The 102930-nt window shown below is 44.1% G+C and overlaps 4 protein-coding genes across 10 annotated transcripts; 2 read left to right on the top strand and 2 right to left on the bottom strand.

Moving 5' to 3' along the window:
• The first annotated feature begins 19409 nt into the window (after window positions 1-19409).
• Window positions 19410-26078, top strand: LOC118361694 (E3 ubiquitin-protein ligase MSL2-like). The gene is given in 4 exon segments (XM_035741839.2): window positions 19410-20889; window positions 23531-24319; window positions 24322-24866; window positions 24965-26078. Coding segments are annotated over 4 exon segments (1788 nt in total). The 5' UTR covers window positions 19410-20747; the 3' UTR covers window positions 25277-26078.
• Window positions 26079-27659: 1581 nt separating this feature from the next.
• On the bottom strand, window positions 27660-40585 carry LOC118361696 (tumor necrosis factor ligand superfamily member 10-like). 4 transcript variants are annotated; one of them, XM_035741841.2, is made up of 7 exons: window positions 40004-40585; window positions 37930-38070; window positions 36669-36695; window positions 36236-36281; window positions 31429-31545; window positions 28497-28741; window positions 27660-28335 (listed from the first exon to the last, which is right to left on the bottom strand). In XM_035741841.2, the coding sequence occupies exons 1-7, from the start codon at window positions 40307-40309 to the stop codon at window positions 28126-28128; spliced, it is 1092 nt and encodes a 363-aa protein (XP_035597734.1). In that variant the 5' UTR covers window positions 40310-40585; the 3' UTR covers window positions 27660-28125. The 4 variants fall into 4 exon arrangements, with proteins under 4 accessions (XP_035597734.1, XP_035597735.1, XP_035597737.1 ...); XM_035741842.2 differs by having other exon boundaries at window positions 36236-36269; XM_035741844.2 differs by lacking the exon at window positions 36669-36695 and having other exon boundaries at window positions 36236-36269; window positions 40004-40580.
• Window positions 40586-46965: 6380 nt separating this feature from the next.
• Window positions 46966-53376, bottom strand: LOC118361693 (neutral cholesterol ester hydrolase 1-like). 3 transcript variants are annotated; one of them, XM_035741836.2, is made up of 7 exons: window positions 53134-53376; window positions 52374-52513; window positions 50071-50296; window positions 49916-49985; window positions 49601-49772; window positions 49376-49515; window positions 46966-49217 (listed from the first exon to the last, which is right to left on the bottom strand). In XM_035741836.2, the coding sequence occupies exons 2-7, from the start codon at window positions 52509-52511 to the stop codon at window positions 48740-48742; spliced, it is 1224 nt and encodes a 407-aa protein (XP_035597729.1). In that variant the 5' UTR covers window positions 52512-52513; window positions 53134-53376; the 3' UTR covers window positions 46966-48739. The 3 variants fall into 3 exon arrangements, with proteins under 3 accessions (XP_035597729.1, XP_052339608.1, XP_035597731.1); XM_052483648.1 differs by lacking the exon at window positions 53134-53376 and having other exon boundaries at window positions 52374-52656; XM_035741838.2 differs by lacking the exon at window positions 53134-53376 and having other exon boundaries at window positions 52361-52505.
• A 10794-nt stretch (window positions 53377-64170) lies between these two features.
• Window positions 64171-99657, top strand: LOC118361692 (phospholipase D1-like). 2 transcript variants are annotated; one of them, XM_035741835.2, is made up of 26 exons: window positions 64171-64359; window positions 77926-78100; window positions 78353-78516; window positions 78614-78756; window positions 79179-79290; window positions 79378-79443; window positions 79532-79590; window positions 79692-79784; window positions 82630-82782; window positions 82941-83090; window positions 83629-83712; window positions 84168-84249; window positions 84382-84492; window positions 84780-84965; window positions 85097-85316; window positions 89535-89666; window positions 89749-89867; window positions 90031-90144; window positions 90248-90358; window positions 90445-90533; window positions 92242-92355; window positions 92719-92768; window positions 93971-94105; window positions 97380-97533; window positions 97674-97791; window positions 97949-99657. In XM_035741835.2, the coding sequence occupies exons 2-26, from the start codon at window positions 77962-77964 to the stop codon at window positions 98171-98173; spliced, it is 3123 nt and encodes a 1040-aa protein (XP_035597728.2). In that variant the 5' UTR covers window positions 64171-64359; window positions 77926-77961; the 3' UTR covers window positions 98174-99657. The 2 variants fall into 2 exon arrangements, with proteins under 2 accessions (XP_035597728.2, XP_035597727.2); XM_035741834.2 differs by lacking the exon at window positions 64171-64359 and adding an exon at window positions 71262-71387.
• Window positions 99658-102930: the final 3273 nt, after the last annotated feature.

The raw sequence follows: 102930 nt of genomic DNA, 5'->3' as shown, positions 1-102930 counted from the left end.
GAGGTAAGGATAACCTTGGGGAGCTGAGGTAAGGATAACCTTGGGGGTGAGGTAAGGATAACCTTGGGGGCTGAGGTAAGGATAACCTTGGGGGTGAGGTAAGGATAACCTTGGGGAGCTGAGGTAAGGATAACCTTGGGGAGCTGAGGTAAGGATAACCTTGGGGAGCTGAGGTAAGGATAACCTTGGGGAGCTGAGGTAAGGATAACCTTGGGGAGGTGAGGTAAGAATAACCTTGGGGTGGTGAGGTAAGGATAACCTTGGGGAGCTGAGGTAAGGATAACCTTGGGGAGCTGAGGTAAGGATAACCTTGGGGAGGTGAGGTAAGGATAACCTTGGGGAGGTGAGGTAAGGATAACCGTGGGGAGGTGAGGTAAGGATAACCTTGGGGGGGTGAGGTAAGGATAACCTTGGGGAGCTGAGGTAAGGATAACCTTGGGGAGCTGAGGTAAGGATAATCTTGGGGAGCTGAGGTAAGGATAACCTTGGGGAGCTGAGGTAAGGATAACCTTGGGGAGGTGAGGTAAGGATAACCTTGGGGAGGTGAGGTAAGGATAACCTTGGGGAGGTGAGGTAAGGATAACCTTGGGGGGCTGAGGTAAGGAAAACCTTGGGGGAGTGAGGTAAGGATAACCTTGGGGGCTGAGGTAAGGATAACCTTGGGGGTGAGGTAAGGATAACCTTGGGGAGCTGAGGTAAGGATAACCTTGGGGAGGTGAGGTAAGGATAACCTTGGGGAGGTGAGGTAAAGATAACCTTGGGGAGCTGAGGTAAGGATAACCTTGGGGAGCTGAGGTAAGGATAACCTTGGGGAGCTGAGGTAAGGATAACCTTGGGGAGCTGAGGTAAGGATAACCTTGGGGAGCTGAGGTAAGGATAACCTTGGGGAGCTGAGGTAAGGATAACCTTGGGGAGCTGAGGTAAGGATAATCTTGGGGAGCTGAGGTAAGGATAACCTTGGGGAGGTGAGGTAAGGATAACCTTGGGGAGGTGAGGTAAGGATAACCTTGGGGAGCTGAGGTAAGGATAACCTTGGGGAGCTGAGGTAAGGATAACCTTGGGGAGCTGAGGTAAGGATAACCTTGGGGAGGTGAGGTAAGGATAACCTTGGGGAGCTGAGGTAAGGATAACCTTGGGGAGCTGAGGTAAGGATAACCTTGGGGGGGTGAGGTAAGGATAACCTTGGGGGCTGAGGTAAGGATAACCTTGGGGAGGGTGAGGTAAGGATAACCTTGGGGAGCTGAGGTAAGGATAACCTTGGGGAGCTGAGGTAAGGATAACCTTGGGGGTGAGGTAAGGATAACCTTGGGGGCTGAGGTAAGGATAACCTTGGGGGGGTGAGGTAAGGATAACCTTGGGGAGCTGAGGTAAGGATAACCTTGGGGAGCTGAGGTAAGGATAACCTTGGGGAGCTGAGGTAAGGATAACCTTGGGGAGCTGAGGTAAGGATAACCTTGGGGAGCTGAGGTAAGGATAACCTTGGGGAGGTGAGGTAAGAATAACCTTGGGGAGGTGAGGTAAGGATAACCTTGGGGATCTGAGGTAAGGATAACCTTGGGGAGCTGAGGTAAGGATAACCTTGGGGAGGTGAGGTAAGGATAACCTTGGGGAGGTGAGGTAAGGATAACCGTGGGGAGGTGAGGTAAGGATAACCTTGGGGGTGAGGTAAGGATAACCTTGGGGGTGAGGTAAGGATAACCTTGGGGAGCTGAGGTAAGGATAACCTTGGGGAGCTGGGGTAAGGATAACCTTGGGGAGCTGAGGTAAGGACAACATTGGGGAGCTGAGGTAAGGATAACCTTGGGGAGCTGAGGTAAGGATAACCTTGGGGAGCTGAGGTAAGGATAACCTTGGGGAGGTGAGGTAAGGATAACCTTGGGGAGCTGAGGTAAGGACAACCTTGGGGGAGTGAGGTAAGGATAACCTTGGGGGCTGAGGTAAGGATAACCTTGGGGGGGTGAGGTAAGGATAACCTTGGGGAGCTGAGGTAAGGATAACCTTGGGGAGGTGAGGTAAGGATAACCTTGGGGAGGTGAGGTAAAGATAACCTTGGGGAGCTGAGGTAAGGATAACCTTGGGGAGCTGAGGTAAGGATAACCTTGGGGAGCTGAGGTAAGGATAACCTTGGGGAGCTGAGGTAAGGATAACCTTGGGGAGCTGAGGTAAGGATAACCTTGGGGAGCTGAGGTAAGGATAACCTTGGGGAGCTGAGGTAAGGATAACCTTGGGGAGCTGAGGTAAGGATAACCTTGGGGAGGTGAGGTAAGGATAACCTTGGGGAGGTGAGGTAAGGATAACCTTGGGGAGCTGAGGTAAGGATAACCTTGGGGAGCTGAGGTAAGGATAACCTTGGGGAGCTGAGGTAAGGATAACCTTGGGGAGGTGAGGTAAGGATAACCTTGGGGAGCTGAGGTACGGATAACCTTGGGGAGCTGAGGTAAGGATAACCTTGGGGGGGTGAGGTAAGGATAACCTTGGGGGCTGAGGTAAGGATAACCTTGGGGGGTGAGGTAAGGATAACCTTGGGGAGCTGAGGTAAGGATAACCTTGGGGAGCTGAGGTAAGGATAACCTTGGGGAGGTGAGGTAAGGATAACCTTGGGGAGCTGAGGTAAGGATAACCTTGGGGAGCTGAGGTAAGGATAACCTTGGGGAGGTGAGGTAAGAATAACCTTGGGGAGGTGAGGTAAGGATAACCTTGGGGATCTGAGGTAAGGATAACCTTGGGGAGCTGAGGTAAGGATAACATTGGGGAGGTGAGGTAAGGATAACCTTGGGGAGGTGAGGTAAGGATAACCGTGGGGAGGTGAGGTAAGGATAACCTTGGGGGGGTGAGGTAAGGATAACCTTGGGGGGGTGAGGTAAGGATAACCTTGGGGAGCTGAGGTAAGGATAACCTTGGGGAGCTGGGGTAAGGATAACCTTGGGGAGCTGAGGTAAGGACAACATTGGGGAGCTGAGGTAAGGATAACCTTGGGGAGCTGAGGTAAGGATAACCTTGGGGAGCTGAGGTAAGGATAACCTTGGGGAGCTGAGGTAAGGATAACCTTGGGGAGGTGAGGTAAGGATAACCTTGGGGAGGTGAGGTAAGGATAACCTTGGGGAGCTGAGGTAAGGATAACCTTGGGGGGGTGAGGTAAGGATAACCTTGGGGAGGTGAGGTAAGGATAACCTTCAGGAGAACTATGACTCTGTTCTATGAAAATAATTTTTCTAGAAAGGCAAGCAGTGTAGTAATCCTTTCATTTAAGTAACTGTTGGGGCATGATGTTACCCTCGAACGAGATGGCCACATTTAACAGAGCTACGCACAAGTCATTTCCAATTCTTAATCTTACCTCCACATTTCAAGTTCAACCCCATTAGCTTAAGTCAAAAAAGCCATGGCGGCTACAAAAGGTGACATAAATGTGACATTTTTACCCGGACTCGAGCAATAGCCACAGATAAAGCCTCAAAGAAACAGCTAGCTTCAGAAAAAGCTAGCGCCAGGAGCAAGAGGACCGGCCCAACAACTGCCAACCTCGTCCTCTGTCAAAGACATCCTTTCTGAGCTGAGATCCCAACGTACAGAACTCAACATCAAACTAGATGGCATTAACTCTCAGCTCAGTGCGATAGGGAGCAAGGTGACAATTCTGGAAAATGCCTGACATCAACAACAAGATAACCATCAACACGGGTGCCTGGATGAGGCAGAGGAGCAAATCCTATCCATGGAAAACTCACTGGCAGATGCCATGGAAACAATAGCATCTGTAACACTTCGTTGACCAAGGCATTTTCAGGGGATTCAAATACCCAAACGAGCTCAGGATCCTTCAAGGAGCCCTTACTTTAAAATGGCACCGGAAGAAATGGCAGCAGTTTTACGGGCGCCTATCGAATTATGTGGGTGTTTTTGCATTATTTGTAACTTATTTTGTGCATAATGTTTCTGCCACAGTATCTTACGGCTAAAAAGAGCTTCTGGATATCAGGACAGTGATCACTCACCTCGGATTAGACTAGGATTAATTCTTCAACAAGTAGGATGCACAGGGTATACTGCTAACACCCGACAAGGCCAACATCCCCATTATTGGCAAGAGAAAGAGACGCAGGTAAAGAGGACACAGAGCAGGGTGCATCGTAAGGATCCGCAGAAGGTGAGTGGGAAAGCTGCCGTTACAGTCAATATTACTTGCCAACGTACAATCATTGGACAATAAATTAGACGAGGAAAGATCATGAATATTCTACCAACGGGACATCAAAGAATAACATCTTATGTGTCACGGAATCATGGCTGAATGATGACATGGATATTCAGCTAGCAGGATATACGCTGCACCAGCTAGATACAACAGCACACTCCGGTAAGACGAGCGGGGCGGTCTGTGCATATTTGTAAACAACAGCTGGTGCACGAAATCTAAGGAAGTCTCTAGATTTTGCTCACCTGAAGTAGAGTATCTTATGATAAACTGTAGACCTCACTATTTGCCAAGAGAGTTTTCAGCTATGCTTTTCATGGCTGTTTATTTACCACCACAGACAGATGCTGGCACTAAGACCGCACTCAGTCAGCTGAATCAGGAAATAAGTAAACAGGAAACCGCTCACCCAGAGGGGGCACTCCTAGTGGCCAGAAACTTTAATGCAGGGAAACTTAAATCAGTTTTACCTAATCTCTATCAGCATGTTAATGTGCAACCAGAGGGAAAAAATTCTAGATCACCTTTATTCCACACACAGAGTACAAAGCTCTCCCTCGTCTTCCATTTGGTAAATCTGACCACAATTCTATCCTCCTGATTCCTGCTTACAAGCAAAAATTCAAGCAAGAAGCACCAGTGACTCGGTCTATAAAAAAGTGGTCAAATGAAGCAAATGCTAAACTACAGGACTGTTTTGCTATCACAGACTGGAAAATGTTCCAGGATTGTTCCGATTGCATTGAGGAATACACCACATCTGTCACTGGCTTAACAATAAGTGTATCGAGGACTTCATCCCCACAGTGACTGTACATACATACCCCAATCAGAAGCCATGGATTACTGGCAGCATTCCCACTGAGCTAACGGGTAGAGCTGCCGCTTTCAAGATGAGGGACTCAAACCCGGAAGCTTATAAGAAATCCTGCTATGCCCTCCGACGAACAGGCAAAGTGACAATACAGGGCTAAGATTGAATGGTACTACACCGGCTCCAACGCTCATCTTCTGTGGCAGGGCTTGCAAACTATTACAGACTGCAAAGGGAAGCACAGTCACGAGCTGCCCAGTGACACAAGCCTACCAGATGAGCTAAATAACTTCTATGCTCGCTTCGAGGCAAGCAACACTGAGGCATGCATGAGAGCATCAGCTGTTCCAGATGACTGTGTGATCATGCTCTCCGTAGCTGACATTCACAAGGCCGCAGGGCCAGACAGTGCTCTGGGCATGTGCTGACCAACAGGCAATTGTCTTCACTGACATTTTCAACATATCCCTGATTGAGTCAATAATACCAACATGTTTCAAGCAGACCACCATAGTCCCTGTGCCCAAGAACACTAAGGCAACCTGCCTAAATGACTACAGACCTGTAGCACTCACGTCCGTAGCCATTAAGTGCTTTGAAAGGCTGGTAATGACTCACATCAACACCATTATCCCAGAAACCCAAGACCTACTCCAATTTGCATACCGCCCAAACAGATCCACAGTAGATGCAATCTCTATTGCACTCCACACTGCCCTTTCTCACCTGGACAAAAGGAACACCTATGTGAGAATGCTATTCACTGACTACAGCTCAGCGTTCAACACCATAGTACCCTCAAAGCTCATCACTAAGCTAAGGATCTTGGGACTAAACACCTCCCTCTGTAACTAGATCCTGGACTTCCTGACGGGCCGCCCCCAGGTGGTGAGGGTAGGTAGCAACACATCTGCCATGCTGATCCTCAACACTGGAGCCTCTCAGGGGTGCGTGCTCAGTCCCCTTCTGTACTCCCTGTTCACCCACGACTGCGTGGCTAGGCACGACGCCAACACCATCATTAAGTTTGCAGACAACACAACAGTGGTAGGCCTGATCACCGACAACGACAAGACAGCCTATAGGGAGGAGGTGTGAGTGTTGACGAGGACAAGGCTGGAGATCACTCTGTCATGCTGATTGAGTTCGAATAACATACTGGAAGCTTCAAAATGAAGGTGGTGCTTGGAATCATTGTTCTTCCTCTGTCAACCATGGTTACCTGGAAGGAAACATGTGCCGTCATCATTGCTTTGCACAAAAAGGGCTTCAAAGGCAAGGACATTGCTGCCAGTAAGATTGCACCTAAATCAACCATTTATCAGATAATTAAGATCTTCAAGGAGAGCGGTTCAATGTTGTGAAGGCTTCAGGGCGCCCAAGAAAGTCCAGCAAGCGCCAGGACAGTCTCCTAAAGTTGATTCAGCTGCGGGATCGGGTCACCACCAGTACAGAGCTTGCTCAGGAATGGCAGCAGGCAGGTGTGAGTGGATCTGCACGCACAGTGAGGCGAAGACATTTGGAGGATGGCCTGGTGTCAAGAAGGGCAGCAAAGAAGCCACTTCTCTCCAGGAAAAACATCAGGGAAAGACTGATATTCTGCAAAAGGTACAGGGATTGGACTGCTGAGGACTGGGGTAAAGTCATTTTCTCTGATGAATCCCCTTTCTGATTTTTTGTGGCATCCAGAAAAAAGCTTGTCCGGAGAAGACAAGGTGAGCGCTACCATCAGTCCTGTGTCATGCCAACGGTAAAGCATCCTGAGACCATTCATGTGTGGGATTGCTTCTCAGCCTAGGGAGTGGGCTCGCTCACAATTTTGCCTAAGAACAAAGCCATGAATAAAGAATGGTACCAACACATCCTCCGAGAGCAACTTCTCCCAACTATCCAGGAACAGTTTGGTGACGAACAATGCCTTTTCCAGCATGATGGAGCACCTTGCCATAAGGCAAAAGTGATAACTAAGTGGCTCGGGGAACAAAACATTGATATTTTGGGTCCATGGCCAGGAAACTCCCCAGACCTTAATACCATTGAGAACTTGTGGTCAATCCTCAAGAGGCGGGTGGACAAACAAAAACCCACAAATTCTGACAAATTCCAAGCATTGATTATGCAAGAATGGGCTGCCATCAATCAGGATGTGGCCCAGAAGTTAATTGACAGCATGCCAGGGCGGATTGCAGAGTTCTTGAAAAAGAAGGGTCAACACTGCAAATATTAACTCTTTGCATCAACTTCATATAATTGTCAATAAAAGCCTTTGACACTTATGAAATGCTTGTAATTATTCTTCAGTTTTCCATAGTAACATCTGACAAAAATATCTAAAGACACTGAAGCAGCAAACTTTGTGAAAATGAATATTTGTGTCATTCTCAAAACGTTTGGCTGTACATATTACCTCAATTACCCCGACTTACCGGTGCTTGTATATAGCCTCTCTACTGTATATAGCCTCTCTACTGTATATAGTCTCTCTACTGTATATAGCCTCTCTACTGTATATAGTCTCTCTACTGTATATAGCCTCTCTACTGTATATAGTCTCTCTACTCTATATAGCCTCTCTACTGTATATAGCCTCTCTACTGTATATAGTCTCTCTACTGTATATAGCCTCTCTACTGTATATAGTCTCTCTACTGTATATAGTCTCTCTACTGTATATAGCCTCTCTACTGTATATAGCCTCTCTACTGTATATAGTCTCTCTACCTTATGTAGCCTCTCTACTGTATATAGCCTCTCTACTGTGTATAGCCTCTCTACTGTAGATAGTCTCTCTACTGTATATAGCCTCTCTACTGTATATAGCCTCTCTACTGTATATAGCCTCTCTACTGTATATAGCCTCTCTACTGTATATAGTCTCTCTACTGTATATAGCCTCTCTACTGTATATAGTCTCTCTACTGTATATAGCCTCTCTACTGTATATAGTCTCTCTACTGTATATAGCCTCTCTACTGTATATAGCCTTTCTACTGTATATAGTCTCTCTACTGTATATAGTCTCTCTACTGTATATAGCCTCTCTACTGCATATAGTCTCTCTACTGTATATAGCCTCTCTACTGTATATAGTCTCTCTACTGTATATAGCCTCTCTACTGTATATAGCCTCTCTACTGTATATAGCCTCTCTACTGTATATAGTCTCTACTGTATATAGCCTCTCTACTGTATATAGCCTCTCTACTGTATATAGACTCTCTACTGTATATAGCCTCTACTGTATATAGCCTCTCTACTGTATATAGTCTCTCTACTGTATATAGTCTCTACTGTATATAGCCTCTCTACTGTATATAGTCTCTCTACCTCATATAGCCTCTCTACTGTATATAGCCTCTCTACTGTATATAGCCTATCTACTGTATATAGCCTCTCTACTGTATATAGTCTCTCTACTGTATATAGCCTCTCTACTGTATATAGCCTCTCTACTGTATATAGTCTCTACTGTATATAGCCTCTCTACTGTATATAGTCTCTCTACTGTATATAGTCTCTACTGTATATAGCCTCTCTACTGTATATAGCCTCTCTACTGTATATAGCCTCTCTACTGTATATAGTCTCTACTGTATATAGTCTCTCTACTGTATATAGTCTCTACTGTATATAGCCTCTCTACTGTATATAGTCTCTACTGTATATAGTCTCTCTACTGTATATAGTCTCTACTGTATATAGCCTCTCTACTGTATATAGCCTCTCTACTGTATATAGTCTCTACTGTATATAGTCTCTCTACTGTATATAGTCTCTACTGTATATAGCCTCTCTACTGTATATAACCTCTCTACTGTATATAGTCTCTACTGTATATAGTCTCTCTACTGTATATAGCCTCTCTACTGTATATAGCCTCTCTACTGTATATAGCCTCTCTACTGTATATAGTCTCTCTACTGTATATAGTCTCTCTACTGTATATAGCCTCTCTACTGTATATAGTCTCTACTGTATATAGTCTCTCTACTGTATATAGTCTCTACTGTATATAGTCTCTCTACCTCATATAGCCTCTCTACTGTATATAGTCTCTACTGTATATAGCCTCTCTACTGTATATAGTCTCTACTGTATATAGTCTCTCTACCTCATATAGCCTCTCTACTGTATATAGCCTCTCTACTGTATATAGTCTCTCTACTGTATATAGTCTCTACTGTATATAGCCTCTCTACTGTATATAACCTCTCTACTGTATATAGTCTCTACTGTATATAGTCTCTCTACTGTATATAGCCTCTCTACTGTATATAGCCTCTCTACTGTATATAGCCTCTCTACTGTATATAGTCTCTCTACTGTATATAGTCTCTCTACTGTATATAGCCTCTCTACTGTATATAGTCTCTACTGTATATAGTCTCTCTACCTCATATAGCCTCTCTACTGTATATAGCCTCTCTACTGTATATAGCCTCTCTACTGTATATAGCCTCTCTACTGTATATAGTCTCTCTACTGTATATAGTCTCTCTACTGTATATAGCCTCTCTACTGTATATAGTCTCTACTGTATATAGTCTCTCTACCTCATATAGCCTCTCTACTGTATATAGTCTCTCTACTGTATATAGCCTCTCTACTGTATATAGCCTCTCTACTGTATATAGCCTCTCTACTGTATATAGTCTCTCTACTGTATATAGTCTCTCTACTGTATATAGCCTCTCTACTGTATATAGTCTCTACTGTATATAGTCTCTCTACCTCATATAGCCTCTCTACTGTATATAGCCTCTCTACTGTATATAGCCTATCTACTGTATATAGCCTCTCTACTGTATATAGTCTCTCTACTGTATATAGCCTCTCTACTGTATATAGCCTCTCTACTGTATATAGTCTCTACTGTATATAGCCTCTCTACTGTATATAGTCTCTCTACTGTATATAGTCTCTACTGTATATAGCCTCTCTACTGTATATAGCCTCTCTACTGTATATAGCCTCTCTACTGTATATAGTCTCTACTGTATATAGTCTCTCTACTGTATATAGTCTCTACTGTATATAGCCTCTCTACTGTATATAGTCTCTACTGTATATAGTCTCTCTACTGTATATAGTCTCTACTGTATATAGCCTCTCTACTGTATATAGCCTCTCTACTGTATATAGTCTCTACTGTATATAGTCTCTCTACTGTATATAGTCTCTACTGTATATAGCCTCTCTACTGTATATAACCTCTCTACTGTATATAGTCTCTACTGTATATAGTCTCTCTACTGTATATAGCCTCTCTACTGTATATAGCCTCTCTACTGTATATAGCCTCTCTACTGTATATAGTCTCTCTACTGTATATAGTCTCTCTACTGTATATAGCCTCTCTACTGTATATAGTCTCTACTGTATATAGCCTCGCTACGGTTATTTTTCACTGTTTGTTACTGTTGTTTTTTATTTCTTTACTTATCTATTGATCACCTAATACCTAATTTTAACTTTAAAATGGCACTGTTGGTTAGGGCCTGTAAGTAAGCATTTCACTGTAAGGTCTACTACACCTGTTGTATTTGGCACACGTGACAAATAAACTTTAATTTGATCTGATTTGACACTTCAAAACTCCTGAAGAGGCAAAGAGTTTTTTGAAGTACAATCATGGCCACTGAGAAATAGACCAATGACTAAAAGAGATTATTGTTATTACTAATGAAGGTAAGACAACCTATAGCTGTTATCGAATGACCCACCCGCCCTGACAAATGTCATTATAGCCATCTAGTTTGTAATTATTTTCTTTTAGCTGAGATAGGGATAGGCCCTATAGCATATCCTAGGCCTACTAACGTTTTAGCCTACTTTTATTTCCCCTTTTATGTCAAGTGAGAGAATGAACCATTTACAGCCTGTTATCTTGTCTGTAGAACATATAGGATATTGGCAGACAAAGTGATCAGATACTGTCAATTTATATTAGGCCTTTTGCCTACTTTTGTTATTTGTATTTCTAATTTTCACATAGGCCTTCACCATTGATAGCCATTGATTACGACACATCTACACACCTAACGAGAGGTTCAGTGTGTCCATTTTATGCCTATGGTTATGACCGCCTTATCCTGTTGATATTTCGTTTTAATAATAACAAACTTATCCTATAGATCCCTCTTAGGAATTTACTCCCTCATTTCGGTTTTATTTAGTCCAAACGATTAGGCCTATGTCCTTTGGGGGATGTATTTGTAGGCTGGGCTATTGATTTGATTTACTTAATTTCTCCCTCTCTTTTTACTGTGGTCTGGTGGGGGCTAGGTTGTCACTTACTTAATGCGGGGCGGAGAGAATCAGGCATTTTTTTATTTCTCTCTTGGGAGACGTTGTGCGTTGCGAACTGTTCCCATTTTTTGGAACACAGAATTGTGACTGAGCGTGGGGTTAACAGATCCAACAGGATATGTCGAGTTGTTTGGCAACTCGGCTGGGGTTTTCTTGGGGTATTTCCTGCTGGAAGATGAACCTCCGGCCCAGTCTCAAACCTCTTAGAGACTGAAACAGGTTTCCCTTAAGAATTTCCCTGTATTTAGCGCCATCCATCATTCCTTCAATTATGACAAGTTTCCCAGTCCCTGCCGATGAAAAACATCCCCACAGCATGATGCTGCCACCACCATGCTTCACTGTGGGGATGCTGATCTCGGGGTGATGAGAGCTGTTTGGGTTTGAGCCAGACATAGTGTTTTCCTTGATGTCCAAAAAGCTACATTTTAATCTCATCTGACCAGAGTACTTTCTTCCATATGTTTGGGGAGTCTCCCACATGCCTTTTGGCGAACACCAAGCGTGTTTGCTTATTTGTTCCTTTAAGCAATGGCTTTTTTTCTGGCCACTCTTCCGTAAAGCCCAACTCTGTGGAGTGTACGACTTAAATTGGTCCTATGGACAGATACTCCAATCTCCACTGTGGAGCTTTGCAGCTCCTTCAGAGTAATCTTTGGTCTCTTTGTTGCCTCTCTGATTAATGACCTCCTTGCCTTGTCAGTGAGTTTTGTTGGGCGGCCCTCTCTTGGCAGGTTTGTTGTGGTGCCATATTCTTTCCATTTTTGAATAATGGATTTAATGGTGCTCCATGGGATGTTCAAAGTTTGGGATATTTTTTTATAACCCAACCCTGATCTGTACTTCTCCACAGCTTTGTCCCTGATCTGTTTGGAGAGTTCCTTGGTCTTCATGGTGCCGCTTGCTTAGTGGTGTTGCAGACTCTGGGTCCTTTCAGAACAGGTGTATATATACTGAGATCATGTGACAGATCATGTGACACTTAGATTGCACACAGGTGGACTTTATTTAACTAATTATGCGACTTCTGAAGGTAATTGGTTGCACCAGATCTTATTTAGCAGCTTCATAGCAAAGGGGGTGAATACATATGCACAAACCACTTTTCTTCTCTGTAGTTTTTTTCATTTCACTTCACCAATTTTGACTATTTTGCGTATGTCCATTACATGAAATCCAAATAAATATCAATTTAAATTACAGGTTGTAATGCAACAAAATAGGAAAAACACCAAGGGGGATGAATACTTTTGCAAGGCACTTGTACCATGTTGTTATCATGTTGTGTTGCTGCCATGCTATGTTGTTGTCGTAGGTCTCTCTTTATGTAGTGTTGTCGTGATGTGTGTTTTGTCCTAAATGTTTATTTAATTTACTTTTAATCCACGTCCTTATACTCGGGAGACATACCAGAAATACCATGAGTATAGCAATAGGCCTCTGGATTGCTTCCTTACCAATTAAAAAAAGAGCAGTCAGAGCGTACAATCATGGCCATCTGAACAGCAGATGACGAGGTCACATATGATCCAAATGAGATACATTTAACTTTCATGATTTTTACTGATAATTATATACTTCTGAGAGAAAAGATACGGATGCAGAACTCCATTCCTGCCTAGAGGGAATCTTGCAACCAAAACTATCAGAGACCGACCAAGAAGATCTCAACTCCCATTTTACTCCTGAGGAGGTCCTAGAGGCAATTATCTCCATGCCACCTCACAAGACCCCAGGCCCAGACGGATTTCTCAGAGAGTTCTACAAAGCTTTTTGGTCCCAGCTAAGCCCTATTTTCATGCCAACGCAAACAGTGTTCTCCCAGAATCTATGTACACAGCCCACATTACGGTGTTGCTCAAAAAAGACAATTACCCTCTATCCTGCTCGTCCTTCCAGCCCATAAACTTGTTGAATTTCAACTATAAAATAATTACCACATTGCTTGCTAAAAGACTAAACAATCTTCTTACCAAAATATTAAACCCCTGTCTTGCTGGCTTCACTGGGTTCTGAGAAGGTGTTCCACACCCCTGTCTTGTTGGTCTCACTGGGTTCTGAGGTGTTCCACACCCCTGTCTTGTTGGTCTCACTGGGTTCTGAGGTGTTCCACACCCCAGTCCTGCTGGCTTCACTAGGTTCTGAGGTGTTCCACACCCCAGTCCTGCTGGCTTCACTAGGTTCTGAGGTGTTCCACACCCCTGTCTTGTTGGCTTCACTGGGTTCTGAGGTGTTCCACACCCCTGTCTTGGTGGCTTCACTGGGTTCTGAGGTGTTCCACACCCCTGTCCTGCTGGCTTCACTGGGTTCTGAGGTGTTCCACACCCCAGTCCTGCTGGCTTCACTAGGTTCTGAGGTGTTCCACACCCCTGTCTTGTTGGTCTCACTGGGTTCTGAGGTGTTCCACACCCCAGTCCTGCTGGCTTTACTAGGTTCTGAGGTGTTCCACACCCCTGTCCTGCTGGCTTCACTGGGTTCTGAGAAGGTGTTCCACACCCCTGTCCTGCTGGCTTTACTGGATGCAGAGAAGGCGTTCGACAGGATGGAGTGGAGCTTTCTGTTCTCAGTCTTAGAAAAGTTCAATATGGGCCCAAACTTTATTAAATGGATTAAGTCCCCATATTCACATTCAAATGCCAAGGTGACTACTAACGGTCTGAATACTGACAGATTCCCTTTCTGACGTGGCATAAGACAAGGATGCTTCCTGTCCCCCTTGCTCTATTTGTTGTGGGCGGAGCCTTTGGCGGAGTTGATAAGGGGCAATCCAAGTATTATGGGTGTTTCTGCAGGCGGCCTTCAGTACCTCTGAAAGTGGAACCTGTATTCATGTATTTCGGAACTGTAGAGAGATTATCAGATTTTGCCAATCTATACACACTGCTGCACAGAAAATATTAGATGTACAGTTTTATATGACCCTGTGTCTCTAAATTCTTAATGCCCAGCAGGACTTTGTTCTTGAGCCAGACAGAGAACATGTGTTTGTGACTATCACATACATTGCTAAGAAATATATTATTCTACTGAGGGCTTCTAATTCTTCTCCTACATTTAAAATGTGGATTGACCAGATTGTGTCTTTCTTACTCTTGAAAAGCTCACGAATGACCTTGGCAAGAGACAGCCCAGGTTGGATAGACTCTGGTCTCCACTACTCTCAACTATATTTGAAATTGGACAGGGAGAATGGGGTGATTTGGGAAATTAGTTAATATACATGTTGTGTTAGATGCTGTAAAAAAAAGATGATTTGCTCATTGTCTCAGCTAAAGCTGGAAATAGCTAACATGATCCCAGATAGTGCTGCTGCAAATGTGTTGTTTTGTTCGATATTTTATACTATTATTTATATCTGCCACACCTGTGAATGTGGAATGTGTTTTGTTTGTGGATTGAAAAAGAAGAAACCGTTTTAAATCTCGGAACCATGCAGCTCAAAGATGCACTGTCCTATTTCAGTCTATAATAACTGTCAGAGGTGGTTTGGTGTAGGACCCTTGTGTGATGTGTACCCTTGCCTGAGACCTGAAGATGTGTTAGCTCTCTTTGCTAATGCTTTGGCATATAACACAGTATTGTGGCATCCAATCAGTCCCAAACACAAACGATGGCCTCCACTCAGTTAAAACCACTAAACCAGGTGTCTGGGATAAATCCACTGCATTCTTCCTACTCAGCTATTTGAAGGTAGAAATGTTACATATAGCTCCCAAATAAACAAAAGAGTAATTAGTTGACTTAAACACTTGGCCTAAGTAGCATAGGTTGTTGGCAAATGTAAAATATTAATTATTGGTAACTATCAGGAAATGACACTATACCATTACCATGTAATTGCTGAGTACATATCAGGTAGAGAACAGTAAAATAAATATTGTCTCTGTCTGAAAGGTTCTGATCAGCTTCAGTAAAATATGACATTTGATTTTATGATTGGATCTGTCCATCCTATTTGTTTAGGGAGTTTTTATTGGGTTGCTAGGCAGAGAGAGGGGTGGAGGTATAGAGAGCGGGAATCAGTTACTCACCCCTCCCAGTCCCAGCTCCCTCCCACTCCAACTATTAATAATAACCACAGAGGTCCGTATTAGACTGAACACTGGGTTATTCATAGGACTTACCATTAGGCCGTGAGACAATTGAGACATGAATTGTGCCTGTGTGCCATCCAAAGGGTGAATGGGAAAGACAAAAGGTTTAAGTGTCTTTGAATGGGAGAAGGTAGTAGGTGCCGGTTTGAGTGTGTCAAAAATTGCAACGCTGCTGGGTTTCCCCTGTGTATCAGAACGGTCCACCAGCCAGAGGACATCCAGCCAACCTGACACAACTGGAGTCAACATGGGCCAGCATCCCTGTGGAACTCTTTCGACACCTTGTAGAGTCCACACCCCGACGAATTGAGGCTGTTCGGAGGGAAAATGGGGTCTCAACTCAATATTAGAAAGGTGTTCCTAATGTTCTGTATACGCTCAGTGTATACACGTACTGCGACATACACACATGCACGTGCACGCGTGCCCACGCACACACACAGAGTTACAGAGGAAAGCTCCTTCATACACACACACACACACACACATTGTTAGATGCACTAAAACTATCTCAAAACAATTTTGAGCAATGACCAATCTCACTTAATTTGAGATGTCATCTAATTTCCAACCACTACAGAAACGACAGTTCCTTCCTGTGTGTGTTAGTCAATCTGACTCCACTACGTCCACTATGAGGAACCTATAGGTCACTTTTTCCTACTCAATGCACATGACTGTAGTGTAAGCATAGCCGTATATGGCTATTTCTGTGTCAGTTACATAAATATGTATAGAGGACTCTAATAACCAAAAGTCAGTTTTAGCATAGGCAGCACCATTGAGGGCTTTCACCATTTTGAAGTAGTCAACTGGGTGGGACTTCTTATGGGTTAAAGAAAGATCACATAATTCCATCCAGGTTATGAGGGGGGATCAGGCAATGAATTATAATTGAGAGCAAACATTCCAGACTGCAGGTGGCAGTAACTCGCCAACCTTGGCCTTGATACCTTCTCCACCCTCAGCAGGACGGACACAACCAGATGCATCCGGTTTTCAGGGGGAATGGAAAGAGAGCCTGTGTCATGACTTCCTCTTTTTGATCAAGGCAACACTCCAGCTTAACTCCTCATCCACATTTACTGGATTGGTTGAACAGTGCAAAAGAGAACCTCCTCACACAGTTTTCTGAAGAAGAAAAGAAACGCTGCTCAAAATGTCTAAAAAATGGTTTTCGCTCTGTCGTTATGGATTATTGTGTGTATTGATGAGGAAAAACATTTATTTAATCTATTTTAGAATAAGGCTGTAATGTAACATGTGGAAAAAGTGAAGGGGTCTGAATACTTTCTGAATGCACTACATGTCCCTCTCCTCAGATTGTCACTAGTTACCACAGCCACAAAGTCATAATTGGCTATATCATAAAAATTCACAAAAACATATTACATTTTTGGTCTTAATTTAAGGTTAGGCACAAGGTTAGGAGTGTGGTTAAGGTTAGGTTTAAAATCAGATTATAATAAGATAAATTGTAGAAAGAGGCAGAGTTTATGACTGTGGCAACTAGCGATGAGCCTCTCCTCATAAGAAACTAAATTCAGTGATTTTGAATAAAAACACAAAATGCTACTCCTCAGGCGCATATTGACCAATCTGTTTTCACAACGTAAAGATTTTCCAGGCTAGCATCTCAAACAACATGGCCGCTGACCAATAAATACTGACCAATAAAAACATTCAGATGGGTGTGACCTGGCACATAAAAGCATATAAATCAGACAAGGATATTCGTACTGAAACAAAACTTGGTACACAGGTTCCAAACACTATCAAGACTCAACATTTGCAAGCACATTCAGATTGACCACACGGTGGAGCTATAACCGACACGTTTATATCTCTTGATCTGTTTGACTCAGAGTGATGGAATTTGGCACACATGCTCAGGGATGAGTCTAGCTTACCGGTAATGTACGTTTCAGTTTGGCCGAATGGTGGCGCTGTTGGACAGGAAAAACATCAATGCAAGCTCATTGGCTTATAGCAGCAATATTGTTTGAGCTTGTCCTAGAAAATCTTGCGTTTAAAAACATGGGTGTATACGGTGCCTTCGGAAAGTATTCAAACCCCTTGACTTTTCCACATTTTGTTGTGTTACAGCCTTATTCTAAAATATATTTTTCTCCCTCAATCTACACACTATACCCCATATTGACAACGCGAAAACAGTTTTAGAAATTTGCTAATTTATAAACAATAAAACTGAAATATCACAGTTGAAGCACCTTTGGCAGCGATAACAGCCTCGAATCTTCTTGGGTATGACGCAACAAGCTGGGCACACCTGTATTTGGGATGTTTCTCCCATTCTTCTCTGCAGATCCTCTCAAGCTCTTTCAGGTTGGATGGGGTGCGTTAATACACAGCTTTTTTCAGGTCTATCCAGAGATGTTCGATTGGGTTCAAGTCTGGGCTCTGGCTGGGCCACAAGGACATTCAGAGACTTGTCCCAAAGCCACTCCTGCGTTGACTTGGCTGTGTGCTTAGGGTCGTTGTCCTGTTGGAAGGTGAATCTTCACCCCAATCTTGAGGTCCTGAGGTCTCTGGAGCAGGTTTTATCAAGGATCTCTCTGTACTTTGCTCCGTTCATCTTTCCCTCGATCCTAACTAGTCTCCCAGTCCCTGCCTCTGAAAAACATCCCCACAGCATGATATTGCCACCACCATGTTTCACCGTAGGGATGGTGCCATGTTTCTTCCAGACATGACGCTTGGCATTAAGGCCAAAGAGTTTAACTTGGTTTCATCAGACCAGAGAATCTTGTTTCTCATGGTCTGAGTGTCCTTTAGGTGCCTTTTGGCAAACTCCAAGCGGGTTGTCATGTGCCTTTTACTGAGGAGTGGCTTCTGTCTGGCCACTCTACCAAAAAGGCCTGATTGGTGGAGTGCTACAGAGATGGTTGTCCTTCTGGAGCTCTGTCAGGGTGACAATAGGGTTCTTGGTCACCTCCCTGACCAAGGCCCTTCTCTCCAGATTGCTCAGTTTGGCTGGGCGGCCAGCTCCAGGAAGAGTCTTGGTGGTTCTTAACTTCTTCAAATGAAGAATGATGGAAGCCACTGTGTTCTTGGGGACCTTCAATGCTGCAGAAATGTTTTGGTAACCTTCCCCAGATCTGTGCCTCGAAACAATCCTGTTTCAGAGCTCTACGGACAATTCCTTCGACATCATGGCTTGGTTTTTGCTCTGACTTGTACTGTCAACTGTGGGGCTATGTAGACAGGTGTGTGTCTTTCCAAATCATGTCCAATCAATTGAATTTACCACAGGTGGACTCCAATCAAGTTGTAGAAACATCTCAAGGATGATCAGTGGAAACAGGATGAACCTGAGGTCAAATTCAAGTCTAATAGCAAAGGGTATGAATACTTATGTAAATAAGGTATCTTTTTTAGGGGGGCAAAAGTTTCTTTAAACCTGTTTTTGTGTTGTCATTATGGGTTATTGTGTGTGGATTGATGAGGATATATATATGTTTTAATACATTTTAGATCAAGGCTGTAACGTAACACAATGTCAAGGGGTCTGAATAGTTTCCGAAGGCACTGGAAAGGAAATGTACTAAATTTGGTGCAGATCGGTCCAGCTGTTCTCGAGATGAAAGCGTTTAAAATAGTCAACATTCATATGGTCCAAAATGTGTCTGATTTGTCCTGATTGTGGCACATTGGGTGAACAGCTTGAACTCTGGCATTACCTAGTTAAATTAAGGTTAAACAAAAAATAAATAATTTGCTGCTTGCAGCTTTAATTATTTGTTGCAATTGCTATTAATATGATTACTACCCTCATTATTATTGCTTGATTACAAACAATCTAGTATATTCCTGTCTTTGACCATCTTTGGTATATGTTTACTTTGACAATGTAAGTGTTTACTTTCCATGTCAATATAATATATTGACTTGAGAGAACACTTATGTAACCAAGGGAACCAGTTTGAATTGTATTCTCGCGAGATGTGAGCAACAGCGCCCTCTGTTTGATTGCCTATGGACGGGGGAAGAAAAGGGAGGGGCGAAGAACCTCCGCGGCTAGCGATAGCAGCAGGCTACACAAACCTATTCCAATATTAGCTACTCCAATAATACACAGGAGTGTTCTTCGAACGCCGACAGAGGACTTCGTAACACCGACTGCTTTTCTGCTCATACCCAACCGGAGAGGTGGTAAAAAATGAGGGACTAACTCCAAAAAGAGGAAAAGCGGCCTATTTTTGTTCCTGATGCCGCCGCTCCAAACTGGCGCGGCTGGCGTAAATATACTCCGGTGCTCTCACGGGCGCTTATTTTACTTCAACAAAGGTTTCCATACTATCTTTCCATCTCCACTACCTATTCCAGTATACCCCCTCTTATTAGCTATCCTGCGCTAACTGGCTTTACCTTTAGCTCAGTGCGCTAGCAGGAGCCAAGACGGCCTGTTTTGTTTTCGCGGCGTAGCCGCCATGAACCACAGACAACAACAGAATCTGTGTTGCTCGCTAACATTAGCTATCCCTGCCTATGTGCCCCGAATATGCAGGCCAAAAGGAGAGGAGCCAACTTTAGCTAAGAATGCGAATAATAAAACTGCGAATAAGGATGGTGGAAGGAGGGAGAATGAACGAATAAGTTTTAACTATTAACATTAACAAAGCAGCTATTTTTGAATTTGGTACGAAGGTGGCTTGCAGTGTATAATTGGAGGCCGGAGAAGGAGAAAGAGCGCCACCGACCACACCAGTGACTGTATTGTTGTCGAATAACCAGCGAGGTCTGCTCGCACCACGGATTTCGTGGGAGACATGTGAACGGACTTTGATGAATTTATTCAATTTTGAAAACATTTTTGCTCCAGATTTATTTTTATATAGCTAGCTATGCTATTAATGGGAATTACAGATTTATTTTTATGCCATGATGATCATTTGGGCATATTTTGTGCCATGGAAAAGGGGGAAGCGATAGATGGATTGGTTGTGATTATGAACACAGTAATGTAATGTTCAACCCGTACTACCAGATCATATACTTCATGTGTGTGTGTTTTGTAGTTGTGATTTGCTGCATCACACATCAATTTGCCTATTTGGTGCATATAATATACCTTAGCCAAAATAGTGCTGGTGTCAAGCTAAACTAAGTTAGCAGCTAACTACATCACCCATCTATGCCCTCGACACAGCTCGCCTGCTCCCCGCCTCCTTTGGCCAATAATAAAACGGACAAAAAGAGAGTCGCGAGCCCCATCCCCGCTTAACGGGAGCCACGGGACTTTCGTTGAGGTCGGACGTGTGCGTTTGTTTTGCTTTTTTCTCGGACTGGATGTTTCTGTCTCTTGGCTGTTGAGATGAACCCGGTGAATGCGACCACACTGTACGTGTCCGCGTGTCGTTCGGTGCTGCAGTGCGACCCTCGCGACCCACGGGCCCTGGCGGAGCTCTACAAGCTGCTCCCGTTCTTCCGCCAGTCGCTGTCCTGCCTCGTGTGTGGTAGGTGCACTGGTATTATTATTTTAAGTCTCGGTTCCCCTGTAGATATCCAGCTAGCTGCAATAGCTAACTAACCTAGCTCTCCCCGCCATGACACACCCCCATTTCTATATGTCGGAGCAACTATTTAGCCGATGGCGTAGAGCTGTCTAGCTTCGCAAGCTAGCTACTGCACATTTCACCATGAAATGTTTCTCATAGCTTTACACACTGATCCAGGGTGGATAATTTGACCGGTTTGTTTGCATGAGTTAGCTATTGAACTGGTTAGTTAGTTCCGCATTCATCATAGCTAGCTAACCTCCCTTCTCCGCCTCCATATGTAACTAAATCACTTTCAGACAGGTGCATGTAGGCAGAAGAGGAGTGTTTCTCTCTCCCCCCCCTTAAAAAATGTATTTATTAAGCATCCATCGTGTGTGCGCAGTCTTTAAAAATGCATCTCTAGATTAACCCCCCAGTGCGGGGCAGATGCGGGAGCTCGGTATAGACTACTAGTGCTTCGTGTTTTCTCCTTTTTTTAATTATTTGGAACGGTTGCCTAAGCATAGATATAGCCTTCCCCGTCACGGTTACAAATTATTAATGAGTATTATGTTCATTCAATGGGTGATGGTTTCCCCTGTTACTCCAGTCCTCACACGCAATGTTTACTTGGACAGGTGCATAGTAGAATACGTATTTTGTTGTGTGTAGGCAGCGACTCGGGTAACTGCCAAAATAAAGCAAACGCCAACAGTGTCTTAATAGGGGGTTGGGAAACGTGCCAGAACGGCTTCAATGCACCGTGGCATATATTCTACAAGTATCTTCAAATCAAATTTTATTGGTCACATACACATGCTTAGCAGATGTTAATGCGAGTGTAGCGAAATGCTTGTGCTTCTAGTTCCGACCATGTAGTAATATCTAACAAGTCAACTAACAATTTCACAACTACCTTTTACACACAAGTGTAAAGGAATGAAAAAATAATATGTATATATAAATATATGGATGAGCGCTGGCCGAAAGGCATAGGTAAGATGCAGTAGATGGTACAGAGTACAGTACATATGAGATGAGTAATATAGGGTATGTAAACATGATATAAAGTGGCATCTTGAACTCTATTGGAAGGATTCAACACCCTCTTCCACGAGAAATTCCATAGTTTGGTGTCTTGTTGATGGTGGTGGAAAACACCAAGGCACTGCTCCTTAATATCCCATAAGTATTCAATTGGGTTGAGATGGCATATGGTTTACATCAAACAATTCAGTGACCACTCGTGCCCTATGGGTAGACAAAATAATGGCATCCTGGCATTTTTATACATTACCCTATGCATGATGGTATGTTAATTGTCAAATGTATTATTATAATTTTACCTTTATTTAACCAGGTAGGCCAGTTGAGAACAAGTTATCATTTACATTAAACCAGGAACCACACCTGTGTGGAAGCACCTGCTTTCAATATATTTTGTAGCTCTCGTTTACTCAAGTGTTTCCTTTATTTTGTCAGATACCTGTACATTTGATTTTTGGTGCCATAAAACTGCAGTCTTGTTTAAACTTTTTGTTGCACACTTTCATGATACTTTTTCAATTTGGAGTATGTTAATTAATTGTGTGTGATGAGTAGAGGATGCATCCTAGTCTGTCCTGTATCTAAGGCATGTTTGTTGTCCTTTATAAATGGAACTCCCTTCATCCCTCCCTCCCACAAGCCCCTTCAGCTGCCGTCCCTAACAACCGGCGTAGCTAAGGAAGCTGCTTTCAAAGCACAGCTGTCATCAAGCCTTGCAGAGGCATTCGGTCTTGAGCTGCCTCTTAATTTGACCTTTTATAAATGGTTGAAATAAGCATACAGAATAGGAACCCTCTACACTTACTAACTTGAACCATGTTAAACTACACAGAACAAAACTATATAAGCACATGTAAAGTGTTGGTCTCATGTTCTGATATGAAAAATCCCAGAAATGTTCCATACGCACAAAAAAATGATTTCCTTATATGAACGGTGACTCGGTAAAATCATTGAAATTGTTGCATGTTTTGTTTACTTTTTTGTTCAGTATATTAAGATGGTAAAGGGGTTAATTTAAACCTTTATGATTTAAAGTCGTTACACTTAATTGATATGCTGTTGCTTTGGTGTTGTGCTCAGAGTACCCTAGTGGTTAGAGCGTTGGACTAGTAACCGGAAGGTTGCAAGTTCAAATCCCCGAGCTGACAAGGTACAAATCTGTCGTTCTGCCCCTGAACAGGCAGTTAACCCACTGTTCCTAGGCCGTCATTGAAAATAAGAATTTGTTCTTAACAGACTTGCCTAGTTAAATAAAGGTAAAAAAAGAAAAAAAAGAAAAAAGAAATTGCATTGGAGTTGAATATTCAGAGCTGGACAGCAATTGAATGAATCACTTTTATATATAGCCCACCTCAATACTCATATCAGTCCACCACTAAGCTTCATATCATTGACTTGTTATGAATAATTATGGCTCCTGTTTATGGTTTGAGTTGTCATGTTGTATGGACGGGTTATAATGCTGCCGCGGGAGTGATTTCCCTCAATGGTTCTTACCCAGTTGAATAAAGGATAAGTCAATGTTGTCTTGCCATAAATGACATCTAACTTCTCCGTCTCTGTCCAGGTAACCTGCTGCAGGACCCCATAGCGCCCACTAACTCCCAGTGCCAGCACTATGTGTGTCGGGGCTGTAAGGGCCAAAGGATGCTGCTAAAGCCGTCCTGTTCCTGGTGTAAAGACTACTCCCGCTTCCAGGAGAACAGGCAGCTCTCCTTATTGGTCCACTGCTACAGGAAACTCTGCCTCTACATCGCCCAATCACCGCTCGCCCCGCACATCGCCAGTGCAGCCAGCGATTCGCCCGACCTCCTCGCCATTCTTAATGAGGGCCTTTCATTGGCCGAAAGCGGGCAGGAAGGGGAGGACACTGCGAGCCAGTCTCCCCCGACGGCCCCCTCAACGTCTGGCCTCAGACCTGATGAGGCTCCGGCTGAAGAGGAGAGGCAGGAGGGCCTTAGCCCTGTAGGCGGGGTTAATGGGCTTCATGACTGTAACGGCTTGACCAATCAGGATGTGCCACCACCTGTTACCTTAGCTACAGGGGGAGGTGTTCTGAAGCAGGAGAGCTTGGGTGAGGAGCTACCTGTGTGTGTTGGCATGTTAGGTAGTGGGGAGGTGGGACTTTGTGACATAAGCACATTTGGGGAGGAGCTTAATAAACATGGCGGAGATACGCTGTTGTTAAGTGTGGAGGAGGTTCTTAGGACCCTGGAGCCCGAACCTGAACCGCCTGACCCCCAGCCAGACTTTCCCTCTGTTCCCCCCCACAACGGATCTTACTGCCATCCTACCCGTGACTCCCCTTGCCTCACCCCCTCCCTCCCCCCAGAGAACATCCCTAGACTTCCCCTGCCTCTCCCCAGCCCATCCCTGTTCTCTCCCGCCTACCCCCTCGCTGCCACCGCAAGCGTTCACGCTCTGAGAGCGACAGTGAGAAGGTGCAGCCCCTCCCCATCGCCAGCATCCTCAGAGGCTCACCCCTAAGCACCACCAACGCCTCTCACCTCCCCAACCCAGCCACCACCGTCAAACGGGAGCCCAAACTTCACTCCACCATCACCCCGCCTCACCTGGCACCCGTGCCAAACGGCGGGCCTCCAAAGTTGGGAAAGACAATGCTGGTGTCATCCAAGGGTCTGAAGAAGAGCCTGGAGCACCATGGGGGCCCTAAGAAGGCCTACTCCAAGGCCAGGCAGGGAGTCCCCAAGCCCCGCGCCCAGCCCCGTGACCGCCTGCCACCCCACGGCCATGCTCACCCTCTCTCTCACCCACCCAGCCCATCCAAGCCCCTGTACAAGAAGCCGGTGGAGAAGAAGGGCTGTAAGTGTGGGAGAGCCACTCAGAACCCCTCTGTTCTCACCTGCAGAGGGCAGCGCTGCCCCTGCTACTCAAACCGCAAGGTGAGTTACTATGGCTTGGTCTGAAATGACATTGTTCCCCTGTCCACATTTAGTTCACTGATTGTAAATTATAATAATATGAATATTTCTCCTCCAAGGCATGTCTGGACTGTATCTGCCGCGGCTGCCAGAACTCCTACATGGCAAACGGGGAGAAGAAGCTGGAGGCGTTTGCGGTTCCAGAGAAGGCTCTAGAACAGACGCGGCTCACACTTGGCATCAACCTCACCTCCATCACCGCTGCTGCCCTGCGTAGCCCGGCAACCAGCAACACCCCACATGGCAACCAGCTCATCACCACGGCAACAGGAGCGTCTGGGGTGACGGGAGTGTCCTTCCTGTCCAGTGTGGGGGCGGGTCATGAGGACAGGGGGTTTGATGATTCGATGGACATGAGGTTCGACTGTTGAAGACATGTCCTCCTCAGACATTATTGACCAATGGGCTGTGAAGAGGGACCTGGAGGGGCGGGGTTAAGAATAAGGCAGCTACTGTGACGGGCGGGAGAGGAAGTGTGACTAAGAGACGCATGCACACTGTCCAGCCAGCGCCCGGAATGTGCTTTTGGTCTTACGTACTGATGACGGAGGAAGAGGGATATCGTTACTGTATGTTCAGAGATTTCATTTTGTGAGGGTTAGAAGTTTTGTTTTGTACTATCAGTGATGTGTAGGGCATGACGTTTCGGCCTGAGATGGACTTGTCGCACTCTTTGTCAGAGGGAGGAGGGGTGGTTCAGTGAAAAGTGAGTGTCCCAAATGGCATCCTATTCCCTAGATAGTGCACTATTTTTGGTTAGGGCCTCAGTCCACTAGATGGGTAATATGGTGTTGTTTGAGGCTGGCCCTGGGTTTGCAGGACCCAGACATCCATAGACTGGCTGTAATTTATGAACTTTTGTTTTTGTACACAGAACTTATCAAATTCCATTTAAAAGGACATTTTATGATATATTTTATAAGTTACATTAACAACAAACATTTGCAGTATTTATTGGAGGTCACCTAACCTGGGTCGTGGTTGGCCACACCCACGCCAGCTGCCAGCCTATCAGATCCAGTGTGGGCGGTTCTGTCTAAATTATGTCGCTGTCCTGTTAGTGCTAGTTTCTGCTGTCTCCAACTGTCCTTTGGTTTCATTTTCCCTCTGGGCATTTAAAAACCTGTAATATAAGTGTAACATATTTCCACAAAAAAGAAAATCAAAACCTAAGATGTGTCTCTCTTTTCCACACTCAAACAGAAATCATATCAGACTATTTCAAGTCCAATAAGATAATCACAATTCACTTTACATTACTTAAAGGAAATTGTTTCATTAGTACACTGTTGATAGTCACAGAATATTAAGCATGTCGGTAATTAAGTTAACTATATCTACAACCAGTTAGCAAGTTGGACATTTCAGAGTTTCCTAGTTCCGACTAGCATGTAAACGCACCATAAATATCTTTGGTATGACCCTCTGGTTCTGTTGAGTCAGCTGCAGTCTTCAGTATCAACACTAGTTTGCAATGTTGAGTGATACACTACCTGCACAACCCACATGGTTGCAGCAGAAACTCTGTAAGCTTGTTACCAGGAGGTACATGATGTAATGTCCACTCATAACAGACAGCCTTGACCCAGCTGTTTTGTTGTGCTAGACTGTTACTGAAAGACTAACCTCTAAACGCTTTCAACTGTGACTACTATACAGCTGTGGTAGCCTAATACTATACAGTACCAGATTTAACTAAAAGCATTTTCCACCATTTATCAGACAGACATTCTTTTCCAGAGCAACTTACAGAAGCAGTTAGGATTAAGTACCTTGCTCAGGGGCATGTCGACAGATTTTTCACCTAGTTGGCTCTGGGATTCTGGCCCAACGCTCTTAAACGCTAGACTACCTGCTGCCAAAGCAGCTATGGTAGCCTACTCGTGTTGAGAAATGATTAGAGTGCATCCTTTTCATTTGGACAGTGTCTTTATTGTACACACATACTTACAGATTCCGTTCTACATTAGTCAGAGTACTAGTCGTTTTAGCTAGCATTCCACTACTTGCCACATGTCATTTACCAAAAGAGTATGCCCCTCTTTGGCAAATTACACAGAGCACAAGAAGTGGAATGAAATAGCTTAAAAGAGACAGCAACCAGGCTAATTCTACATGAACATGAGAGTAGTTGGACTCGTGCATGAGTCTGATTCATATTGATGAAAGATTTAGTGTGAGTCTCCATGGTAACCGTCGCCTACACAGCCCACACAAACACTGTCTGGAGTCATGATTGTAGGGGCTGTGAAAACAATTCTTCCCCAAAAACATCTGCATATAATTCTCCTCTATTGAAGCGGCTAAACTGACAACCCTATCCAGACCCCTCTCTCTCCCTCTGTCTCACTGCATACTTGTCTGTTTGTATCTACAGATACATCTATATCAGTCCACCTGTCTGTCGGTGGGAGAATCAAGAAATATTTGAGTAAAGTCCTCAACATTACCCATGTCCTAGCACTGGTTCCAATAGCGACGGCTACAGTAGGGGGCCTGGGCTACAGTAGGGCCTCCTGGGTCATGGCCTGAAACATTTAAACTGAAACAAAAGTGAAAAAGTGCTGAATTGAACATGTGGTTGCAGGCAGTGTTGCTCAGGTGAGAGCTTGGGGTTGTGTTAAGAATGTAAAAGTCTACAATCAAGCAACATACATTCAATGTATTTACAGTTATAACACAGACTCAAAACAAAAACACCCTACATTCAAATATTACATTAAAACCCATCTCTGAGAGTAAAAAAAAAACAGGAAAAAGAGACTCATCCTTTTAATATGAAAAGAGCAGTAAGACAGTTATCCACAATCATCCCCTCGCTGATTCATTGTCGGTCAGTTGTCCTGAAGTTCTAAAGCAGACATTGGCCCCCGACCTCACGCCACTCATCTGCTTTTCATCTAATCAGCACAGGCCTGCTGGCTTCAGGCACAGCTAATTGGATGAGCCATGAGGGAAGGCTAGGCCATCTGCACCAGAGTGGAAGATAATAGGATAACCACACCAGCTCTGCTCACGCCTCCTCGCATGTCCAGCCTAGCAGTCACAGAGCTTAAAGCTTTGTACATCTGTACAACCATACAAACACACATACTCACACACAGCTCTCAGAATGATCTGTCTGTCAGTACACACACACATATGGCTCCCAAACAGTGAGTATGCTGGTGTCCGTTAGCCCCAAACCATCCAAGCCACCATATAGACTAACCCCTGACCACTAGCTGACCAGGACAGCCCCGAAAAAGCTGCTCCTCTCATCCATGTCGATGGCGGAGGCGTTGCTAACGGTGACGAGGAGGCGGTCCCCAGTGGCCAATGGGAACAGCCCTCCCTGGTGGGCCGAGTGTAGAGAGAACTGGGAATCCCGGGACCAGCAGGAGGTACGGCTGGTCTTCATGAGCAGGATGGGTACCGGATAGGAAGACACCTGGAAGAGGGGGCACACAGCACCACCACTATACAGTAAGATATAACTGTTGAAACTGGAAAAACGTATTGGACAAGTTCAGATGGCACCTTAATTTCAAACCATTTTCTTGTTTAATGTCTACAAGCCCCCTGAACATGACCCTGGCCCTGTGAACTCACTTTCTTATAAACATACTGCAACATGGGCCTCCCCCTCTGCTCCCTCTCCTCTTCCACCTCTTCCTCCCCCTCCTCTCCCCCAGGGTGGGTGTGTCTGAAGTAGGTCTGGGCATAGATATAGTAGAGTCCTGGGCAAGGCACCACCAGCTCCCCATCAATCAATCGAACGTCCTGAAGGAATGCCAGCCCTTTATGCCCCTCCCACCACGAGATCTTCTGCCCCTGCACACGCCGCCCGGGAGAACCTGTGGCCAGACAGGAAGGAGACAGGTGTTAGTAGGTAGGGTCAAGGGTCAGGATTTAGACAGGGCTGGGTCTTGAGACAAAATAGAATCAGTTAAGAATAATACAGAGCAGCTCTAGTGAAGTAATATTTGATATATAAATATATATGCATACCTCACATTCGACCCATAATAAGACTATGTAATTAATATGATCAAAGTATTAAAATATAGATTTGACTCCATAAAGATGATTTAGCAATGGGTAAACAGGACTATTGTTGAGTTACATAAATTGTTTATCAAGAAATGTTGGAGAGTTGATATTATCAAAGGCAGATATTTCATAACTTTGTAATGAATGAACTCACACAAGGCATAAACTTAAGTTACAAGGCATTATTAATCTGGGAATGATCAGCGAGATGGATACAATGAATCCATGGAAAGAGAGAGAAGTCATAGCCTGAAAGGCCATGCCCCAAGAGTCCCTGGGGTGGAGAAAGAAAGCGCCAGAGTGTATCGCACCAGAGCAGATCAGGAACAAAGAGAAAGAGTCAATGAATCTGAGACTCCTTTATAAACATCTGATTGTTTGGATTCAAAAGCTGAGTTGTTAACCAATAGCATTACTGTAAAGTTAACATCTAATCAGATAGAGCGACAGGATGTTATCACAACAGAACCTCTGCTTCACAGACGTGTGTGACAGAATGGGGGTGTCAAGAGCAACACAGAGAAGGCTGATTTCCTGAGAAGACAATAAACCCTCTTGCCTACAGTAGACAGGGCTGGGTCTTAAGACAGAATAGAATAGGAACAGCCTCAATCCCCTGAATACCTACTGTATTATGGAAAGTGTGGTGCTCTAAAATGCCATAGAGCTCACATGGGACAGATATACTGCATATATTACCAGTTACTGTAGTGATATAAACTCAGCAAAAAAAGAAACGTCCCTTTTTCAGAACCCTGTCTTTCAAAGATAATTCATAAAAATGCCCAAAATCCAGATTTTCATTGTAAAGGGTTTAAACACGGTTTCCCATGCTTGTTCAATGAACCATAAATCAGGGCGGCAGTGTAACCTAGTGGTTAGAGCGTTTGACTAGTAACCGGAAGGTTGCAAGTTCAAATCCCCGAGCTGACAAAGTACAAATCTGTCGTTCTGCCCCTGAACAGGCAGTTAACCCGCTGTTCCTAGGCTGTCATTGAAAATAAGAATTTGTTCTTAACTGACTTGCCTAGTTAAATAAAGGTCAAATTAAAAAAATAAACAATTAATGAACATGCACCTGTGGAATGGTTGTTAAGACACTAACTAACAGCTTACAGATGGTAGGCAATTAAGGTCACAGACACTAAAGAGGCCTTTCTACTGATTCCATATATGCCCAGGGTCCCTGCTCATCTGCGTGAACGTACCTTAGGCATGCTGCAATGAGATGTGGCCAGGGCAATAAATTGCAATGTCCGTACTATGAGACGCCCACGACAACGCTACAGGGAGACAGACAGCTGATCGTCCTCGCAGACCACGTGTAACAACACCTGCACAAGATCGGGACAGGTACAGGATGGCAACAACAGCTGCCCGAGTTATGCCAGGAACGCACAATCCCTCCAAATAGGCTGAGAGAGGCTGGACTGGGCACAAACTCACCATTGCTGGACCAGACAGGACTGGCAAAAAGTGCTCTTCACTGACGAGTCACGGGTTTGTCTCACCAGGGGTGATGGTCGAATTCGCGTTTATCGTCGAAGGAATGAGCGTTACACCGAGGCCTGTACTCTGGAATGGGATCGATTTGGAGGTGGAGGGCCCGTTAATGGTCTGGGGCGGTGTGTCACAGTATCATCGGACTGAGCTTGTTGTCATTGCAGGCAATCTCAATGCTGTATGTTACTGGGAAGACATCCTCCTCCCTCATGTGGTACCCTTCCTGTAGGCTCATTCTGACATGACCCTCCAGCATGACATTGCCACCAGCCATACTGCTCATTCTGTGCGTGATTTCCCGCAAGACAGGAATGTCGTGTTCTGCCATGCCCAGTGAAGAGCCCGGATCTCAATCCCATTGAGCACGTCTGGGACCTGTTGGATCATAGGGTGAGGTCCATTCCCCCCAGAAATGTCCGGCAACTTGAAGGTGCCTTGGTGGAAGAGTGGGGTAACATCTCACAGCAAGAACTGTCAAATCTGGTGCAGTCCATGAGGATGAGATGCACTGTAGTACTTAATGCAGCTGGTGGCCACACCAGACACTGACTGTTACTTTTGATGTTGACCCCCCCTTTGTTCAGGGACACATTATTCCATTTCTGATAGTCACGTCTGTGGAACTTGTTCAGTTTGTCTCAGTTGTTGAATCTTATGTTCATACAAATATTTACACATGTTAAGTTTGCTGAAAATAAACTCAGTTGACAGTGAGAGGACGTTTCTTTTTTTTCCTGAGTTTTTATAATCACTTTTAAGCTCTCCCCTCACTGTGGTGTACACACACACACACACACACACACACACACACACACACACACACACACACACACACCTGAAAAACATAACACACAAGTGTGAGCTACATGCCCCCAGAGTCTAACCTGCGTTCATCTAATACTCATCATCAGTATTCAAAGGGATATACACACACCCACACACATAGTGTCTCTAGAGTATGAAGGGTGTGAACTAAAACATGTCTCACCTCCTCCCTCCCTCGCTGCTTTGGGAGCGAAGCTGCCAGTGACGTGGGCGGCAACTTTGGGGCGAGAAGAAGCCTGGTCCTCCATTGCCAGTGAGGGCAACACCCTGGACATCTCGTCTGACAGAGAGAGACAGAACATCAGTTAGTGTGGTCATCAGTCAGTGATACCAGTATGAGGACACCCCTTCAAATTTGTGGATTCAGCTATTTCAGCCACACCCGTTGCTGACAGGTGTATAAAATTGAGCACACCGCCATGCAATCTCCATAGACAAACAGTGGCAGTATAATGAATGACCTTACTGAAGAGCTCAGTGACTTTTAACGTGCACAGTCATAGGATGCCACCTTTCCAACAAGTCAGTTTGTCAAATTTCCACCCTGTTAAAGCTTCCCTAGTCAAATGTAAGTGCTGTTATTGTAAGTGGAAACGTCTAGGAGCAACAACAGCTCAGCTGTAAAGTGGTAGGCCACACAAGCTCACAGAACGGGACCGGCGAGTGCTGAAGCGCGTAGCGCATTAACATCGTCTGTCCTTGGTCAAATCAAATTTTATTTGTCACATACACATGGTTAGCAGATGTTAATGCGAGTGGAGCGAAATGCTTGTGCTTCTAGTTCCGACAATGCAATGATAACCAACAAGTAATCTAACTAACAATTCCAAAACTACTGTCTTATACACAGTGTAAGGGGATAAAGAATATGTACATAAGGATATATGAATGAGTGATGGTACAGAGCAGCATACAGTAGATGGTATCGAGTACAGTATATACATATGAGATGAGTATGTAGACAAAGTAAACAAAGTGGCATAGTTAAAGTGGCTAGTGATACATGTATTACATAAGGATGCAGTCAATGATGTAGAGTACAGTATATACGTATGCATATGAGATGAATAATGTAGGGTAAGTAACATTATATAAGGTAGCATTGTTTAAAGTGGCTAGTGATATATTTACATCATTTCCCATCAATTCCCATTATTAAAGTGGCTGGAGTTGGGTCAGTGTCAATGACAATGTGTTGGCAGCAGCCACTCAATGTTAGTGGTGGCTGTTTAACAGTCTGATGGCCTTGAGATAGAAGCTGTTTTTCAGTCTCTCGGTCCCAGCTTTGATGCACCTGTACTGACCTCGCCTTCTGGATGATAGCGGGGTGAACAGGCAGTGGTTCGGGTGGTTGATGTCCTTGATGATCTTTATGGCCTTCCTGTAACATCGGGTGGTGTAGGTGTCCTGGAGGGCAGGTAGTTTGCCCCCGGTGATGCGTTGTGCAGACCTCACTACCCTCTGGAGAGCCTTACGGTTGAGGGCGGAGCAGTTGCCGTACCAGGCGGTGATACAGCAGGCCAGGATGCTCTCGATTGTGCATCTGTAGAAGTTTGTGAGTGCTTTTGGTGACAAGCCCAAATTTCTTCAGCCTCCTGAGGTTGAAGAGGCGCTGCTGCGCCTTCTTCACGACGCTGTCAGTGTGAGTGGACCAATTCAGTTTGTTAGTGATGTGTATGCCGAGGAACTTAAAACTTGCTACCCTCTCCACTACTGTTCCATCGATGTGGATAGGGGGGTGTTCCCTCTGCTGTTTCCTGAAGTCCACAATCATCTCCTTAGTTTTGTTGACGTTGAGTGTGAGGTTATTTTCCTGACACCACACTCCGAGGGCCCTCACCTCCTCCCTGTAGGCCGTCTCGTCGTTGTTGGTAATCAAGCCTACCACTGTTGTGTCCTCCGCAAACTTGATGATTGACTTGGAGGCGTGCGTGGCCACGCAGTCGTGGGTGAACAGGGAGTACAGGAGAGGGCTCAGAACGCACCCTTGTGGGGCCCCCGTGTTGAGGATCAGCGGGGAGAGATGTTGTTGCCTACCCTCACCACCTGGGGCGGCCCGTCAGGAAGTCCAGTACCCAGTTGCACAGGGCGGGGTCGAGACCCAGGGTCTCGAGCTTGATGACGAGCTTGGAGGGTACTATGGTGTTGAAAGCCGAGCTGTAGTCGATGAACAGCATTCTCACATAGGTATTCCTCTTGTCCAGGTGGGTTAGGGCAGTGTGCAGTGTGGTTGAGATTGCATCGTCTGTGGACCTATTTGGGCGGTAAGCAAATTGGAGTGGGTCTAGGGTGTCAGGTAGGGTGGAGGTGATATGGTCCTTGACTAGTCTTTCAAAGCACTTCATGATGACGGAAGTGAGTGCTACGGGCGGTAGTCGTTTAGCTCAGTTACCTTAGCTTTCTTGGGAACAGGAACAATGGTGGCCCTCTTGAAGCATGTGGGAACAGCAGACTGGTATAGGGATTGATTGAATATGTCCGTAAACACACCGGCCAGCTGGTCTGCGCATGCTCTGAGGGCGCGGCTGGGGATGCCGTCTGGGCCTGCAGCCTTGCGAGGGTTAACACGTTTAAATGTCTTACTCACCTCGGCTGCAGTGAAGGAGAGACCGCATGTTTTCGTTGCAGGCCGTGTCAGTGGCACTGTATTGTCCTCAAAGCGGGCAAAAAAGTTATTTAGTCTGCCTGGGAGCAAGACATCCTGGTCCGTGACTGGGCTGGATTTCTTCTTGTAGTCCGTGATTGACTGTAGACCCTGCCACATGCCTCTTGTGTCTGAGCCGTTGAATTGAGATTCCACTTTGTCTCTGTACTGACGCTTAGCTTGTTTAATAGCCTTGCGGAGGGAATAGCTGCACTGTTTGTATTCGGCCATGTTGCCAGACACCTTGCCCTGATTAAAAGCAGTGGTTCGCGCTTTCAGTTTCACGCGAATGCTGCCATCAATCCACGGTTTCTGGTTAGGGAATGTTTTTATCGTTGCTATGGGAACGACATCTTCGACGCACGTTCTAAAGAACTCGCACACCGAATCAGCGTATTCGTCAATATTTTTATCTGACGCAATACGAAACATGTCCCAGTCCACGTGATGGAAGCAGTCTTGGAGTGTGGAGTCAGCTTGGTCTGACCAGCGTTGGACAGACCTCAGCGTGGGAGCCTCTTGTTTGAGTTTCTGCCTGTAGGCAGGGATCAACAAAATGGAGTCGTGGTCAGCTTTTCCGAAAGGGGGGCGGGGCAGGGCCTTATATGCGTCGCGGAAGTTAGAGTAACAATGATCCAAGGTTTTACCACCCCTGGTTGCGCAATCGATATGCTGATAAAATTTAGGGAGTCTTGTTTTCAGATTAGCTTTGTTAAAATCCCCAGCTACAATGAATGCAGCCTCCGGATAAATGGTTTCCAGTTTGCAAAGAGTTAAATAAAATTCGTTCAGAGCCATCGATGTGTCTGCTTGGGGGATATATACGGCTGTGATTATAATCGAAGAGAATTCTCTTGGAAGATAATGCGGTCTACATTTGATTGTGAGGAATTCTAAATCAGGTGAACAGAAGGATTTGAGTTCCTGTATGTTTCCTTCATCACACCATGTCTCGTTAGTCATGAGGCATACGCCCCCGCCACTCTTCTTACCAGAAAGATGTTTGTTTCTGTTGGCGCGATGCGTGGAGAAACCCGTTGGCTGCACCGCCCCGGATAGCGTCTTCCCAGTAAGCCATGTTTCCGTGAAGCAGAGAACGTTGCAGTCTCTGATGTCCCTCTGGAATGCTACCCTTGCTCGGATTTCGTCAACCTTGTTGTCAAGAGACTGGACATTGGCAAGAAGAATGCTGGGGAGTGGTGCGCGATGTGCTCTTGTTAGCAGTCTGACCAGAAGACCGCTACGTTTCCCTCTTTTTCGGAGTCGTTTTCTTGGGTCGCTGCATGCGATCCATTCCGTTGTCCTGTTTGTAAGGCAGAACACAGGATCCGCGTCGCGGAAAACATATTCTTGGTCGTACTGATGGTGAGTTGACGCTGATCTTATATTCAGTAGTTCTTCTCGACTGTATGTAATGAAACCTAAGATGACCTGGGGTACTAATGTAAGAAATAACACGTAAAAAAAACAAAAAACTGCGTAGTTTCCTAGGAACGCGAAGCGAGGCGGCCATCTCTGTCGGCGCCGGAAGCAGTTTGGAACTACGAGTTCCAAACTGCTTTTGGAAGTAACGTCAGCACAATAACTGTTCTCTTTGGGAGCTTCATGAAATTTGTTTCCATGGCCGAGCAGCTGCACACAAGCCTAAGATCACCATGTGCAATGCCAAGCATCAACTGGAGTGGTGTAAAAGCTCGCCGCCATTGGACTCTGGAGCAGTGGAAACGCGTTCTCTGGAGTGATGAATCACACTTCACCATCAGGCAGTCTGAATGACAAATCTGGGTTTGGCAGATGCCAGGAGAACGTTACCTGCCCTAATGCATAGTGCCAACTGTAAAGTTTGAGGCTATTTTTCATGGTTCGGGGTTGACCTCAGTTCCAGTGAAGGGAAATCTTAACGCTGCATACAATGACATTCTAAACGATTCTGTGCTTCCAACTTTGTAGCAACAGTTTGGGGACGGCCCTTTCCCTTTGCATACAGAAATGGTTTGTTGAGATCGGTGCGTAAGAACTTGACTGGCCTGCACAGAGCCCTGATCTCAACCCCATCAAACACCTTTGGGATGAATTGGAACGCTGACTGCGAGCCAGGCCTAATCGCCCAACATCAGTGCCCGACCTAACTAATGCTCTTGTGGCTGAATGGAAGAAAATCTCCACAGTAATGTTCCAACATCTAGTGGAAAGCCTTCCAAGAAGAATAGAGGCTGTTATATCAGCAAAGGGGGGGACCAACTCCTTTATTAATCCCCATAAATTTTGAATTGAGATGTTCGACAAGCAGGTGACCACTTAGACGACATGACCTAAAGTATCTCACCTCTAACTGCTGAGGAGATCTCCCTCTGATATCGCTGAAACAGAGACTGGAGAGAGACAGAGAGACAAAGAGAGAGATAAGGATAAGATACAGGCAATTTGTTTAACACATTTCAAATAAAAGCACAAAACAGTACTGCACAAACTGTGTGTGTGTGTGTGTGTGTGTATGGGGTCTGTGTGTCTCTGGCCAGGTGAGTACATTCCAGTGCTGATTAAACCACAGCGGATCACATGTTGACTGCACCATAAAGACCCCATTGTATGTCTGAAACTCTGCTGAGGGGAGTGAAGTTGCTGATCTTAGGTCAGTTTTGCGTTTCCCCCCTAATGGTTAAAGGCCCAGTGCAGTCAAAATTGTGTTTTGTAGCATATTGTACAACAGCTGATGAAACTAACACTGTAAAAGTGTGAAAAATTATAGCTGTTATTACCTGATAGATCCTGGTAGAAAATACAATCTATATAAACACAACATGCAACAATTTCAAAGATTTTACTGAGTTACAATTCATGAAAGAAAATCAGTCAATTTAAATAAATGCATTAGGCCCTAATCTATGGATTTCAGAGTATAGGTTAGAGTATATGTTAGAGTATAGGACCAACCACTGGAGAGCCAGGTCCAGCAATAATTTGTTTTTCCCCGCAAAAGGGCTTTATTACATTAGAGGTAGCTTATGGTAGAGAAAGTAACAAAATTATGTGAAAACAGCTCTGTTGGACATTCCTGCAGTCAGCATGCCAATTGCACACTCCCTCAAAACTTGAGACTTTAGTGTTGTGTTACAAAACTGCACATTTTAAAGTAGCCTTTTATTGTCCCCCTGCACAAGGTGCACCTGTGTAATGATCATGATGTTTAATCAGCTTGTTGATATGTCACACCTGTGAGCTGGATGGATAATCTTGGAAAAGTAGAAATGCTCACTAATAAGGATGTAAACAACTTTGTTTTGGATATTTTAATTTGAGCTCATGAAACATGAGACCAAAATTTTACATGTTGTCCAGTGTACACAGGACTTTCTAATCAGCATATTTTGCATGGGTGGAGTTTTGGCTAGCTTGGTGACATTACTAGGCGGTAAATTAGACCAATAACAAAGAGAGTTCCAAACCTCTTTGCCAATAACAGCTAGTTTTCCCCTCCCAGGCAGACCAATCCCAGGCTGTTTTAGCAAAATTCTTACATGAGAAATAGTTTTTGTTAAAAAACTATTTTTGTTTCTTTTTGACCATTTTTATGAAAACCTCTGTAATAGTACATAAAGTACTTACTTGTTACCCAGAAATGATTTGATACTGATATAAAAGGTTGCATTGGACCTTTAAAAGTAGGATTAAGGGAGAATAATCTGATCCTAAATCTGTGGTTAATGGTAAATTCCATAGGGAGCACCTCTGTCCTTTTTATTTTATTTAGCTCGGCAAATCAGTTAAGAACAAATTCTTATTTACAATGACGGCCTACCCCGGCCAAACCCGGACGACGCTGGGCCAATTGTGCGCCGTCCTATGGGACTCCCAAATCACGGCCGGTTGTGATACAGCCTGGGTCTGTAGTCACACCTGTAACACTGAGATGCAGTGCCTTAGACCGCTGCACAACCCGGGAGCCCTCCTGGAAGATCTGGGCCCCGTGCCAGGCAGATACCTACTCGATGAGGATGTGTGTATGTGTGTGTGTGTTACCTTCTCTATGAGGGTGTGTAGTTGCTGTGTGACCTGCCAGCAGGGGTCTCCTCTCCCCTCGGTCGGGGAGCGCACGTACCCCCCTCTGAGGTCAGACCGTGTCAGACAAGACACACTGCTCCTTGCAAATGTCTCCTTCATCTGAATAACACACACACACATTTAATTTCAATAATACACACCTCCTACATAACACAATGTGTATTGTCGTTGGGGGTACTTGGGGGACCGGAGTTGAGAAACAAACTGTAGTTTACTTCAGGGCCTCCCTTTTACACTGTAATGAAACTAATACTGCCATGTTCAAATGGAGTGACTGTCTAAAGTCTTTATAAGTAACATTCCTCTGTATATGTATTTTCGGTTTCCGTTTCCTACTGTATACAGGTTGGTAATGATTAACATCCACAAACACTGATGACAATCACTGAGAGGCAGACAGAGAGAACTAGAGAGGGACAGAGGAAAGAGAGCTGGGGGAGTGCTAGGGGAGGGAGAGATGGGGGAGTATAGGGAAGCAGAGAGGGAGAGGGGGGGAGTATGGGGAAGCAGAGAGGGAGAGGGGAGGGGGGGTATAGGGAAGCAGAGGGAGAGAGGGGGGAGTATAGGGAAGCAGAGAGGGAGAGGGGGGAGTATAGGGAAGCAGAGAGGGAGAGGGGGTATAGGGAAGCAGAGAGGGAGAGGGAGGGGGGAGTATAGGGAAGCAGAGGGAGGGGGTATAGGGAAGCAGAGAGGGAGAGGGAGAGAGGGGGGTATAGGGAAGCAGAGGGAGAGGGGGGGGTATAGGGAAGCAGAGGGAGAGAGGGGGAGTATAGGGAAGCAGAGAGGGAGAGGGGGGAGTATAGGGAAGCAGAGAGGGAGAGGGGGGTATAGGGAAGCAGAGAGGGAGGGGGGGTATAGGGAAGCAGAGAGGGAGAGGGAGGGAGGGGGGTAGGGAAGGAGGAGGGGGGGAGGGAAGCAGAGAGGGAGGGGGTATAGGGAAGCAGAGAGGGAGGGAGGGAGGGAGGGAGGGAGGGGGGAGTATAGGGAAGCAGAGAGGGAGGGAGGGAGAGGGGGGAGAGGGGGAGAGGGAGAGGGGGAGCAGAGAGGGGGTAGGGAAGGAGAGGGAGGGAGAGAGGGGGGGAGTCAGCATTGTTGCTCAATCATTATGGAAATAATCCAGGTTACTAAAGTACAATCAAATCAAACTGCATTTGTCACATGTTTCATAGACAACAGGTGTAGACTAACAGTGAAATGCTTCCTTACTGGTCCATTTCCAACAATGCAGAGAGAAAGAGAAGATAGAACATGTCATAAAAAAGAGTACAGCTGCAGGAGAGGATAACACAGAAGGCCTAACAAAAAGTCAATCATTTACAGTTTCACTAGCACTTGAACAATGCACTTGAGAACGCACTAAACTTTCCCTGCAAAAACAAGGTGAAACAACAAGCAAACAATAAAGCTGGAAAATTGGCATATCAATAGTCTGAGTTTTGGTTCTCTACACAGAACTAACTCCCTTGTATCCCAGCACAGCACTACAACTCACAAACACTCTTTATTTTACAGAATGCACTGAGCGTTCTCTGCAGTGCACACATTTGCAATTTTTATTACAATATTATTTTTCCACCTTTATTTAACCAGGCAGGCCAGTTGAGAACAAGTTCTAATTTACAACTGCGATCTGGTCAAGATGAAGCAAAGCAGTGCGACACAAAAACAACACAGAGTTACACACAAACAAACGTACAGTCAATAACCCAATAAAAAAAATAATGTTTTAAAATTAAACAAACAATTCAGGTAATTAACTTGCAAGGCAACACGTTTTCCTGCAAAAGCTTTATTGGAGAGAACCTACTTTCTCCAACTGTATGCGCACTGCCACTGCGCAAGACATCGCATAAGCACAAACAACCCGTGTCAAATACATTTCAATTGCTTTCATCCGTAGCCTACAGACTTTGTTTGCCCGAAACAATGGGGCCAATGGAATAGTCCCAAAAGTGCAAATGTCAGGCCACATCAAGCGACCTCATATACTTTAAATGTCTGTATACTACACTCCTTCTTTCCTGGTTCTTACCGTGTTGAGGACGTTAGTGAAGTAGAGCACGGTGACGGTAACGGCCACGGTCTGCAGCAGAATGGCCGCGAGCAGCAGAACCCCGAGAAATGTGAAGCCGCTCGAGCCTCCCGCCATACCGACCACCGCCTCGCGCCCTGCTCTGCTACGCTCGGGTTTCAGAACAAAAGCGGTGAAGAGAGAGTAACTATAACTTCTGCCCCCCTTCCTCCCGCACAGAAAGAGAGAGGTAGAGGGAGGAGAGGGAAAGAGAGAGGGAGGAGCAGGCAAGGCCACGGTGAAGAAGAAAAACATGACTTGAGTCATGGAGAAGATTTCGGTTCTGGCTAGAGCTGAACCAACACTGATACGCAGTTATTATTAGGCTAGGAAGTCAGTCTGCTATAGACTATCTGTTGTTGATCACAGAGATTTAGGCCCAACGCTATAGGCCTATACATCTGCCCTTTTATTCAACCACTGTAGGTATTGCATATAGCTACGTGGCAATAATAAATGTTTATATTATTCCATTGTTCTATTCCAAACGAAAAACAGGATTATTCTTTTCGGTTTATACATGGATCTTGTTTCTCTGTTTCTGTATTGTAAACATCTGGCCTCAATCTGTGCTCCATGCATGCGTGTCCCCTGAGAGTCTCGGATTTATTCGGTTTCACTTGGTATTCTGAGTGTGGGGGGGTTCAGTCAGATCCTTGTTCTTATTAGTTCCAGTTGAAATGTGTGTGTGTGTCTGTCCTCTCCCAGCCAGCTCTGTTTCGGGGACATGGGGAGGTCTGAGTGATAGAGTCATCATCATTATCTGAGAGTGGGTGGACAGGAGTTACTTTATCTATGATGTTACACACACACACACACACACACACACACACACACACACACACACACACACACACACACACACACACACACACACACACGATAACTTTTTTACTCCCCAAATCCCTCCCCCTCTCTCCAATTTTTTCAGTTCTTTCCCAACTTTGTCCTCTAAAAATACTCAACCTCTAATGCTACTACTACTACTAATAATAATAATACTGTACTACTACTAATAATAATACTGTACTACTACTACTAATAATACTGTACTACTAATAATAAAAATAATACTGTACTACTACTAATACAAATAATACTGTACTACTACTAATACAAATAATACTGTACTACTACTACTACTAATAATACTGTACTACTACTACTAATAATACTGTACTACTACTACTAATAATACTGTACTACTACTAATAATAATACTGTACTACTAATAATAATACTGTACTACTAATAATAATAATACTGTACTACTAATAATAAAAATAATACTGTACTACTACTAATAATAAAAATAATACTGTACTACTAATAATAATAATACTGTACTACTAATAATAATAATACTAATAATAATAATAATACTGTACTACTACTAATAATAATAATAATACTGTACTACTAATAATAATAATACTGTACTACTAATAATAATAATACTGTACTACTAATAATAATAATCATAATACGGTACTGCTACTCTACTCCCCCACTCTCTATTTTCTGTTTCTTTCCCAACTCTCTCTCTCTAGACCTTGATGTTGAGATGACCTCCTCAGAACTCTCTCTCTCTAGACCTTGATGTTGAGATGACCTCCTCAGAACTCTCTCCCAGCTAAACAATTCAGTCAACCACACGGCTGTAACACACACACAGACAGACACACACACACAATACAGCTAAACAATGCATCCATGACCATTGCAGTAATATCTGGCACACGCACACTACAGGGGGGTGGAAGGCAGGAGACAATAGAATGGGCCAATTGAAAGATTGGGAATCAGAGAACTGACCAATGGCCAATGAGGAAATGTTGGGTTTTCCAGAGTTCTGTTTTTGGCATTGTTTATTTTTTCTGACGCCAGGAAAAGCCCCAACTAAAGTTGATATACTGACTGTGTGACTGTATGACTGTGTGTGTGTGTAACTAGCACCATTGTAGTGGGAGCTGCTAACTCAATGCCTCATTTCACTTCAGGAATCAGGCAGTCAGTCAGAACCAACCTACAGCGTGGGGGGAGAGAGAGAGGGGAAGAGAGTGAGATACAATATCAGAAGCCCTTTTCTACCTGGTGCTAACATGCACCCTTTGTCATGATCTGGTCCACATCCTCATTGTGCCCACATTTTTAGACAGGTGTAAACAATTAAAGGACACACGGATTTGATTGTGATCAGCTCATCCTGACCACCTCCTCAATCAAGTGTAAACATATATGGATGGTCAAACCATTTAAAATATCATTATATCAGCCTCTAATTTCATTGACAGGTAGCACTGTTGACTTATTGCATCAGTAATTGTCTTAAAATAAATACATTCATATATATATTTTTTTAAGAATATCTATTGGATAATTTGCATGTACGGAAGCCCCAGCTTATATATGTAAGCATTTCACTGTTAGTCCACACCTGCTGTTTACAAAGCATGTGACAAATAAGATTTGATGTGATTTTACTTTTCAGATCTGTCTACATTAGTAAGATATCTAGGCACCCCTGATTCCCTGATCCACCTCTACGCAGACGACACCATTCTATATACTTTCGGCCCGTCATTGGACACTGTGCTATCTAACCTCCAAACGAGCTGCAATGCCACACAACACTCCTTCCGTGGCCTCCAACTGCTCTTAAACGCTAGTAAAACCAAATGCATGCTTTTCAACCGATCGCTGCCTGCACCCGCATGCCCGACTAGCATCACCACCCTGGATGGTTCCGACCTTGAATATGTGGACATCTATAAGTACCTAGGTGTCTGGCTAGACTGCAAACTCTCCTTCCAGACTCATATCAAACATCTCCAATCGAAAATCAAATCAAGAGTCGGCTTTCTATTCCGCAACAAAGCCAACTTCACTCACGCCGCCAAGCTTACCCTAGTAAAACTGACTATCCTACCGATCCTCGACTTCGGCGATGTCATCTACAAAATTGCTTCCAACACTCTACTCAGCAAACTGGATGCAGTTTATCACAGTGCCATCCGTTTTGTCACTAAAGCACCTTATACCACCCACCACTGCGACCTGTATGCTCTAGTCGGCTGGCCCTCGCTACATATTCATCGCCAGACCCACTGGCTCCAGGTCATCTACAAGTCCATGCTAGGTAAAGCTCCGCCTTATCTCAGTTCACTGGTCACGATGGCAACACCCATCCGTAGCACACGCTCCAGCAGGTGTATCTCACTGATCATCCCTAAAGCCAACACCTCATTTGGCCGCCTTTCGTTCCAGTACTCTGCTGCCTGTGACTGGAACGAATTGCAAAATCGCTGAAGTTGGAGACTTTTATCTCCCTCACCAACTTCAAACATCAGCTATCTGAGCAGCTAACCGATCGCTGCAGCTGTACATAGTCTATTGGTAAATAGCCCACCCATTTTCACCTACCTCATCCCCACACTGTTTTTATTTATTTACTTTTCTGCTCTTTTGCACACCAATATCTCTACCTGTACATGACCATCTGATCATTTATCACTCCAGTGTTAATCTGCAAAATTGTAATTATTCGCCTACCTCCTCATGCCTTTTGCATACATTGTATATAGACTCCCCTTTTTTTCTACTGTGTTATTGACTTGTTAATTGTTTACTCCATGTGTAACTCTGTGTTGTCTGTTCACACTGCTATGCTTTATCTTGGCCAGGTCGCAGTTGCAAATGAGAACTTGTTCTCAACTAGCCTACCTGGTTAAATAAAGGTGAAATAAATAATAAAAATGCGTGCCTGACTACCTCCGGAGGTGGTCAGAAAAAATGTGATCACAATGCATCTTTTAATCATCTACATCTGTCTGAAAATGTGGGCACAATCAGAATATGGAAGTCATCTTTTTTAATTTAACGAGGCAATTCAGTTAAGAACAAATTCTTATTTACAATGACGGCCTACACCAGCCAAATCAAGACGACACTGGGCTAATTGTGCGCCGCCCTATGGGACTCCCAATCACAGCCAGTTGGGATACAGCCTGGATTCAAACCAGGGTGTCTGTAGTGACCCTTCTAGCACTGAGATGCATTGCCTTAGACCGCTGTGCCACTCGGGAGCCCAAGACGAAGGATGCATGTTAGAACCAGGTATAAACGGGGCTAGATACAGACTGTCTTTATGTTGGTCTCTAGCACACTGCCCTGAAGCACAAACTCTCACTCTCTCTACCCCTCTTCCTCCCATTCTCTCTCTCTCTTTCCCTACTTCTTCCTCCCTTACTCCCCCCTCCATCTCTCTCCCTAATTCTCCCTGTCAGGAAGCAGTGAACAATGTAACCTTTACTCTCAGTGATAACATTCTCCTCTCACATTACCCCATCGACTCCCACACTTCTTTTTTCACATCCTCTCCATTTTCATTCTGTAGGTTTTGTTTTCTTTTGAAATAATCATCCAGCAGCATGTGATTAACAGGTTACTCCCCAGGGCACAGAGACTAACTCCCCAAACAAGGTCAGGGACACGCACAAACACACTGACATGCAGTCACTAACATGTAGTCACTTGCGTACACACACACACACTCAGATGTGTTGATCGAGTATGTACTGTACCTGTTCACTTTCTACTGTCATGTCACAGGTCATGTGATCATCTGATGGGTCAGGTTACCCTCTTCCTCTTCAGGGTATGAGAAAGAAAAGAGATAGAGAGACAGAGACCAGGAAAGAAAGGAAGGCAGAAGTTGAGAAAGAGAATGCGAAGGGAGAGTGTGAAAGATAGAAAATTAGAACAGGTTCCCTAATTCTCAATTTGGGACACCATCTCCTGCCTAAAACCTTCTGCTAACATTCAATTCACACAATCCCATATAGCTGGCATGCTAGTGTGCATGTATGTGTGTGTTAGTGTATGTGTGTGCCCTGTATGTATGTATGTATGTATGTATGTATCTGTCTGTGTGTGTGTGTGTGTGTGATTTTACCCTGTAGCAATAAAGAGACGTGCCACTCAGTTTCAAAACACCCTTGAGGTTCAAACTGCATTCCTTAAACTGGAACAGCACACACTCACAATTGTTATTTTTAACAGGAAGAACATTTTTCACCTCCTGAGTGGCGCAGCAGTTTAAGGCAATGCAACTCAGTGCAAGAGGCGTCACTACAGTCCCTGGTTCGAATCCAGGCTGTATTACATCCGGCCGTGATTGGGAGTCCCATAGGGCAGCACACAATTGGCCCAGCGTCGTCCGGGTTACGGTTTGGCTGGGGTCGGCCATCATTGTAAATCAGCATTTGTTCTTAACGGACTTGCCTAGTTAAATAAAATAAAAACATTTTTCACCTGTAAGTACACTGCTCAAAAAATAAAGGGAACACTTAAACAACAATGTAACTCCAAGTCAATCACACTTCTGTGAAATCAAACTGTCCACTTAGGAAGCAACACTGATTGACAATAAATTTCACATGCTGTTGTGCAAATGGAATAGACAACAGGTGGAAATTATAGGTAATTAGCAAGACACCCCCAATAGAGGAGTGGTTCTGCAGGTGATAACCACAGACCACTTCTCAGTTCCTATGCTTCCTGGCTGATATTATGGTCACTTTTGAATGCTGGTGGTGCTTTCACTCTAGTGAGACGGAGTCTACAACCCACACAAGTGGCTCAGGTAGTGCAGCTCATCCAGGATGGCACATCAATGTGACCTGTGGCAAGAAGGTTTGCTGTGTCTGTCAGCGTAGTGTCCAGAGCATGGAGGCGCTACCAGGAGACAGGCCAGTACATCAGGAGACGTGGAGGAGGCCGTAGGAGGGCAACAACCCAGCAGCAGGACCGCTACCTCCGCCTTTGTGCAAGGAGGAGCACTGCCAGAGCCCTGCAAAATGACCTCCAGCAGGCCACAAATGTGCATGTGTCTGCTCAAACGGTCAGAAACAGACTCCATGAGGGCCCGACGTCCACAGGTGGGGGTTGTGCTTACAGCCCAACACCGTGCAGGACGTTTGGCATTTGCCAGAGAACACAAGATTAGCAAATTCGCCACTGGCGCCCTGTGCTCTTCACAAATGAAAGCAGGTTCACACTGAGCACATGTGACAGTCTGGAGACGCCGTGGAGAACGTTCTGCTGCCTGCAACATCCTCCAGCATGACCGGTTTGGCGGTGGGTCAGTCATGGTGTGGGGTGGCATTTCTTTGGGGAGCCGCATAGCCCTCCATGTGCTCGCCAGAGGTAGCCTGACTGCCATTAGGTACCGAGATGAGATCCTCAGACCCCTTGTGAGACCATATGCTGGCGAGGTTGGCCCTGGGTTCCTCCTAATGCAAGACAATGCTCATGTGGCTGGAGTGTGTCAGCAGTTCCTGCAAGAGGAAGGTATTGATGCTATGGACTGACCCGCCCGTTCCCCAGACCTGAATCCAATTGAGCACATCTGGGACATCATGTCTCGGTCCATCCACCAACGACACGTTGCACCACAGACTGTCCAGGAGTTGGCGGATGCTTTAGTCCAGGTCTGGGAGGAGATCCCTCAGGAGACCATCTGCCACCTCATCAGGAGCATGCCCAGGCGTTGTAGGGAGGTCATACAGGCACGTGGAGGCCACACACACTACTGAGCCTCATTTTGACTTGTTTTAAGGACATTACATCAAAGTTGGATCAGCCTGTAGTGTGGTTTTTCACTTTAATTTTGAGTGTGACTCAAAATCCAGACCTCCATCGGTTGATAAATTTGATTTCCAGTGATTTTGTTGTCAGCACATTCAACTATGTAAAGAATAAAGTATTTCATAAGAATATTTAATTCATTCAGATCTAGGATGTGTTATTTTAGTGTTCCCTTTATTTTTTTGAGCAGTGTATATTACAATACCCTGCTCAGAACAGGAAGTTAGCTGAACCAATACACGCCACTGAAACTTCAGATCCATTTAGACTCAACATCAGATAAAATATATATTTTATGTACATATATTCATTAGTTTAAATTCTCTCCAGTGATAATATAAAACTTCACAGTTTTGAAGCTCAAACGGAGGCCTTTGTTCCCTACCAGTTTACAGTCAGTTGATTCTTGGAAGGGGTTTTCTAATCTGTAGGGCACAACAGTGTCACCATCTGTCTAGTAGTGGTATTACACCCAGGGTCAATAGCCAGGCCCAGAGCCATATGTCTAAATGTATGACTTTGGCCAGGCCTAAAGTACATTGAAATGTCCGAGTGGTCAACAAATATCAGGCAAAAGGAAAACACATCAACATAATACGCCAAACCAATAGCTACGTACATTATGTGAGAAAAGAGGACAGATCTTTCTAAAATAAAAGCCCATTTGGAATACCTGGAATTCCTGGTTCACATGGCTTTATATCTTCACATAACACAAACACCTGATCCTTTGACGGATTTAGAACAGACAATATTCCTTATACTAAAAAAACACACACGTTCTATGGTCAATGTTCTCTCTGCACATAACATATCTTCACACTGGGCACAGACGTCATTTCAACGTGTAGTTTTGATTTACATTTGGTTGAATTGTCAATAATGTAAATTCAACGTGAAATCAACAAACAATTTCACCATGTCATTGGATTTAGGTCAAAAGTTGGGTGAAAAAAATGACAAAATTCCCTTGAGGTTAATGACTTTTTGCAAATCCAATCAGTTTTCCATCACAGATTTTTTTTAAGTGGAAAAAATGTTGATTCAACCATTTTTGCCCAGTGAGTTACTTCATTTCTAAAATAATATCTATAAAAAATACTTTTCAGCCTGTCTGGTCTCATGCCGTGTCAGATTCTCTCTTAGTGGTCTTATACCCTGTTAAAACACTGTTCCTCGGGGGCTGTAGTTAAAACATGTGGTGAGGTCTGTTTTTGGCCCTCTTCTGCCTGCTTCTCTAAGCTTGGAATGGTCAAATAAATAAATACAACATATTATTGCACAACCCAGAGATTCCACACAGATGTGTATGTTGGTCAGTCTTTCAGTGTATCAGACTGTTAGCATTCAAAGCTTTAAATCAGTTTCCATAGACAGCTGACAGTTCACGGTCTTTACATTGAACAACCACAGGATCAGCTAGGTAGTCAAAAGGAAAGAGGCATGGGAGGTGTGGTTGCCTGGACATTTTAGTCCTAGTGGTGCTCCTATTGGATTCTAGGTTGTGATCCTATAGTTTTGATTCTCAACATAACTTGGGTTCCATAGGGTTCTGTCGTGGTCTAGACTACTATTTTAGATGGTCTGGTCACACAAATGTCCTAAGTGGCAAAGGTCTGGATGGGTATTGTCATCTGTCGGCGTAGTAACAAATCCGCCCTTCGCAACGCATGTAACTCTAAACTGTTCAAACAATTCACACCCCTTCTGCTGGCGAAGAAAAAACTTAGCAGTTTTAAAGCAAATTTTCTGCAATTCCACACATTTTGACACACATTTTGACATGGGGCAAAAAAAACTGTTGCAGTTTTAAAGCAAATTTCCTGCAATTCTACACATTTTGCCATGTCTTCTTATGTGTGTTCATATGATACCTGAGTGATTCAACAAAATCCATAGGGGTCGAGTCCCCTGCCCATGATAACTACTCAACAGCAGTAAGTTAAAAGCCTGATTGATTTCTTAAAAAATAGATTAAACACACTGTCCGTATCGACCCTCTTCTGGGTCCGGTTCCAGACCGCGGTCCGCCTGTTGAGTATGGCTGTTCTAGAGGTTGTGGTCTAGCCACTGGATGTAGTTGTCCAGACTCCTCTGGCCAACGGAGGACAAAAACGGCCAAAAGGAGAAGACCATGCAGCCGTGGAAACCGTCGTCATAGTGAACACTGGTAACCGTGACGCCCGCGTCCTGTAGTCTCCTGGCGTACATCAACCCATCGTCCCTCAGAACATCGAACTCACACGTCATCACGTACGCTCGCGGCGTTCTACCCAGAATCCCCTGTTCTGCAAGCAACGGCGCCGCTCGCACATCCACCAACCCCGGCACTATCCCCGTGACCTCCCGCGACCCAGTCTCTATGCCAACGGGCCGGTAATGCTTTTGGTGTTTGGCCGCGAGCAGGGAGGTCCAGTTGAGATGAGAACGGATGGAAGGAGAGATGGAGGGATGAAGGAGGGAGGAGGGGGAGGAGAGGAGATGAGGGAGGAGAGAGGGATCAGCCCCCAGGTAAATCAGCCAGAACCTAGAGAGCGAAAGGAAGGTTAGTAACAGGTGTGTGTGTGTGTGTGTGTGTGTGTGTGTGTGTGTGTGTGTGTGTGTGTGTGTGTGTGTGTGTGTGTGTGTGTGTGTGTGTGTGTGTGTGTGTGTGTGTGTGTGTGTGTGTGTGTGTGTGTGTTGTACCTGGCCATGAGGTGTCGGTGCAGGATGGGTACATTGTGGTTCTGTTGGTAGGACGGGGTGTTCAGGTCTAGAGCCTGGAGGACTGGGTAGATCAACGCCTGGATACTGAACTTCACACTCATACTGTCATCTGCAGAAATCTGTGGCCAGAAAAAAAAAATGTGAGTGTGTGTGTGTTTGTGTGTGAGTGTGTGTGTGTGTGTGTGCAAGTTTAGATGTGTGTACCCGCTGGGCCACGGCTGCAGCGAGGTTCCCCCCAGAGCTGTCTCCAGACACCCCCACCCTGGCTGGGTTGACCCCAAAGCGCTGCAAGACCTCTGGGGACAGGAAGGCCCTGGACGCTGCTAGAGCATCATGGTACTGGTCTGGAAACACTGAATCAGGGGCCAAGCGGTAACTATGGTAACAACAATTAACACACCATAAGTTAAGTTAGTATAAGTGCCTTGCTCATGGGCACAATGGTAGCCTTCCGGTTTCCAGTTCGGTTCCCATATGATTTATGTAGATATATTTTTTAAGTATTATTCTGATACTCACTCAACCGACACAACGACTGTATCCAGCTCTTCAGCCATCCTCCTACACAGCAGGTCATAAGATCTCATTCCTACACATACATACAAATGCAGAACATTTTGTGCATAAACACATATGGAATGTTTAAAAAGACACTCTAGCACACACACACTTACGTCCGCTGCCAAGGGCCCATCCCCCACCATGGAAGTAAAGCACTCCCCTCCTGAGCTTGGCTCCTCCTCCAACTGGCTGGAACACTCGTGCAGGCACGCCCCCCAAGGCGGAGTCAGTGACACGTACAGTAGGACTAGACCATGGCTCAATCACCTCCAACCGAGACACCACAGAGTTCAACATATGGACACTGTGACACACCCCTAGAGCTTGCGCCGCATCACCCTGGAACACACACACACGCTCAGTTTAATATCTGCACACAGTGATGGGATGTATAAACTACAACCAGCCATCCAGATATATTGTATAGGGTGTGGGGACTGGTACTGCAGGTCTCAGTGTGATCAGTGTGTGTAATCTTCTACAGTATTACTAATAAGCTAGGTAGGTGTTTGGACTGGTAGTTCAGGTTAGAGGGAGGTTAGGTAGAGACACAGGTTAAGGCGTGTTGATGACTTTCAGCCACTCCCCACTCTCTATTTCATCAGATCCTTACTGTTGTTGACCACTGTTGCACAAGGCCAGTGACCACTGTGACAATTTTCATTATTTATTTATTTAAATGGAGTCACTATTGAGACCAAGGTCTCTTCTGCAAGGGAGCAAGGAGCCCTGCATATACACAATTTTCCCCCAAAAATAACACACAATGTAAAAATACAAATAGTCAAGAAAAACAACCACATTCCACAACAAGGAGGTCTCTAATCTGTTCTATACATGGGCTGCAAATGAACTAAAAGCAGTTTTACCTAACTCTGAGGAGACCAAAGGGATTTTCAGGGTTAGCCATCCCCGAGATCGGATATAGTAACTAAAGATGAATAATGATGTTAGGCACGGCGGGAGTTTTTGTAAGAGAGATTTATAGATAAAAAGATATCGATGAATCAACCTACGTGACTTCAAAGAGGGCCAGGCTACTTTCTGGAAAAGAATGCAGTGTACTCAATTTATCACCACACAAGTCCTGTGTGTATGTCCTTATTGTAGCTGGCCAACGATAGGGGTTCAAAGTTCAGACAGTCTGGTCAAGTAAAGGCCTATAATGTCATGCTACTATTCTCCAACCCAAAACACTATTACCAGAGGTGTCATACCCATAGGGGGCACAGGGGTACGTGCCCCCACAGATATATCATTTGTTTTTCTTTTTTCTCTGTAACACTACTGGCCACTTAGCAATTATTTGAAGCTGGGTTTAACTAGTCCAGATAGGTTCCCAATCTCCCAACCTCATAACTAGCTACCAAGAAGCCATTTCAGGCTATCAATCAAGTTAGACAAGCTAGCTTGTCCATCTATCTTAGCTGGCATGCCTGCTGGCAAGGTTGGTAGACTTTAGAAAAGCAATGTACTGAATAAGACCCAGATATTAGCAGAGATGCAGAGAAGCATATTTAGTTTGTTTAAAAAAAGAACCACTAGTCAGCAGGATACAGATAGCTCAAGAGGTATGCTTAGATATGATGAAATATAGTTGTATTGGCCTCCCACGTGGCGCAGTGCCACTACAGCCTGGGGTTCACCACTACAGCCTGGGACCCCATAGGGTGGCACACAACTGGCCCAGCGCCGTTTGGGTTAGGGGAGGGTCGAACTTTGTTTCCTCCGACACATTGGTGCGGCTGACTTCCAGATTAAGTGAGCAGAGTGTTAAGAAGCAGCGTGTTTTGGCGGGTCATGTGTTGTTGTATGTGTCGAATTGCTACACTTTATCTTGGCCAGGTCTCAGTTGCAAATGAGAACTTGTTCTCAACTAGCCTACCTGGTTAAATAAAGTTTAAATTTAAAAAATGTAATGTTTCAGAGGACGCATGTCTCGACCTTCGCCTCTCCCAAGACTGTTGGGGAGTTGCAGCAATGAGACATGGTCTTAACTAAATTGAGGAGAAATGGGGTCAAATGAAAAAAAAAAAATATATAGAAATAGACCGATTGTTTTTACATAGAATTAAGCATATTTATTATGGCTCAAGATTGCAGGGGAAAGCTGTCTCAGGTGTTTGAAAAATGTTCAATTCTCAAATGTATTCCCCAGACCACATCCCTTACATACTTTGTGCCCCCACAGATTTTTGGGGTGCATGACGCCCCTGATTGGTGACCTTAATGGACTGTCATAGGTTATTTGACTGTCCTGTGGGCTGTATGACCTGATGGGACTCATAGGCTAACCAGTTCACTGCACTAATGTCATGAACCGACTAATTCTAGTATTCAATACTATTTACAGCAAAACACCTGCTTTAACTAATACGTTCTATTCTATTTTCAAGTCATTACCAGTCAGTCCTACCGCATGTATGAAGCTCCGGAACAGCGCGTCCAGCAGAATGAGCTTCCAGGGCTCGCTCACCGCACTCGGTAACGGAGTATAGACGTAGTAGGCAGCCGCCACCGACAGCAGCACGCCCCCGGACCAGCGGAGCCTCATAACTGCAGGGAAAACGGACTGTCACCGGGGCACGTTCACCCGATAAAAGAGATGTGAATTGAATTCACGGTGACTCGTTTTTTTCTGTATCCCCGTGGTTGGTAGAGGTCGGTTTAACATTGGGGGTAAACCAGAAACGTAGACAAGAATGAGGATTAATAGTGGTGTCAGAATAAAAGTCCTGTTATGATTACATTTTGTATTGGATTCCAAGTATTTTTGTTCAACAAGCCCATTAGAGTCCAGTAGGCCTACAATATAAAATCAGATACAAGAGCATCTGTTATCAATATTATACCTTTCAAAATAGGCCTAGTTGTTGTGGATTTCAGTCTGAGGTGGCTTTTATTTTGAAGTTTGCTCCCGGCTTTTGCTTTCGAAAGTTAGCTGCATTACGTAGAAACTGATAAGAGATCCTCAGGATTGCGTAATGAGACGCGTAGCGCTCATGGGAACTGTAGTTTATACAAGTCAAACTATTCAAACTCAACTACAACAAGATGGAGAACTTGACAAATGTTTCGTCAGGAATAATTGAATACGTTTGAAGGGACAACCACAAAGTAGATATATGTAATTAATAAGGAGTGACAATCAGTGCTGGGCTTGAACGTCTACTCACCCGTAGCATGAAGGCACAGAGTTTCTAAACCCAGAGACGCAACATCGCAAACTGTCACGTTTTCATGTTCGTCAAAAACAACTTTAAGGAATGCCTAATTTGACGTTCGCATTTCGGCATGACACGTCCATTACACCCGCCGATGTGTTTATACGCATGAGTTTAACTAGCCAACGTAGCCATGACATCGCCTACAAGTGTTCTCGGTGATTTCTATTGCAGAAGCAGTTTCTGCCTATCACACTGTACTTACTGTCTTTGATAAAGGTCTCTTGCCTTTTTATGTGAAAGTGTCATTCTCTTCTTCTGCCACCAGGTAGCAGCATCTAAATTGCCTCAAAAATACACTGCCTTCTGAAGGTATTCAGACACCTTGACCTCAAAAATTTTAATATATAATAATAATATATAATAATATTTTAAAAAAATGTTACGTTAGTCTTATTCCTCATTTACACACAATACCCCATAATTACAAAGACAAAACAGGTTTTTAGACATTTTTGCTCATTTATATATTTATATAAAAAACTTTAATATCACATTTATGTAAATGTTGTCTAAGGTCTCTCTTTATGTAGTGCTGTGTTGTCTCTTGTCATGATGTGTGTTTTGTCCAATTATTTGTATATATATATATATATATATATATATACAGTGCCTTGCGAAAGTGTTCGGCGCCCTTGAACTTTGCAACCTTTTGCCACATTTCAGGCTTCAAACTTAAAGATCTAAAACTGTATTTCTTTGTGAAGAATCAAAAACAAGTGGGACACAATCATGAGGTGGAACGACATTTATTGGATATTTCATACTTTTTTAACAAATCAAAAACTGAAAAATTGGGCGTGCAAAATTATTCAGCCCCTTTACTTTCAGTGCAGCAAACTCTCTCCAGAAGTTCAGTGAGGATCTCTGAATGATCCAATGTTGACCTAAATGACTAATGATGATAAATACATTCCACCTGTGTGTAATCAAGTCTCTGTATAAATGCACCTGCACTGTGATAGTCTCAGAGGTCTGTTAAAAGCGCAGAGAGCATCATGAAGAACAAGGAACACACCAGGCAGGTCCGAGATACTGTTGTGAAGAAGTTTAAAGCCGGATTTGGATACAAAAAGATTTCCCAAGCTTTAAACATCCCAAGGAGCACTGTGCAAGCGATAATATTGAAATGGAAGGAGTATCAGACCACTGCAAATCTACCAAGACCTGGCCGGCCCTCTAAACTTTCAAGTCATACAAGGAGAAGACTGATCAGAGATGCAGCCAAGAGGCCCATGATCACTCTGGATGAACTGCAGAGATCTACAGCTGAGGTGGGAGACTCTGTCCATAGGACAACAATCAGTCGTATATTGCACAAATCTGGCCTTTATGGAAGAGTGGCAAGAAGAAAGCCATTTCTTCAAGATATCCATAAAAAGTGTTGTTTAAAGTTTGCCACAAGCCACCTGGGAGACACACCAAACATGTGGAAGAAGGTGCTCTGGTCAGATGAAACCAAAATTGAACTTTTTGGCAACAATGCAAAATGTTATGTTTGGCGTAAAAGCAACACAGCTCATCACCCTGAACAAACCATCCCCACTGTCAAACATGGTGGGGGCAGCATCATGGTTTGGGCCTGCTTTTCTTCAGCAGGGACAGGGAATATGGTTAAAATTGATGGGAAGATGGATGGAGCCAAATACAGGACCATTCTGGAAGGAAACCTGATGGAGTCTGCAAAAGACCTGAGACTGGGACGGAGATTTGTCTTCCAACAAGACAATGATCCAAAACATAAAGCAAAATCTACAATGGAATGGTTCAAAAATAAACATATCCAGGTGTTAGAATGGCCAAGTCAAAGTCCAGACCTGAATCCAATCGAGAATCTGTGGAAAGAACTGAAAACTGCTGTTCACAAATGCTCTCCATCCAACCTCACTGAGCTCGAGCTGTTTTGCAAGGAGGAATGGGAAAAAAATTCAGTCTCTCGATGTGCAAAACTGATAGAGACATACCTCAAGCGACTTACAGCTGTAATCGCAGCAAAAGGTGGCGCTACAAAGTATTAACTTAAGGGGGCTGAATAATTTTGCACGCCCAATTTTTCAGTTTTTGAGATTTGTTAAAAAGTTTGAAATATCCAATAAATGTCGTTCCACTTCATGATTGTGTCCCACTTGTTGTTGATTCTTCACAAAAAAATACAGTTTTATATCTTTATGTTTGAAGCCTGAAATGTGGCAAAAGGGTTAGGACTTTGTTTTTGAAGTTTTTGTTTTGAGTTATTAAAATACTCCAGTTATACCAAGTTTGATTCTCCTGCGCTTGACTTCCCTGCCACCTACATACACGACGTGGCAATTCCAGGCGATGTGGGCTCCATTGCAACCTAGCTAGCTAGCTGGTAGCTGGTGTTGACATATAGCCAAAAATAAAAACAAAATAAACATTGGAAACAACAGCGCGGAACAATAGGTCGAGGTGTGTTGAATTGTGTTTGGGAAATAAAGATAGACATGGTTTTATAAAGGTACTGGTCATATTTAATTCAAGACAGAAATTTGTAGGCGGCTTAACTTACCCTGTCCTGGGACTAAACTTGTGTGCCAAGAGACCACTCTTTTTGGGGAAGCTATATGTTTTCAAAACTGCAATATGTACATGAATTCAGATTATGTCCGGGGATACACAACATCCTAAAATATACAGCACCAGTCAAAAGATTGTGTGCAAAGCTGTCACCAAGGCAAAGGGTGGCTACTTTGAAGAATCTCAAATATACAATATATTTTGATTTGTTGAACACTTTTTTTGGTTACAACATGATTCCATATGTGTTATTTCATAGTTTTGATGTCCTCACTATTATTCTACAATGTAGACAATAGTACAATTATAGAAAAACCCTTGAATGAGTAGTCCAAACTTTTGACTGGTACTGTGTATATACAGTTGAAGTCGGAAGTTTACATACACCTTAGCCAAATACATTTAAACTCAGTTTTTCACAATTTCTGACATTTAATTCTAGTAAAAATCCCCTGTCTTAGGTCAGTTAGGAGCATCGATATATTTTAAGAATGTGAAATGTCAGAACAATAGTATAGAAAATAATATATTTCAGCTTTCATTTCTTTCATCACATTCTCAGTGGGACAGAAGTTTACATACACTCAATTAGTATTTGGTATTATTGCCTTTAAATGGTTTAACTTGGGTCAAATGTTTTGGGTAGCCTTCCACAAGCTTCCCACAATAAGTTGGGTGAATTTTGGCCCATTCCTCCTGACAGAGCTGGTGTAACTGAGTCAGATTTGTAGGCCTCCTTGCTCGCACATGCTTTTGGTTCTGGTTCTGCCCACAAATTTTCTATAGATTGGAGGTCTGGGCATTTTGATGGCCACTCCAATACCTTGACTTTGTTGTCCTTAAGCCATTTTGCCTCATCTTTGGAAGTATGCTTGGGGTCATTGTCCATTTGGAAGACCCATTGGCGACCAAGTTTTAACTTCCTGTCGATGTCTTGAGATGTTGCTTCAGTATATACACATAATTTTACTACCTCATGATGCCATCTATTTTGTGAAGTGCACCAGCCCCTCCTGCAGCAAAGCACCCACACAACATGATGACAACAAGTATGATTCTCAATCAGAGACAACTAATGACACCTGCCTCTGATTGAGAACCATACTTAGGTAGCCTGGGTTTCACTGTGTGTTTGTGGGTGATTGTTCCTGTCTCTGTGTTTTGCACCAGATAGGGCTGTTTTTGGTTTTCCACGTTTATTGTTTTGTAGTGTTCATGTTTATCTGTTTTTATTAAACATGAATCAATATAACCACGCTGCGTTTTGGTCCTCCTCTACTTCACCACAGGAAAATCCTTACAGAATCACCCACCAACCAAGGACCAAGCCGTGTGGTAAACAGCAGCTGCAGCAAAAGCAGCAGCAGGAGAAGGAACAGCAACAGCGAGGTCAGGATTTCGGGACATGGGAGCAGAATCTGGACTACACAACTTGGGAGGAGATAGACAGGTGGGCGGTCGACCCAGGGAGAGTGCCGGAGCCCGCCTGGGATTCGATGGAGCAGTGCAAGGAAGGCTACAGGAGAATGAGGTTGGCGAAGCCAGCACGGCAGTGCGACAGGTACGAGAGGCAGCCCCCCAAAAAATTTGGGGGGGGGCAGACGAGGTGTGGTACTAAGCCAGGTAGCAGACCTGAGCTCACTCCTCGTGCTTATTATAAGCAGCGTATTACTTGTCAGGCACTGTGTTATGCGGTTAAGCGCACGGTGTCGCCAGTACATGCCCATAGCCCGGTGCGCTATAGGGCAGCCCCCCGAAAGTGCCATGCGAGTGTGGGCATCCAGCCAAGGCTGTAAGGTGCCTGCTCAGCGTGTCTGGTTGCCGGTGCGCAGTTTTGGTCCAGGGTATCCTCCCCCGGCTCTGCGTACTGTGTCTCCGGGGCGCTAGGAGGGTGCAGTGCGTCCTCTGCCTGCGTTTCGCTCGTGCCGGGCAAATGTGGGAGTGGAGCCTAAGGGAGAGGTGCGTGTAGTAAGCACCAGATCTCCCGTGCTTACCCACAGCCCGGTTCAACCTGTGCCTGCACTCTGGAGGGTCCGGGCTAGAGTAGTTGTCCAGCCTGGGGAAGTGGTGCCAAGGTTGCGCACCAGAGCTCCAGTGCTCCCCCACAGCCCGGTCCTTCAGGTGCCTCCTAACACCAAGCCTCCTGAAGGTCTCCCCAGCCTGGTGGTTCCTGTGGCAGCCCCACGCACCAGGCTGTCTCTCTGTCTCCTCCCTGCAGGTGGTCCCGCCTGTCCAGCGCTGCTGCCGGAGTCTCCCGCCTGTCCAGCGCTGCTGCCGGAGTCTCCCGCCTGTCCGGCGCTGCTGCCGGAGTCTCCCGCCTGTCCAGCGCTGCTGCCGGAGTCTCCCGCTTGTCCGGCGCTGCTGCCGGAGTCTCCCGCTTGTCCGGCGCTGCTGCCGGAGTCTCCCGCTTGTCCGGCGCTGCTGCCGGAGTCTCCCGCTTGTCCGGCGCTGCTGCCGGAGTCTCCCGCCTGTCCGGCGCTGCTGCCGGAGTCTCCCGCCTGTCCGGCGCTGCTGCCGGAGTCTCCCGCCTGTCCGGCGCTGCTGCCGGAGTCTCCCGCCTGTCCGGCGCTGCTGCCGGAGTCTCCCGCTTGTCCGGCGCTGCTGCCGGAGTCTCCCGCCTGTCCGGCGCTGCTGCCGGAGTCTCCCGCCTGTCCGGCGCTGCTGCCGGAGTCTGAGGCTCCAGAGCCCCTCAGCCCAGAAGCGCCAGAGCCCCTGCCCCTCTGTCCAGAGCTTCCCGCCCTCTGTCCCGAGCTGCCCCTCTGTCCAGTGGGGTCATTGAGAGGGGTGGCCATGGTTAGAAAGCCACGGAGGCGGACAATAAAGCGGACTAAGACAATGGTGAAGTGGGGTCCCCGTCCTGCGCCAGAGCCGCCACCGCGGACAGAAGCCCACCCAGACCCTCCCCTATAGGTCAAGGTTTTGTGGCCGGAGTCCGCACCTTTGGGGGTACTACTGTCACGTTCTGACCTTTTATTTCCTTTGTTTTGTATTTATTTAGTATGGTCAGGGCGTGAGTTGGGTGGGCAGTCTATGTTTGTTTTTCTATGTTTTGGGGTATTTCTATGTTTCGGCCTAGTATGGTTCTCAATCAGAGGCAGGTGTCATTAGTTGTCTCTGATTGAGAATCATACTTGGGTTGCACTGTTTGTTTGTGGGTGATTGTCTATGTTGATGGCTTGTTTCAGCGCAGCTCACATTAGCTTCACGGTTGTTATTTTGTTTACTGTTTTTGTATAGTGTTTCAGTGTTCAGTTCTTTCTTTAATTAAACATTCAACATGAACACATATCACGCTGCATATTGGTCCTCTGATCCTTCTCGCCTCTCCTCTTCAGATGAAGAGGAGGACGACCGTGACAGGTAGCTTCATTAAAAAACACCAGTCTCAACATCAACAGTGAAGAGGCGACTCCAGGATGCTGGCCAATTAGACAGAGTTGCAAAGAAAAAGCCATATCTCAGACTGGTCAATAAAAATAATAGATTAAGATGGGCAAAAGAGCACAGACCCTGGACAGAGGAAGATTGGGGAAAAAAAGGGTTATGGACAGACTAATCTAAGTTTGAGGTGTTCGGATCACAAAGAAGAACATTCGTGAGATGCAGAAAAATGAAAAGATGCCATCTGTCAAGCATGGTGGAGGCAATGTGATGGTCTGGGGATGCTTTGGTGGTAAAGTGGGAGATTTGTACAGGGTAAAAGAGATCTTGAAGAAGGAAGGCTAATACTCCATTTTGCAACGTCATGCAACGTCATGCCATACCCTGTGGACTGAGCTTAATTGGAGCCAATTGCTACAATAGGATAATGACGACAAACTATGCAAGAACTATTTAGGGAAGAAGCAGTCAGCTGGTATTATGTCTATAATGGAGTGGCCAGCACAGTCACTGGATCTCAACCCAATTTTTTATTTAGCTAGATAAGTAATTTAAGAACAAATTCTTATTTACAATGACAGCCTACCAGGGAACAGTGGGTTAACTGCCTTGTTCATGGACAGAACAACAGATTTTGACTTTGTCTGCTTTGATCTAGAAACCTTTCAGTTACTGGCCCAACACTCTAACCACTAGGCTACCTATTGAGCTGTTGTGGGAGCAGCTTGAGCATACTGTACGTAAGAAGTGCCCATCAAGCCAATCCAACTTGTGAGAGGTGCTTCAGGAAGCATGGGGTGAAATCTCTTCAGATTACCTCAACAAATTGACAACTAGAATGCCAAAGGTCTGCATATGTGTTATTTCATTGTTTTGATGTCTTCACTATTATTCTACAATGTAGAAAATAGTACAAATATTGAAAAACCCTTGAATGAGTAGGTTTGTCCATACCTTTGACTGGTACTGTAAGAAGATATCTGTGTTAGAAAGAGTACTATATTTCCTTTTGACAGAGTGATGCAGAAGGTAAAAAAGCATGCCTCCTATCCTTCACAAACAGACAGACTGACATAGAGAGGGAAAGGGAGTGTGGAGAGAGAGATAATTGAATGTAACAATTAACCTATTGGAATGATTTAATTGCATTGCCTCGACAACAGTCGTACCCAATACCCATTTATGCCAATAAAGCTCATTTCAATTTATTTGAGTTGAAAGAGAGAAAGAGGGAGGCTGAATTCCCTAACAATTGTCCTCCACCAAATCTTCCCACCTAACTGTCCTGACATGTTTGAGCAGGAGGGTCACAATAGCATGGAGCTTAGACCAGAAAGGATTGTAAAGCAGTGCTGTAGACTGCTGGAGTAATATCATAACAGCACACTAGAATCCTGTCCTGGCAGGCAGGAAGGTCCATTATGTCATTATCAGATTGAAATAGAGCTTCTGCTAGAGAATGTTACATTGGCACTATGGCACTCAGTCTAGCTGTAGCAACCCTCAATGTGAGGGCACTACAGCCTCCACCCAGAGGTCTGGACCTTGTGAGCTTGTCCTATAGTAGCAAGGTTGTCAGTTCAAGCCCTGTGTTGGCTGTTCTTGCTCTATCACCACAACACCATGATTTCTTAGCAGTTGGTTGCATCATGCTCACTCCATCTCAATTTTTTTTCAACTGCTTGTATTGTAACAGGAACAGGTAGGAGAGGAAATGTGGTCATTAGAGCAGACATTCTGTTGTGAGTGATTACTTTCTCCCTTCCTCCCACTCTCCCCCTCTCTGGGCTGCCTGCATTGACCCTTTTTAAAAAAAATAACTCTCTTGCTCTGACTTTATGCAGACACACTGGACTCTACCCCCACAGTCGCACATAGACTGACACCCCTACACACATATACACCCACACACACATAACATGCACACACATGCATACTGATGCCACACATACACACACACACACACACACACACACACACACACACACACACACACACACACACACACACACACACACACACACACACACACACACACACACACACACACACACACACACACACACACACACACACACACACACACACACACTTACAGACTCACCATATATGCTGCTGCAACTGTCTTTTATCTATCCTGTAGCCTAGTCACTTTAGCCCTACCTACAGTGCCTTCGGAAAGTATTCAGACTCCTTGACTTGTTCCACATTTTATTACGTTACAGCCTTATTCTAAAATGTATTAAATAAAATAAAAATCTCAGCAATCTACACACAATACCCCATAATGACAAAACAAAAACAGGTTTTTAGACATTTTTGCAAAAAATAAATATATGAATAACAGAAAAAATGTATTTACATAAGTATTCAGACTCTTTGTTATGAGGTGCATCCTGTTTCCATTGATCATCCTTGAGATCATCCTTGTCTATATAAGGTCCCACAGTTGACAGTGCATGTCAGAGCAAAAACCAAGCCATGAGGTCGAAGGAATTGTCCATAGAGCTCCGAGACAGGATTGTGTCGAGGCACAGATCTGAGGAAGGGTACCAAAACATTTCTGCAGCATTGAAGGTCCCAAAGAACACAGTGGCCTCCATCATTCTTAAATTGAAGAAGTTTGGAACAACCAAGACTCGTCCTAGAGCTGGCCGCCCAGCCAAGCAATCGGGGGAGAAGGGCCTTGGTCTGGGAGGTAACCAAGAACCCGATGGTCACTCTGACAGAGCTCTAGAGTGCCTCTGTGGAGATGGGAGAACCTTCCAGAAGGACAACCATCTATGCAGCACTCCACCAATCAGGCCTTTATGGTAGAGTAGCCAGACGGAAGCCACTCCTCAGTAAAAGGCACATGACAGCCCGCTTGGAGTTTGACAAAGGACACCCAGTAAGGGAAAAAAACGATTTAATCCATTTTAGCATAAGGCTGTAACCTAACAAAATGTGAAATGTCAAGGGGTCTGAATACTTTCTGAAGGCACTGTATATGTACAGTACATAGCTATCTCAATTACCTCATACCCTGCACATCGACTTGGTACTGGCACTAGCAGTATATAGGGCTCCCGAGTAGCGCAGCGGTCTAAGGCACTGCATCCCAGTGCTAAAGGTGTCACTACAGACCTTTGTTCGATTCCTGGCTGTATCACAAACGGCTGTGGTTGGGAGTCCCATTGGGCGGTGCAAAATTGGCCCAGCGTTGTTTGGGTTTGGCAGGGGTAGGCCATCATTGTAAGTAAGAATTTGTTCTTAACTGACTTGCCTAGTTAAACATTTTTATGCAAGTTTAGTGAAATTAAGGTTAAATAAAACAAATATTGCCATGTTATTTTCTACTCCTCTATATATAGCCATGTTATTTTCTACTCCCTGTATATAGTCATGTTATTTTCTACTCCTCTATATATAGTCATGTTATTTTCTACTCCTCTATATATAGCCATGTTATTTTCTACTCCTCTATATATAGTCATGTTATTTTCTACTCCTCTATATATAGCCATGTTATTTTCTACTCCTCTATATATAGCCATGTTATTTTCTACTCCTCTATATATAGCCATGTTATTTTCTACTCCCTATATATAGCCATGTTATTTCCTACTCCTCTATATATAGCCATGTTATTTTCTACTCCTCTATATATAGCCATGTTATTTTCTACTCCTCTATATATAGCCATGTTATTTTATACTCCCTATATATAGCCTTGTTATTTTCTACTCCTCTATATATAGCCATGTTATTTTCTACTCCTCTATATATAGCCATGTTATGTTCTACTCCTCTATATATAGCCATGTTATTTTCTACTCCTCTATATATAGCCATGTTATTTTATACTCCTCTATATATAGCCATGTTATTTTCTACTCCTCTATATATAGCCATGTTATTTTCTACTCCCTGTATATAGCCATGTTATTTTTACTCTTTATTTTTATTCGTTTTTCACTGTGTATTTATTCATCATGTAACTATTTAATAAAATACAAAAATTGTTATCTTAACATTAACTCTGCATTGTTGGAAAGGACCCATAAGTAATCATTTCACTGTTAGTCTACACCTGTTGTCTTCCATTCATGTGGCAAATACACATTTATTTGACATTTCTCTTGCTCTCTCTCTTGCTCTCTCTCTCTCTTTCTCCCCCTCTCGGAATGTAAGGCTCCTCTGGAGCCTTGGTACCCACTGCGCAAAATTACTCATCAGAAAAAAAAGTGTGTGTATGTAGAGACTGGGTTGCTTTCAGAGTCCAGCTTTTGTTTATGGTTGCATCATTTCTGGTAGTATTAGTCGGCTGAACCAATGAACCACCTTGCTGCAGTGGTTTTAACAGCAGCAGGGGAATAAATAAGGGTGCGTTCCAGATACACACATTGTGCACTGCAGACCTGCAGAAATCAGTGACGTGGTTGCTGAGACGCTTCCCCAGACATCGTAAAGATTTGATATTCTGTGCAAATCAACTTGCCTAATGTACTTTATCTGGAACGCACCCACAACTTTCCGCTTATCTCCGCTCCCTTCCCAGAACAGACCTCACAACCATCCCCGGGTGAGACAGTGCTTTGGCAATGTAAACATGTTTCCCATGCCAAAATATTGCTCTTGAGTTGAGAGAAGGAGAGAGAGAGTGCGATAAAGGCAGTATGTGGGAGATTCAATCCGCCTCTGTGTGGAAGGTTAATGGCTGTCATTTATTGGTGAATTTTCAACACAACTGCTTTCTGATTACCAGAGGAGATAGAGAGGGGGAGGGAAGGAGAGCGAGAGAGGTTGCCGCAATCAATATTTTATTCACTGCACGTCTGGGCAGCTGAATACACACAACAGCATTGACTCCCTTTCTTTCTTCATCTCTCTCTCTCTGACTGGGAGACTTTAATAAACCTATTGCGATTGACAGGTTAGTTGCATAATTTATTTTCACCAGCTGAGAGGCAGAGCAAGAGAGAGAGAGAGAGGCAGTGCGAAAGAGAGAGAGGCAGAGCGAAAGAGAGAGAGAGAGAGAGAGAGAGAGAGGGAGAGAGAGAGAGAGAGAGAGGCAGGGCGAAAGAGAGAGAGAGAGGCAGGGCGAAAGAGAGAGAGAGCGGAGGGGGGCGTGGCGTACTGTAAGCATGGTGTGTTTGGGCAGATGGATCCTTCTGGCTCCCTTGCACTCGACGTTTACTCCTCAAACCGATCACCGGGAACCCCTAATTTACCAGCCTTCGACCGTGTGTAATTAATTACCCGATTCTACTTAATGAGGTAGCTATGTTTTCATTTTCACAACCTTTATGTAGGGTATTTGCCTATGTTGTGTATATTGTCATAAACTCCGGTTAAATTATTTCCTTGATGACGAAGATTAATGTCTAGAAAAAGTTGAGGGAGTCTGTCCCACTCCATGGTTAATTTGTATTCGAAATCAAACAAGCAAACAAACTCTTATCCTCCAACCGTAGAAAAGCATCTGACTGGTCGACTCCTTTGTCAGATCGAATCAATGGGTATGGTCAGGGTTGGCTAGGTTACCTTCTAATTGTAATAATTTACAGTTACTAGTTACCTGTGAAATTGTAATAATTTATAGTTACTAGTTACCTGTCCAAAATTGTAATCAGTAACGTCATTTTTGGATTAACCAAACTCAGTAACATCATATAATTACTTTATGCTACTTTTTGAGTACTTTCCGTAAGAGGCATTAGAAGAAGACACGACATCTGTAAATAGCCCACCGAACTACCTCTTCCCCATGTTATTTATTTTTGCTGGTTTGCACCCCAGTATCTCCACCAGCATCTGCACATATATCACTCCAGTGTTACTGCTAAATTGTAATTATTTCGCCTCTATGGCCTATTTATTGCCCACCTCCCTACTCTTCAACATTTGCACACACTGTACATAGATCTTTCTATTTTTCTTTTATTTTGTGTTATTGACTGTACGTTTGTTCATGTGTAACTCTGTTGTTTTTGTCACACTGCTTTGCTTTATCTTGGCCAGGTCCCGGTTGTAAATGAGAAATTGTTCTCAACTGGCCTACCTGGTTAAATAAAGGTTAAATTAAAAAAAGTGCATTTGGTGTGTCATCATATTGGTCTCTGGCTGCTATGACGACACACCATCATAGAGTCTGATGAAACTTTAACTTGCTACTTTTTTTCAATGCTGAATTGAAAGTAATTGAAAAACAGAAAGGTATCATGTATTTTTTTCCACAAAATTCCTTTCTGAATGTAAAAGTAATTCAAGAAGTAACATCTAGTTTTTCAAAAGTATCTGTAATCTGATTACAATACTTTTTGCTGGTAACGTAACTGATTACAGTTAGTGTTTTTGAAATCCAATTACGTATAACTGATTGTGCAGGGGCGACCGGGATGCTGCAGTACAGTAGCCCATTGCAGATGGCCAGCTTCTTGGGTGTGCTGATTTGAAATCCGGGACACATCACCAATGTAGGTGTAACGGATGTGAAATAGCGAGCTCGTTAGCGGTGGTGCGCGCTAAATAGTGTTTCAATCGGTGACGTCACTTGCTCTGAGACCTTGAAGTAGTGGTTCCCCTTGCTCTGCAAGGGCCGCGGCTTTTATGGAGCGATGGGTAACGATGCTTCGTGGGTGACTGTTATTGATGTGTGCAGAGGGTCCCTGGTTCGCGCCCGGGTATGGGCGAGGGGACGGTCTAAAGTTATACTGTTACATAGGCAACTGGGTATTGAACCTGGGTTGTCGCCCCTGTTTTATCCCACTGATCTAAGGCCAAGTAAGGCACTTGAACCAGAATCTGTTGCACACTTAGGCTTTAGCAGAAGTAGTGTTTAGCCATCACCCCACCACTCTGGGGTGGGAGAGAGGAAGTTACGAAACAGACAGTCCTGAAAAAGTCTTATTGTACAAACGACAAACCTAGCTCCTATTAAGGCACTTGTGGAGATCAGAGAGGATCTGATGAAATAATAAGCAGATATTACACTTAGCCAACCAAAGGGGGGGAAGGAAAGAGAGAGTTGATGAGATGGGGAGAAAGCGAGAGGGATGGAGAGAGTGTATTGTGGTGTTAACTTATCTCTCTCCTCTCTGGAATGGCATTCTTTATAACTTGTGTGTGTGTTTTTAAAGAAAAGACCTGCTTTTTCAGCGTGGTTGAGTGTTCCCTATATGTCATTTAGGGTGAAGATAATTCACTTGGAACCACTTGTCTTTTCTCCTCAGGAAAGACACCCAGGCAAACACTGTATAGGTGTGTTTGGTTGACTTTATGGGTGTGGGCAAAAGACATACACATACACACCTCGTGGCCCAACATTGATTGCAGATACAGTGAGCTCAAGGAGCAGTAGGTGTGGGGGACAGGTCCAACCTTAGAACAACATTATCAGTTATATGTAATGACATGGACACACACACAGTAAGGAAGTGTTGCGTGTTGGTGCACACAGTTCACTGTTTGTGTCCAATATTGGAATGTGAGCGAGTTGGTCATGAGATGGGCATCAGGGAACCTAGTCTACCAACAACCATCAGCTGATCCTATTTCAAACCCCACCTGACAGGATCTGAAATGATGGTTTTACCAATCTTCCAAGATATAAATTGGCTGGTGATGGGCTATAGGGTCTCTCTCTCTCGATCCTTCCTTCTCTCTTTCCTTCTCTCTCTGTCTCCACATTGAAAGGGGAAGTGGTGTCTGTCTAGTCAGAAGTGTCATAGGGTTGCAGGAAGTGAAGTGGGGCTTGTGATTCTGCATCACTGTATCATCAGATTGTTTTCTACTCAGATATGACCTAATCTACCAGCTGAAAAAACATAAACACTGTGTATTTAACACATACACACACACATGACCCTGTGCAAAGATAGTGTTTGTGTGTGTGTCTTTCCTCTCTTGCAGGACAGGGGAAGTTTTTAATTCCAGGTGCATGTAGCTCAGTCTACCAGAAGATGGCAATGGTACCATAGACATGCATGTAAACAAACACCGGTGTTGTGTGCAAAATAGTGGGTTGTGGCCAGTTCCTCATGGATTACAGCCAAACACCGTTAAACAGAGTTGTAGTTATTTGGTGGTAAGTCTTTTTAGGGGCTGCAATGGAAAAACATTTGGGAACCTATCAACATTGCAGAAAGTAAATTCTGTATTGTCACAAACCCATGCTAGGTCTAATATGTTTAGCAGTTAGTTGGGTGTGTATCTTACGAGTGTAGGAGGATTTGGAAATAGGCAGATGAATGTGATTCTGTAGCAGGGTGATAACATGTGATATTGCTCATTTGGAAAGTAAATAACAAAACATGTTTGAGCACTTAGAAGTTTCGGAGGACTGAGGGAGGGGGAGTGCATCTGATGATTAGCCATATGCTGGGATATCATAACAAGAGCTGATCATGCAAGACATTTAAATATTCTACAGTGTGCATGTGCCTGTGTGTGCTGTAGAGACAGAGATAAGAAAACAGCCTGCTAGCCATGTCTAAACAGATTATTACAAAGCAACTGAACTCCACTGTTTGAAGTGGCTTCCTCTCTTCTCCTCTCCTCCTACCCTTCATCTGACCTGATATGAAAGGACTGTATAGGAGTTAGCAGATTTCCATTGTGCACCCTCCTCCTTATAGGGCCTTTTACTTATGCAGTTCTTTCACGTAAGTGCAGATGAAGGATGGAGACTGTACTATTGACATGCACTCAGGAGTAATACAACAATACTCTGGCAGGCAAATCAATGACCATCCAGATCAGGTGACTAACCTGATCAATGACCAGCCATACTCAACTGGCGGATGTTGCCCATATATAAATATTCGGTTGGGATTTTAACTTGCTACTGTTGACAGTTGTGAATAGTAGAATTGAAATTGGGTAGGGCATGGTCAGTTTTCCTCTTATGTCATTCACTGGCAGACCTTAGAGAGATATAACCTGTCAGAAATGTCCAGTTGATCAACTACTGAACATTACATTTACATTTAAGTCATTTAGCAGACGCTCTTATCCAGAGCGATTTACGGGTTAGCCTAATTTACCCATCTATGTAAATCTTGTAATTATCATTGCCAGATTACTCTACCCCCCAGGGGGCCCACATTGATTTTGTTGAGTCACTCGGGTGTCATAACACACGGTCCTGGGCAAAATGTGTAGATTTGCAGGAAATTATCTTTAAAACTACAAAAAAACACAGATACTGGACAGAGGAACTCTGCTTAGAAGGCCAGCATCCCGGAGTCGCCTCTTCACTGTTAACGTTGAGACTAGAGGTCGACCGATTATGATTTTTCAACGCCGATACCAATTATTGGAGGACCAAAAAAAAGCCATTACCGATTAATCGGAACGATTGTATTTATTTATTTGTAATAATGACAATTACAACAATACTGAATGAACACTTATTTTAACTCGATATAATACATCAATAAAAATCAATTTAGCCTCAAATAAATAATGAAACATGTTCAATTTGGTTTAAATAATGCAAAAACAAAGTGTTGGAGAAGTAAAAGTGCAATATGTGCCATGTAAAAAAGCTCATGTTTGAGTTCCTTGCTCAGCATATGAGAACATATGAAAGCTGGTGGTTCCTTTTAACAGGAGTCTTCAATATTCCAAGGTAAGAATTTTTAGGTTGTAGTTAATATAGTTTTATAGGACTATTTCTCTCTATACCATTTGTATTTCATATACCTTTGACTATTGGATGTTCTTATAGGCACTATAGTATTGCCAGTGTAACAGTATAGCTTCTGTCCCTCTCCTCGCCCCTACCTGGGCTCGAACCAGGAACACATCAACAACAGCCACACTCGAAGCAGCGTTACCCATCGCTCCACAAAAGCCTTGCAGAGCAAGGGGAACAACCACTCCAAGTCTCAGAGCGAGTGACGTTTGAAACGCTATTAGCGCGCACCCTGCTAACTAGCTAGCCGTTTCACATCGGGTTACACCAGCCATTAGGCTGATAAGATTGAAGTCATAAACAGCGCTGTGCTTGCGAAGAGCTGCTGGCAAAACGCACGAAAGTGCTGTTTGAATGAATGCTTACGAGCCTGCTGCTGCCTACCATCGCTCAGTCAGACTTCTCTATCAAATCATAGACTTAATTATAACATAACACACAGAAATACGAGCCTTTGGTCATTAATATGGTCGAATCGGGAAACTATAATTTCGAAAACAAAATGTTTATTATTTCAGTGAAATACAGAACCGTTCGGTATTTTATCTAACGGGTGGCATCCCTAAGTCTCAATATTTGTTACATTGCACAACCTTCAATGTTATGTCATAATTACGTAAAATTATGGCAAATTAGTTCGCAATGAGCCAGGCGGCCCAAACTGTTGCATATACCCTGACTCTGTGTGCAATGAATGCAAGAGAAGTGACACAATTTCACCTGGTTAATATTGCCTGCTAACCTGGATTTCTTTTAGCTAAATATGCAGATTTAAAAATATGTACCTCTGTGTATTGATTTTAAGAAAGGCATTAGTGTTTATGGTTAGGTACAGTCGTACAACGATTGTGCTTTTTTCGCAAATGCGCTTTTGTTAAATCATCCCCCAGCGTTGCATCGATTATATGCAACACAGGACACGCTAGATAAACTAGTAATATCATCAACCATGTGTAGTTATAACTAGTGATTATGATTGATTGATAGTTTTTTTATAAGATAAGTTTAATGCTAGCTAGCAACTTACCTTGGCTTCTACTGCATTCGCGTAACAGGCAGGCTCCTCATGGAGTGCAATGAGAGGCAGGTGGTTAGTGTTGGACTAGTTAAATGTAAGGTTGCAAGATTGGATCCCCCAAGCTGACAAGGTGAAAATCTGTCGTTCTGCCCCTGAACAAGGCAGTTAACCCACCGTTCCTAGGCCGTCATTGAAAGTAAGAATGTGTTCTTAACTGACTTCCCTAGTTAAATAAAGGTATTAAAAAATGTATTATTATTATTTTTTGTAATTGTTAAAATCGGCGCCCCAAAATACCAATTTCCGATTGTTATGAAAACTTGAAATCGGCCCTAATTAATCGGCCAACCTCTAGTTTGAGACTGGTGTTTTGCGGATACTATTTAATGAAGCTGCTAGTTGAGGACTTGTGAGGCATCTGTTTCTCAAACTAGACACTAATGTACTTGTCCTTTTGCTCAGTTGTGCACTGGGGCCTCCCACTCCTCTTTCAATTCTGGTTAGAGCCCGTTTGCGCTGTTCTGTGAAGGGAGTAGTACACAGCGTTGTATGAGATCTTCAGTTTCTTGGTAATTTCTCACATGGAATAGCCTTCATTTCTCAAAACAAGAATAGACTGACGAGTTCCAGAAGAAAGTTATTTGTTTCTGGCCATTTTGAGTCTGTAATTGAACCCACAAATGCTGATGCTCCAGATACTCAACTAGTCTAAAGAAGGCCAGTTTTATTGCTTCTTTAATCAGGACAACAGTTTTCAGCTGTGCCAACATAATTGCAAAAGGGTTTTCTAATGAGTAATTAGCCATTTAAAACGATAAACTTTGATTAGCTAACCCGACTTGCCATTGGAACACAGGAGTGATGGTTGCTGATAATGGGCCTCTGTATACCTATGTAGATATTCCATTAAAAGTCAGCTGTTTCCAGCTACAATAGTCATTTACAACAGTATCAATGTCTACACTGATCAATTTCATGTTATTTTAATGGACAAAAAATGTGCTCTTTCAAAAACAAGGACATTTCTAAGTGACCCCAAACTTTTGAACGGTAGTGTATATATATTTTTTCTTTCTTTACAAATTGATACTTGGAGTCAAATATTGATATAATATCGTCCAAAAATAATGTTGCTATAGTGACTGTATTGACCCCCCCCGTCCCCCCGTCATCCAAAGACGTCATCCGGACTTCTTTGGAAAGTCATCAATGAGTCACATGATCTTGTGAGCTAAGGCTAGGATGGATTCCATTGTCAATACCACAAAGGCACATACACACACTTACACGTGGGTGGTGTGTAGACAGACAGTTCCCAGGGATAGGAGATCCCGGACATGAATCTCACCCCCAGCTCCCCATTGGCCGTCTGTCAGTGATTGACATGTCTTTGTCCAATAGTTCTACCCTAGGCCCCACCTCATCTTCCCTCCCTCTATTCCTTCTCACATTCACTCCAACTCGCAGCTAGAGTACAGTTAGATTTGCCGTCTTCCGACAGAGAGAGAGTGTGTGTGTGTGTGTTATCTGACGTGAGAGAATAGGACAGGCTTGGAAATCATGGGGTTCCCACACCGTGAGTGGGTACAGGTCAGTGAAACACTGTCACTGTGTGGGTCTCACTCTGTCTCTTTCTATTCATCTTTCTCTCTCTCGGTCTGTCTTTTCATAGCTCAGGAAAAGGTGTGTCTTGTTACTGTTGGCTTTCTTTTATAATTGAAGTTGCTGTGGGTGGGTGTGTGTGTGTGTGTCTTGCATGACTTTGTCTGAGCGTGTGTGTGAGAGAACTCTGCATGCTGCCACCTGGCTGGTGAGAGATCCAGAGTGGTCAGCCTTGGCCTCCTCAATTAGAGTGAGTGCTGGCTGTACATCTAGTGTTGTCCCGTGGACTCAAGCATGCAACACAATTTCATAAGAAACTGTATCGGTCAACTCCTATTGACCCACAGTAGACTACTAGCCCTTGTTTCTTTGTCAGAAATATAAACTGATATATGATTTTTAAAAATATATATATTTTTTTAAATCTTTCATTTGCCACCCTCCTTTCTCTCCTCCTAATCTTCCTCCTTTCTCAGTGGCTACTCCCTGCAGCACCGGTCTAACCGGACCCATTGTTAAATGTTTGTCACGGTGAATATTGCAGCTGCACACACCTCACACTTCTCTCTCAATAGAGAAAGAAATACTTTTTTTTACTTTTTAAATGAAGAGTTGAGGGAATTTCTCTTCTACTTTCTAAAACAATTCTGCAAGTTCATAAAGACACACAGACATATGTCCAGAGGTGTGTGTGTGTTTAGGAGGTATGGTATTAGTTGTAGTTGGCTTTCCTGCTGTCGTGTCCTTATTTACAGAAAACAACATTTATAGAGCACAGTGTGTGTATGTTTGTAATACCTACATGAAAGTGTGTGTGTGTAGGGTAATATAATACGGTACATGCAGGTAACGGAAGCATGAGTATTTGCATGAAGTGAGCGTTATTTCCATACGGAGTGAATGAGTGAAAGCAGAGGGAGTGAATGAGTGAAAGCAGAGGGAGTGAATGGAAGTGTGTGTAGACTCTCTCTGTTTCTCCAGGAACCATTTTAGGAAATTAATGCCATGATAAAGGGGAGACCTTGCCAGGAAGGCGCACCCACACTCACACACATGCTTGCACATGCAAGCATACACACACACACACACACACACACACACACACACACACACACACACACACATTGCAGCTCTGTTGGTAGGACACCAGGTTGCTGATCTTGCCATGCTCTTTTTCTGGGTCAGTCTGTTTGGCGCCATCTCTCTAATCTCTCACTTGTTTCACCATGTCTGAGCAGCTCACCTGCCTCAATGTTTCTGTCAATACACACTTACTCTCAGATAGTCATAAACGTGTTCAGGAGCGCATGTCTGACCTGTTTTAGATGATTTGAATCTGCTGTTTAGGTTTTAAAGAACACACACAAATACACGCACACAAATAATGCTGGATTAAACATCACACTGCTGTGTCATACCTCCACCGTTGTCCTGTTTCTCTATGATAATCCTATTGTTTAGTGCCTGCTCTGTGACCAGAGAGGGAGAAAGGGATGTAGAGAGATGAGATATAATTAACTTTATCTTTAAATAAAGCTGGAATCCGTAGCTGTGAAACTCCCAAGTCCATTTGCAATATTACAACAAAGACGTTACTTCAAACCAAGAACATTGTTTTTTTCCCATCAGACATCAGTGCACGCGCAAACAGCAGAGTATTTTTTGACAACGATGCTCCATTTCCTAAACTAAATAAAAACAAATGCACCTGGGGTGACTTTCATCTCATGCAGATCTCAAATCAAATTGTGTTTGTCAGATGCTTCATAAACAACAGGTGTAGATGTAACCGGTGTGAAGTGGCTAGCGGGATGCTCCCTTCGTACATCAGCTGATATCTCAAAGTGCTGTACAGAAACCCAGCCTAAAACCCCAAACAGCAAGCAATGCAGGTGTAGAAGCACGTTGGCTAGGAAAATCTCCCTAGAAAGGCCAAAACCTAGGAAGAAACCTAGAGAGGAACCAGGCTATGTGGGGTGTCCAGTCCTCTTCTGGCTGTGCCGGGTGGAGATTATAACAGAACATGGCCAAGATGTTCAAATGTTCATAAATGACCAGCATGCTCAAATAATAATAAGGCAGAACAGTTGAAACTGGAGCAGCAGCACAGTCAGGTGGACTGGGGACAGCAAGGAGTCATCATGTCAGGTAGTCCTGGGGCATGGTCCTAGGGCTCAGGTCCTCCGAGAGAGAGAAGGAGAGAATTAGAGAACGCACACTTAGATTCACACAGGACACCGAATAGGACAGGAGAAGTACTCCAGATATAACAAACTGCCCCCCGACACACAAACTACTGCAGCATAAATACTGGAGGCTGAGACAGGAGGGGTCAGGAGACACTGTGGCCCCATCCGAGGACACCCTCGGACAGGGCCAAACAGGAAGGATATAACCCCACCCACTTTGCCAAAGCACAGCCCCCACACCACTAGAGGGATATCTTCAACCACCAACTTACCATCCTGAGACAAGGCTGAGTATAGCCCACAAAGATCTCTGCCATGGCACAACCCAAGGGGGGGCACCAACCCAGACAGGATGACCACATCAGTGAATCAACCCACTCAGGTGACGCACCACTCCCAGGGACAGCATGAGAGAGCCCCAGTAAGCCAGTGACTCATCCCCTGTAATAGGGTTAGAGGCAGAGAATCCCAGTGGAAAGAGGGGAACCGGCCAGGCAGAGACAGCAAGGGCGGTTCGTTGCTCCAGAGCCTTTCCGTCTCACCTTCCCACTCCTGGGCCAGACTACACTCAATCATAAGACCCACTGAAGAGATGAGTCTTCAGTAAAGACTTAAAGGTTGAGACCAAGTTTGCGTCTCTGACATGGGTAGGCAGACCGTTCCATAAAAATGGAGCTCTATAGGAGAAAGCCCTGCCTCCAGCTGTTTGCTTAGAAATTCTAGGGACAATTAGGAGGCCTACGTCTTGTGACCGTAGCGTACGTGTAGGTATGTACGGCAGGACCAAATCAGAGAGATAGGTAGGAGCAAGCCCATGTAATGCTTTGTAGGTTAGCAGTAAAACCTTGAAATCAGCCCTTGCTTTGACAGGAAGCCAGTGTAGAGAGGCTAGCACTGGAGTAATATGATCAAATTTTTGGGTTCTAGTCAGGTTTCTAGCAGCCATATTTAGCACCAACTGAAGTTTATTTAGTGCTTTATCCGGGTAGCCGGAAAGTAGAGCATTGCAGTAGTCTAACCTAGAAGTGACAAAAGCATGGATTAATTTTTCTGCATAATTTTTGGACAGAAAGTTTATGATTTTTGCAATGTTACGTAGATGGAAAAAAGCTGTCCTTGAAATGGTCTTGATATGTTCTTCAAAAGAGAGATCAGGGTCCAGAGTAACGCCGAAGTCCTTCACAGTTTTATTTGAGACGGCTGTACAACCATTAAGATTAATTGTCAGATTAAACAGAAGATCTCTTTGTTTATTGGGACCTAGAACAAGCATCTCTGTTTTGTCAGAGTTTAAAAGTAGAAAGTTTGCAGCCATCCACTTCTTTATGTCTGAAACACATGCTTCTAGCAAGGGCAATTTTGGGGCTTCACCATGTTTCATTGAAATGTACAGCTGTGTGTCATCCGCATAGCAGTGAAAGTTAACATTATGTTTTCGAATAACATCCCCAAGAGGTAAAATATATAGTGAAAACCATAGTGGTCCCAAAACGGAACCTTGAGGAACACAGAAATTTACAGTTGATTTGTCAGAGGACAAACCATTCACAGAGAGAAACTGATATCTTTCCGACAGATAAGATCTAAACCAGGCCAGAACTTGTCCGTGTAGACCAATTTGGGTTTCCAATCTCTCCAAAAGAATGTGGTGATCGATGATATCAAAAGCAGCACTAAGGTCTAGGAGCACGAGGACAGATGCAGAGCCTCGGTCCGATGCCATTAAAATGTAATTTACCACCTTCACAAGTGCCGTCTCAGTGCTATGATGGGGTCTAAAACCAGACTGAAGCATTTCTTATACACTGTTTGTCTTCAGGAAGGCAGTAAGTTGCTGCGCAACAGCCTTTTCTAAAATTTTTGAGAGGAATGGAAGATTCGATATAGGCCGATAGTTTTTTATATTTTCTGGGTCAAGGTTTGGCTTTTTCAAGAGAGGCTTTATTACTGCCACTTTTAGTGAGTTTGGTACACATCCGGTGGATAGAGAGCCGTTTATTATGTTCAACATAGGAGGGCCAAGCACAGGAAGCAGCTCTTTCAGTAGTTTAGTTGGAATAGGGTCCAGTATCCAGCTTGAAGGTTTAGAGGCCATGATTATTTTCATCATTGTGTCAAGAGATATAGTACTAAAACACTTGAGCGTCTCTCTTGATCCTAGGTCCTGGGAGAGTTGTGCAGACTCAGGACAACTGACCTTTGAAGGAATACGCAGATTTAAAGAGGAGTCCGTAATTTGCTTTCTAATAATCATAATCTTTTCCTCAAAGAAGTTCATGAATTTTTCACTGCTAAAGAGAAAGTCATCCTCTCTTGGGGAATGCTGCTTTTTTGTTAGCTTTGCGACAGTATCAAAAAGGAATTTCGGATTGTTATTATTTTCCTCAATTAAGTTAGAAAAATAGGATGATCGAGCAGCAGTAAGGGCTCTTCGATACTGCACGGTACTGTCTTTCCAAGCTAGTCGGAAGACTTCCAGTTTGGTGTGGCGCCATATCCGTTCCAATTTTCTGGAAGCTTGCTTCAGAGCTTTTTGTCCTCTGGCGTCCTTTGGTAGACAGAGGGAATCTGGAATCTTTGTGTTGTCTGAATTTATAGCACGACTTTTGATGTTCCTTGGTTGGGGTCTGAGCAGATTATTTGTTGCAATTGCAAACGTAATAAAATAGTGGTCCGATAGTCCAGGATTATGAGGAAAAACATTAAGATCCACAACATTTATTCCATGGGACAAAACTAGGTCCAGCGTATGACTGTGACAGTGAGTGGGTCCAGAGACATGTTGGACAAAACCCACTGAGTCGATGATGGCTCCGAAAGCCTTTTGGAGTGGGTCTGTGGACTTTTCCACGTGAATATTAAAGTAACCAAAGATTAGAATATTATCTGCTATGACTACAAGGTCCGATAGGAATTCAGGGAACTCAGTGAGGAACGCTGTATATGGCCCAGGAGGCCTGGTAACAGTAGCTATAAAAAGGGATTGAGTAGGCTGAATAGATTTCATGACTAGAAGCTCAAAAGACGAAAACGTCATTATTTTTTTTGTAAATTGAAATTTGCTATCGTAAATGTTAGCAACACCTCCGCCTTTGCGGGATGCACGAGGGATATGGTCACTAGTGTAGCCAGGAGGTGAGGCCTCATTTAACACAGTAAATTCATCAGGCTTAAGCCATGTTTCAGTCAGGCCAATCACATCAAGATTATGATCAGTGATTAGTTCATTTTCAATAATTGCCTTTGAAGTAAGGGATCTAACATTAAGTAGCCCTATTTTGAGATGTGAGGTATCATGATCTCTTTCAGTAATGACTGGAATGGAGGTGGTCTTTATCCTAGTGAGATTGCTAAGGCGAACACCGCCATGTTTAGTTTTGCCCAACCTAGGTCGAGGCACAGACACGGTCTCAATGGTGATAGCTGAGCTGACTACACTGACTGTGCTAGTGGCAGACTCCATTATGCTGGCAGGCTGGCTTACAGCCTGCTGCCTGGCCTGCACCCTATTTCATTGTGGAGTTAGAGCCCTCTCTATGTTGGTAGATAAGATGAGAGCACCCCTCCAGCTAGGATGGAGTCCATCACTCCTCAGCAGGTCAGGCTTGGTCCTGTTTGTGGGTGAGTCCCAGAAAGAGGGCCAATTATCTACAAATTCTATCTTTTGGGAGGGGCAGAAAACAGTTTTCAACCAGCGATTGAGTTGTGAGACTCTGCTGTAGAGCTCATTACTCCCCCTAACTGGGAGGGGGGCCAGAGACAATTACTTGATGCCGACACATCTTTCTAGCTGATTTACACCCAGAAGCTATGTTGCGCTTGGTGATCTCTGACTGTTTCATCCTAACATCGTTGGTGCCGACGTGGATAACAAAATGATCCTATTTATTCAAAATGATCCTATTTACACTTTAGTCCATTTTGACACTATAATATTTTTTTTGATGCCACATATGCAATTTTCAAAAGGAGAAGTTTCTTTTTTGGTTGAGTTGGACTTTAGCATTAAGCATTAAGCCGTGGCTTACGGAGAAGACGGCCTATGGCAACAGTGCGTGAATTCCATTGTGTTTCCTCCTCTCCTCTCCTCGTTGTCTTTAGCCTGCTACTACAGGCCATTCCTGATGTGCTGCTATTCACCAGTTCCCATTCAAACACTCTTACCAGCCTTTATCTGCATATTTACACACACATACAATCTACTGCCATGGGGGTAACAGTAACATGAAGGTTGCAGTCAGACTCCATAAACTTGTCATTGACGTCATGTTGTCTACCTGGTCTCTCTGTCTGTCCCTGTCTCTCCCTACCTCCCTCCCCCTCTGCCTGTTCACCAGGTGAGCCCTGGGCGCCGAGCGTGCTAGCCAATAACCATGCTGCGCCAATCTGAGCCTACCAATAGCACGTTGCACCTGGTTGCTACGGATATGAGTGAAATTATGGAGAATTTGGACACTCGTGAGCTGTACCTAGGAGACGGGGAATATGACACTACAGACTTTAAACTCCCAGGTAGGGTGTGTGTGTGCGCAAATGTTTTATTCATTGATTGATGGATTAGTTTATAAGAAGACAGTTTTACCCATCTAACTATTTATAACCTATTCATGAGCAACAAAGTGTGTGTAGTGTGGGCAGGTATGTTTTGCTCAAGATGTTGTGTGGGGAATGCTATGTCTTACAGATGTGTGTGTGTAGTGTAGTTTCTGATGTGTGTGTGTGTGTGTAGTGTAGTTTCTGATGTGTGTGTGTGTGTTCCCCCAGAGGAGCGTCGGGGCTTTGCGTCTGTCTACAATACTGTGGGGTTTAAGGAGGCAGAGGTCAAGGTGTTTCTCTCCTCTCCCATCACCGCTAAGATACTAGAAGTGGAGAGATTCACCTCTGCACAGGACCGCTTCAATATCACATCACAGCGCAGTGTCAACAAGGTACACACGCACATACCTCAGCAAAGCACCACAACACACACACACACACTCACTCACTCACTCAGCCATACCTTTTATATTTTTCCTGTCTGTGTAGAGTCTGCCTGCGGTATTTAAGATTGAAATGAGACATGGAGAGTTCAGCTGGGTGGTCAAGAGGAAGGAGAAACACTTCCTGGACCTCCATAGAGAACTGCTCCGATACAAGACTTTCATGAGAATACCACTACCCTCCCGCAGGTACACACACACACACACACACACACACCTGTTTGTTTTACTACCCTTGTGGGGACCAAAAAATGGATTCCTATTTGATATCAAATTTTTACTAACCCTTAACCCCTCACCCTAATCCTAACTCTAATTGGAACTCTAAACCTAACCCCAAAGCCTAAAATAGACTTCCCCCCCCCCCCTTCTGGGGACTGGCAAAATATCCCCACTTGTCCAAGTGTTCCTTCTTTTTACTACTAGGATAGTACAAACAAACAAACAAACACACACACACACACACACACACACACACACACACACACACACACACACACACACACACACGTAGTATCAAAGATGTTGAAACTGAAAAGACACTAACAATTTCCTATTGACTCCCTCTTTCTCTCCATCCTCTCTCTCTCCCCCCTCTCTCTCTCTTCCAGCCACACAGTGAGAAGGCATAGTGTTCGGAGGTCAGAGGTCAGGGCCATGCCCACTCTGCCACGGGGGAGCGGGGATGAGCTGGCCCGGGAGGAACAGGTGTCCAGCAGGAGGGTACGCCATTCGGCAAACACATTTGTCATTCACCTGTTAATCACCTGCTTTACTCTTCCTAACACGGTATGTCTTTATTGATTACAGAAAGCATTGGAGGACTACCTGAACAAGCTGCTGAAGATGTCTATGTACAGAAACTACCATGCTACGGTGAGACACACACACACACACACACACTGCTGGAGATGTCCACGCTATGAGGATATGTCCAACTTTCAAATGTTCTTGTTTCTCTTAGATGGAGTTCATAGACGTCAGCCAGCTATCCTTCATCCATGATCTGGGACCTAAAGGCTTGTGAGTAACTCTACACTATCTACTGTAACTAACTACTCATTACCACCATGATACTTCAGTCAGGAAGAGAAGTCTTCTACTTGTTCTCTTCATTTCCCCAGAGAAGGGATGGTGTACAAGCGGTCAGGTGGTCATCGTATCCCAGGACTTAACTGCTGTGGTCATAGCAAGATGTGCTACCGCTGGTCCAAACGGTCAGTATCCTGAATTATAGATGAAATATCAAGATGTGCTACCTCTGATCCAAACGGTCAGTATCCTGAATTATAGATGAAATATCAAGATGTGCTACCGCTGATCCAAACGGTCAGTACCCTGAATAATAGATGAAATATCAAGATGTGCTACCGCTGGTCCAAACGGTCAGTATCCTGAATAATAGATGAAATATCAAGATGTGCTACCTCTGATCCAAACGGTCAGTATCCTGAATAATAGATGAAATATCAAGATGTGCTACCTCTGATCCAAACGGTCAGTATCCTGAATAATAGATGAAATATCAAGATGTGCTACCTCTTATCCAAACGGTCAGTATCCTGAATAATAGATGAAATATCAAGATGTGCTACCTCTGATCCAAACGGTCAGTATCCTGAATAATAGATGAAATATCAAGATGTGCTACCTCTGATCCAAACGGTCAGTACCCTGAATAATAGATGAAATATCAAGATGTGCTACCTCTTATCCAAACGGTCAGTACCCTGAATAATAGATGAAATATCAAGATGTGCTACCGCTGGTCCAAACGGTCAGTACCCTGAATAATAGATGAAATATCAAGATGTGCTACCTCTGATCCAAACGGTCAGTATCCTGAATAATAGATGAAATATCAAGATGTGCTACCTCTGATCCAAACGGTCAGTACCCTGAATTATAGATGAAATATCAAGATGTGCTACCTCTGATCCAAACGGTCAGTACCCTGAATAATAGATGAAATATCAAGATGTGCTACCTCTGATCCAAACGGTCAGTACCCTGAATTATAGATGAAATAGCAAGATGTGCTACCTCTGATCCAAACGGTCAGTATCCTGAATAATAGATGAAATATCAAGATGTGCTACCTCTGATCCAAACGGTCAGTACCCTGAATTATAGATGAAATATCAAGATGTGCTACCGCTGGTCCAAACGGTCAGTACCCTGAATTATAGATGAAATATCAAGATGTGCTACCTCTGATCCAAACGGTCAGTATCCTGAATTATAGATGAAATATCAAGATGTGCTACCTCTGATCCAAACGGTCAGTATCCTGAATTATAGATGAAATAGCAAGATGTGCTACCTCTGATCCAAACGGTCAGTATCCTGAATAATAGATGAAATATCAAGATGTGCTACCTCTGATCCAAACGGTCAGTACCCTGAATTATAGATGAAATAGCAAGATGTGCTACCTCTGATCCAAACGGTCAGTACCCTGAATAATAGATGAAATATCAAGATGTGCTACCTCTGATCCAAACGGTCAGTACCCTGAATTATAGATGAAATAGCAAGATGTGCTACCGCTGATCCAAACGGTCAGTACCCTGAATAATAGATGAAATATCAAGATGTGCTACCTCTGATCCAAACGGTCAGTACCCTGAATTATAGATGAAATATCAAGATGTGCTACCGCTGATCCAAACGGTCAGTACCCTGAATTATAGATGAAATATCAAGATGTGCTACCTCTGATCCAAACGGTCAGTACCCTGAATTATAGATGAAATATCAAGATGTGCTACCGCTGATCCAAACGGTCAGTATCCTGAATTATAGATGAAATATCAAGATGTGCTACCTCTGATCCAAACGGTCAGTATCCTGAATTATAGATGAAATATCAAGATGTGCTACCTCTGATCCAAACGGTCAGTATCCTGAATTATAGATGAAATATCAAGATGTGCTACCTCTGATCCAAACGGTCAGTACCCTGAATTATAGATGAAATATCAAGATGTGCTACCTCTGATCCAAACGGTCAGTACCCTGAATAATAGATGAAATATCAAGATGTGCTACCTCTGATCCAAACGGTCAGTCCCCTGAATTATAGATGAAATATCAAGATGTGCTACCTCTGATCCAAACGGTCAGTATCCTGAATTATAGATGAAATATCAAGATGTGCTACCTCTGATCCAAACGGTCAGTACCCTGAATTATAGATGAAATATCAAGATGTGCTACCGCTGATCCAAACGGTCAGTACCCTGAATTATAGATGAAATATCAAGATGTGCTACCGCTGATCCAAACGGTCAGTACCCTGAATAATAGATGAAATATCAAGATGTGCTACCGCTGGTCCAAACGGTCAGTACCCTGAATTATAGATGAAATATCAAGATGTGCTACCGCTGATCCAAACGGTCAGTACCCTGAATTATAGATGAAATAGCAAGATGTGCTACCTCTGATCCAAACGGTCAGTACCCTGAATTATAGATGAAATATCAAGATGTGCTACCGCTGATCCAAACGGTCAGTATCCTGAATTATAGATGAAATATCAAGATGTGCTACCTCTGATCCAAACGGTCAGTACCCTGAATTATAGATGAAATATCAAGATGTGCTACCGCTGATCCAAACGGTCAGTATCCTGAATTATAGATGAAATATCAAGATGTGCTACCTCTGATCCAAACGGTCAGTACCCTGAATTATAGATGAAATATCAAGATGTGCTACCGCTGATCCAAACGGTCAGTATCCTGAATTATAGATGAAATATCAAGATGTGCTACCTCTGATCCAAACGGTCAGTACCCTGAATTATAGATGAAATATCAAGATGTGCTACCTCTGATCCAAACGGTCAGTACCCTGAATTATAGATGAAATATCAAGATGTGCTACCTCTGATCCAAACGGTCAGTACCCTGAATTATAGGTGAAATATCAAAGTCTGAGAATGATTCTATCCTCCTCTGGAGTCCAGATGTTGTCTCATATCTCCTCTTACTGCTCCAGCTGATACTGCTGAGCTGTGCTGTAATAATAAACTCTAGTGTCTGTCTGTCTGTCTAGCTGGTTGGTGGTGAAGGATTCATTCCTCCTCTACATGAAGCCAGACTCGGGAGCCATTGCCTTTGTTCTCCTGGTGGATAAAGAGTTCTGCATCAAAATGGACTCCAAAGACACAGAGACCAGACACGGAGTACGGATTGATAGCCTTTCCAGGTGGGTGGGTTGGTTGTAAAAAAATAAATACAAAAGTAGGTTGCTACCTCACCAAGGAGTATTGAAAAAAACAGAATCTACAGAAATGATTCAGACAAATCATTGAGTAAAAAGGAGTTTCAACAATCATTGTTTTTGTGTGTGTGTATATTCTGCAGGGCCCTGGTGTTGAAATGCAGCAGCTACAGACATGCCAGGTGGTGGGGTCAGGCCATCGAGGGCTTCGTCCAGAAGCATGGCTCTGCCTTCCTGACCGACCACCGCTTCGGTTCCTTCGCCCGACAGGAGCACAACATCCCAGCCAAATGGTATTCACGGCTACACCACAATCATTAAACCACGACACGTTTAATACAGTCAGAGTTAAATAACACCCCAGTCTGAACATTAAGTGAGAACAATGCAGAATATATATTTCAAATGGGAAATTACTTTGGGAATGTATTTTTTCAAGACACATTTACTGTACACACCTAAGTCCCAGTAGAGCATAAAGGCCAGCTAGTGTGGCAGGTGGGTTATCCCAGGTAATCCCAGGTACACTTTGGCCCAGTTACAGCCCTTAAAGATATCTGTCTCACTGGAGTAACCTGACACAAAGAGAGGGAAAATGACACTGGGCTTCTCATCACCTGTCACCTGCTGGGGCAACACTATACTGTCTGTGTGAGACATGGGGGGGTGTGTGCAACAGTGAAAGTCTGTGGGTGGTTGTATGCTTGCGTGCGTGGGAAGGTTTGTGTGTCTGTTTACCTGAGAGAGAGAGGGAGAGAGAGAGAGTGTGTGTATGAAAGAGAGACCGCACTGTGTTTTAAGTGTGTGACTATAATATAACTCTGTTTATAGGTATGTGAATGGGAAGACCTACATGGCCGACGTGGCAGACGCTCTGGAGGAGGCTGAAGAAGAGATCTTCATCACTGACTGGTGGTGTGTGTGTGTGTGTGTGTGTGTGTGTGTGTGTGTGTGTGTGTGTGTGTGTGTGTGTGTGTGTGTGTGTGTGTGTGTGTGTGTGTGTGTGTGTGTGTGTGTGTGTGTGTGTGTGTGTGTGTGTGTGTGTGTGTGGAGAGCACAGAGCGGTCACACCTCCAAGGCAGACTGTGGTCAAACAGATGGGTTACAATCAGAGACCTGGAATACTGTTACACCCACCCCACACAGCTGTCAGCCGCCAGAGCCTGGTTTACCCTCAGAGCCTGGTTCCTCTCTAGGTTCCTTCCTAGATTCCTGCCATTCTAGGGAGTTTTTCCTAGCCACCGTGCTTCTACATCTGCAATGCTTGCTGTTTGGGGTTTTAGGCTGGGTTTCTGTACAGCACTTTGTGACATCGGCTGATGGAAAAAGGGCTTTAAAAAATAAATTTGATTGTATGTGTGTGTTTTTAGGCTGAGCCCTGAGATCTTTATGAAGAGGCCGGTTGTCGAGGGAAACCGCTGGCGCCTTGACTGCATCCTGAGACGCAAAGCGGTGAGCAACAAAATGCTGTCTCATTGGTCCATTTGCACCCCTCAAACTGCCTTAGTGTGGATCTTATCATTGATTAAATGATTTGATTATGTGGCGATTAGTAACGGTGACTCTGTCTTTCTGTCCCTATAGCAACAGGGAGTGCGTATCTTTGTGATGCTGTATAAGGAGGTGGAGCTAGCTCTGGGCATCAACAGTGAATACAGCAAGAGAACACTAATGCACCTCCACCCCAATGTCAAGGTAGGTGTGTGTGTGTGTTTGTGTGTGAAATGTGTTTACAGTGTGTTTATAGAGCATAGGAGGTTGGTGGCACCTTAATTGGGGAGGACGGGCTTGTGGTAATGTCTGGAGCAGAATCGATGGAATGGTATCAGATGCATGAAACGCATGGGTTCCATGTGTTTTTGATGCCATTCCATTCACTCCATTCCAACCATTATTATGAGCCATCCTCCCCTCAGTAGCCTCCACTGGTATAGAGGTATCCTTTTATGTAGTAAAAGTGTGTGTGTGTGTTTCTTCTGTAGGTGATGCGTCATCCGGACCATGTCTCCTCCTCTGTATATCTGTGGGCGCATCATGAGAAGATCATCATCATCGACCAATCAGTGGCCTTCGTGGGTGGGATCGACCTGGCTTACGGTCGCTGGGATGACAGAGAGCACCGTCTGACGGACGTGGGGAGTGTGACGCGCTCTGTAGCCCTGGAGCAGGTCAGACACACAACCACACACACAGTCTGAGTGTCACATGATCACTAGCCAACAGAGCATGTGAGGACCAGACATCCACACCAACTTTCCTCTCGCTCTGTCTTTCTGTCTCCTGCCTCCTGTCTCCACAGGCTGAGGGATCCTCCTTCAAGATGGCCACCGCACCGACCAGTAGTTCTGCCCCTAGCAATGGGAAGGGTGCTGCTGCCCTGGTAGTGGACTCAGGGGACCAGCCCAAGTTGAAGGGTCTGGGGAGAATTAGGAGGACAGGGTTCAGTATGAAGAGACACCTGCAGAAACATGGACTGGCCCACGCCGACTCTGTTAGCAGTGTGGATAGCTCAGAAGAGAGTGAGTCCGTACATGCACATGTCATAAACGCATGCAGAAGCTAAACGTTGCCCAAATTGTTGTATTTTACGGAGTCATTTGCTGCTTTGTGTATCTAAACGTCATGCCTGACTGTTTTGAATGTTTAACATCACTAACTCTTCTCTACTAACTACTCAACACAACATTGATGCTGGTGCTCTGCTTATCACTTGGTAAACAATACCAATGTTAGCATAGCAAACTACTCAGTTCACGCTAGCATTATGTAGATAGAAGAATCAGATCTGAAGCGCCCGTTTGGAACTTCCACTCACCACCAAATATGGTGATGAGAGGAAGTCCAGCGGGCTGTGGGAGAAGATGGAGCTAGATGAAACTTGGCGGACATTCTGCTAACTTTCAGATCGATAAATCTCGATGCAGTTATCTAGAATTTGTTACGAACAGATTGCACTAACATTTGTAGACTTGACCATTTGCCAAAGTAAAAAGAAAATGCGTTGTTTAGAAGGAGTGAAAGGGCAAATTGAGTTATTGCACACACGGAATTCACAGAGAAGGAAAATATGCAACTACATGCTAAAACGCGCCAATAGGATCTTGCTAGCTCATGCTTGGCCCTGCCCACCTCCTTGCTTGTTCTGCCCACTGTGCTTCATTTGCTCCCATTGGAAACAACGCCGATGAGATATCTTTGGTTAGTTACCAGTATCTTTGGTACTATAATACTAGCTCGCTAACCCCATTTTGATCTGGAGTCTCCCAGAATTAGACATTCACGCACTAGCACGCATTTAGAGACCACAGTGCTTCAGGTGCAGAGAGAGGGACAGGACCATAGTCTGCAGAGGTTAAATGGCAGTCTGTGTGTCCAGGTTGGACGAACAGCGTCAACAGCCAACACAATCTGATCCTTACTAGAGGGGTGGAGCTGAGACTGGCCCCTCCCATTGGGTTGGCACAGGCTGGTGAGTGAGTCTCTGATTGGAAGATGCGCTGTGGGATCGGGGCTTCAACTGTCCCGCTGCTAAACTCATCACCCAGTGTGCTTTGCAGTGTTCATCACGTGTGTCTCTCTGAAAGAGTGCAAATATCTCAGGGGCCTCATTTATAACCGTTGTGTAAATTTGATATGAAATATCTGTAGACTGAGCATGCACCAAAATATTGAGATTGATTAACTTGGCACATGCCTGCCATAAATAGGCAAGTTTCCCATTTTAAGTCAGACCTGCAGAAACTGCGTGTATAAACAAGCATTATAACTCCGCCTGAAAACCCCCATCATTCATCTATTATGGTGGCAACGCCCTTATTTGCTGTATACTTTGTAATTAGGCCAAGACAGTATCTACAGGAAATAGCAATGGCGAACTTGATCAATGTCTTTGGAGATTTTGGCAGAATGTTTTCTTTCGCAGTGACATTTGCTGTTTCTGACCGTGTCTGAAAGACAAACTATTGAACATTGTTGTGGACCTGTAAACAGATCGGTTTAATTCACTAATGTTTTGCATTTGACCTTTTCCCGAACCTAAATATGCTGCACTGCCGGCGAATTCTGAAACATTGTCTACTCAGGGGGAAAAAAAGTAAACTACAGTGGGCCTACCTACAGTGGTAAACACACTTCAACGCTAAATATCAACTGTCTGTTCACCTGTTAAGCTCTATGTTATACAACGTGCTCCCATTCGGATGCAGAGAGCAATAACCTGAAAGTACAATAGCCTGTCTATTAGGCATAATGAGAGATGCGCATGTTAAATTATTGCATGGCTACTTCAGGAATATGAACTCATGCCAGAAAATGTGAGGAATTTATTCTGCAATGGCTATGGTATGTATATATCTATGTATTATGTAGGCTATTATGTTTATAATTTAAATATTATTTACTCAAGAAATGTTACATTAGGCTACAATATTCAGACGTAGTCTACAAACGTCAATGGAAAAGTGGACCATCGGTCCGCATAGAGCAAAATACTTAAAAAGCATATCTGTTTATTTACTACTGTGAAGTGGGTCCAAATAAGAGAGATGGGAAGAATGGAAGCCTATCCTACCTTGTTGTAGGCCTATAGGCTGTTTCAGATGTAGCGAGTATAAAAACATCCCAGTCAGACAAGGTTTTAGTCTGCAATGATTGTGGAAATTAAATAAACAATAGGAAATAGATGATTATTTCAAATGATTTTAGAATGAAAAGATAAAATAAATAGATTTTTGCTCTTCTAACTAATGGCAAATTAGTGCATCTTATTATATTTAGCTACTTGTTTTAAATAAGACTGTCATATATTGTCAATGATGTGCGTACTGGGAGCGGAGTCAGGTGCAGGAGAGCAGAGAGGTGTGAACAGGCGCACACTTTATTTAGGCAGGAGAAACCAACAGACGGACGCCACTGCGTCCAAACCTCCAGCCAATTGGCAAACGTGCAAACGCGCAAACAGTCACAATAATATGTACAAACAAATAAACATATCTCGTGAAATAAAACACGGAATAAATGCATACCAGTATAGAGCATCAAAATAGACACGTAACACAAAACAATCTCACACAAGAACATGAGGGGGAACAGAGTAATAAATACATGTAGTGTGATTGGGGAATGAATACCAGGTGTGCAGGGAACAAGACAAAACAAATGGATACATGGAAAATGGAGCGGCGATGGCTAGAAAGCCGGTGACGTCGACCGCTGAACGCTGAGGAGAGGAGCCGACTTCGGCGGAAGTCGTGACATACAGTATATTCCTGCACAAGGCTAGTCTACTGTTGCCTATTTGCAATGCAATACTTGAACCATTAGAAACTGCGTACACATGGTCTGAGATTTACGGGAGGATAATAAGCACATTATAACATAAATTTCAGTTTTTATAAAGGCCGACTTTGCGTGAAAACTGGTGCACGCATGTTTTGGGGCATATTTTGTGTGGCAATATTTATACATGAGGCCCCAGGTCTTTCTGCAACGTGTGGCCTGGCATGGCATGAGTGTCTGTGCTCATGTCAAGACTTTGTTTGTACAAGGTCAATAAGCATCCCCCATGTTGCAGACTAGGCCCTCTGCAGTGTGTTTTTATGGCGGAAGAATTTCAAGGAATGTGGAGGAGGCAAAGACCAACCCAGACATATTATCCCTTCAAATGGCAGCTTACTGCAGCTTGCACGCACACAACTTCTGGTTGTGGTTATGCCTGGGAATGTTCAGATGTTTTCCTCAGATCACTATGTTTTTACTACTGTGAATGTTGTTAATCTGTGTAGCTAGACTCAGACAAGACCGCTGCTGCGGGTAAATGAGCTGACATGTCTGTCTGAAACAGGATGGACTGTGACTCTGTGTCATGGCTGTCTGGGTGTGGGGTGTGTTCTCTCTCTCTCACTCTGTGTGTGTGTGTGTGTGTGTGTGTGTGTGTGTGTGTGTGTGTGTGTGTGTGTGTGTGTGTGTGTGTGTGTGGGGGGGAAGAGTTTTCTCTCTCTCTGTGTGCGTGTGTGTGTGGTGTGTTCTCTCTCTCTCTCACTCTGTGTGTGTGTGTGTGTGTGTGGGGGGTGTGTTCTCTCTCTCTGTGTGTGTGTGTGTGTGTGTGTGTGTGTGTGTGTGTGTGTGTGTGGGGGGGGTGTGTTCTCTCTCTCTGTGTGCGTGTGTGTGTGGTGTGTTCTCTCTCTCTCTCTCTGTGTGCGTCTGTCCGTCCGGGGACTATTTTGACTCTCAACTGTCTTTCTGTCCACTGTTTGTTTAATGCATTGAGGAAACAAATCCTTATAAAACTAATTTAAACCTTGAAACTAACTACTTATAGTAAACAACCTCTCTCTCTTGGAGTCTCTTCTGATTTCAACTGAAATCTGTCTTCCGCATTTAACCCAATCCCTCTGAACCAGAGAGGTGCTGGGGGACGCCTTACGTCTTTGTCGCCCCTGGAAAAGTGGGTTAACTGCCTTGCTCAGGGGCAGAACAACAGATGTTTGTTTACCTTGTCAGGTCAGGTATTCAATCCACAAACCTTTCTGGCCCAACGCTCTAACCACTAGAGTACCTGTTGAAAACATTCATTTGAACAACTGACTAGGTATCCCCTTTCCCCTTCTGATTTCCACTGCCCCCTGCTGCTGGTTTTGGGAGGTGCAGGGAAATGTTTTCCTGGTCAGATCAGTCAGGAAAACCTCCTGGCCCTATACGCTTAATGTTTAACTTCTATGTGTCTGTCTGGCCTTTAGAGACGGTGCGTAGCATGCAAACAGGAATAGGAGGAGTAGGAGAGTTGGTTGGAGATACAAGATTCTGGCATGGGAAAGACTACTGCAACTTCGTATACAAAGACTGGATCCAACTGGACAAGCCCTTTGACGGTAAGCACATCACCTGAACACACACTTGAACCTGGTCATAAACACACACCTACCTGTACATCACTGTATCCCGTCTCGCCAGACTTCATTGACAGACACACCCACCCCAGGATGCCGTGGCATGACATCGCCTCCGTGGTTCATGGGAAGGCTGCCAGGGATGTGGCCAGACACTTCATCCAGCGCTGGAACTTCTGCAAGGTCAGACACAGGTCACAGTGATGTCAATAAGATTCAGAGGTAACATGTCTGAGTCCTTCACAATTTCTGTACAAGAACAGCATTTTGGTAAATGATAATTTCTCTCTCTGTCTTGCTTCCCCCCTTTCACTTCCTCTTTGTCTGTCTCTCTATCTGGCTCTAGATAATGAAGCCAAAGTATCGTTCTCTCTCCTACCCGTACCTCCTCCCCAAGTCTCACACTACCGCAGGAGAGATCAGATACCAGGTCCCCAACTGCATCCCTGCAAAAGTACAGGTAAACACACACTAACACACGCACCATCCTACACCCACAAGTTTTATGGCTTGAATATCCAACTGCACATTTCCACTCTCTTCCTGTCTGTGTCCACTGTCAGATCCTGCGCTCAGCATCCGACTGGTCAGCTGGTATAAAGTACCATGAAGAATCCATCCACAACGCCTACGTCCACGCTATCAAGAACAGCCAACACTACATCTACATAGAGGTACTGTTGTACATATACAGTACATTACATAACACTATATAGGCGTTATGTAGTGTAACATGCTTCTATACCCTGCTGTTTCTCAGAACCAGTTCTTCATCAGCTGTACTGATAACAGACATGTCTTCAACAAGATAGGAGACGCCATCGCTGAACGCATCATCCAAGCATACAAGTAACCTGCCCCTCTCCACACACACAAACATGCACACATGTGCAGTACCAGTCAAAAGTTTGGACACACCTACTCAACATTTCTACATTGTAGAATAATAGTGAAGACCTCAAAACTATGACAAAACACATATGGAATCATGTAGTAACCAAAAAACTGTTAAACCAATCAAAATATATTTGAGGTTCTTCAAAGTAGCCACCCTTTGCCTTGATGACAGCTTTGCACACTCTTGGCTCTCTAGCTTCACCTGGAATGCTTTTTTTAAGGAGTTCCCACATATGCTGAGCTCTTGTTGGCTGCTTTTCCTTCACTCTGCGGTCCAACATCCCAAACCATCTCAATTGTGTTGAGGTCGGTTGATTGTGGAGGCCAGGTCATCTGATGCAGCACTCCATCGCTCTCCTCCTTTGTCAAATAGCCCTTACACAGCCTGGATGTGTGTTGGGTCATTGTCCTGTTAAAAAAAAAAAAATGATAGTCCCACTAAGCGCAAACCACATGAGATGGCCTACCCCTGCATAACGCTGTGGTAGCCATGCTGGTTAAGTGTGCCTTGAATTCTAAGCAAAGCACCATCACACCACCTCCTCCTTGCTTCACGGTGGGAACCACACATCATCCGTTCACCTACTCTGCGTCTCACAAAGATACGGTGGTTGGAACCAAAAGGCTCAGATTTGGACCCATCAAACCAAAGGACAGATTTCCACCGGTCTAATGTCCGTTTCTTGTGTTTCTTGGCCTAAGCAAGTCTCTTCTTATTATTGGTGTCCTCTACTAGTGGTTTCTGTGCAGCAAATCGACCATGAAGGCCTGATTCACGCAGTCTCCTCTGAACAGTTGATTGTTGAGATGTGTTTGTTACGTGAACTCTGTGAAGCATTTATTTGGGCTGCAATTTCTGAGGCTGGTAACTCTAATGAACTTATCCTCTGCAGCAGAAGTAAATCTGGGTCTTCCATTCCTGTGACGGTCCTCATGAGAGCCAGTTTCATCATAGTGCTTGATGGTTTTTGTGACTGGACTTGAAGAAACTTTCAAAGTTCTTGAAATGTTGGGTATTGACTGACCTTCATGTCTTAAAGTAATGATAGACTGTCGTTTCTCTTTGCTTGTTTCGAGCTGTTCTTGCCATAATATGGACTTGGTCTTTTACCAAATAGGTTTATATTCTGTATACCACCACTATCTTGTCACAACACAACTGATTGGCTCAAACACATTAAGAAAGAAAGAAATTCCACAAATTAACTTTTAACAAGGCACACCTGTTAATTGAAATGCATTCCAGGTGACTACCTCATGAAGCTGGTTGAGAGAATGCCAAGTGTGTGCAAAGCTGTCATCAGTGAAAAGGGTGGCTACTTTGAAGAATCTCAAATATCAAATATATTTTGATTTATTGTTTTTTCTGGTTACTACACATGTTATTTCATAGTTTTGATGTCTTCACTATTATGTAGAAAATAAAGAAAAACCCTTGAATGAGTTGGTGTGTCCAAACTTTTGACTGGTACTGTACACACACATATGTACACACACACGATATGACACGTACAGTAGAAACGCACTTATTGAGAATAACCAGCTCCACATGGCAACTGTTAGGTTTGGCAACAGCAGCTTTCATGAGGATGTTCCCACTGTTTAAGGTCACATCTTTTTCCGGGGGGGAAATAAACTGTGTGTGTGTGTGTCCTTTTAGGGAGGGTAAGAAGTTCAGAGTGTACGTAGTGACCCCCTTGTTGCCCGGCTTCGAAGGAGACATCAACACCGGAGGAGGCAGTGCCATTCAGGCTGTCATGCACTACAACTACAGGTGTGTGAGCGGCACGCCATCAAATTAGACATGTCTGTCTGTGTAATGTATCTCTGCTGTAATATAAGGGGATTCAGAAGGCTGTGGCCAGAGGAGGCTTGGGAGGCCAGTTAAAGGGTTTATATCTACCTGTTTACACAGAGTAGACACTGAGAAGACGTGCCTTCACTTTACAACCACAGCAGTAAAGTGTCTGTGTGTGTACTCCACCCATGGAGATGGACTTTATGGGTCAAATTAGTGTCCTTGTGGAAACACTACATCACACACTGGCTAGGCTGTCTACACATCCCTCCCTGTTCCTGTGACTCATCAATCTAGAAGTGGCAGGTACTGGAGTTAACATTCTCTCACTCTCTATAGAACCATGAACAGAGGAGATTGTTCCATCATATCTCAGCTGAAGAGAGAAAGTAAGTTGTGTGTGTGTGTGTGTGTGTGTGTGTGTGTGTGTGTGTGTGTGTGTGTGTGTGTGTGCGCGCGCGCGCGCAAGGGTGACGGGAAGTTCATGCCAGTTTCCACATTACCCAGTTAGGCTACCCTCTTCACCAGAGTGGCGTCATACTGACCAGTACAAACAGCCAATCATAGTTTAACACACACCATCTCAGTGCAAGAGGCGTCACTACAGTCCCTGGTTCGAATCCAGGCTTTATCGCACCTGGCCGTGATTGGCAGTCCCATAGGGCAGTGCACAATTGGCCCAGCGTCGTCCGGGTTTGGCCGGGGTAGGCCGTCATTGTAAATAAGAATTTGTTCTTAACTGACTTGCCTAGTTAAATAAAGGTTACATTTAAAAAATAATAATAGCACACGCACCTAGCAGAACACAGACCTACTCTTTGATTAACATTAGACTGTCTCCTTATGGTTCCTGGTTCTGCTTTTATTTATGGTTCTGTGTGTGTTTCAGTGGACTGGTTCTGTGTGTGTGTTTCAGTGGACTGGTTCTGTGTGTGTGTGTTTCAGTGGACTGGTTCTGTGTGTGTCTTTCAGTGGACTGGTTCTGTGTGTGTCTTTCAGTGGACTGGTTCTGTGTGTGTCTTTCAGTGGACTGGTTGTGTGTGTGTCTTTCAGTGGACTGGTTGTGTGTGTGTCTTTCAGTGGACTGGTTGTGTGTGTGTCTTTCAGTGGACTGGTTGTGTGTGTGTGTTTCAGTGGACTGGTTCTGTGTGTGTCTTTCAGTGGACTGGTTCTGTGTGTGTCTTTCAGTGGACTGGTTGTGTGTGTGTCTTTCAGTGGACTGGTTGTGTGTGTGTCTTTCAGTGGACTGGTTGTGTGTGTGTCTTTCAGTGGACTGGTTGTGTGTGTGTGTTTCAGTGGACTGGTTGTGTGTGTGTCTTTCAGTGGACTGGTTGTGTGTGTGTCTTTCAGTGGACTGGTTGTGTGTGTGTCTTTCAGTGGACTGGTTGTGTGTGTGTCTTTCAGTGGACTGGTTGTGTGTGTTTGTTTCAGTGGACTGGTTGTGTGTGTTTGTTTCAGTGGACTGGTTGTGTGTGTTTGTTTCAGTGGACTGGTTGTGTGTGTTTGTTTCAGTGGACTGGTTGTGTGTGTTTGTTTCAGTAGACTGGTTCTGTGTGTGTGTTTCAGTGGACTGGTTGTGTGTGTGTTTCAGTGGACGAGCAGTGGATGAACTACATCTCGTTCTGTGGTCTGAGGACCCATGCTGAACTGGAAGGACGCCTGGTCACAGAGCTCGTCTACGTCCACAGCAAGATGCTCATCGCAGACGACAACACCGTCATCATAGGTGAGTAGGTTTGGATTTGTGTATATTGTTAGGTATTATTGCACTGTTGGAGCTAGAAACATAAGCATTTCGCTACACTTGCGATAATATCTGCAAAATACAGTTGAAGTCGGAAGTTTACAAACACTTATCTTGGAGTCATTAAAACTCGTTTTTCAACCACCAAATATCTTGTTAACAAACTATATAGTATTGGCAAGTCGGTTAAGGCATCTACTTTGTGCATGACACAAGTCATTTTTCCAACAATTATTTACAGACAGATTATTTCACTTAGAATTCACTGTATCACAATTCCAGTGGGTCAGAAGTTTACATGCACTAAGTTGACTGTGCCTTTAAACAGCTTGGAAAATTCCAGAAAATTATGTCATGGCTTTAGAAACTTCTGATAGGCTTATTGACATAATTTGAGTCAATTGGAGGTGTACCTGTGGATGTATTTCAAGGTCAACCTTCAAACTCACTGCCTCTTTGCTTGACATCATGGGATTTTTTTTTTTTAAATCAGCCAAGACCTCAGAAAAAAATTGTAGACCCCCACAAGTCTGGTTCATCCTTTAGAGCAATTTCCAAACTCCTGAAGGTACCAGGTTCATCTCTACAAACAATAGTACGGAAGAATAAACACCATGGGAATCACGCAGCCGTCATACCGCTCCGGAAGGAGACGCGTTCTGTCTACTAGAGATCAACGTACTTTGGTGTGAAAAGTGCAAATCAATCCCAGAACAACAGCAAAGGGCCTTGTGAAGATGCTGGAAGAAACAGGTACGAAAGTATCTATATCCACAGTAAAATGAGCCTATATCGACATAACCTGAAAGGCCACTCAGCCACTGCTCCAACACCACCATTAAAAAAGCCAGAATACGGTTTGCAACTGCACATGGGGACAAAGATTGTTCTTTTTGGAGAAATATCCTCTGGTCTGATGAAACAAAAATAGAACTGTTTGGCCATAAGGACCATCGTTATGTTTGGATGAAAAGGGGGGATGCTTGCAAGCTGAAGAACACAATACCAACGGTGAAGCACCTGGGTGGCAGCATCATGTTGTGTGGGTGCTTTGCTGCAGGAGGGACTGGTGCACTTCACAAAATAGATGGCATCATGAGGAAGTAAAAGTATATGGATATATTGAAGCAACATCTCAGGACATCAATCAAGAAGTTAAAGCTTAGTTTCAAATTGGTCTTCCAAATGGACAATGACCACAAGCATACTTCCGAAGTTGAGGCAAAATTGCTTAATGACAAGGTATTGGAGTGGCCATCACAAAGCCCTGACCTCCATCCTATAGAACATTGTCGTGACGTTGTATTGGTTAATGTGGCGACTAACTGAATCAAGCAATTATTAACTCATTAACCTGGGGAACCATGGGAAAACTCGTTTTTATTGAGTTTCTATTTCCCAAATTAACTCAAAGAATATTAGAATATCAATTTTACAACAGCCGCTAATTAATCAGTTGCCTCTATTAGTCTCATAATCTGAACGTCGTATAGCCCTTGAATCTTCACAGACCCGGGTCCCACTAATGAATTCGTGCCACACCAATTTTAATTGAATATTTATTTACTAAAAAGCTAAAATGATGATAAAAGATACACATAGACAAAACATATTATAGGCTATTGATTAGAACTTAGTATAACAGGCCAACACACTATGGCACGTGTTACCCACAATGGGAATTTCAAAAGAGAGAGAAAAAGTACACAAGAGAAATATACATTTGGGTGAATTTGTCAGCTATGCTATTCTAACCCTAGCCTTGCCTCAAACCGCCGCCCTAATGGGTCAGAATATATAATGATGTAATTACTGTGGTGATGATCTCCGGGGATTCTCTGCGCGCCTCGTTGCTCGTCCTCCCGGTATTCGTGTCCTTTGTGGCTTAGGAGTCTGTTACCTCACCCCTTTCTTTGGAAGGGGTCTTCTGAGGACAGACAGCTCTGTAGCTCAGAGCTCACAGCATAGGAATGAAACCCTTTAGATACCACGATTCGATGGGAGATGGAGGCTAGGTGGTGCGACTTGAATTCACCCTCTTAGACACAGCTACTCATCCGTAGCTTGGGTAGAAAAGGATTTCTTTGTCCTCAAACTTGCGTTGCGTTCTGTGTTGGTTTGACTTTTCAGACCCTGCTGCAGCTGGGGTCACATAGTCTTATCGTAAATTCTATACTCACAAGTTTTATACCCTTGTGTCAGAAGTGGGCATAACCGCCTTTAGGGTAATTCTCTGGGCGTACCAAGTTAATGAGGCACGGGTTAGGTTTTCTCAAATCCCATTTTAGACAACTAATTTCACATTTAATCTTCCCCAAAACATTCTCTTTGATTTGGATATTTTCCATACAACGTACAATGTATAAACATCAAACATATATTAGGAAAACCCTTCACATTACAATGTTTTCGTAATAACGTCATCTATTAACCTTTTAATAACCAAACAAAAATGACATATATTTTCATATTCCATCTATCGTCATGACCACCATTGTGGCTGACGGAAACCTTTGTTCCCCCCCTCATGTCTTCAGACCCACAGCTTTCTCCTCTTGTGGTTGAGAGATAATCTGTAGGGTTGGGGTCTCCTGTAACCTGACCTGATCAAGAGAGTCATGACAACATTTATGGGCAGAACTGAAAAAGTGTGTGTGAGCAAGGAGGCCTACAAACCTGACTCAGTTACACCAGCTCTGTCAGGAGGAAAGGGCCAAAATTCACTCAACTGATTGTGGGAAGCTTGTGGAAGGCTATCCAAAACTTTTGACCCAAGTTAAACAATTTAAAGGCAATGCTAACAAATACTAATTGAGTGTATGTAAACTTCTGACCCACTAGGAATGTGATGAAAGAAATCAAATCTGAAATAAATAATTCTCTCTACTATTATTCTGACATTTCATATTCTCAAAATGAAGTGGTGATCCTAACTGACCTAAGACAGGGAATTTTAACTCTGATTAAATGTCAGGAATTGTGAAAAACTGAGTTTAAATGTATTTGGCTAAGGTGTATGTAAACTTCCGACTTCAACTGTATGTGACCAATAAAATTGTATTTGATTTCTGTTTGCAAGTTTGGATTAATGTACGTCTGTAACCTAAGCTTTACATTACCATCTGCTGGTCAGTGTTATTACTGCATCCATCCATCCATCCACCAACTCATCGCCAAAGAAGAGCTTGAGAAAGTCCTAATGACAGACACAAAGGACCCACACATACACCTAACACTTCCTCTGTGTGTGTTGTAGGTTCGGCCAACATCAACGACCGCAGCATGTTGGGGAAGCGTGACAGCGAGGTGGCGGTGATCGTCGAAGACTCGGAGACCGTTACCGCGGTGATGGATGGACAGGAGTACCAGGCTGGTCGCTATGCACTGGCACTACGTCTAGAGTGCTTCAGGTGTGTGTCTGTGTGTGAGCCTTCAAGTGGCTTTGACTTACGACCTCACTGAGGAATCAACTCTTCTCTTTAATACTGAGACCTTTCCCCTTTTCTCTCCCCCATCACGCCCTCCATCCCTCTCTCCCGCCTTCCATCAGGACTATCCTAGGGGCCCATACTGATCTGTCTATAGACGTGTCTGACCCTCTCAGTGATCACTTCTACAAGGAGATTTGGATGACCACCTGTGCTCGCAACGCCACTATCTATCAGAAGGTAGCTAACAGACACACTAAAACACTCCATCTACCAGAAGGTACACAAACGCTAACATGCAACATTAGAACCAACCCCATCAGTATTATGTCATAATGCTACTATGCTTTGCTATCACAGAGAGTACAGAGTTGAACTTCTCCCTCTTTCCCCCCAGGTGTTCCGGTGCCTTCCCTCCAGTGATGTCAGGAACATCCTGGAACTGGAAGGCTATCTGGCCAAGCCGGGGTTGGAGAGGGAGGATTCTGCACGCGCTCATGAGGAGCTGAAGAAGATCCGTGGCTTCCTGGTCCAATTTCCGCTCGACTTCCTATCTGAGCAGAATCTACTTCCTCCCATCGGCTCCAAGGAGTCCATGGTCCCCATGGAGGTTTGGACCTGAGACCCGAGACCAGAGACTTTACACACACACACTCCACATTCTATACCAGAGAACTCTACCAGTGTCTGGAGTGATGCGGTCATTCCACTCTGGAGTGTGTGTCTGAAAAGCAGACAGCACCTTCACGTTTACATTGAAAAGAAGATAACAAAGGAGGAGGAGAAGACAATGGAGTGATTAACTGTGTGACCTTACACATACCTGTCTGTGTAGTTTAAGGGAATGTAACTGACTGCTCTGTAACTGTTCTGTACTGTTTACTAACACTATGGATCGCCGTGAGGGCTGGAGAACGCAGCTCAGACTCCTCTGCGTGATGTTTCTATGAAAACATACTAAGGCCTTAGAATAATGTAAGACAAAAAAAGACAAGAGGGAGAAAAAAAGGAGAGTGTGATATCGGAGACTGTTAGAAAGGGAGGGGGGGGGGGAGTTGAGAGAGAGCTCTGTGCCCTTGCAGTCACAATGTGCAGGTGAAATCTTAAAGCCCTGCCCTTAACACCAAAATGAAATCACATGAACTCAACACAAGTGCCAATTATTGATACGGTAATGTTAATGCAGTATACCTTCTCTTACTTTCCTCATATTCATTCTGTGGATTTCAGACTATGACCTTCAGGATCTCTGTTTCTACTAGCGTGCCTTTAGGTCTCTAGAGGGCTAGACACCCTGTACAATAGCAAAACACAAAGGGACATTGTATTCCATCTTGGAATGTTGTATGATGCTGCACGTAGCTGTTAGCATGCTAGCTAGTCACTGCATGTATCCATTAGCATGAAAACAAGTCAGTCTGCTGTGTGTTGCTGGTAACTTGTCATGTTAGCTACCAGTCCATGCAATCATTAGCATGCTAGCTAGAGTCAGTCCATTTTTAGCTACACCCGGCATGTAGCTACAGTAGCAAGGTTGGTCTTAATTCTAATTGAAGACAGTCAGTTCAGGAAGTGATTTTGTATTAAAATAAAATTGAAATAAATAGCTGCTTTTCAGTTTGAGAAGTCCTTGAAAATTAAATGCTATTTTTTTCCAATAATTGATTTGTAGTTTACTTTGAATTGAGCCCAACCCTGGTAGCTAACTGATTTGCTTACCGTTTGCTTGCTAGTAAATGGCTGGACTGTGGTCATTATACCAAAGTTAAGTTATCTTCTTACTTTACTGAGTGTAACAGTTCTGTCAGAGATAAGAGGTCTCCATGGGAGGAAGTCCCAACTCATAACGGTCTCATATCAGAATGTATCAACAATGCTCTGTCCCCCTTTCTCTCTGTTCCTTCTAATTTATTTTCTCTGTCCTGTCGTTGTTCCTCTTTAGGACATTTCTCTTTCACTCTACCTTTCATTAGCCTGTTTCTAGAAATTGCACTTTTTGCACAGACTGATTGTGTCTTGTAGGAAAACCCAAATACTGATAATTCACGTATTTAATTATTTGTGCGTTGATGAAATGAATATTAACTATTAAACATTTCTGTTTTTTCTCAGTGTCCTGGTGTCTTATTTATAATACAACCAAATTAGTCTGTTGAGACAATTTTCATTTACAAATATTTATTTATGTAACCTCTATTCAACTAGGCAAGTCAGTTAAGAACAAATTCTTATTTTACAATGACAGCCTGCCCCGGACAAACCTTCTCTTAACCCGGACAACGACTGCCTGCCCCGGCCAAACCTTCTCTTAACCCGGACAACGCTCGGCCAATTGTGGGACTTCCGATCACAGCCGGGTGTGATACAGCATGGGATCGAACCAAGGTCTGTAGTGGCAGTTCCAGCACTGAGATGCAGTGCCTTAGACCGCTGGGCCACTCGGGAGCCCAATGATGATGACCTGGCCAGAGGCAAAACATTGCAATGAGGAGCCCTGTCTGTTTTCACAGGGGCTAACAATTCAAATTAAACTGATAAAGCCTTTATTATCAGCCCTCATCTCTTAGAGAATTTCCACTGCCGGTGGCCCTGTCCCTCTGTTATCCTATCTCACACCTCACTCTACCCATAGAGGATGCTTGGTTATTCTTTAAAAGTGCCTTCCTCACCATCTTAAATAGCATGCCCCATTCAAAAAATAGCCCTGACTGCTCTTGACCAGCACAAAAACATCCTGTGGCGTACTGCATTAGCATCGAATAGCTCCCGTGATATGCAACTTTTCAGGGAAGTTAGGAACCAATATAAACAGGCAGTTAGGAAAGTAAAGGCTAGCTTTTTCAAACAGAAATTTGCATCCTGAAACACAAACTCAAAACTCAAAAAAACTAAAATGATCTGCCGAAATTGATGCAACCCCTATTACTAGCCTGTTTAACTTCTCTTTCGTATCGTCTGAGATTCCCAAAAATTGGAAAGCTGCGGCGATCATCCCCCTCTTCAAGGGGGAGACACTCCAGACCCAAACTGCTACATACATATATCTATCCTACCCTGCCTTTCTAAGGTATTCGAATGCCAAGGCAACAAACAGATTACCGACCATTTCGAATCCCACCGTACCTTAACCCAGTGGCGTTTTTTTTTTTTGGGGGGGGGCAGTGGCCCCGTGACCAAAATTTTGGACCCTCTTGTGGCCCCCCTAAATGTGGAGTATGAAATTAATTTTTGCTATCGTTCTTTTTTTACATCCGTTATTAGACAGTGGCAACGATGATTATTATGAACATGGTATTTTGCCTGCTAATGCCTGCAATGCAATGCAGTGAAGAAAACAATGACGACAATAACGTCTAATGTAACTGGCCCCTCTAACAGTACAACTGGCCCCAGCTTGGCCCCAGTTGAAATGGTCTAGAACCGCCACTGCCTTCTCCGCAATGCAATCTGGTTTCAGAGCTGGTTATGAGTGCACCTCAGCCACGCTCAAGGTCCTAAATGATATCACAACCACCGTCGATAAGAGACATTACTGTGCAGCCGTATTCATCGACATGGCCAAGGCTTTCGACTCTGTCAGTCACCATATTCTTACCGGCAGACTCAACAGCATTGGTTTCTCAAATGACTGCCTCGCCTGGTTCACCAACTACTTCTCTGATAGAGTTCAGTGTGTCAAATCGGAGGGCCTCTGGCAGTCTCTATGGGGGTGCCACAGGGTTCAATTCTCGGGCCGACTTTCTTCTCTGTAAACATCACTGATGTCGCTCTTGCTGCTGGTGATTCTCTGATCCACCTCTACGCAGATGACACCATTCTGTATACTTCTGGCCCTTCTTTGGACACTGTGTTGATTAACCTCCAGATGAGCTTCAATGCCATACAACTCTCCTTCCGTGGCCTCCAACTCCATCTTCAACTACTCTTCACTACTCTAGACGGTTCTGACTTAGAATATGTGGACAACTACAAATACCTAGATGTCTGGCTAGACTGTAAACTCTCCTTCCAGACTCACATTAAGCATCTCCAATCCAAAATTAAATCTAGAATCGGCTTCCTATTTCGCAACAAAGCATCCTTCACTCATGCTGCCAAATATACCCTCCTAAAACTGACCATTCTACCGATCCTCCTCGACTTCGGCAATGTCATCTACAAAACAGCCTCCAACACTCTACTCAACAAATCGGATGCAGTCTATCACAGTGCCATCCGTTTTGTCACCAAAGCCCCATATACTACCCACCACTGCGACCTGTATGCTCTCATTGGCTGGCCCTCGCTTCATACTCGTCGCCAAACCCACTGGCTCCAGGTCATATACAAGTCTTTTCTAGGTAAAGCCCCTCCTTGTCTCAGCTCACTGGTCACCATACCAACACCCACCCGAAGCACGCACTCGAGCAGGTATATCTCACTGGTCATCCCCAAAGCCAATTCCTGATTTGGCCGCCTTTCCTTCCAGTTCTCTGCTGCCAATGACTGGAACAAACTGCAAAAATCACTGAAGCTGGAGACATACAGTGCCTTGCGAAAGTATTCGGCCCCCTTGAACTTTGCGACCTTTTGCCACATTTCAGGCTTCAAACATAAAGATATAAAACTGTATTTTTTGTGAAGAATCAACAACAAGTGGGACACAATCATGAAGTGGAACGACATTTATTGGATATTTCAAACTTTTTTAACAAATCCAAAACTGAAAAATTGGGCGTGCAAAATTATTCAGCCCCTTTACTTTCAGTGCAGCAAACTCTCTCCAGAAGTTCAGTGAGGATCTCTGAATGATCCAATGTTGACCTAAATGACTAATGATGATAAATACAATCTACCTGTGTGTAATCAAGTCTCCGTATCAATGCACCTGCACTGTGATAGTCTCAGAGGTCCGTTAAAAGCGCAGAGAGCATCATGAAGAACAAGGAACACACCAGGCAGGTCCGAGATACTTTTGTGAAGAAGTTTAAAGCCGGATTTGGATACAAAAAGATTTCCCAAGCTTTAAACATCCCAAGGAGCACTGTGCAAGCGATAATATTGAAATGGAAGGAGTATCAGACCACTGCAAATCTACCAAGACCTGGCCGTCCCTCTAAACTTTCAGCTCATACAAGGAGAAGACTGATCAGAGATGCAGCCAAGCGGCCCATGATCACTCTGGATGAACTGCAGAGATCTAGAGCTGAGGTGGGTGACTTTGTCCATAGGACAACAATCAGTCGTATATTGCACAAATCTAGCCTTTATGGAAGAGTGGCAAGAAGAAAGCCATTTCTTAAAGATATCCATAAAAAGTGTTGTTTAAAGTTTGCCACACGCCACCTGGGAGACAAACCAAACATGTGGAAGAAGGTGCTCTGGTCAGATGAAATCAAA

This window comes from Oncorhynchus keta, chromosome 28 (genome assembly GCF_023373465.1).
Source record: "Oncorhynchus keta strain PuntledgeMale-10-30-2019 chromosome 28, Oket_V2, whole genome shotgun sequence".
In the NCBI taxonomy this organism is placed as follows: Eukaryota; Metazoa; Chordata; class Actinopteri; order Salmoniformes; family Salmonidae; genus Oncorhynchus; species Oncorhynchus keta.
This window is presented reverse-complemented; position numbering and strand designations above follow the sequence as displayed.

Coding starts and splice junctions, on each gene's coding strand:
- LOC118361696 (XM_035741841.2), bottom strand. CDS start 40,309: ATGACTCAAGTCATGTTTTTCTTCTTCACCGTGGCCTTGCCTGCTCCT. Junction 36,696..37,929: donor TACACACCCTCATAGAGAAG/GTAACACACACA, acceptor GTGTTTATATAG/ATTGTATTTTCTACCAGGAT. Junction 36,282..36,668: donor TTTCTACCAGGATCTATCAG/GTAATAACAGCT, acceptor GTCTCTCTCCAG/TCTCTGTTTCAGCGATATCA.
- LOC118361693 (XM_035741836.2), bottom strand. CDS start 52,511: ATGAGGCTCCGCTGGTCCGGGGGCGTGCTGCTGTCGGTGGCGGCTGCC. Junction 49,986..50,070: donor ATGGGCCCTTGGCAGCGGAC/GTAAGTGTGTGT, acceptor ATGTATGTGTAG/GAATGAGATCTTATGACCTG. Junction 49,516..49,600: donor CTGCAGCCGTGGCCCAGCGG/GTACACACATCT, acceptor TTCTGGCCACAG/ATTTCTGCAGATGACAGTAT.
- LOC118361692 (XM_035741835.2), top strand. CDS start 77,962: ATGCTGCGCCAATCTGAGCCTACCAATAGCACGTTGCACCTGGTTGCT. Junction 85,317..89,534: donor TGTGGATAGCTCAGAAGAGA/GTGAGTCCGTAC, acceptor TCTGGCCTTTAG/AGACGGTGCGTAGCATGCAA. Junction 90,359..90,444: donor AACACTACATCTACATAGAG/GTACTGTTGTAC, acceptor GCTGTTTCTCAG/AACCAGTTCTTCATCAGCTG.